This window comes from Podarcis vaucheri (assembly GCF_965113315.1).
Source record: "Podarcis vaucheri genome assembly, chromosome: 6".
Lineage (NCBI taxonomy): Eukaryota > Metazoa > Chordata > Lepidosauria > Squamata > Lacertidae > Podarcis > Podarcis vaucheri.
Genome location: NC_138764.1, coordinates 46,476,545 through 46,620,723, shown reverse-complemented (window position 1 = coordinate 46,620,723; position 144,179 = coordinate 46,476,545). Strand labels below are relative to the sequence as shown.

Below are 144,179 nucleotides of genomic sequence, written 5' to 3'. Positions count from 1 at the left end.
TGAATAGCATTTCTAGTTGAGAAGACAGCTGGTTTGCCTGCAGCCAGATGGTTAAAGTTCAAGCCCAACTGTTGCATGCTGATCAGTCTCTGTAGCAATGATGGCTATTGGCTCAACTCCGTGCTTAGTCACCTCCTGAATATTAAGTATCCCAGAGAGCTTTCTAAAGATGATTAGATTAATTCACTGCCTAAGTCAATGTCTCACATCCATCACTCCTTTCACAATTTTCTTTAAAAAGAACCAAAAACCCACAATTAGCTAGCACTCTGTAAATCACATGCCCAACATTATAATTGTTTTAACAGGTGCATTGTAGTGCCTTGAGGAGCAGTATTATACTACTTATTTCATAGATCTTGTGGAAGTGTTTTATAATACCACCTCTGTCATCTTTCTAAGAGTGCAACATGAAGTACCCAGCAATTCCAGAACAAGGTCTGAAAATTGTCTTCTACTTTTTAATACCCAAGTTTAGATTCAGATGTGCAAGCTAATGGAAGATAGACCTATATGGATTCTTCATGTTGAGAAGCACTTTGAATGGCCAGATGGTGTAGAGAGATAATTGTTGTCACCATCATTCCCTGCTGAACAGCTTTGCTGAATGTATTGGGAAATGAATCTGGTCTAGATAGATCTTTGTCCCGATCCAGGTTAATATTTAAAATGTTATTTATAGGCAGAATGTTCTCTGGATTGCTCCCAAAGCAATGCATAGGAACAAGGCAATTGTTATGTTTACAGGATGTTCATAGTTCTCACATGATAGCCTCTCTTTCTGAAGTATTTATCAAGGATGACTCACTCTAAGTTAGTATTTTTCATTTGTTAATTATGTTAGCAGCATGAATGTATTATATTACTAACAACTCATCTGGATTCTTTCACCTCAAGCAAACCTTTCACCTCCTTGGGTGAGACTTCCCAGGTACATTCCAAGTGGATTCCAAGTACATTCCAAGTACATGGATTCCAAGTACACTCAGTGCATGTTGAAGTGCTTCAGTTTAGTGAAAATAACTTGCCCATTTAATTACTGAGAATTTCAGGGAGTGGTACCCTAACTGAAACTCCTCTAAGAAAGCCCAATGAAATTTCCTTAGTCATTATACCATGTAATTCTTGCAGAAAGTGATGGTGTAGGAAATCCCCAATAATTCTGTCTGAGGCAAGTTCTGGACTGTGATATTAAATTCCAAAGTGAGCTTCTGTGATTTGAAGGAGCAGCAAACTGTCAAGATTCATACTATCTTCTCAGTGAAGATGTTCCATCTTCAGAGCTGATTAGCAGAGCTATTGCTAATTGTTAATATATTGAATCTGAACTTGAGTCAAGGAAAACTGTTGGCTGTTAGGATTGTACTCCTTGTCTTCCTAACACTTTAATTTTTGCTGCAGGAGGGTATTAGGAGATAGTGGAAGTGATCATCCACCAATGCAGAGGACCTTGCTGCTCTGATGAAACCATGGTGATTGAGAACCTGTCACCAGCTGTCTTCCTACTGGTAGTATCAAGCACAGGCCCCTGAAATGAGGGTGCTGTGATGGCAGGGCAGAACAGAGCTCTGGATCAACTGGATCCAAAGTTTCTCCAACCCTCTGAAAGGGGCCTGATGGGCTCTTCCACTTCCTACAAATGATATATTTCAACAGCCTTCTCCAGAAATGGAGAAATGTTGTTGCCACCTTGTAATATTTAGGTATGACCAGAATAACAGCAACTGCATAGCTTACTTCTGCAGACAAGCAGAGCAGAGTTGATCCCAGCCTGGACTTTCTTCAGAAACTCCACAAACGTTTTCCATCTACATGAGAAAATATCTCAAGATAAATGCAATATTTGAAAGCGTATTTCCTGTTCATTAGGTTCTGTAACTGTATAGTTACAGAGGGAGATTATATGTAAGCAAAATCAAGACATTAATGTAATGTCCATTATAATATACATAATATTATATACAGTAATATAAATTGCCCTGCTTTGCTCTGTGATTAGCTCTCTTGTTTTTGCATTATTTGAATCTTCTATCATTCTCAAATGTTCACCTTTTTCTCATTCTCCTATTTATGTACAGGTATTTATTTAAGGGATTTTTTGAGAACATATTCTACAAAGTGGCTCACAATTTATTTAAATACAAAATAAATCTTTTTAATATATATGTTATAGCAATAGTAAAAACCAGCAGACATAAAACAATAACAATAAATTCAGCCAGACATTGGCATACCAGTCCCAATTTATAGCCCGAGTTAGCTAGTAAAGATCACAGACAAAAAAATGTTAGCCTTCAAACCCTGGTGAAAGGATGGGAAAGATGAGGCTGCCTACATTGAAATAGATCAGATTCCATAGTTGTGGGGCAACCACTAAGAAGGCTCTGTTACAAGTACCTGTAAATCTGATTATATTCACTGGTGGACACCTAAACAGGCCCTCTGGTCCCAAACCAACACTTTGACTTTTCCTTCTTCTGCAAGTCCTTTCTTATGCAGATTTTCTTATTAATCCTTTATTTATCTATTTAGTAATGTTTTTCTGATCTCTTCCCTGTGCTTCATTCTACTAGACTTGTTCTTTATAAATTGGTAATTGTTGGAAAATTCTGTTTGCCACTGGTCTCCTAAAGCTTCATTAACCTTTGACCCCGGAGGCATAAAACCAGCACTCCACTTTGGAACCAGTTTGGAGTCAGTTGGATGAGGTTGGGTTTCGGCGTGTCCTTATGGCCTCCCAGGGTGAGTGTTGATTACTCAGTTTGGGAGGGCAGGAAAAGTGGGATTTGCAGCACAAGACTTTGGCATCAGTTTTGGAGGGGGGCTTTTCCTGACTTTTGGGGTCATAGATTAATGAACAAGCCTACTAAAATACAAGGAATTACTTTGTCAACTTTGATTACATGTCTGGCATTTACATGCACACATATGATGTTCCCCTGATTTTTGCCGGAAGCTGAAATATCTCTTTTAGTCAAACCAGTAGCTCATTTAGTCTGTCAGTAATGATTATCAGGAAGTGTATTGCCCATTGTTCTTAGCAGATGGCGTGTTGTCTAGGTTCAAGCAATGGTCTTTCCCAATTATGCTACCTGAAAGCTGACCCAAGGGACACTGAGAAATGATTCATACCTAGAATCTCTTTTGCACAAGGCAGGTATGGTAATCTGTTACTGAGCTAGGATCCTTATTGGAGAACCTTCTAGGGAGTCAAGGGCAGACACCATAACAAAGGAAGCAATGGTACTTAAAAAGTTAATCCTTTGGTTATTCTATTTAATGCAGTCAAGAAATCTATGGACTTCCTCCTGGAGTTGTTTCTCAGCTTATTTTTTCACATCGTATTCACTTTCCATGACAGGTTAAAGAGAGAGCATTACTTTGTGCAATGAGATTAATCTCGCATGACTGCTATCACTCATGGTGGTATATTGATCTTAAGCACATTTAATCACAAAATGGCTCAGAGCTAGATTCTTGCTAATTACTGAAGAGTTTCATTCACAGTGGAAGCAGAGATTAAAATGGGTAATGCATAACTAAACCAATGACTCTGGCACACCCCATAGGTTTGTTTTGTTTATATTGGATTTAAAATCTTTAAAAATGTAATTCTGGGTATTGCTTTGCTAAATTATTTTTCTTATATTTGGCTTTGCTAAATGATTTTTCGGGTTCTCCTTCATGGAGAGCACATGTTGTGGTGGGGGCAACCATGACATCCCCTGTTGCTGGGCGGGTTAGTATGGATGGCCAAGAATCTGATAAGGCATCTCCAATTGTTGCTGGGGAGAATTCGATGTTGCAAAGTTGATTGACTGTTGGTGTGCTATTTATTCCCTGTGCGCAGCGTTGAGCTTCCTCTTTTCGCTGCGTGCATCAGATTAGCCGCCCACCCTCCCTATATTTAGGGTTGTTCATGCTGACCTTGCTATGCCTCTCATGGGGTCGTCTGCTTTGGGACAGGGGCCTGATAGGAATTTTTACCATTTGGCTGATTGGCTGGTGCCATTTGGCTTTTGCTACTGTGTAGCAAATCGTCACAACTTGTAAGGTTGCAGTTAGGCATGGTTAATTTTGGTTGGGGGGGTATGGTTGGCTGTGCCAGCCCCTCCAATGATGCTGCTGCAAGGGTATTCCAGTAACGGAATCCAGGGGCTCGCCATGCTCTTGTCTGAACCCCTGGCAAGGGGCTATGGCCACACAAGCCCCTGGGAGCATTTGGGGAGAGGGGAAAGCCTGGCCAGCATGAGTTTGACCAAGCTGCGGGAGGCAGTGGAAGACAGGAGTGCCTGGCGTGCTCTGGTCCATGGGGTCATGAAGAGTCGGACACGACTAAATGACTAAACAACAACAGCAATGAGAGCCTGGCACCCAGCTCTATTCTCTCCCCAAAAATGTTTACCCTTACTGACTTTCGCAGGCTTGCAGTTGTCAGTTCTGTTCTTACCTCTAAGTGGGAACAGATAGTCGCTAACCAATGCCTAGGCAACCACTCACATACTGTAATCAATAAAGTTGTGGCCAAAATTATGCCAAAAAACCAAAACAAAAATTTTGTGTGAACTGTGTCTTTATTTCAGGGTGTCCTGGGGGTCCTTGACATGCAAAGCCAAATATATTTGGAGGGTTTTTGCTATGGTGGTGGTGGGGAGCTTTGGCAAGCTAGTGTGCAGTTGCAACTTGTTTATTATGTGTTTAATTTAGCAAAGGAAGACATAGGCATTAACACAGAGCTTTAGTAAGATCTGTGCATTATGGTCAGCAGCATTCAAGAAGTCGCAAAGTTTCCCTTGAAAAGATCAGCAATACAAACTAAGCAGAAGGGCACAGTCATACTATATGGTGAAAACACGATTTATTCCTCAAATTTAGCACGAGCCAAGTTATAGACCGTGGATCACATCCAACTAGGTTCTACTGAGAATAGACCCATTGAAATGAATGGACATGAGTTAGTCATGACAATTAATTTCATTGGGTCTGCTCTGAATAGAACATTGACTACAACCCAGTACTAGCAGGGAGTATTAATGGTTGATATTGTACTAAGGATTCATAGCCACTCTATATGGGTGCCAACCAAGTGGTACAGAGAGAACTAAAACCTTGAACCTCACAGGACTAAGCTCTTATATTGCACCTTCAGACTCCTCAAAAAAGGGCAAAAATGTGATGGAGTCTTTTGCAGGTATGCATGGCAATGACAAGTGTGATAACCTTCAGATCTAAATCTTTGAAAATGTTTAAGTGGTGGCTATCAGTGGAACCCTCCATTAAAAAGAACCACTTGTTCATCCGTTCTAGCTCAATATTGTCCTCAGTGATTGGGGACATTCCTAACCCTACCTGGAGATGCCAGGGATTGAAACTGGGATCTTCTGTATGGAAAGCAGATGCTCTACCACTGAGCTATGGCCCTTCCTCATTGCATTTTTGCCATCCCTTCTTTCTCCACCACTGTGTGGCACAGCTGCACTCAACAAGGACCAGACTGCAAGTTTAGTGGACAGACAAGACAAAACTCGTCCCACCACCCCTTGCATGGGATGTCTTCTTGGCCTTGTAGGAGTCAAACTTTTGCGCACTCTGACTGAAATAACAAGGGAAGGAATGCATGCTATCTGGAAAATTGGGGGCATTTGGACAGAACCACCCAGCTGCTCTCAATCCAGCAATACACAGGCTTATGCTTTCTCTCCAGAAGCCCAACTCTCTAATTGTATTGCCACATTCCGGGTCTGTAGGATCAAGATGCACACATAACGTACTGAAAGGAAGGAAGCATCTCAATTAAAACTCACTCTATCTTGCCTCTTTTGCCAAACTCACAGGTGCTAACCAAAGCTTCCAAGATCCCAGTGGGCAGAGTTAGTCCGTGCTTTTTGCAAATGACCTCTGTCTGCAAATAAGATAAGTTTTGTTACTGAACACTGCTAGCACATCACAAGATAAAAACAAGTTTTAAGAAATAAGGCTCCTATGAAGTACTATAGTCAATGGGCATACACAACGAAGAAGAGCAAACTATGGCAATGCATAACAAAATATTGTTTTGGGAAAATTGTATTTTTTTCAAGCAACTGTCATGTGAAAAGCATAGTCCCAATCCAAGCTGGTGCTTTTCAGCTATGGAGACTGACAGAAATCAAGAGAACCCGAAGGACCCCTTGTTGACTTCACGCACCTCCAAACTAAGACCTTCTACATATGCTGTGTATAACTATGAATGCTTGAAAGAAATATATATTTGTTAGACTAGCAAAATGCCTCCTGGTAAAAGGATTATATACTGTGTGTTTCTCCATAAAAGTTTATGATTTTATGTGCAAAGTAAAATAAATACAATAAAGGGACTACAGTCAGTAACATTTTTTAGGTACGTTAAACCCACCTTTCACACTGGGACCAGCAACACATGAAACTAAAGGTAAAGGTAAAGGGACCCCTGACCATTAGGTCCAGTCGTGGCCGACTCTGGGGTTGCGGCACTCATCTCGCTTTATTGGCTGAGGGAGCTGGCGTACAGCTTCCGGGTCATGTGGCCAGCAGGACAAAGCTGCTTCTGGCGAACCAGAGCAGCGAATGGAAACGCCATTTACCTTCCCGCTGGAGCGGTACCTATTTATCTACTTGCACTTTGACGTGCTTTCGAACTGCTAGGTTGGCAGGAGCAGGGACCGAGCATGCCCCCAAAGCAGTGTGAAAAGGACACCAGCCCTCAAACTGAATTTCCCTCCATAAGAACCTCCATAAGAAAGGAGGAAAGAACTCCCAGGTGATGGAAGCAAAGAAAGGAAGAAAAACTTTCTGCCCTCCTATGTGAGCCAGGCAGAAGTGTATACTTCACAGATCACCTACCTTCAATTCTACCTCACCTGGTAAGAGACAATTGGTCTATTCCTCAGTTATTTCTTTGATCCACATTATCTACTGGCAAGAAGGTAGGGTTGGCACATGTCTGGAATATCCTGGACATAGCCAGGATTCTGCCATTTGTAACAGCATCCAGGTGGAAATTGCAAAAGTGTTCGGGAAAATCTGGACATGTGGCAACCCATGTAGATTTTGCTAAATTTCCTTTAAAAAAAGTTTTTAAACGTCTTCTTTTTTGAGATCTTGCAAAAAAGGGGAGTTAACTTAGCACCCCCCTAAATATATGAAATATGGCAACCCTACAAGGTGTATGGCAGAAAAAAACCATTTTTTTTACTAATAATCCATTTCGTTCCTTTATAGTGGGAAAGCACTTCCTGAATATACAACTAGGCTTGTAAGCCACAGAATCTATTTTTACCTCAGAGGGTGAAAGAAGACCGGAGCAAGTCTTATCCTGTAGGCTCAGCTCTCCTTTATGTTCCTTCAGGGTCTGCTTCAAGGCCTGGAGGGCATCTTCCGGAGTCCAAGAGCTGTGGAATGATAACGCATGTAACGAAGGGGCAATTAAAATGGTAATTGCAGTTACAGCCCTATAGCTCACTTCTGACATTTACAGAAGTTGTATGAGTGCTTTCCGAAAGACCTCCATCTGAGAGGCCAATGGGGCAACTTACTCAGTAATGCAGAGCACCTGGTAATAAAGCCATAGAGTATTACCACAAGGTGAAGAAGGATTAGATGTGAAACAAAACAGCCGAGAAATCTAGGCTTCCAGACAGCTATGACATCATAGCTTACAATTCACTCATGGAGCTGCAGGAAGTTCCTTGTGAAAAGGAGAAGGGCTAAGCCTGGTCAAAGCTTCCTGGAGGCTACAATCTTTAATCCGGAGTTGGAGAAGATTTTTCAGCCTGAGGGCCGCACTCCCTCACAATCCACCTCCTGGGGGCTGCAGGGCCAGAGGCAAAAGTGGGCAGAACAATAGGTGTAACACTTACTTTTGTACAGCAGGCTGCATTCCCTCAGCTGCACACAAACCAGAAGATTTTACACGCCCATCTCTTTGCAAACAAGCAAGAGACATTATTTACTCTGAGTAGAACCTAGGGGGATGCAGAAACCCCACCACTGATTTAGTGAAATGGTGGGTTTATAACAACAGTTGATATTACTGCAGATATTACAGCCAATGCTTGAGACCAGGAAAGTATGTGATATAGCAAATATGTCCCTAAGGTCATTCCCATCCAGATGAGGTACGCCAGTTTATGATGGATGAATACTTAGACGCAGACTCTGACCAGCATCCTGGCTATACTTATGTTTTAAGAGACGCTCCAGAGCTCAGCTGCCAAAGCAGCAATATATATATCTCACATAAATGCACACAACTCCTTGCCAGTCTTCTTTGCCAAGGTTAATTAAGGGAAGTCTGTATAATCTCCACTGATGCGTCCCAGCAGGCTGCAACGTAGGTGTTCACAGACTCCAAATATGTTTCGTTAGCGGAGATTTTGGATGGCTGCAAGATAAAATCTGTCCTCTTGAGTACTACATGTTGTTGTTTTTTGTAAATGTCACAAGTGAGCCAATTTTTCATTTGGAATCCTTTTGAGTGGCTTATAATTACTGCACCTATTAGATCCTGACCAGATGGAAAGTAAGACAGGAAGATTGTCAGAAGGGTGAAGGAGTTCGGATACATTGCTCATTTATTAACTGTAAGGAGTATACTGAAATTTAAAACAGAACCTTTTGCAATGATTTTCCATATTTTGACTCTTCCTTGGAAGGGCTTGTGTTTGCTGTGTCTTGCTTGCTGCCACTGGCATTAAAAACTGGAGCAATTTTTCATAATTTACCTGCATGAAAGACAAAAAGGTTTATTTTCGAAACACAGCTTGAAAGCAGGGTTTTAAAAGAAAATACTGATAACATCCGTTGAATAAACTTCATTGATCACATATTTGAGATATTTGTGACTATAACCAATAAAAGCACCCTTCTGTCCCCTTCCCAAACCCTAGTAAGTGCTGGGCTTTGGGAAAGAGGTGTGAGGGATCTGACAGGATCCTAGAGTCCTCCTATCTCTTTCCCAAAGCCCAATTAGCCCTTTCCCAGTTTTGGAAAGGAAGAGGGAGGACTCTAGGACCCTGCCAGAGCATTGCACCTTCTTGCCAAAGCCTACTGCCTCCCTTACCCAGCTTTGGGGAGGTGGCAAAAGGGCTGGAGGAGTGTCAAATTTTGGGCTCACATAGGGTGCCATATTACCAAGGTCTGTTCCTGTTCAACTATGCAGAACATTCTTTCCCCACCTATCTTCTCCCCCAACCCTATACTGTATACAACATCAAAGTCTCACATCAAATGCAACTGATCTGTGAGAAGTACTTTATGATCTGAAAATAGAGATGATGTATGTACTTCTGTAACCCAAGAAAATCTTTAATAACAACACTATTAGCATTCTAAGTTTAAACACTGTTGCTCAGTTCTGCTGTACATAATTAAAAGGGTTGCATGGATATAATGGTTTACAGTGGCTGAGAAAATAGTTTTTGACCCCAAAAATAAACAGCCCACCTTCATTTCAGAGTTAGAATCTGACCTATAACATCAATATTCCAAAAGTACAGGCAGGTCTTAAGAAATCCAATCTATTGAGCTCAACATTATTTTTGTTTAAAATGTTGTATTAACGTACCAGTTCTTGGTCATTTGCTTTTGAAAATCTCTCGAAAAGGAGTTTGACAGTGGGTAATTGCAGAGGGACTTCATACTTTAAAAGCAGATGGCTCAGCTGTGCCTGAGGAAGAAGTCTTGAAACTCTGGGATCCAAAACCTTACATTCTTCCTGAAGTTTTTCTAATGTAGTCAGGTTCAAAGGGCACTGCTCAAGTTCTTTTCTGAGGATACCCAGAAGAGAATCGTTCTCTTCATCCATTGGTTTTTGAGCGATATCCTGAGAAAAGGAATGCTTTAAAGTATGTGTAAGGTCTAGCAATAAATTTATTATTTGATTTCATATCTCTCATTTACCCCAAGGTCCCATACTTTTAATGCATTTACATTTACGTGAACTGCTTTATAAACTCTCTGGGCAGAAATTGGGGACAAAATAGCAAAGCCATGAAGTTTCGCATTCCTACATGTGTGGTAGGGTGATAAGGGAGACATTACACATACACAGTAACACCATACCAGTTTCCTGCAAGACAGCTAGCTGTTCCCCACAGTTTCTGTAGTCAACTCCTGTAGAGTTGAGTCCTCACTTTCTTCACTGAAATTCTGGAAATTTCCCTCCCCCACTTTTAATTCTCTTCAGCCTCCCTGATTGAAAGTATGGAAGGACAGTTAAGATGGGTGAGGTATGCAGTCTCCCTAGGGCCCACTTCGGAGTGACATGCATCAGATTATGCTGTAAGTGTCTGGAAACAGCCAACCACCCTGATCCTAATAGCATTTACTTGCAAGTAAGTAAAAAAAAAAATTAGTGTCACATTTTTCCAGATATGTCTGTTTTGGATCAAACCCTTGATTTGGCCTTAAGTATTTTAAAGCACTCTAATATGAAAAATGCCCAATAGTCACAAGCCAAACACCTGAAACTGCAAATTGCTTCAATTATACTTAAGTTCAGTCACCTGTTGTCTTTCAAGTTGCTTTAAGATCTGAGTTTCCATAGATGGTTTTTGTAGAGTATGAATGTAGGACAAAGACTTGTCACCAGAGGGAGCAGTGACACAATGTGTATTCAGTGGTTTTAAACCCTTGGATAACAAACAAGCAGTTAGAAAAGAGGCAATACAAGAAACACATTCATTCTGTAAAGTAACTGTAGGTACTGAAAACACTTTGCATGAGGGAAAAGAGCCTTAAAGTTCAGAAAACCTCTCGCATATCAAATATTATATTCTTTATAAACAAACAGGAGTTATGCAAGGACTGGAGCGATCTGGGTTTAAACACCAGTTCAGTCATAAAGCTCACCTTTGGCCAGCCACTCTAGGCTTAGCCAAGGAACTCAGGGAAGCCAAAGATCTCTCTAGGCTAAATGATAGTGACTGCTCCAAAGATGAATGCTTTGTTTTGTAGCTTTGCAGATTTCCTAGGACTTTCTTGCACAAATATGACACTCTCCACTGCATCATATATGTAACTTAACTGGTGGCAGTTACTCTGAAAGAGGTATACCCCCATCCTTTCTTTCAAGCATTCTTTAAGTTACCTGGGATCAGTGCTTTTTTGGGGAGGGGCAGGAAGTCGCATACCCATAAACATTTTGTGAATCTAACTTTGGTCTCATTGAGGGGCAGTATTTCAATATGAGTAGGAAAATGAGAGTACCCCTAAATATTTTTTTTAGGGAAAAAGCACTGCCTGGGATTGAGCCCAGGGTTGATCCAGAAATTATCCCTCTCAATGAACCATGGCCCATTTTTCAAAGTTAATATTTTGCTTACTAAAAGGACCAGATACAGAACTACAAAACTGTCAGTATAAATCAATCCTTGAAGGTGAGAACTCATGATATAAGAATATATAATAGAATTATAGAGCTGAAATACACCTTGGAGATAATCTAGTCCAGGGATGAGGAACCTGTGACTCTTCATCTGTTCTCGGATTCCAACTTCCATCATCCCCAGCCAGCATAGCCAGTGGTTCAAATTCATGGGAGCTGTAGTCCAACAACATTTTTGAGGGCCACATGTTCCTCGTCCCGGATCAATGCAGTAATCCTGAAACAAGAAGAAGAGGAGGAGGAGGAGGAGGAGGGGGAGTTTGGATTTGATATCCTACTTTTTCACTACCCTAAGGAGTCTCCTGCCAACCTAGCAGTTCAAAAGCACGTCAAAGTGCAAGTAGATAAATAGGTACCACTCCGGTGGGAAGGTAAACGGTGTTTCCGTGTGCTGCTGTGGTTCGCCAGAAGCAGCTTAGTCATGCTGGCCACAAGACCCAGAAGCTTTTCGCCTGCTCCCTCGGCCAATAAAGCGAGATGAGCACCGCAACCCCAGAGTCGGTCACGACTGGACCTAATGGTTAGGGGTCCCTTTACCTTTAAGGAGTCTCAAAGCGGCTAACAATCTCCCATGCTTGACAGGTAACCACCCAGCTTCTGCTTAAATATCTCCAGTGAAGGAGAGCTCACATCTTCCTGATGCAGGCTGCCCCATGGTCAAATGTCTATTATGGTTAGGAATGTTTTCAGCTAATGCCTAGCTGAAATATCCTTCTCTGCAACTAACCTAGGGGCTAGCTTAACTGGTGACTAATACATGTAAATAATAAATAAATGCCCACCCATTGGTTCTCCTCCTGTTCTGCGGAAGGAAGGAAGGAAGGAAGGAAGGAAGGAAGGAAGGAAGGAAGGAAGGAAGTTTACCAAACACATAATACCAAAATACTAACAATGGCAATTATTCTCCTGCCACATGTTGCAAATATTCCAACACTGTTACATACAGTATTTTAAAAAAAGAAATGCTGCAGCTCTGATTTGTTTTGACTTATAGTTTTTGCTTTAATTTGTGAGCATGTCTATATTAAGGTGGTGAGGAGATACAGGATCCCAGTCAGGTCCATAGGCGCCGACTCCATGGGGCTTGAGGGGGCCCGAGCCCCCTCAAAAATTCGTTTGGGGGGGCTCCGCCCCCCCAATAATCTCCGGCGCCCCTCCAGCAGAGCGCCATCGCCGCCCCTCCCCCAGCCCAAAATGCACAGGGTCGGGCTGCATGCCTCCTGCCCTCCCTCCCGAGCAAAAGCTCCACCCAATTTCCTTTGGAGCTGATTAATAGGCGCAGCACGCTCTCCCCTATTCGCTCACGAGGAGGCGGCGCCACTTTATTTGCATATTCATGAGCTTATTTATTATTCATGAGCTTTCCCCCCCCCCAATATTTTTTATAAGTCCGCGTCCCTGGTCAGGTCAGACTATAACCTCATATGAAGAGGTCCACTGTTTAGATCTACTGGATAATATACAGTCCCCTTTCTAAACAAATGGTGATTCCATATGATCATGGCTGCCAATGTTAGATTATAGACTCCAGACATTGCTAGACTCCAACTCCCATCACCCCTGACCATTGGCCATGCCAACTGGGCTTGATGGGAGTTGGAGACCAGCAACATCTGGACTAACCACAGATTCCCCATCCATGTTATAACTAGTCCATTAGTTATAATATAATATAATAATAATATAATATAATATAATATAATATAATATAATATAATATAATATAATATAATATAATATAATATAATATAATATAATATAATATATAATATAATATAATATAATATAATATAATATAATATAATATAATATAATATAATATAGGCCTTATATTATAACTAATATAAAATCCAGGTGTCTATGAGAGCCAAAACACGGAACAATGAGAAGAGATGTTTTCAGAATGGGACAGTAAGAGAAAGATACAAGTGAAAAAAAGCAACAGCTATGAACTGGAAGCATAAGCAGTCAAAATTTTAATATAAGGCAATTCTGTTTGGAGTACAGTGGTACTTCGGGTTACATACACTTCAGGTTACATACGCTTCAGGTTACAGCCTCTGCTAACCCAGAAATAGTGCTTCAGGTTAAGAACTTTGCTTCAGGTTGAGAACAGAAATCGTGCAGCAGCGGTGCAGTGGCAGCAGGAGGCCCCATTAGCTAAAGTGGTGCTTCAGGTTAAGAACAGTTTCAGGTTAAGTACGGACCTCTGGAATGAATTAAGTACTTAACCTGAGGTACCACTGTAGTTGAAAGTTTTGTGATGACAATTGTTTTTTGATACAGGAGTTCTCTCATCAGAATTCGGTAGCAGCAGAATGTTCTTTTAACTGGACACCACTGTCATTATTTATCATCATCATTAGTTGTAGTTATCATAACAATAGCCACAGTAGTAGAAAAGATACCTATTAACCATTTATGTTGTTGTTAGTTAAAGAGTAAAGTCTGATGCTGAGTAGGAAACCTATAATAAGCAACCAGTACAGCTGTAGCGACTCACTTTGTTGTCCACAGATCTGCTATCACTTGTCTCTCCTTGTTTAGGCTTTTGTTCTTCCATTTCACCTTTGTTCTGTTGTTCATCCCTGAGACCATAATGGATCTGTTGACAAGGAGGCCTATTGAGGCCTGGAGGGTTTCCATGTGCCTGCCTTGCGTTGTGTGGAGCTAGTGTCCTGAGAATGGATTGTGTCTCAGTTTTTACACCCTCCTTTGCTTTGCTGTCAGGAAACAAGCATACAGTATATTTACAGCATACAGAGCCAAATACGTACTTGCGTTGTGGAGGAACATCAAAAATATTAGTTTCCTGTAACATTTGCTGGTCAGACAGAAATGTAGTATAAATGAGGTATGTGCTATCATAGTTATAATCACTTTATGTTCAGTTCTGAATACTATAAGCTCAAGAAAGAAACTTAATACAGTTCCACTAAACCTTGTTTATATGCAAATTTCAACAAAATGGTACCAGTTTATGAATTTCACCTTTCTCAGAGATGTGTGCAGAACGGCAGACAAACAATATCCCAGTGTGCCATAAGAGGGATTTGCAGAAGACTTGCTAAAATCAAGTCAAGACAACAAATATGATAGAAATCGAGTCTCAGCACATTTATTCAGCCAGCGGAGGATCAAAATAACATGGTGAAGAAGTAGGAAAGTCCCATCCCATTGTCACACAGCCTCCAGCGAAAATTGTGCGGAGGCCAGTTAGTGCAATTTCCAGCAGCAACCACCAACCAGTCACCAAAAAAGGGATGGGTGAGGGCAAGGTGGAAGTAAGGCCTGGGGAGCTCCAAATTGCCTGCAAACCACAGGTGTCCACATTCTTCCCCCTGCTAGAAATTACTCCTCTGTACAAGAAAGTGGCAAATAATCGTGTGAGGCTGGCCTCCATGTAATCGGGTGCTTGTTTGAAAGTCGTGGCTCTCACAGCCGGCTATACACACACACACACACACACACACACACACATACCCCACCCATCTGGTGGGGTTTCCCCAGCAACTCTGGGCAGCTTCCAACAAAGGATTAAAACTACATTAAAACATCAGTCATTAAAAACTTCCCTAAACAGGGCTGCCTTCAGATGTCTTCTAAATGTCAGATAGTTGTTTATTTCCTCAACATCTGATGGGAGGGCGTTCCACAGGGCAGGTGCCACTACCAAGAAGGCCCTCTGCCTGGTTCCCTGCAGCTTCACTTCTCGCAGGGAGGAAACAGCCAAAAGGCCCTTGGAGCTGGACTTCAGTGTCCAGGCTGAACGATGGGGGTGGAGACGCTCCTTCACGTAGAGGTCCCACAACAGTCTTTATTATTTCAGCACCACCCCCAGATGCAGCACTTATTCAGTAGGACTTACTTTGAGTAGATATGCATAATGCTACACTGTTAAAAAATACTTCCTCGCATCGTATGACCAAGCTCTTTTGAAATGGAGAGGAATTTCAAAAGCAGGTTACATTATGGCCTATCACTCAGAGGAAGAGACATATTCTAACAGGATCTCTTGGGCATACCTTAAGTAACTCTTTGGATCCTGGCCATTATTAATGCCATTCTCTTTAAAGCATAAAACCAAGCTGCGCAATTAAACCTTTTGATACTTTATCAACCAGAAAAGAAAGTTCAGGGGTGGTAAGCCATTTATATTAACACATATCACCGTGTTCCCATTTGGCCTTTCTCAATCTGAAAAACACTTGCCTGAAGAACTTTGTTTTTTATAAATCAGTGTCAGGGATGTGTGAGAATAACAATTCCAGAACAATTTTCTCCTTTCTATTAACTTGAGAGTGTTTGGGTTGCATTCGAGGTAGCACTAAGCAAAGCTTTTGTCAGCACAAGGGTTTTTCTTTGTGCAGTGGAAAGTTATTTCTATCTCCTCTCCTCTCCTCTCATGGGTCCCCCCACAACTCTCCTGAGCAGATTGAGGGGTGGTGTGGAGTGTGTATCTCCACAAGGAGGGGGGGAATCCTGTTGCACTAATGCTAATCCTTGCACTGACACAACTATGTCGTTGAATATTGCCTTCTGTTATACTGGCTATAGTGCAATATATATCTTTCCCCTGGCGGCTGGTACACAAGCAGCAGACCCTGTGCTGAAAAACTATTCCGAGGCGGGGGGTGTATGTAGTGTTAAGAGAGGGGTAGTGCCACTAGTGGGGGACATGTTGTGCTCTTTCTGAGGTAATTTGTTCACCTTTGGTCCCTACCCTGCACTCAGCTCTCATCTAGAAGCTGTCAGCATGTGACAGCAGCCACACCCCAAGAAGTGGTTTCAACTGGCTGGATAAACCAGGTGAGGGTAGCCAATGGGTCTCAACCCCTCAGTGAAATGGTACAGCCAAAGGAACAGGGTTTTCTTGTAATATGCTGTTTAAGATGTAGACTAGGGCTGTGTATGCTTGACAGTTTAAGGTCTATTTGATACATCCCATGGGTGCATATTTTTTGGGCCGTTCACATGACATTGTCCTCATATAGGTAGCAGCATACTCACCTCATTTCATTTGGATTTTCCCTATCCACAACTAATGTGGTGAGGAGGGAATCCAACATAAAATTATATAACCCCACTAATATATATCAAAAATGTTTCTTCCAGATAGCATACTTACCCATCAGTCTTTTCTACAAGGCACCGGACATATTTGCTCCCAATGATTTTTATGACAGTCTCATAATTTGCATTGAACCCATATGGAATGTTTCTGACTGAAGCCATTGCCAGGCACTTGTTCGTTATGGAAGGCTACTTCCCTGTAACTTCAAAAAGCAAGAATTTAGAGGCTCCCTATCATCCCTTTTTCTTTAAAAACAGAACTGAAAATTCATAGTTAGGATTCTCATATATATTTTTGGGCAAGGATCTACTCATGCTGTTGGTCTTAATTTTCACATGGCTATCTTTCCATGTAACCTATTGGGTTAACAATATGGTATGAGAGAGAGAGCCGACACCCCAAGGAAATTACAGTTTAAATTTCATGTGGGAGACTGGATGAAACACAAACAGACAAGGCACAACAATGCCATTTGTCCTCAAAGAACTATATCTTTCTGTAGGGGCTGTCTTCCACTACAATGATTGACCCAAAGCCAGCACATTCTGGTTCAATTATGGATACTAATTTTTCAATATAAAACAGTTGTTCAGTTTCTGCTTCAAACCCTGCACTTTGAGAAGGCTATATTATATATTTCGAACAGTTAAAACACCTTCAGGAGGATCATTCACCTCTTGATATTGTGTATATTTGGCATGGAAAGTTAATTCTAACACCCCTCCTGCCCCATTGTCCTTGTTGTTGCTGTTGCACGAAGTAGTTAACAAGTTGAGAACAAGATGGCTGTTTCTTCCTCAGAACAGCACAGTCTGCACTTAGTAATGTAACAGCTTGAACCAGTCATGGCAAAATGAAGAGAGCTGTAGACCTTTGTGGTGGGAAAATCATCAGAGCCCAAACTGTCCCCATCAAAATGGCATGGCAGCATCTCTCCCCAACTGTTTACTGGGAAATCCCTGAAAAGACCAGCCAGCATATTCAGAACTCCTAGTTTGATTCTGCAGCCCTGTAAGAAGTGTCCAGGGAAGAGGAAGATACAATTCCCCCCCCCCATGACCCTCTTGTGCTCAATTCAACAATCACATATAAATTGTTGGACGAGACAGGCAGCTGGTATCTACTGCAGGAATCAGATTGTCTTATTCTGAACCACTGGATTGTGCCATTGGCATGCTATCTAACACAGAGGTGGGGAACCTATGGACTTCCAGATGTTATCAGTCTCCAACTTCCATCAGCTCCAGCCAGCATAGCCAATGGTCAGGGATGATGGGAGTTCAACAACATCATGAGAGCCACAGATTTCTCATCTCTGATCTAACAACTTATTGTCCTCACTGCCAGAGCAGCTTCAATTTTCACTCATATACTCAAGATCACTCTCAGGAAAAACAATCGCATTAGGCTCTTCAACTTTTCTTTTCCTACATCCCTGTATCACGGTCCGATATCACCCACCTCTGGTGTATTCTCTGTGTAGCTTTGCCCTTTTATAAAGGTGAAGGCAAAAGATTTCCAGCTGTAGCAGCAGCAGCCACCACCCAAATGAGCGAGCTGCTTTTCACATTCAGTCTGATGAGAAATCTGCTGTTTCTAAGGACGCGGTGCTGTTGCTGGGCTGGGCTGGGCTAAGCTTGTCACTTTACAATCGGCGCCACAGGAGGCATGTGTTAGCTTGCAACTGATCGGGCTGGCAGATTGTTTGCCTAGTTTCTGAAATGCCAAATTCTCAGAAGTCCTGTGGGTTTGCCTACCCAAGTGGTGGCAACAAAGCCTTTCCTGCAAAACTAGAGCAGACTGAGCATTTAGAGCATTTAGAAGACAGTTGAGCTTGTCCAAAAACAGGAATTAGCCATTCAAGTGAGCCTATCAGAAAAAATAAAAATGAAAAAGAAAAGGAAGTTGGCTATCAGAGCTTCAGCAAAAGTTCACTTTAGGTCTCAGTTCATTACCTAAAACCGCAATTTTGAGAACAGGAACAAAGAGTAAGAAGGAAAACGATTTACCACTGAATGTAGTATTATTGCTAATGACTCTTTTATACAGGACAAATTATTTAGTACATTGGCACTATTTCACAATGGGTTGATGATGCTGAATTTAGCCGGGGCTGTATGCACATCCTCATACTAGAGGATAAATTTGTGGTAATGGATTTGAAGAGAGTTGTGGGATTCTTTTTCAGCCCAAGGGTCTCATTCCCTTGTGGGCAACCCTTGTGGGAACCACATGCAACGTTAAATAGAGGGACTGGCCTAGGGAAGCAGCCCATAGCGTAATGTGCATATCAGGCCATTCTACGCCTCAGAAAAAAATGCAGAAGTGGAGAACAGGAGACCACATCCACTTTGCTCCTCCTCAGATGTTCTGCTGCTGTTCTGCCATGGTTTGGTTCAGTGTGTTGTCAGAACCCAGGCTCATTGTTTTCAGTCACTACAGACTAACAACACGCTGTAACCAAGGTTTGTTCCACGGTTTACAGCTCATGGTTTGTCCAGGACATCTAAAGCATGAGTCCACGTTCAGATGACACTCTAAGTCAGGTCAGCGGCGGAGCAAGCTGATCGGGCGCCTGGGGGTGGGGCCAGTCACCCACAGGGGCACCACGGGGCCTCGGAGGAGTCTGTCTGCCTCCTCCCATGCAGCTGCCCTACAGCTGAGGGGGAGGCAACGGGCAGACTGTCTGGGGTGGCGTGGAGCCTGCAGGCGCCCAAGCCACCGCGTCACTCCCAGGAGAGACACGTGGTTTGGGCATGCTGCGTTCCTGCATAATTTTTATTAGTTTATATAGGAACAAAATACATAAATTCAACATCTTATTTTCACAGATTTTTGAGTTTAACTTCCTTCAGCCACTCCACAAATCATCCATAACCATCTTTCATAGATTACGCATTTCCTATTTTATGTTGACATTAGTTGCCTCAATTCTTCCATTTCTCTTTGGACAACACTCCTTTCCTTTCACAGAGCTCCTTTAAAACCCACTAGCGTTATCTGTCCTTCACTTAGGTTTTCCAGATAATCCGTAAATCTCCCCCAATCATCAATGAACCTCTGGTCTTTTAGATATCTAATTTTCCCTGTCATTTTATCCAACTCCGCGTAATCTAACAGTTTGGTTCTCCATTCCTCAATTGTCGGTAGATCCCCCTGTTTCCAATTTTGAGCTAGTAAGACTCTTGCTGCCGCTGTTGCATACTGGAACAATTTATGATCTTTCTTCTTTATCTCCCTTCCTACTAGTCCTAGCAAAAAGGCCTCAGGTTTTTTTTCAAAAGTGTATCTTAAGATTTTCTTCATTTCATTATATACGTTCTCCCAAAAACCTTTCACTTTTTGGCATTCCCACCACATGTGGTAGAAGGACCCCTCTCTTTCCTTGCATTTCCAGCACTTATTACAAGTTTTATACATTTTTGCCAGTTTTGCAGGAGTCATATACCATCGGTAAAACATCTTCATTAGGTTCTCCTTTAGCGTTATACAAGCTGTAAATTTAAGGTGTTTTTTCCAGAGTTTTTCCCACTCTTCAAAATATATGTTATGACCGATATCCCTAGCCCAATGTATCATCACCGACTTTACTTCCTCATCTATTAGGTTCCATTCTAACAACTGGTTATACATTTTAGATAGAGTTTTCTGATCGTTATTTATTATCTCAATCTGAAATCTGGAGTCCTTATCAGCATACCCTTTATCTTTAATGTCTTTCCTAAACATTTCATTTATTTGGAGATAGTGTAGCCAATCATAAACCTTCCCTTTGACCTGGTCATACGGTTTCATTTTCCACTTCCCCCCTTCGGTTCGGGCATGCTGCAGGCCCCACGGTGAGTGCCGCCCACCATCTTGACACCCCCCTCAGTGGGAACACCCGGGCCGGACTGCACCCCCTTGCTACACCCCTGAGTCAGGTTATGGTTTGGTTTAGGCTATGGTTTGTTGTGGTGAAACAGCAAGACAATTGGGGAGGAGTGCAGCAGCTGGGAACTCCTGTCTGAGAATGCTTGCACATTCATTGTAAACCAAACTATGACTTAGTATGATATGCAAACCAGGCCAATATAAATAAAAAAAGATTGACATATGAGAAGAATGTGAAAAGGCTGTATTATAAATTAACACCTTATAACATTATCATAATTATTATTTTATATTTCTTACCTGTCCTTCAAAATACGTGTGTGTGTGTTAGGGGGAGTTAATGTACATGATAACCACACATTGGGCACATTCACCAAGCCTTAAGGAGAATGTACACAAACGCCTTCCATGAAAAGGGAATTGTGCACATTCCTGGTCAATATACATAATTCTCAACAGGCCTGGAATGTTCATATCTCAACTGAATTTTGTACATTCTCTGGGCCATATGCACATTCTCCAGTCAGAATGCATAGTCTCCAAGAAACATGTCACTACCACCCTATTTCTAGGCATGGGTGTATTTCACTTCAATTACAAATTTTATAATTTGCTTGTAAATACTCCATTGGAATGGCAGTGCTGGATAATTAGTTTAAAATGTAGACCCATCTCATTGCATGGACAATTTTGCCACACAGAGATATGTTGGGAACTTTTAAGCCATTGGCCCAACTCAGTTAACTCACAAGGCAGAATTAAGGAGTGGATCTTCAAAACATGATATGAACCCATTAGAGGCAAATGACAGTATCAGGCATGGATCTGTTTTGCAAAAGCTTCAGGCAACATCATTCCAGGACACCAATGCCCTTATATTAGAAAGGAAATGGATAACAGGAGCCCCCTTGCTGCTTTGTTCCCCTGTAGTTTTCATGGTTATTAGCAACCAAACCCCATGTTTGGGAAACTTGGCATTCCTGCCAGGCTGCATGTCAAGGAGAATCAGAATTTTCATATCATCATCGCAGCATGGATTTTCCTTCTCCCAAACTACTGTAATTTTTAACCTCACAAGTTTAAGATTGTACCTTAACATTTGTGGGAAACAGATGGCTCCTGCAAGCTGCCAACCTGTTGTTTAAAAAGCCTCTTCCAAGAATTGTTTTCTACCCAGAGTCGCTTAGCATAATTAACCTTTCATGTGATTTAATAAACAGGAACAAACATTTGCCATATCATATTAATAAAGAGAGCCACTTAAGGACGCACAGAGTTGTTCTTTAAGTCCAGAGAATGCCTTAATTCCTTTATATTTCTTTTCACAGCACAAAAAAAAATAATGTCCAAGACACAGGTCACCAATTAATGTTGCAAATGCTTCCAGCACTAATGGATGTACACAGGAAAAAATACAAATACAAAATATTATTTTGCTGAAAAAATAAATTGGGTCTGTCTCAAGGCAACAGTAGATATTATTGTGGCTTAATTAACAGGGTTTTGGACTTCTGTACAGCAAGCTTATTCACACCATAACTTGACACTTTATAAAAACAGAGACCAAAGCAACACTGCATTATCTTGATGTGAAGAACATTTATTATATAAGACAGCAGGAAAGCATATCATTGAGTCTGATGTGGTGAAGTGCAAAAGTGTAGCAAATAGCTTCTCACAGGAAAGTAACACAGAGCATCAGGTGGGAAACTATGTGTTGTGCAAGCATGGCTACCATTAATAGAAAGGATAAAAGGTTGCGTAGACCATTGTTCCTTGACCTTGGGTCTCCCAGATGCTGTTGGACGATAATGGCTGCTTACCCAGTCTTTGGGTAGGTGGCAGTTGTGGCCCATCATGGCAGACCCTTGGCTCCACAGAACAAGATGTCTCTCCATTGTGTGATCAGCTGCTGGAGAATTCCCCCAGCTGGCCGCAAAGGAAGGCACAATAGCCAGCCAGCCCATAGTTTTGAATCAGCCAATCAGGTAGCCAGAGGGCTGGCTGTGCCTGAGTTCAGGACTGTTGGACTACAACACCCATGACTAGTTTAGCCAATGGTCAGGAATGATGGGACGTATAGTCAAACAACATCTGGATACCCAAGGTTGAAGAACCCTGAGTTAGACTACAAGTATACAGTTAATACAGCAAGCGCGACTACTGTAATAGAAGTGTCGTGTAACATCCATTATTAGTGAAACACATCCTAGGCTTTCTAGAGCCCTTTTTAATGTTAACTTTTGTATTTGATATTCTCATGGTTCATATATTTATTATATTGGACTCCTTCTCTAAGAATATTCTCATTTTTATGTTACTACCAACGTGCATTTTGCTGAGGGCCTATATGCCTATTTAATTATAATTCTCTAAAAATAGGGTGTTTAAAAAAATAAAAATAGATTGAGGGGTAAAAAAAACTGCATGGTGACAGTGCTGGGGCCATCAAGGGAATATGTTCCATTTTACATCCTTCCCACCACTACTATTTTTATGTCTCATATATTTCTAAGTGAAAATAATAGAGCCTTGTAGTACTTTGACCTTTTCAATATTCGGAAACTTTACTGACTGGTCATTTCTGTGTGAGGTGGGGGGGGGCTGTACATATATCAGAGTGATGGGCACTGTTGATAGATGTTAAGTGCAATGTATTATTATTATTTTATGATTTCACTAATGAAAGGAAAGAACCACGAGAAGATTTCCTTTCAGAGGGTGGCAGAAAAGAAGATTATGAAAGTGAATGAAATGTAGCAAGGGAGATTAAAATGTAATAGTCTAAACCTGTTCGGTAGAGTTTTCGCTCTGGGCTATAACACCAAGATCATTCTGCCAAATTGAAACTGTGAAGGATATGGATGTTTGGTTTACATGACTGTCAGTCAAAAATGAATTCCCCTCCTACAACACATTCAGAACTCTCCCTTTAATAATGCATGCTCCTTATGCATGCCATCCATTAGTGTGATTATGAATATGGGATATTAATGATTCTTTTATAATGCTGATGGGATTAGCAGCCTGAGGTACACAGGCTTTGTGGTACTCTTGCCACTGGGAGCAAATGATGAGCTTCCAAAATTACAACTAGATCCCTGGAGCCATGATGCAATTTGCAAGATGCACAGGACAGGGCGCACCTGAATTCTTAATAACTTAAATGACTTCTTAAAAAAAATAAAAATGATTAGGTCAGATATGGCTGTCCAGATGTTGCTTGACTGAAATGTCTATCATCCCTGACCACTGGCCATATTTGCTGGGGCTTGACGGGAGTTGTTTTTTCAACCCTATATCTACAGGTTCCCCAATTCCCGGTATTAGGTGAATTCATGGAAGGTGAATCTGTCAAAAGCTGTTAGACAGGAAGCAAAAGTGGAACGTCATTTCCACCATACTGTACCCGTATGATTCCCAGACGTATTTGGCTGACCACTGTTGGAAACAGTATGCTAGGCATAGGCAAACTTGGCCCTCCAGATGTTTTGGGACTACAACTCCCATCATCCCTAACTAACAGGGATGATGGGAACTGTAGCTTCTAAACATCTGGAGGGCTGAGTTTGCCTATGCTTGCAGTATGCAGAGGTAGATGAACTATTGGTCTGACCTAGCAGCCCCATACATTCTCATGCAAATAACCTAAATGGAGAATATTTAACCCAGGGTTCACATTGCAATTTAGTTGTCAACAGGTGTCATTTCATATCTCTGTGTTCATTTTTAAAGATTGATAAATACATCAACATAATCCTACCAGATAAATTATCTGATACACCTTGGGGACTCAGAAATTTGGAAGCAGATTCAGCTTTACAGGATCAACTTAACTGATTAACAGTTTAGTAAGAATTCTCATTCATTGGAGATGATAAACATGTTAAAATACTATATTCTTTCCTATCAGACCCTGTAGAAGTACTGCAAATTAAACAGTCATTCATGTGTAAAGAAGAATCATATTGCATCGCCAAAGATAATATAGCATCCAATTCACATGATCTGATTCACGCAGGCCAGCATAAATTCAAAATAAGCATTACACTCAACTCCTCATGAGCTGATTGTGGTCCTGTAAATTTCCAACATGCGGTAAAGAACAAATAGGGATTTGCAACCCGTGTTGCTAATGGACGTGAGCACAAATCTGAACTCTGATTATTGCTTCAATGCCACAGATCTGAAAAAAATACATATGCATATGTATCTCCTCTATGGTGAAATTCATGAGTTCTAACCCACCTCATATGCATACCTCTGCTTTACTTTTTAGAGTAGCCATTTTCAGGCTAAGCCTCATGAACCTAGAACATGTGAAGAAACTGAATCTGAAGATGTTTTGTTTCAAAGACCACCTTGGCAGTTCCTCCCCTCGAAATTATGTTATAGAAAGTGGAGTCGTCTTCCTAGCATGAGCAGACACAAGTAATTTGATACAGTTATTTAATAGTTGCAGGATCGGACTTTTTTCAGCTTCAAAACTGCAATTCAACAAGATAAAAAGTCCCATAAAGTAATAATAGAGATGATATGTTAATTTTACTGTATCTTCTGGTGATTTGCAGCTTTAAGGGGGGGGACAATTTCAACTTATATAAATTTCCAACTGAGGGGCTTTACATTGCATATTGTATTACCAGAATAGACAGTTAACAGCACATCTGCTGGTAAGTATAAAATTGACACCACATCTGTCTACTGGTAAGTGTATAACATGTTGAATAGAATATTTGGAAGAAAAGGGTAGACGTAAGACTTTTAACTAAATTGTCTTCACAGTCCATAGCTATGAAATTGAATTTAAATGTATGGTGCATTGGCCAAATATATGTGGTGAATTCATTACTGATTTTCAAATTTCCATTATTTTCTCATTGTAGTTTGCTAAAGTCACTATCACCTACCTCACTAATAACTGAATCTGAAATCAAGTAACTTTGCCTGTTTCATATGTTGCAACTGGTATCACAGAACCCATTAAAAGGACTGCCATAAATCGTTCATTCAGTTTGAATATTGCTCTGATTTTTGCAGGTAGGCCAGAGGGACTGAACGCTACTACAGACATGGCTGCCCTTGAAGGCAAATCCAGGGCCCTCTGTTCACTACAGCCCACATAGGATAAACTGTAGCTCCTCCTTTAAATAGGAAAAACCCCAGAGAGATTAATTTGGGGACACCATGGGGGTTGGAGCTGAACTTGCAAACTCCCCCTAGTGACCCCAGTGCCAAAGGCAGGTTCCCCCTGCCAATGCCATACAATGTGTGATAGATTAAAGGTTATTTACTTTGTTCCACTGAACTGATTGGAAGCCCACTAAGAGCAAAACCTGTTTTCATAACCTCATAGCCTAATTCCTTTTATCTCATGACCTAACCTGAGTTTCATTTCTTATTGATGATAAAGGGCAGGATAATCCACTACCTCAGTATATGCAGATATGCAGGAAAAGGGTCTGGTACTGGGTACCCATTGAGTACCCCAGGGGAAAAAGCACTGCAGTTATGTATGTATATAATAGGCAGCTATAAAGCATTATTGGGTGGTGTTTCAATTTTGATCCTCAGCCTATTTCAAAGTTGATTTGGATTTAAATTTCAGGTGTCTTAAATTTTAGCAGTTTCATTTCCGTGTATCAGGAGCCAATAATATGGAAGCTGACACTATGATCAAATTGCACTCAAAGATGCTGGACTTTGGTCTGATCCAGCACGGCTCTTACGTTCTTATGGTATTTTGAAGCCCTAAAATCTCACTAATTATGCCTATTTATTAAAAGGAAAGAATGCCATATGGCCAGTTAAAATCAAAATTAAACTGAGATCCTCGCCTCCGAAACTTGTGTGTTTGGGATGGGGCAGGCAGTCTTGCGTTTATTTTTTAAAATTACCAAATTGCAAAGTCTGGGATTTCACCTTCAGCAAGACCCAGACTGAGCTTTGAGCTCCTGTCTGAGACCTTTGTGTTGCCCTTGAGTTTTATTCCTTGGAATCTAATGGTGCACTAGCAAATCCTGATAATTGGTTTAGGATTAAAATGCAGAGCCCCACCACTCTTATGATTAACCAGAAGCCAAACTGCTTGTGTACAATGCTGACTTCCAACGAGAAAGAAAAATAAATTATGTAAAGGGAGATCTTGCCTTCCTGCAATAATCTTTGGTTAGAACCAGAGAAGGTGGACAGCAAGGTAATGTTTTTAGAGAGAAACCGTGCCATTTCTGGAGCAACAAAGTGCAGGATAATATAAACCCATGTGTGGTGCTTGGGACCTTGTGATGTTGATCTGTTATACTTTATTTGGTATGGAAATTTGTTCTGCAGTGTTCCATTATAGATATCCCTTTTACTTTAGTTGGCATTTCTATTTGAAATAAGTATATAAAAAGACAGCCTATGCACATATTAGGTTTGTAAAAAATGGGGGGGGGGGGAGGTTTATACATACTATGAGACTCTTGAATAGATATGGTCCCAGAACACATTCACAGTGTTTGTGGCTGTAGGCTGTTTCACAGGTTATGATAAAAGCAAGGGACTGGAGGTGTGGTCAGAAGACATGAGTGGGCAAGATCTTATTCCCCCTTCTATGCATGTTTCATGGAAATATAAACCACCAAGCTAACATTTATCCAAAATAGCAGGTAAACCTCGAGGCTAATAATTAACTAAAATATTAGTTTCAGTATTTCCCATTCTTAACTTATGAACATTTTTTTTCTTTTATATTTGAATAGCATTATTTTTTCTGTCCTGTGGCCTCATGCTCTTCTGTTTCACTGAAGCATGAATATCAGCATAACTTTCATTTTTTTGTGAGATACAGGTTACCGCCACCAGCAAGACTAACACTAAGCCTAATTTCTGGCCCACTGCTATCTGGATCTACACAGATGTAAATGGATGTTATCAAAAACAAAGAAAAACAAAACAACCCTTTCCAATACTGCTCATTGCAAAGATGTTTGCTGTCTTCAGCAACTTGTAAATCTTTGAATATGCAGAATCTGGCGAGAAATGAGTACTGATGTACTGAGAATCTTTACGTTTCTCCTTTGAGATGTTTTCCAAAGCAGTTTTACAATGAGTGTCTTGCATGACTTCATTGCTAGAATTTGTTGTAGCCTTGTTTCTCCTCATCTCCTGGTAATAATCTTGTGCAATTTTCTTGCCAACTTTACATACCAGCTAAACGGTTTTTGTATTTTCAAGAGAAGTGTCAGTTAATGAAGGAAGGGAACAAATATATCTTCCTTTCAGCCTTTGTCTGCATAGCCTTGCAACCCATTTCTTCTGCTTTTTCACAAAAGCACATTTCTGTTCAGCAGTCTTGCTTAGTTGCGGCCTGTTTTTGACGTTATGGAAAGTCACTGGTCGGCCATTACTCCACATCCAGCTGCCCGTTTTGCCTTCGTTTAATCCTGAAATTGGAGACCCGGCAATTGTGAAATTCACTGCCTATAAAGCAATGCTACAGGAATTGTATTAAGCCCCATCAATACAATTATTCATAGGACAGACTCTTTGATTTCAGCATTATTTTACCCAACAGCAGATGCAAATGACCACCCTGCTGGTGGCAGATTCATGCTTCCAAAAAAATAGGTCAACTTTAGTTAGGAAAAGAAATGAAATCTAGCTCAGAAACAGAGCTCAAGCCTTACATGCATAAGGTCAAAGGTCAATACCTGGCCCTTCCAGTTAAAACGATCTCAGATAACAGGACTGTCAAAGATTCTCTGCCTGAAATGATGGAACTATTGCCAGTCAGAATAGGAAGGTCTCTGGGCTATATGGAATTGAGCACTGGTCAGATTCAATATAGTAAAGTGTATTTGCATGGCATTCCAAATCACCTCAGTTTGCTGCAATACTGACAGATCAATGGTATACATATCCACCCAGATGGAAGTCCAATTAAAATCAATGGGTAAGCGCATATAGGATTACAGCTGGAATCTTTGGGGAAATCTTGTGCATATACATTTGGGAACAAGTCCTGCTGATACCATGGGATTTAATTCTAAGTAAACATGGATAGGATAAGCCTTAAGAGAAGTTGAACAGCTGCCAAATCTGAAAGGGAATGAAGTGGCAGGTTTAGCCGGGGAGAATTTTTTTCCCTTTTGATTAGTTGTGAAATCAATACACCCTGCTTCTGCACAAAGATTCAATAAAGATGTATAAAGTTATTTTGTGACCGAATATGATGGTCTGCTAGATCTGTAGGACTACCGTCTTTACAGGATGAAAGCACAAGTTTCCCATGTCTCAAGTTTTTAGATTTATTGAATGAAGTACAGCAAAGGCATATGCCACGGTATCCTGAATAGTTGTTTTTTTTTATACTTACCAATCCAAAATGGCTGCTTATTGGCAAATTTCCAAAGCCATGCCATCTCCCTTGGGGAATGAACACTAGCTAAATGGCCCTGGGACCTGTATATGAGACAACAAAGCATAACAATGATACCCAGTCACTACTGTGTTTGTTTGAGTGTGGGTGGGGAAATCTGATAACAATGTTACATGGGCGCTGACAAATGGGAGCTATCTTGTCATAGCTTTAAACTAAAGAGAAAACAGTAGAAAATATAGGCTTGGGCTGGCACTTCAGTTCATTCAAGGAATGTGTATGGTCTTTTATAGCAGTCATTCAATGTTCTTAAACTGTATAAAATTAAATAACCTTAGGGACTTTTAGAGCAAAATCGCCAGTGTGAGATAGGTGTAGGATACTAATTTTCAGTGTGATTATTTATGCAATCAAAAGGTACTGAAATGTGTTTAAAGTGGCTGATTGTAGAGAATAGCATTTCCAATCCCATCTTCACTCGTGTCACAGGAAAGGAAATACATTCATCTTGTGCCTTGGCCTGTTTGACCTTTGGAGAGCAGAACATTTGTTAGTATGGCTTTTTAATAACGAATCTTATTTGCATAATGTATCATTCAAATAGGCCTTACTTCTGCAGGAATCATCAGAAGGACAACATATTCTGTAATTCTGAAGGTCACAGATTGTAAAACTTATTCCATAAAAGGTAGACTACACATTGTGTAAGTTTTTTTCGCCCAGTCTTTTAACTTTAATTTGAAAATGCATTTTTCTCACTGGAATTCTAAGGAAGATAATGTGATACACTTTCATAATTTAGAATTGCTGTTGATTTTCTAGTCATCTCCAGTAGATAGACAGACGGATCTGACCACATGACTCCAATTTATAAGAAATGTATCTGGCATTGCTGAATCATCTCAACTTTATGGGCAATGCTTCAAAGTACAAAAAAATTAACTTTCCCAACCCTCTAATGTAGCATGATAATTCCTGATGCACATAGAATTACAAGCTATAATATTGTTCAACTTTAAGCTACTACACTGTACTGTTGCTATTCTAGTGGAGAAAGTGTAAGAGAAATTTAAAAAGGGACCCTGAACCTTCCAAACAGGTCCCCCCCCCCCCGTTTTAAATAGTCATTTGAAAAAGGTATTTTTGCATTGCTTATATATATCATGACAGCAATCATTACGCCGCTTACCTGGGATTAAGCACCATTGAATTTCAGCAAGACTTACTTCTGAATAGACCTGCTTAGGGTTGCACTGTTCCTGTGAATGCATTTCCCAGCAAAAAAAGAAACCCAAACAGCTTGCTCTTGCTGTTGTTTACTTTTCAATTTAATGTAGACCACATTGCTGTAATTTATCCATCAAGCAATTATGATTAGTCCTTCTCTCCTCTTTAGAAGTCCTCAATTTTACTTCACTTATTACTCTTTTTCTTAAGGCATTTTTTTCTTAAGAGATGGAATAAAGCAGTGTCCAGTTGTTGTTGTTTTAAACCTCACATCCTCTCCCTTTCCTGCTTGAATCTAATAAAAAAGTTAAAGCTTCACAGATATTTCTCTTTATGGAAAACATTTGAAGGAAACAAAACAAGAAAAATGTTCTTCAGTTCTTGTGAGGTATTGTAAACAGCACAACATTCTAACTACAGAAATATACAGTTTCAGGCCTTCATTTGCTTCCAGTTCTTTCCGGGCAACAGATTTGCCAACATATTTTGTTTCAGTTTAGTGGAACTATTTTCATAACTATCCTCAAAGGCTTTCAATGCAAGGTCAGACCAGCCTCATGCTGGAGTGGGGAGTTTATTAACAAGTGTGACTAAACCATTCCCTTGTTGTCCACTTCAATTTCCAGTTTGTCAGCAAGCATGAAAACTACAGACCATAAATGCTCATGGGGTTTTTAACCAGTTACACGGAATATTATGATGCCTGTTATAGGGCTAAAAGCTCAACACCTTCAGGAAAGTGGATTAAAACAAAGTCAATTAAATAGTGGGCTACCTTTCAGGTGGGGGGGTGGAACTCATCACATATAGGAAAACAAAATTACTTTGTGTTATTATTTTCATTGCATTGGAAATGGTTTGCTGGGTATGTTTTTAAACTGCACATCACTCTGCTTTTTAAAGTTGTTCTGTGGTTCCTATATAATGTTACTGCATTATTGTGGTCTGGAGTGGCGCAAGAAAGTGGAACATAAAAGCCCTACCAGAACATTTGCAGTATAAAATTTTACAGGATTTCAGCAAGAGGTTACGGGACACGCACTGATTAGAAATGAAGTTGTGTGTCTGTCCTAAATGGGCACAAACAGTTATGAAAGGGGAATCACATATTACTGCCCCAATACCATCATAAGCACAAATAATCATGCACACACACAAAACAACATCTGGAGGGGCCCTTATAGGGTATAGGGCAGGCATTCCCAAACTCGGCCCTCCAGCTGTTTTGGGACTACAACTCCCATCATCCCTAGCTAACAGAACCAGTGGTCAGGGATGATGGGAACTATAGTCCCAAAACAGCTGGAGGGCCAAGTTTGGGGGTGCCTGGTATAGGGTGACATATAAATTCAGTAAATAAAATAAGAATGTGTTAAACCTGGATTTTAATCAAATGGTGTTACTGTTCCTAGGGAGATATACCAATACGTTTTTCAGTCAGATTTCTTTGTTTTCTTTCAGCAGCAACACAAAAACACTGCTTAACAGTAGGCCATATTCATTGTCCAACTAGACCACTTTTGCCTATTCTCTCCAGGGTCTCAGGAATACAAATGAAGCCAGAATCTTCCTGCTTTCAAAGCATGTATTCCACCATAGACTTATGTGGTGAAAGAAAGCAGTACTTTTGGTGGTCCTGTTGTATTTGATTGATTCCTTTGGAAATCCCAACATTCCGACCCATTCTGTCCCTCTGTTAGATATCAGCAAACATACTCTAAAATAGTATCTACCTCTTCAATAGGGTTTTGAGCTCCCATTTTTCTTTTGTACTCACATGGGTCCCATGTTATGATGCCCAAAAATTATTTTGTTCCTCCTAAGTTTTTTTCAAGTATTCATATTTGTTAAAAATACTAACGATGACTTATTATTGACTTTCTCCATAGGTTCACTGCTATAATATTTTGATGAAAAGCTCTACTCCGCCCATACAGTGGTACCTCAGTTTTCAAACTTTTCCGTTGACGAAATGCTTGGTTTTCAAACAAGTCGAACATGCCACATGGCCTCTGTATTGAGTTTTCCCTTTTGAGGCTTCCATATTGAGTTTTTGGTTTTCGAATGGTCTTCCGGAACAGATTACGTTCAAAAACGGAGGTACCACTGTATATAATTCTGTGAGGTCAAATGTTTTTGTAACCACTCCCACTCAAGACTCCCAAACGTGTTCTTTAAATAGAATTTTTTTTTGTGAGGGATGCCAACTAGTGCAGCCCTCATTGCAGCCCTGAGTTCAAAAAAGATCTGTCACCATCGGTGCTCCAGTCCATTCACAGATGGCCAAACCTCAACAAATGAGTGATCAATGACAACCCTTTTCTTTCGAAGATTCCCATACCATTTCCTGCAGGCTTTTTCAGCACTGTCCCAGGATGCATTTCTAATGGAACTCAAAATGTAGCAGTGCTTGTCTCTGAGCGTCCAACTGGAAGGGCACTTCCTGGATTTAGTTCTCTAAGAAGGGGGAAAATAGACCCAAAACAGTATGATTATACATCGCTGATGAACTTCATGCCTGAGCTCTCTCCCACAAAAAAATACCCTTGCTCTTTTGAGGAGCATAAATGGGCACATATGGCTTCTCAGATTATGCTTCCCATTTCATGCCTCTTAAGATAGGTATGGAAGCAGTTTACAGACGTGTGAAAAGCACAAGTTGGCTGGCATGTCTACGTGAAAAATAAAGATGCAACATTTAGATGTGCATGTGCACATTGAAATGTTTTATTTTCATTCGTTTATAAACATATTTATAAACCACTTTTCATAAAAGAAAAATAGCAGAGCGGTTTACAAGAATCATACAAAGAGCAATAACAATAAAAAAATATGGGTGGGAAGCTGGGTAGATAGATATGACAGGATAGGCAAACATCTACTGAGTTGTTGGCTGGGTGCATCACTGCAAATAACCTGTCCCTATCATCAGGTCACATTAACTGGAGCTGGTCCCACAACATTGGCTTAACATTGCATTGGATACCTCAACTAGCACTACTGCAGTAGAAGTGTCTAAGTCACTGTGGAGCCAACTAACCTCGTCCTCAAAGCATTTAGCCATTCGGTTACCAATCTCTGGACTGTAGGGAACAACTTTGCTGGGCAGTTCCTCAAGGATGCAACTGAGGCAGTGAAGTAGGCTCTCTTTATTTCCCTCACAGGCCTGTCTATGAGCCTGAACACATGCTCAATCAGCTCCAGAGTGAGATCTACCCCACTCTTCACCCAGTTAGTTTCATTGACCTCAGCTCTATAGGGTACAGACTTGATCAGTTCAGCAACATCTCCCCATCACAATTTCCTGTAAGCCCCTGAATTTTTTCCCTAAAGGGAAAAAAGCAAACAAGGGGGTGATTTTGCTGGGGGGGGGGGGACACGTTAACAGGGAAAGGATCAAGCACCTCCTGCCCTACCATTGCTGTGATCACATTTTCGGGCTATATTTAAATTAAAAACAGTATGGCTGAGTCGTAGGTCTCCCATGTATTGTCTAGTTTGGTCCATAGTTGCAGCATCCTTTGTGGATTTATTTGAAAGCAGACCCATTAAACTCAGTTGTACTTGCTTCCAAGTGAACATGTGTAGGATTGGGCGGCACAGTTGAAATTCTCATTTGGGCTTAAAGATTGCTTAAATCTTATTGAATAAGGAGCCTAACACTGAGCAGAAATGCAGATGTAGTGATGTGATATTTCTTAGCTTTTGGGTTGCAATTGTTCATAAGCATTTGGCGATAAAGATATGGGAACTTTTGGCTTTAATTTGATTCAGTGCTGCTCTATTCCTCATGAGATTTTGATTTAATAGAGCCATTTATAAGTAGGGATGAGTGAACTGGAGGGTTAAGATTCTTTTAAACCTTAAACAAGCTTTTAAAGTTGTGAAATGGTGTGGATAAAAGCTGCACTCAGTTCTGACAGCTTGTTAAATTTTTATAGTCAGGATACCAGGACTAGAAATCCTAATTAATATCCCATCTCTGTTAAAATAATCAAGCTATATTTTGATCTGATTGGTAGGGAGCTGAGTATGCAGTTGTCTCATAATAGCATTTGAGAGGGCAAGTTTTCATTTAGGGAATTGAGGGTGGAAAAGAGGTCTGCTCAAAAGCTGCCTCCCCAGCAAAAGAAGAAAAATATTGCTCAAGGACCTATAGCAGGGGTAGCCATTGTGGTGCCCCTCAGATGTTGATGGGCTACAATTTTCATGAACCCCAGCCAGAATGGATTATGATTAGAGATGATGGGATCTGGAGTCTAATAGGACTTGTTGGCTACCCTGACCCCGAGACACCAGACCTGGATTTGCAGATATCACAGATGTCCACAGAAATGTCAAGTCCAATTGTGTACCACTCATCCCTAACATGACCTACAAAAGACTCATACAAATGTGCTCTTAGTTGGTCTTTGAAGCAGAACAATGAAGTTGCTAACAAGTCCCAAGCAACTCTAGCAAAATCTAGTAGTTAAGTAGGCTACAATTGAAAGTCAACATGATGCAGTCAGGTTCAAATGTGGGGACCTGCAAGGCTAAATTTCTGGCCAGCCACAAAGCTCAAAAGTAGCCTTTGGCATGTCACAGGATCTTAAATCTACTTTTGCAATGACCTATTTTAATTCAAGCCTATACACTATCCAAGGGACGCGGGTGGCGCTGTGGGTTAAACCACAAAGCCTAGGACTTGCCGATCAGAAGGTGGGCAGTTCGAATTCCTGTGACGGGGTGAGCACCCATTGCTTGGTCCCTGCTCCTGCCAAACCAGCAGTTTGAAAGCACGTCAAAGTGCAAGTAGATAAATAGGTACCGCTCCGGCGGGAAGGTAAACGGCGTTTCCGTGCACTGCTCTGGTTTGCCAGAAGCGGCTTAGTCATGCTGGCCACATGACCCGGAAGCTATACGCCGGCTCTCTCGGCCAATAAAGTGAGATGAGCGCCGCAACCCCAGAGTCGGTCATGACTGGACCTAATGGTCAGGAGTCCCTTTACCTTATACGCTATCCAACTAAATGGCAATAAGGAATCATTTCAGTTTGCAATAATACAAACATCTGAAGCAGAAGGGAAGTTCCTTATTCCTGTTGCATACTCACACAAGTATTTCTATGAGTGTTATTAAAGTTCAGGGCAGGAGGAACAGGACATGAAATCAGTTCTTGAAGCATTAAATCGATACTGCACTGTAGTTAAAAGAAAACCTTGATTGCGGATTAAAAAGTGGGTTCTGATTAACTGATAATCCATCCTTTGTCTCTAGCAGAGGCAATAAAATTAGTTGGGAGACTCCAAGGCACTACCATCAGATTGCCCTGAAAACATTCTGCTGTGGATTTATAGCCTTTATATAATTTCAAATATAGCAAGGAATATAATGATTTATAATATGCACTGCACTCTAGAGAATATATCTCTCTCCTTCCCTTGTCACCCAGGATTCCATCCCCGCCTGCTGCCGTACAACCTGGAAAGCTAATTCTACCTGCTTTGTACTCGACTGTAATGGGACAGGTTCATTCTTCATGCCCAAATCTCTCTGAGGAAGGTCACTTTGGTGTTGTAGGTGAAAAGGTAAAACAGGCACAGGCTCTCTAGCAGCTGCCCTGACGGCAGATGGCAAGATGAATTGTCCACCAGCTCCTGTTGGTGTAATTCCTTGGTACTGAAAATGATCAAGAAAAAATAAAGAGCAAGTACATCTCCCTCCCAATTCCCCCTGCTGCCCCCAAGGACAACTCTATGTATATGACAGCTGGGAACTCTGGATTCCACTTCACCAACACTAAGAACTGCTGCTGAACAATTATTGTAAAAGCTTTGGCATGGCCTGGAATTCTGGACCTGGGTTCAGTTTTTGACCCAACAAGTTAATATGTTTTGGCCAAGTAGCTTCCTTTTTCTGTGGCATTGTGCTGCTTATTTATGCAGGGATATTTCATAACACTGCACTTCAGTATATACAGTATGCCATGGGAAATGTAAGTTAAGCACATGCCCCAAAGGCCTGTTGGTGATTATGCATAATAGCCAGAGAATGTAAAAAAAATTCAGTCCATATGGGCACATTCTCCATATATACTGATGAAGAAATGTGCACATGGATAAACTGCATGTACATTCTCCATGAGGTGAATGGTGAATGTGCACAATGGCCAATTATGGTGCATATTGACCACTCAATTAACATCCCCCCGTTACACATGATTGAGGGTTGCGCTTAATCCTTGTTCAGTTCAATATAGGACCGCCAGAGCTTGTAAGTGTCAAGTGCAAAACTGTTACCTAATCAGTAGGTTTGGAGGGAACGTAATGACTGTGACACAAGGGCCTTGGAGACTGGTATTGCTTCAACATTTCAGCTTGTTGCTAGCTTTGAGAATACCTTGCCGGTGAAAAACATACAAACATTGTGCTTTAGGCTGAGCTAGAGGAAGGAGCTCAAACATTTTCAGCACCTCTGAAAAGTGCTGTCCCATTTTGGCAATCTTCCAGGCCATAGGCTATATTCATAACAAGGCAGCTGCAGCCCTGCTCTGGTCATGACATTATCACAAAGTCTGTTCATAGGGAGGAAAGCATTCTGGTAAAATTGAATTAGCTTCATAAACTGGTCACATAGCTGCTTTGGATGGATAATCTGATTCATGGTGTCATCATGCTAACTACATAATGTCTGGGCTCTGATTGGCTAGGATTGTGTCACATGGAAGAAGGCGTCAGTGACGTAATAGAGCAGGGAAACAAGCAGTGAAAAGCAGCAGAAAAAGGGGAACAAAATGGTGCTTTATGGTACCTCCTCTCCTTGCTGCCTCATTTTCCCTGTGCAAAGAGATAAATGGATGATTTGCGAACCTGCAGCCCTGCCTATCCTGATCTTTGGTTTAGTGACATCTCAGATAAATGTGAAGCAGCCTCTTGGGCTACAAATATTTTCTTGGGTTGGCATGGCTCTTAATGACATTTTTTAGAACATTAAGAGCATTGGTAAATTTTTAGTCATAAAATGTAATTACTAATCATATATACTGGAGAGAATGGCTCCACTTTGGCACGTACATGCAGTGGACAACACTGAGTACGTCCTTTTCATTCCGCTCTTTCATTAGCAGATCCTTCCATGTTCCCCCATTACAACTTTTCTAAGTAGTTAATTCGTCCAGAAAGGCAATGATATTCATAATTTTATGGCGGCCTATTTTGCAACATCAGCAGGAAAACGGAGTGTTATTAATAGGATATCTTTTTGTTCTTTGCCCTCGTATAGTAGAGAAGGCTATGTAATAACATTTGTTCCTACTGAAGGATCATTATCCTGGCCGTTTTGCTTCTGAAAAAGAAAAATGTAGAGGAAATGTATTTGGCTCCATTGTTCGCTGGTGTAAATTAAAAGAGGCCCACTTAAATCAATGGGGCTATATCACTTTGGATCTAGCAAGAGCCTAAAATCAGGTTTCCAGATTTGTACATTTACTAAAGTAGACTGTGGCTGAAATCCTATTCTCAGTTACCTAGAAGTAAGTCCCACTGAACTGAATGGAGCTTCCATTTGAGTCAGCAGGTATAGGACTGGACTGTAAATAACTCCTGCCCTTCAGCTATTAAAATTCAAGAATACAGACACCTATAACTATTCTACAGCTTACTTGCTTCCAGCTTACATAAGTCACTGCTACACTTGTATATATTTAGATATTAGCTGTACATACCATTGGAGCATTGTGTTGAGCTGCTTGATGCTTAGAATCAGCAAGAACTTGGAAATCCATCTTTACATGATCAGGCAGGTGTCCTGTCTGTGGAATATCTCCTCTGGCCAAAGAACCATGATGATTATGGGGAAGATTCTTATTGTTCAGATGTTCTTCACGAAGGACATCTGCTCTTTCGCTTGCTTTATGGGAACGGCCAGCAGACAGCAGACTTCCTGAAATCCTACTAGTCGTTTCCAACATTTTTTGAGTGCCTCCATCTTGGAATGTTGTGGAAGAATCACAGTCGCCTAATAATTAATTATGAACAAGGAGGAAAGCAGAGTTTAGAAGCACAAGCGAGCAAAATTAATGACTGAAGGGTTTGGGGTTTTGTGTTACAGGAGAGCTGAACTGTGAGGAAAATGAAAGGCCCTGAAGCCTCTGCAAGTGATTTCTTTTCTTTGGATAATAAATTTTAAGAGTGGAAAACTTAGGAGCTGAGACCCCACAACAGCACCCCTTGAGAGGCTGCTACATGGTGGTCTTTGAATCTTTGCGATTCAAGGTCAAAATCTAAAATAAACCACAAATGAGATTAATTTTGCAATCTCAGCTTAATCTTCAGAGAACTCATTTCTGAAAGGGCCCAAAGCCAGATGCTGCAGACAAAAGCCCAAAACAACAGTGCTGCTTTTTGTGCCAGGACAGTGTCTTGCTTTCAAATTCACCACTGCAACATCAGCTCGGGTTACAATTTTCACTTTAGGAACCTTCAAGGGCAGACCAAGAAGGTTGTTGAAGATTAGGATTGAAGGGGTCATGCAAAAAATCTTCACTGTCAAGAGTTTCTTTTCTTTTCTTTTCTCTTTTTAAAATCAGGCAACGTGAAAGAAATGCATAAATATAAAATCTGGAAGACAACTGAAGAAAGTGGTTCCAGTGTGCACGCAAGAAAGGAATAGGGAAGGGAATCTGTTGGCCACACGGTGTCACCCTTGACCCAAAATTGGGTCCGTCCATGCCTTTGTTTCTGGCAGCTGGAAATTTGGTTTAGCATCAGAATTACCAGGCGCTCTGGGTCTCCTAGAGTAAAACAGTGGGTAGTTCATCTCAGCATGAGAATTTATATATCCAAACATGAAATATACTGCCCGCTTCCTGCTAGCCTGCGTGGCAAACTCTTAAGGCATTATAATTCAGCTAAAGGTAATGGTGACCAGCAGCTGAAAGTATAAAAAGGAAGACAGACATTTTAAAGAAAGGCAGTGCTGTCCCAGAACATGTTTTGACCTCAGGCATCTTGAGAGTCGGAGGCCTGGTGCTGTGCTGCTCTTTCTTCTTGATTCAATTATAAGTGATCTGTATTAACAGAAACACCTGGATCAGCAGCCTTCAAGAAATTTCAGCTGAGAACAAACATATGGGGCCAGAAGGAGGAGGAGAGAGAAGAGGAAGGGAAGTGGCTTTAAGGAGGGAACTCAGGTGGTTTCAAGCCAAAGGAGAATAATTGTTACCCGGGCTGTAATTGAAGGTGCAGAGTGCCTCTAGCAGGAAGACTTTTTTATTTATTTTTTAAGAAATTGAAAAATGTCAAGGATTGTTTAAGTAAAAGTTGATTCAGCAGAAGAGCAGCTGCAGGAAGAAGGGGAAACTCTAAATGAAGTTTAAGGTTTCAAAATTCTATCACAGCTGTATAAAAGAAGTGAGTTGAGACAGGAACGTGCAAACTTTGGATGAAAAGCTTTTTTAAAAATTCAGTTACAAACATTCTCTTTTTTTCTCCCCTATTTGTTTATTTTATCTGCTTCTTTGGTTTATATGCCACTTCCTAGGCAATATGCCTACCAAAGCAAAACAGGTTAAAGAAAACATACTACACAAATTAAAATTCACAGCAGTGAAACGGTTTCAAACCAAACAAGTACAAAATGCAAGATACAAGTAGGAACATTCAGTCCAAAGCCTGAGTGAAGAAGAAAAACTGGCAGTGAAAACTTATGCAAAAGCTAGTACAGCTGTTTGTTGCAGCACCCCTGGCTACAAGTTCAGCAGGTGAATGGTGCCTCTGGGGCTGGCCAGGGGGTGCTTCCCAGGCCCCTGTGGGGCAGTGTGAGGAGGCACTTCTTTGGGGGGTAGAGGGGGCAGCTCAGAGACCAGGGGCGGCAGCAATGGCTGCCCAGAGGACTCCCAAGGAGAGGGGAGAGGAGAGGAGGCTGAAGGAACATTCCACAAGGGAGGGTGTTCAAAAAGGGCTGAGGGCCTGCCAGCTCTGCAGACAAGGGGTGACATAACTGGGCTCCTGAGCCCCACAGGGGTGCCGCAGAAATAATGGAGTTGGTCAAGGGAGCTGTGGACCCAAGCAGGTTGAAAGTCTCTGCCTAAGAAGGAAATGTGGCCCTCGGGGTGAATGTTTCCCACCTCAATTTATAATAATCTCACTGGCTATCCTGAAAGATGCTGATCAGAGGACTGAAATGAGAAGAAACCCTCAGCACACTAAAGTGGCGCTTGGAAATTGGATGGACCAGAAAGGCAAGGACTAGGTTGGTTCTTCCTGAAGATGTATTCAACAACTTGTCTTACCAGCCTTTGGATCGAGAATTTCAACAGTCAGTTCCCTCTTGCGTCCCAGTATTGCATTTTTAGGCTTGTTCAGTGTTATTTTAAACACTTCGTTGTTCTCTTCAAGGCCATCATCCTGAATCAGGATATTCCAGATCTTGAAGGAAACACCTATCAAAAGCATAAGATCTAAATCTACAAGTCCTATGTTACATTTGAAAGTAGCTTTTGTATTGTTTTACTATAGGCACATAAGAACTGTCAGATTCTGCAGCAACACTTCCGAGTCAACTATAGGTTGTGGCCGTAGACACTTGCTCTGTTCATGAACTGTTTCCACCACCAAAAATTGCAGGGTTACCACTGTAAAGCCTCAACAGAAGAATGCATCAAGTCTAGGAAGTGTCTACCAAAGAGCTATCTCTTTGGTGTCTTCTTTTGCAGGTTTTCAAACAAGGAGTAGCATATGCTGGCTCATTAACAGTGCAAGGCCTAGTTCTTCCTCCTTTCACATCCACCAGGCACCTGCTTCCTGCCACATCAACCCCAGCTTTACACAATTAGAAGCCAAAAGTCACAGCTTACTTTCTCATGAAGCAATTATGGGCTATTATCTCAAGGAATATTAAGGGTTTCAGCAACCTTCAAAATTTACAGTGCTAGCAGTGATTTGTTTATTTTTCTTACATTTACCAAGGTTAAGCAGACATTTTCCCAATCAGATCATTTTCATATAATCCTGTATTTTGGGTGAAAGTGTTGAGCATGGACTTATGAATGAAAAAGCCATAAGAGAGCATCTAATTCAATTCTTATTGGCAGTAACTTGGCAGAAAAGGAGAGCAAGAAGACTTCTGAATATCAAGGGTGCCCAGATTTTTACATTCCACCCCTGCCTGCCCTTCCTTGTTCCTTTATCCTGGTCACACAAACACATTTCTGCACCTGGAGCTCCAGGATTTTCAGAGCAGGAGCCGACCACGTTATGGGAAACAGCATGCAAACCCAGCAGATGATTTTGAGATATATCCTTAAACCCATGTTCTAATATGCTAGTGCCACAAAGGAACCTTATAGCCTAATTTTCAAAGCACAATGCTGGCACCAGTCCCACTGAATAGAATCAGGCAAGTACAGCGGGAGCAATTTTAGGATTTCAGGATCCAGATGAAGTTTTATTCCTACCCTGGGCTCCCGTTCAACAAAGTACTTAACCACATGCTTAAGACCTATCAGGATTTTGCAGCACCAAGCACTGCAGAATATATATTCCTTTCCTTACAGTAAATAGAGAAGAGTAACCTGAATCCTCTAACAATGATGAAATTACATTTGAAAGCAAACTCATTAAGAAAGGTTTTCGGCATTGTTATGGGCAGAGACAAACATCTGAAAGAAAGAGAACTCTAAGGAGGAAGTCTCTCTCCTGCACACTCATATCTGGCAAGAAAAAGGGGTGTATTGCTAAACCAGGGGTAGCCCTTCAAATGTTGCTAGACTACAAATCCCACCAGGATGGTCAATGGTCAAGAATGATGGGGTCTGTAGTTCAATAAATTATGGAAGGCATGCTGTTAGCTATTCCTGTGCTATGTTCTCACTTTCAGAGTACAACAGTAGTGACCAGTGTGGAGCTGCAGATCTGCAAAACCAGCTTCCCTATACCAGTGACACTGGTTTATGTGGGTGTGAGGCTGAATGCATACACAGACAGGAGCACCGGATTGGCTCCCTTTGTGCATTCACACAGCCCTGCCTCGGCTGCTCCCCTGCTCTCCTCATCAGCATACAGGTAAGCTGCAGCAACACTCGTATCAGAGAGGCATCTCCACAGTCTTATAAATAAGTGGAATCAGGGGGTGCCAACTTGAATAAAATATGCAGGGCAAGTAAGGTCCCCCACATAATCATTCACACGCACACCATTTGAATGGCAATGTCCATCAACTTTGGGGGGGGTCCAGCCCCCTCAAATATTTTATTGGAGGGCCAAAGGGACCTCAGCCCCTAGGAGTTTGCTCCTAGGACTGGAATAGATAAATATATTTCACTGCAGCCATCTTATGTCCATCTCATGGCTCTGACCCACAGAGATTAATAAGGCACATGGAAATATCCAGGCTTCTCCCCATAGCTCCCCCACAGCACTTCCAGGTGCCAGCCCCCCTTAAAAAAATTCTGAGGTAATAAAAGGAAAGACAAACCTGGATGTTCACACAAGTTCTTGTGCTTGAGTATTTGTGGATCATGGCCAAAGAATTTTAGATTGAGGTGTTAATGACACTAGAGGAAAAATCTTCCTCATTCAAATGCCAATTTAATTAATAGTGCTAAAGCCTGCTCTAGGCCAAAAGTATCACTGATGAAATAGGCAGAAACACACACCTGTCTTCTGAGCAGCCTGTGCCAGCAAGGTGAAAAGTTAAAAATCAGCTAATGGTGGAGGCAGTGAGGCCCACCTAACAATCTATAAAATGGTGGTGTCAAGAAATTACACAGTTGTCAAGTGCTAACTTGGTAACAGTAACACTAGTAAGTGTCTAATTACACCCTTTCCTGTGAAGTAACATAGCAATTAGCCAACAGATTCCATGGAAAAAACAATGTTTTTTCTGTAAATAAGCAATAAAGTTAAGCTAGTGTGGTAACTATTATACAAAGCCCAATAAAAGTGGATTCTGGCACATGGGATGATTTGCGTATCAGCTGAAGAATACTTAGAAGCGTGGCTTCCAGCAGCACTATGAAAATGTCAACCTACAGACTCATTTTTCATCTTCATATATAGTTACCATGTTCTATATCATGCTGAAGATAATTTCCCAAAGTTTCATTATCTGGCAGCATGTTTTCAAAAGGGCATTTTACACATGAGTAAAACAGCCAGAAGCGTGATATGAAAGGTGACTCAGAATTTCCCATTTTTCCTAAAGTTCAGACCTCTCTAAGAAAATAGAGAAGAGGTTAATAACTCTTTATTGTAGTGATAGTTTTGCTTTCTCATTTGGTGAAATGACAAGAAATGTTATGTTAGGACCAAAATCGGGTGAGCTTAGGACAAAAAAAACTTACATTGGTACAGCATGCTACATTAGTCACAAAACTCCTCCCCTCAACAAAATGAAATGAAAAGTCTTTATGTTGTAACAATATTCTCTTCTTTGAGGTTCTTAGAATTAAGAAAATGTGGCGAGATATTAACTAAAATGTGTTTTACATGCAACATTTATTGTGATCACGATGCAACTAATTTAGAATATGTTGTCATGTGCAACATTTAAGCTAGTTTTAAAAAGTAACAGAAGAGACTCCCCCACTTCCTTTTTCAGTGCTGAGTTTGAGCACACCTAAGAGCTCCCTACAGAGAGCTTATTGCCTCACCCAATTGTTTTCCTGAGTTTTCCTGAAGGATTGCCTGTTCTCCTGATAGAAGCTTGCAAATGTCTCATTGGTCACTACAGAATTACCCTAAATCTTTTGGCTGCTTTCATGCCTTTATTCACAATAAATCAAGTGGACCACAATTGAAAATGAAATTTCCAGTGCTAATTCAACTATTCAACTATCAATGCCTTGCAAGAGCCTTAGCAAGCCTCATCTCCTAATTCTGCATGATCTGGAGTTGATCATATCAGCTAAGGTTGCAGCCCTATACCCACTTACCTGGCAGTAAACCCCACTGAACACAACAAGAATTAATTCTCGGTAGACATGCATTGGATTGCACTTTGAGCAAATCACAAAAGGCAGCAGAAATGACCCACATCAGAAGAACCAAAAGAATAACATTAGTGACTTTCTTCTAACCTGGGGTTTCAAACAAATGGAAGCTAGAAGGCTGAATGAATATAACATTCCATTGATCACAGAAGGTAACCAAGATGGTTCCACTCATGCCCACCAGACCATCTTTCATTTCACACATCTTTTGCTCAGATACACCCGTACTTGTGAGACTTTGGGGAGGATGGGTTGCTGAAGAATATGAGCAAACTTTGATTTCAGCAGCCAATCCTTAATTGAACATGGTTGACAGCCAACTAGACATCATAATTTTTCTTGCTGTTACCTGGCAGGGTTCGTCTCCACTGGCACAATATTTCTCCACCTGTTTTGGAATGGTTCCCTAACACACTTGAGGATTTTATAACACAGCCACAATGCTTAGTAGGTTCCCAAGACCACCTGGCCTTTCCTCCCAGACCCCCTGAAGGGAATGCAGAAAAGAAGAGGTAATGGGAAAGATCTGTTGTGCAACCTACCACTCACAATGTTGGATGCAATTCTCAATGTAAAAAGCCATAATAGACAAGTTTAAAATTATTGCCTTACCAGGATCAAACTGCACTAATCTCGCTGAACTGTGTTTGAAGTCCAAGCCAACTCTTGCTGATACTTCTTGGACCTTAAAAATAACAACACACAATTAAGCAGCCTTCTTACCGAACAGATGAAATGTTCTTAATAGAACATTTTAAAAAAAGTTTTAGGGACTCTTTTCTTACCTTTATTCCAACAAATGAGGGCTCTGCACTCTCTCCTGTTCGTTGAAGCTTAATAGGAAGAGACCCAATGTTTTCACAGACTCGATAGCATGTTTCTGCCAGTTCTATACGGGACCATTTTATTTCAAGACTGATGGTGAAACAGTATTAAAAGGAAAACATTATATTGGAGCCACAATGATCTCTGTTGCTGTAATTAAAGGCACAGTAAAGAATAATGAATCCCATTTACTACTTGTAGAAATGTGTGTAGGAACTGACGTTAGCACTGAATGTTGGAAGAATAAAAAAGCTTTGCCACCTCATAAAGCTATCTTCCCAGAGACATGAAATTACTGAAGCCAGCATGCATGTAGTCGTGCCCATAACACTTACCTGCATTATACTGTTTCCTTAAACATTTTGGGGGAGCATGGCCCTCAAAATGTATTACTTCAAAATTAGTCTAGACTCCAGAGCTTGAACTTATAGATTCAACATAAAATAGATTTGAATCTCCCTGTCACCCATAGAGTAAGCAATTAGAAAAACAAACATTCATACTCTTACTACTCCTTTACTGCATTAAACATGTGTATAAATGGGTAGTCAAAAGTGTGTTATGGGATAACTTATCGGCTTAAAGTGATTTGAAGAATATACCCATGGCTCTAAATTGCTAGAACAGAGTGCATTCTCAAGGGAAAAGCCATGGACATTTTCTCTATAGCTATCATATTTCTTAAAATGTATTCTAGTTTGTGCTGAGGATTGCTAAGGATTGTCAATAGTTCCCATCTTTCCTACAAGCAGCTCAATGTGGTGTACTCTGTTCTTTCCCCCACCCCACAAGCTATGAAAAGATGGACACTTCTTTCCAAACTCAAGACCTTCCTGCAAAGATATGAAGCGTCTACAACCTCAAAACAAAAAAAACAAGTCATTGTGAAAATTCAGCAGCGTTTCAGTTTGCATTTCTTTTCATATATACATCTTTGTATATAATGTCGTCTAGTATACATATTTTTGCAAAGCAAATTTCCCCTTATATAATGAATTTTGCATGCTATTTTAACTAATATATGCATTTTAACTTATATTGTGAAATTCAGAGAAGTGCAAACTTCAAAGACCCTATTCCCTCATATGAATTTGCCCAGGCTCTGAGATCTTCCGGGGAGGCCCTTCTTTTGGTTCTGCAACCCTCACAGGTGTACTTTGTAGGTACATGGGAAAGGGTCTTATTAGTGGCTTCTCCCAGAATTTGGGACTCCCCGCCATGACTGGCTCCCTCCTGGTTGTCCTCCTTTCAGCAGAAGACTTTCTTGTTCCAACAGGAACTGGCTGATTTTACAAAAAGGGCTGCTGCTGCGATGTTTTCCTTGCAACAATAGGTGTGTGATCTTTTATATGCATATATATAATTTTAATAATGTTTACTTTTTAATGGTTGCTTTTTAAACAATTGCTAATTTTTAAATGAGATTTATATCCTACTTCATCTTACACCCTTCCCCCTGATTCCTTAACCTTTGCTGTGGAGCATGATTCTCAGCAGCTCATTCCACCCTGTTAACATACAACATACCGTATTTTTCCATCTATAAGATGCCCCCATGTATAAGACGCCCCCTATTTGGGGGGACTCCAATTTAAGAAAATGGGGAGAGATGTATCCATGTATAAAACACCCCCAAATTTTTGACATTCCTTTTTAAGGGGGGAGACCTAGTCTTATACACAGAAAAATACGGTATTCCTCTTATTAAAGTAATTAAAATAAGGCAAACACCATTACTTTTTGACTCTGAAGTACTGTTCAAAAACAAAAACCTACATGATGTTACCCCTTGGCAGCAGCTTGAAAGTCCCTGCCCCCCTGAGACTACAGGCCAGTTCCAATGTCTCAGGAGAAAATCAGGTGCTGTTATGTTTCCAGTGTGATTCTGCCTAAATGGTGCATTTCATTCATTTCATTTCACTCCAATTCATGAATGGCTTCCTATGAAATATCATAGGATATCATAAAAACATCACTACCAACAAAAACATACTGAAGTGTGATCCAGATAGGCCTTTGAAATATGTATTCCTTCCTCCCCGCCCCCTCAACAAACTTTTATTGACATTTTCTCAAAGTTGCTCTAATTTTGCGTGTTGTATGCTGCCTTGCTATATATTTTATGAAAAGTGTGACCTGTAAATATTTAAATAATAAAACAATTTTGCTTATAAGAAACCATGAAATCAATTTCAGATATAGACTGAGATTAAAAATAAATCTCTGCTCAAAAGCCTGGGGGGAATAGGAAGGTCTTCAATAGCTGCTGAAAAGACAACAGAGATGACCACACTAAAGACAGAGTTCTTGACATGTTGGTATATGAAGAATGCCTTCTCCTGCAGAGCAGAGTGATCCATTGGGGATATAAGAAGTGGGATTATATTTTAAGGACCTAAAACATCTTTTTATGTGCTTGAGCTATTTCTTTCCTCCTAGGGCCGTGGAGCTCTTTATTTATTTTCAGTATTTATGCATTCCTCTCTCTGAATTTCTTCCCATCATATATTCGCCCACTGATATATGAACAAGTGCAGATTTAAGACGCCATGGTAATGGTTTACTTATTCTTTGAGACTTTAATAAATAACAACAGAGGCAAGCAACAAACAGCCTGAAAAGTTTGGCTTCCAGGCTTCATTTCATAATGCAAAGTGTGTTCTGTCCACATGATGTACAGCTTCATAGTCATTTCTGAGTTGCTTTAGAAGCAGTAAAACTGTACCTTGCAAGGATTTAAAATCATTGTTCTGCAGCAATGATTTTTTGAGCAACAGAGAAGTTAAAATGTATTGGGTTGCAAATGGGAGGAGAGTGGGATAAAGGGCAGGCCCAGGCAGTATTTTCTAAGGCTCCTGGTTGCATATTGTACTGCAGAATTGTGAGCTTTTGAAATGTCCCTGGTAAAAATTGTTTTGCCCTCACTGCAGGGAGAACCTCTGTGACACAGACTACATATCCTCTGCCGACCACTCCTTACCAACTGATTAGACAAAAAAAGGCCTGTTCTGAACTGTAGCACTTACTGTGCTACATCTGCACTGCAGCAAAAGAATACATCCAAAAGTTGCAATTAATTAAAATTAATTCATCTAGACATTCTGATAGAGACAGCTCACACATGATGCTCCCCCTAATAATAGGTATTATTGTCAAGAAGACTTGCATATGCTCCCACCTAGCACAGCCTCCAGCAGAGCACTGTAAGCAAATAGTATCATATGAGCAGGTGGAGGAAGCTCAAACTTGTTCCGCTTTCCCACTCTGCTATTCCTTGCTATAGCTAGGATTCTCAAACCCATTCCTCCAGTTCTGGGTATTTCAGACAGGTACCCCTCATTCCATTGTTGAGACCTGATATGCCAGGCTGTATTTCCTCTCCAACCACTTAATCCAGATTTAGCTTTTCCATGGAAAATCCAATATTTGGGTAGGAGGGAGGGACTCTGCCAATGCCCTGTTTCCAGTATTCAAATTATGCATTTACGATATTAAGCCTGGAAGTACCCAAAATGACGGTGGAATGGGAAACAGGCTGGGTGGTGTATCTTTCTTTCTTTCTTTCTTCCTTCCTTCCTTCCTTCCTTCCTTCCTTCCTTCCTTCCTTCCTTCCTTCCTTCCTTGCAGTTCTTTCCTTCACCAGTTCTACTACGTATAGGATTGGTGAACTTTGTTGTCACTCCATATCTGTAGTTTCTCACACTACTCCATGTCACACACACACCAGCCCAGATAAAATAAATATGAGCAGCACTTTACTACCGTCTGGCCTCTTGCTGGAATAAGGAACAAAAGGGCACAAAACACTTTATAACACTTTTCACGTCACTTTCCTAGATTTATATTGAAATATGATCTGAATCCTATGGGGGGGCGGGGACCACAAACCAAAGGCACTAAATCTTCTCAATGGAGCAGACCACAGAATCAACCAGTTCCTTTTAGTACAATGCTAATATTCAGAGTTGTATGTACCTTGAACCATTTTTCCATGCAGTGTTAAACTCCATGCAAGCTATGAAGTGTCCATCTTTTCATAGCTTGTGGGGCAGGGGAAAGAATAGAGTACACCACATGAGCTGCCTGTAGGAAAGATGGGATGTAAAAAGAGTAAGTAAGTAAGTAAGTAAACATTTTCTTATTAAGCATATTCATACTTACATTTCTGGAACTATTGTGTTGCCTGCTTTGTCTGAAGCTTCAAATTCAAAGGTATCTGAAATTACCTCAGTGGTAGGATTTAAGATGTACCGAATATTGTGCTGGTTTAAGTCACGTTGTGTAAAAGAGTTTTGCAGAAGACGGCCTGTTGCAGAGTGAAAGAGAGAGCGTGTGCAACAGCATAAAGTAAATATATATTTTTCTATACAGGATGTTCAACAGTAACTTTAATTTTTTGCCTTAACATTACGATATTCAGTTATAGCTCCAAAACCTTTGAAACTCAAATTATTTTAAAGCTGTCTAACCTTATTGCAGATAATTATTTCCATCATGTTAAAAATGACAGCTGAGACAAGGCAACTTTTCAAACAAATGTTTTAAGACAGTGTTTCAAAAGCTTCAGAGGCTGGCAAATGTTAATTACTTTATTAGATAACCAGTGAGTTACACAATTGCCATGCTTGTTGGAAAGAAAATAGACTCTTATGTATTTAACTTAAATGTAAATGGCCCTCTAATTCGTATGTGAATTATGTTTTTATACAACAATAATAGGTTGAATTTCACAGGTGAGGTCCGTAAAATTGACAATTCAAACCATTTTTCCTCACATAATAAAGGCTGAACACATGTAAAGAGTGCACACAAATCTTTACTAATCCAGTACAGAAGAGAAATAGAGTGAGATAATTTCTTTCTTTCTTTAAACTCTCGTTGTGCCTGAACCTGCCTTCCCAGAACTGGCAGGAAACAGATGCCACTGAAGAGGGAGTTGGACAATCTGTGACCCTTCAGAAGGTGTTGGGATTACAGCTCTTATCATCACTACTATGCTGGCTGGATTTGGAGTCCAACAATATGTGGAGGGCTACAAGTCCCCCATATCCTTGACATGGTAACAATTTTGCTTATTTTAATATGTGCAACCTTTCCGCCTCTGCAAAGGCTGATTATGCACATGATTAAAACACATGAAGGGCAAGCATGCAATCCATACATCATGTGGTCCTTTCCACATCTATGGCATTAATACTGGTGATTTGTGCTCATAATGAAAGAGTCACAGAATCCATTCTCCATGTGCACAAATGGAAATAGAAGCACACAAAACAAGTAGTCAAGAAATAGCCCTGGGTTGTGAAAGAATTGGCATAGTTTACTTTTTCGTTCTCCTACTAGAATTGATCTATATAACAGTGTGAGGAGCAAGTGGCTCTCTTGGGTAGCAGATAAGGCATTGGGTGGAATCCTTTTAGTCTAACATCAGGCAGGTGGGTGTGATATGGTACATCACCTCCCCCACAGAACTGTGTGATAATATGGCACCCTATTAGAGGGATCTAGTTGGAGGTCTCTATCCCAAAGCCAAGGTGTGTGGCAGATGGGGCAAAGGGCTTCCTTCAGCAGCTTGGGAGGGCCATCCATGTAGACCCGAGTCTCTCTGAGGACCCTTTGAACCTGGGCTTGACCCTGTCACGTGTCAACCTTCCACCACAGGGCTGAGAGGGATATATACCCAGTGCCTAAGCCAGGCATAGGCAAACCCGGCCCTCCAGGTGTTTTGGGACTACAACTCCCATCATCCCTAGCTAACAAGACCAGTGGTCAGGGATGATGGAAGTTGTAGTCCCAAAACACCTGGAGGACCAAGTTTGCCTATGCCTGGCCTAAGCCAAAATCAACCTACATCTGGAAACAATAAAGTTGTGGCCTAATCCCAGAACTCTGTCCTGTACTGTTTGTTCACCTTCATAGGTCCAGCCCCTAAATCAGAGTTTAAAGAAATAAAAGACCTGTTCCAGAATTTTCAAGATGTCCAAAGAAAGGATGTCTCCGAACACTGAAGACGAGTTCCTCATCTCTGCTATTAGCATCTGTGACTTTCAAGTTGTGAACAGTGATTGGTATTGCAAACCTCCCATCTTTCAGGTTTTGTATAGTGGTTGGGCTTGCTTTTACAATGAGTTTTGGAACCATTTTATCTTGACATTCTACCTGTTAAGAGAACACATTTGGAATAAAATTAAGGTGAAAATGAGAAGTTGTATTGTTTGTTAATTCTAAAGCCGTGGCCAATGGCCTAGGGAGAATATCTGGAGAGCCAGAGGATTCCCGCCTCCTGATCTATACAATATATTCAACTTGAATATTACACATGAAACGTGAAATTGCATTTTGCTCCACTTAATAATTAAGTTAGTTGCATGAAAATACAGACACCCTTGCCGTTGTCTGCTACAATACATTGTCTGCTACGTTTCCGAGCACAATTCAAAGTGTTGATGCTGACCTCTAAAGCCCTAAACAGTATACCTGAAAGAGTGTCTCCACCCCCATTGTTCTGCCCAGACACTGAGGTCCAACACCCAGGGCCTTCTGGCAGTTCCCTCACTGAGAGAAGCCAAGTTACAGGGAACCAGGCAGAGGGCCTTCTCAGTAGTGGCACCCACCCTGTGGAATGCCCTCCCACCAGATGTCAAAGAGAACAACAACTACCAGACTTTTAGAAGACATCTGAAGGCAGCCCTGTTTAGGGAAGCTTTTAACGTTTGATGCATTACTGTATTTTAATATTTCGTTGGAAGCTGCCCAGAGTGGCTGGGGAAACCCAGCTAGATGGGCAAGGTATAAATAAATAAATAAATACAATTGGGAAAACACAAAAACCAGCATGACATCCCACACAGCAGTAGGTTCCCAATACAAAGAATTGTATTCCCTCCATTTCCCACTTTTATTTTTAGTAGGTGTAAGGATTCTGGGATTTCAAATCAGCTATTATTTATGTACCAGGACACTGGGGAATGGCTTCAGAGGGCATCTGGATTCTGATGCATTAGCAAAATAAATCATCTAGTGATAAAATGCAAAAATTAAGTACAGATTGTATAGATTTGATGTGATTATTCTGAAAAGAAGGAACGGCATCTTAAAAATGGTGGACAGGTGCTAAAAGAGAAAAGGAGGGATTAATAGGCTCTATGTTTGGGAATGGCTGGAAAGCTGGATAAATTACGGAAAGATTTCACAGGGCACAGTACTGTAACTCCTGGTGGTGATGTTTTGGGGGAAACCAGAAAAAGGGAAGTGGGTTACAGCCAGAGACTGAATTAAGATAGATCGCTAGATTTGTTGACTGGGGAAAAGGATGCAAGGGCTGGGATAAGTTGCAAAAGGGACATGGAATAGAAAGCACAAGCTTTTTCAGCTTAAAAAAAATACCATCCAAGTATGCCATCCCCCTACAGCTTGGGTCATGCTCCTTCAAGCATTCAGCTGACTGGCAGTTTCAACCCGAAATTAGACCAGAGAAGGGGAATGACGGCATTTCAGTTCACTGTGGTGATGTGTGGTCCCCAAAGAAGGAACAACCCTACTTTCCCTGTTGACATCATTGTAATTCAGCCAAGTGTTGAGTTTTATACCACTGAGATGCTCATCTATCCAAACTTTTTTCACCTGTTCTGATAATTCGCCATCCTCTGGGAGATACACCTTCATGCCACTGTCCAACCAATTAGTTGCTTGACTGACTGCATTCTGCAGTCCTTAAGTGATGGTTCCCTATCTGACATCTTATGACAACTGATTAGTAAACTAGGCCATGAGATTTAAGAAACATGCTATTTAGGAGCTACTTCCCATTAACTCCTTGTGTTCCGAAACCTGCAATTCTCCCTAAAACTGCACCATGAGTTATAACAATAAGAGATTAAGGTAGGTTTTGAATTTATAAGGTAACCTATAACTTTAAGGCTACGCACTTACTTTGGAGTAAGTTCCATTGAACTCAGTGGCGTTTACTACAAAGTAATAAAAGAAAAAGCACAGGATCGGGGAGTACACATTTCAGCTGTTCACAGTAAAGAGGAACCCCCCCACTCCACGTTTTAACATATAAAAGCATATTTTAAAATGCAAGGGTCTCCCAAGACTGTTCAATAAACCATGACAAAACTGGGTTACTCAAAAATGCACCCTTAAAACAGGAACAGCAAGCCACCAAAAGCAAAGACCTAAATAGACTGAACCTGATCATCCTGTGAGGTTTTGGAGGGTTTGACCATAGTTAAGAGCAGCAAGGGATCAGTTAAATGTCATTTAGAATTTCACTGCATTTGGCCAGGAACATGTTCTCACATGAGAGCTGGTCAAACCAATCTTTCCGAAACACTGATTTCTGAACTTTTGCCAGGTGTCTCTCTCTGGTGGCCACTGAGGCTGATTTACCAGACATGTTAAGCTTCTCAGTCTTGAATAAGCAGTTAAATGTGTACCCAATGTCAAGCAGCAGGTTTAAAGGCGCAGAGCTAAATTTCACAGGTAAACAGCAACACTTAGATGTTTACTCCATGGAAATCAGTGGGTCTTGGGACCAAATCATGCAACCAGTTTAGAGGCGTGTTTTGAATGTTCCTGTCCATCTCTGACCACCCCATGGATCTGGATTCTGATGATTATAACAGTAATACTCCCAAAAGGTTATTTGTTGTTTGATTAACCAGACACAAAAGACAGCTCCTATACCTTTAACAGCTGCACGGGAGATGGAATTTTGGCACATACCTTATGAGGAAGAGGAAACCAAACCTGCTCCCCCTTCCCCCATTCTGTGCAATTATTATGAACCCTTTCTCCTTTGTACTTTGGGCTCACACTGTTGAGCTTACATAGCCATTTCCATCCAAGGTCATGCCCTCCTAGCTATAGGCACCGTTAGAATAGAATGGCTCAGATTGAGACTTCCCATGAGATGAACTCGAATCACAGGACACTCCAGCTGGAGGAAGAAAAGGGAGGTGACGATAGCAGATTTCTCCTTCCCCTGCGCCCCTGAAAATTTGTTCTGGAGGGTTGGGGGCCCTACACAACAGTGTGGGAGGCAAGTAAAAAAATATTTGTGAAAATTGGCTCTCTCCCTCTTCCTTCAGTGGGAGCTTTTGTTGACTCTCAAACTTTCCCTGAACAATGGCTGGTTTCTATCTCCACTGTTGGAGGCTGTATGCCTTCCAAATGCTCAGGTCCTTTTTGGGACTTACTATTGGCATTTATTTTGTTGGCCACTGTGAGAACAGATGCTGAACAAGAAGGGTTGTTGGCCTGATCCTGAAGACTCTTATTATGTTTATGGATAGAAAATACATTCTGGACCCAAGTCAATGGTTTGGGCACAATTCCCACCATAATGTTTGATATGATAAATTCATGAACTTTCCCCTCTCAGGTGGTAAAATACTGTCTTGCCTCATGTGAGTGCATTTACCATGTTTAGAAAAAAGAAGGAATATATTTAATTTCCATACACACCTGTATTGTAAATTCTGTGGAGGCATCTGTCAGTTGTCCATTAACCAAAAATCCATGGTTGACTTTGTCCGTAGCTCTAAATGAGAATTTATCAATGTGTCCACCTCCTCTACTGTGCTTGTAGTACACTTTTGCGTTATCCACATCCACCTGTGTAAACTGGCCAGGGTAGATGACAGTTTCCCCCATGTATAAATGTCCGTATTGTGGATACTGTGTAATGATATAAGTGAGGTTTTTCACTGGACTGTCTACATCTGTAAGCTGAAGAATATCGGAAGTTAAAAAACCTATACTCCCCTCCACAATATGGAGTCCTTTGTTTGTGAGCAGTGTAGGCGGAATCTGGTCGTTGTGCTCAATATTCAATTCTAGGAGGCCTTTTTTCTCCATATGACCATTACTGATGGTAAAACTATTTCAGAAAAAAAAGAGAAGAGAGGAGTATTATTTATTTATTAAAATATGGTTCCGTTGTTACACATGGCATTAGACAGAGTTGAATGGCAGTGCCCTGTTCTTGGTTTCAGGACACCTTTGGGCATGATGCTCTCAGTTGACTCAGCTGTCTGTGTGCTCATTCATTTGCTTTGCTCTCTGGGCCAACTTGTACCACTTCATAGAAGGGGAGGACAAAATGTTACTTGTCCTTTCCTTTTCTCCTCCCAATAGTTACTCCTTGGAGCAGGTAGGTGAACGGGCAGTAACAAGAAAGGAGCAAGTTCAAGGGGTCTTGGGGACTGGTGGTAGGGAAGAGGAAGGTCAGCTGGCTCTGAGGATTCTTGGTGAATGGACCTTGGCAGGTGCCCAGTTATGCCAACTTCCAATGTCAGTCCTGTGAATGGACTTTGAAAAGCTTGCAATCTAGAACTGAATGAAAAGAAGAGGAAGTAAAAGCAGCCCAGCCAAATTTCTCATGTTGTCGGCTCCTAAAGGGACAGTCAGCCCGTGAGATCTCTGCTGTTCTATATTTTGAAATTTGTGTTTAATATTTTAAAATTGTAAACTGCCTGTGGTCCCTTGACAGAAGGTCAACATATAAATCTGTTAGATAAATAAATAGATTGAGTCAGAAGCCAGGGGAGGGGAGGCAGCAAAGCTATGAATGAATGAAGTTGCATGTTTATTTCATTCAACTGAAACCAAAGGCCTAAGAGAAGCATTGTCTCTCATCCATGGCCTGTAGGCTTGAGGTGGGTTAGGCCTAACCCAAAGTGGCTCGGAGCTCTTCAGTTCACTTGTCTCTCTTGGTGTTGGCAGCAGTGTCTAAAAGGCAGAGCAATGCTGCTATTATGGATGGAAGGAGGAAGGCAACAAAAGTAAAGAATGGTGTGTGTGCCATGGGACTGTTTCAAGCAACCTGCTGTATAGAGCTCCATTCTTGCAACAGATCAAATGTTTATGAACATTTCACAACAGCACAGTAAATGTTCAGTGTCAATGGATTCACCACCAAAAAAATCCCTTAGTGCCTATAGGTTTCAATACAGTGGTACCTCGGGTTAAGTACTTAATTCGTTCTGGAGGTCTGTACTTAACCTGAAACTGTTCTTAACCTGAAGCACCACTTTAGCTAATGGGGCCTCCTGCTGCTGCCGCGCCGCCGGAGCACGATTTCTGTTCTCATCCTGAAGCAAAGTTCTTAACCCGAGGTACTATTTCTGGGTTAGCGGAGTCTGTAACCTGAAGCGTTTGTAACCTGAAGCGTATGTAACCCGAGGTACCACTGTACTGCTTTTTATATAACTACAGGAAAGCTACAGAATTTGCATAGTTAATAGTTTCTATTAAATAATTTCTATTTTTGCATCCTGCAAACAGCTTTGGAAACTGATCAATAGGTTTGTGAAGCACAATGTAGGAAGCAACATTATCCCAAGGATCAGGTTCACTATGCTGTCTAACTCAGTGCAGTCTTTTCTGACTGGCACAGGCTCTACAAGGTTTCAGAGAGGATCCTCTCCCTGGAGGTGACCAGGATCCAACCTCAGCTCTTCTGCATGCAGATCATGTGCTCTGGTCCCAAGTCACACCCCTTTCCACTGAACTGTAGTTCAGGATGTTCCCAGTTCAAGTCTTCCTTCTACCATAAACTCACTAGGCAGCCATAGCTGGGAACCACAATCTCTCAGCCACAACTCACCATCAGCAAGAAGGGAATTGTGATCTACCTAACAGTGTTGTTGCAATTATTGTTCTGGCAATAAGCAAGGAATGATTTGAATCTTCTAAGGCTGTAATCCTATACCCGTCTATTTGGGAGTAAATCCCATTGACCTCAATAGAGCTTTCCCCCTGAGTAGACAGGATATTACTGTCAAACTCTAAATGCTACTTGTTATCCATTATTTATATACAGCACCCAAACAGAACTGTGCCCCACAGGACGACGATTTAATATAGGTTCTTGGCATTTTGTCAGTAGATATTCTCATTTTGTTCTGCTGCCCTCAGTATACATTTCACTTGCCTAGTATTCAGAAACACCATTTAAGTTTTCTCACTATGTTCTTTTCAACAAATAACCAAGAATTTATTCAGACACAAAGCTTGGGAGATGTTATATCTTCAGGCACACTGGTTAATTTCCTTATAGTTGCTTTCAGGTTTCTCTGTATGTCACTATCTGCTGCTTCTCTGGATACTTCTCACACATTAGCGCTAATTAAGAGAAATGTTGTCTGCTATCAGTGCTACTTTAGTACACACACACACACCATCATTTCCAGGGGCTATTGTAAGAAAATTAAGTGAGCTGATAGCGTAGTATAGTATTCTACAATTACAGCTTCTGACTGCTGTGTGGTGCAAATAAATATTCACCTGAGCTAGCGAAGAACCAGGAGTTTCCTCCGGTTCTATTATTGTTAGCAAAAAAAAAAAAAAAGGCTAACAAACAGCACAATCCTAACCATGCCTACTCAGAAGGTATACCTATCAAATTCAATGGGGCTTTCTCCCAAGTAAGTAGGGGTTGGGACTGCAGCCTAAGAGATTTGAATGGACACCTGATCTGTTATCTACACATTCATTTTCTTCTATGTAATAGCTTTCATTGCAATCGTAATCATAACACAACAGTGAAAAAGAGCCTTTGGGCCTCCTTTGCTTGCCACAACGCCTTTCCAGCCACTATTGAGCAGCACTACAGGAGTGTGTCTGCACTGCCTGCTCCTCCTCCTGCTCCCCCCTCTCTCTTCCTCCATGCAGAGAATGTGCTAACTTACATAGGTAAAGGTAAAGGTACCCCTGCACGTACGGGCCAGTCGTGACCGACTCTGGGGTTGCGTGCTCATCTCGCTTAAGAGGCCGGGAGCCAGCACTGTCCGGAGACACTTCCGGGTCACGTGGCCAGCGTGACAAAGCTGCTCTGGCGAGCCAGCACCAGCGCAGCGCACGGAAACGCCATTTACCTTCCCGCTATAAAGCGGTATCTATTTATCTACTTGCACTTAGGGGTGCTTTCGAACTGCTAGGTGGGCAGGAGCTGGGACCGAACGACGGGAGCTCACCCCGCCGCGGGGATTCGAACCGCCGACCATACGATCGGCAAGTCCTAGGCACTGGGGTTTTACCCACAGCGCCACCCGCCTCCCGCTAACTTACATAAGAGGCTGTGTAAAGGTCAAGTTACTAGAAAATTTAGTATGAACACGAGGAATTAAATGACAGGAATCAAATGCTAAAGCATAGCAGAACGTGGCATCAGCTTATAGAGTATATTCTAACCATTCATATTTCTAGAACCCTTCTGCTTGAAAATTAATGCCTTCACTGTTCTTCAGGTGTGAATGAAGTTGAATTTTTTGAGAGACTCCCGGGAATATGAGGCTTGAAAGCTTGACTGCCTGTAGCTACAGTCCTCTTTCACCTGAAGAAGAAAACAAATCCCTAGTAATCTAGGGTACATATTTTTCAGTTCACTTTAAGTTATCTCTTTCACCCTTTAGCCAAATAGGCTCCCAATCCTGCTCTACTCTTCATAATAACTTGGTCCTATTCTTATATTGTTCCTCTTCTTCAAACAAGCTATCATTTTTAAAATGCAGGCTGTCACTGTCTGTCATGCCACCAATTAAAAAGACAAACCCCCACCCCCCCGGGGGGGGAAATTCCAGGGTGTGTGTGAAGCATGGCAGTGCACCCATTCGCCCCACCCAGGATGCAGGGCTGACTATAACCATTGCCTGCTTCGAGATATGAGGGACTCACTATTTTAAAAAAGACAAGAAGGCTCAGACTTCTGGCTACTGTACCTTCTCACAATAAGACAGCTTAGCAACTTCAATAAATAAGCGGTATATTTAAACAAACAAATAAAAATAGAACTTTTTCTAAACCAAAAGTTGTTGCGCACAAATGTCCATCTTTGTAAAATCAAGGAACATCCTTGAGTGGAGTTGGCACATTGCCATGATGCTTTGATGCACTTTTATGTGCATTGGTTCTCAGGCTACTGATTTGAGAGCTGCACCCCACCCTTAGTCTATAACTGTAGAAATCCAAATTATGCTTTCAAAATAAATCTCTCATCCCAGTACCCCCATATTATATCCAACTAATTCTACTTAGTCCTTCTTTGCTTCCATACATCATTATGGTACACCGTATACATCATGCACATATCCCACATCCCAGAATCTTTCGGTCATTTGTTGTCTGTCTGTCTGTTGTCTGTCGAGTCCCTATCCCACTCCTGCTAATAGGCTGAGCTCTTATACAGTCACAAAATGTTTGTGACTATTATACTGAACGAAACAGAAGGTAATGGAATCATAGCTGTCAAGCGTCCCTTATTTGAAGGGGCAGTCCCTTATTCCAACGCCATGTCCCGCTGCTGTCCCTTATTGATGGATGTCCCTTAAATGTCCCTTAAATGATGTCCCTTAAATTTCAAAGGAGCAGTTCCTCTCCCTCCCTCCCTGCTGGCCAGGGAGGAGGGAGGCTCCAACTGTGTTGCTTGGCTGTGTTGCTCACCCAATAAGAAGTCTAAGAACGACTGGGGGGTGGAGCTTGCATGCCTTGAGCTGATCAAATCAGCTGCGTTGCCTGGGGACTCGCCTTTGCTCAGCGCTTCCCAGCGGAGAGGTGACAGTGGTTTTCCTTGAGGCTTCATTTGGCTGCTGGCTGGGCTGTCTGCCTTTGGCTCAGAGGGGCTCAGAAGTTGAACATTCCTGTGCTGAGTGCTCGGATCAAAATCGGATGGATATGTCATCGACGGCCCACTCACCCTTGCCAGCAAAAAGGTCTGTCTGGAGTGGGGGCACATGGTGGAGGGGAGGGAGGAAAGGAGATCTCATGTGAGGGGGGGCTTTTGAATTTGTTTTGGAGGCTCCTTCGATTGACTTATGGGGGAAAAGAAAGGAGCTGGTTGACTAAAATGGTGGGTGACTGGCGATCTCGTGGCAAGGGGGGGAGGCTGTGTGTGTGTGGCTAGTTAATGCAAGCTGAGAAGGTTTTTGAATGCTGGACACCATTTTGTTGCATGTGCTGCTGCAAACTTTGCAGTGCAAAGCCAGGCCAGGGAGCCATCTTAAGTTGAGGGTGCATAGGCCTTGTGATGCATGTGATTCAGATTATATTCAGTTGAACCACTGGTTACAAAGTTGGTTGGACAGTGTTCTCGAAGCTACCAGCATGAGTTTGACCAGACTGCAGGAGGACAGGAAGACTGGAGTGCCTGGAACAGGTGAGGCTGCAGGTCCCTTATTTTGGCTGCTGATCCCTTATTTTCAAGGCTGTTGGTCCCTTATTTTCAAATCTGTAAGTTGACAGCTATGAATGGAATACTAATATAGATTAAAAGCCAATGCCCAAACAGGGGTGGAGGAAGGGTGTGTGTGGTAGAGGTGGGTCACCCTGGGTGTCACCACTGAGGGGGTGACAAAATGCCGAGTGGTACTCACCGCAGGGCCTGCACTCCTGGGAGTGACGCGGCGGCTTAGACACCCGCAGGCTCCGTGCTGCCCCAAACAGTCCGTCTACCTCCTCCTCAGCTGTAGGGTGGCTGAGTGGGAGGAGGCAGGCAGACACCTTGGAGGCCCCGCAGAGCGTCCTGCCCTGGCTCACCCCTGTGCTCAAAGATGCACCCATCTAGATACCCAGTTTCTCTTCTGCTCTTCAGTCCAAGCAACAAATTCTGACAATTCCACCGTATATGAATACCTTAAACAAACAAACATGCAGAGGAGTCCAAGATTCAGTGCTGCAAACCCAATATGCCCTGGTCTATGCTCTTGGGTGTGTGGAGTGATACCTTCCTTTCAACAGAGGAGCCAATCCATTTATCACAGGGACAGACATGTAAGTAAGATCTGCTACCTATGCTGAAATGAATAGGGCAACTTCAAGTGAGCCCTGGAGCTCATACAGCATCAGTAAGAATTCACTGTACTGCGGCAATAAGAGTTTCTTTATTATGGGACGTGCATGTGCGTGCACACGAAACCAGAGATATCTAACTGCAGCACTAAATATTCTCTGGAAATTTTTAAGCAGCTTTGTATTGAAAGGGAGCGTTTTCTTTTGCTTTTTTTTTAAAAAAAAAAGAAATAGGCAGTGCTCCAGTCTCCAACTGCTACTCTTCATGTTTTTAATCACATCTGCTACATAGATGTGGCTATGAATAATTAACGATGCCTCCAACATTACACTCATAGATTACGGTGGAGGAAGCGACTGGTGCACCGTCTCGAACAGCATAAGCCATTTAGGAAACTGTTATCCACTTTCCCTTTATATTTGCCGTGCAATCACTTACTGCTTAAAAGGGTAAATCTTTCATAGCTTTAATTAAAGCATTTAATATAATTTACACTGATGCTCTATGTGCTCAAGGTCTGTCAAAATTGATGCTTTAATAACATGTCATTCCCTCTCTCTCTCTTTTTCCCCTCCCCCTCTCCACTCTCCCGACTGGCCTGAAATCTGTTAAAATTACCACTAATCTAATTGGGAACAAAGTTGTCAAATGCACGCAGCTCTGACAGTTTGTCTTTCTGCAAACTGCCAACAGATTGCAAGTTACGCATGTGTTGCGCAGATGGGTAAGTTAAAAGGAACACACCAAAAAAAAAAAAAAGCAATTTATTAAATCACCTGGAACCAGCAGCTCCATTCCAAAAATAGTGAGAATGAAATATAGCAGGAGCTACGAGAGTTGGCACTGGAATATGCCAGAAGGTACCAGTTACAAAACAAGATAAACATTTTGAGAAGCCTCAGCTGCGTAGCAGAATAATGAGGAGTTATTTAACCCGATCAGGATTACCAGCAGAAATTAATTTAGAGTGCACATTTTTTATATATATATAAAAAATTAAAAATAAAAGGATATTTTAATCCCTCTCCTTTTAACCCTTTGTAGGCACTGGAAAGATGTTTCTATATCCACTCCCACCCCCACAGTGACCTCCCTGTGTACCTGGTTAAATCATCCAATGCAGAGCACTGGAAGGACCATACAGATGGTGTCCTCTCCTACAAATACTTAGCACGTAATCTCTTTCATGTGCTCAACCTCCATTTCAGGAAAGGATATTGGATCCAGTTACATGGTTGAGAGCTGACAACATTATGGCAGCAGCTTGCTTCCAAGCTACCAAGAGAGAGCAATTGGGAATTTATTTATTTTTTAATCTTAAAATGGGAGAGAACGTAAGTTTTACGCTGAACAGATGTGTAGACAAAATGAAATCTCCCATTATCTGAACCTCAATTATCCAAATCTCACAACTGTCTGAATTCCATGGGTGTCCTTCCACATCATCCAATGTCAATGAAACCCTCACTTTTTGAACAGGCAGAAGAGCATCTGAATAAAAGAGGCCATCAGGATAGGGCTTGTTTTGTGTCAGAGGTGGAGCTCAGCCTCAGGAATGGTTTTAAGCAGAAGGAATGAGTCTTGGAATATACAAGAAGAGTGGCTGAGATTGTGTTCAGAATCCTTTTCTTTTCCCACTGCATTCCCCCCCCCCATCCAGTTAACATTAAGATGTAAAATTCCCAGTGCAAGTGGGGTGATGCAAGTATGGACACCTCTCTTTCGAAACACCAAGAGCCAAAATCAGATGTGATGTGGAGAGTAGATTGGGTCTACTAAGCACAAGAGGGATAGTGTCCATCACTCACACCATTTCTGCATTCCAAAGGTCAACCAAGGCTTTCACAGGTTTTATTGTAGATATGAGAGGGAAATCCCCAAGAGTCATCAGAGGAGCATTTGGATCTGTCTGTCTCTGGAGACAGGCAATTCTAATACGTTCCAAATTTGTGCAAAGGCAAAATTCCCATGAATGAACCCTAGTTCAACACCCTCTTCCTCAGTGTCACAGCTCCATTCAGAAATTCACACTTCATTTCTGTGTAGGCCATCAGTATTATATCCAAGTAAATGAAATTGCACTGTATCCTAAAATACAGGGGTTTGCTTGCCCAATTGCTTTGGAAGCTCCCGGAAGATTAAAAACAAATTCTATTGAATCTCAGACAAAATAAAATATCAGCCACCATTTCCCCATTGGACCCAGCGTTGACCTCAGCGGGCCATATCTAGACATGATGGTGGTCAAGCTCAGTCTCAATCAAGTCACATTACTGATCACCTATAATGCCGAAGTTGCCAAGAAACCACCTGTAGGCACACCTGTTGCCCATAAAGGTCTCCTCCCATCTCTCCCCACTCACTGAAATTAGACTTGAATTGTTTTCCACCTCAGCAGTCACTCACCCGGGCCTCTTTGCCTACATGTTTCTCAATCACATGTTAGAGAGCAAAAGTTAAAGCAGGAGTTGAGATTAACTCAGTGCCAGCATGAATTCAGATGTCGACTACAATCTAAATTTTCTTTGAAGTCTATAATTTCAGTGAGTGGGGAGACATGGTCCTGTATGGAACAGGGCAATAAGTAACCATAGGCCCCTCCAGATTGGTTGTGGTGAGTGGGTTGCTAGTGTATTCTGCAATATGTAAGTGACACAATATTTGTGCATTAGTGCAGCAACGTAACTAGCCGCTCGGGTGGACAGTCTACAAACAATTCTGCTTTATTAGCTGTTCTGTGATGGTTCTTCAAGTATACCACATTACTGCCACCTGAAGCACTCACGTACCAAAGAGGGACAACCCAGCACAGAACATTTGTGGTCTAAAAAGTTACAGGATCTCAATAGGAAGTTACAGGACATGGACTGACTGGAAAACAATCAAAGCTTTTGCAGATGGGGGTGGGGGTGGGGAGCCCTGAAAACAGGATTGCATATAATCACCCTGATACCATCATGAGCACAAAATCATTATGACTGCACAATGCTCACACCTGCCCCACAAGGCAACCGTGCAACGATGATAGTGGCTAGTTTAGGGACAGGAAAAGAGTGGAAAGATAAGTTGGTAAGCAGGAAAGAAATGGGGTGAGGAGCTGAGAGAGAGAGAGAGAGAGAGAGAGAGAGAGAGAGAGAGAGATATCAGAGGAGAACTTCCCTAAGAGTTTAGGAAGAGTACCTGCACCCTTTTAAGCCACAAACCAGGATTAGCCAGCACACTAATGAAGCTGACCCACCCCACACACACATAGCACAGAGAGAGAAGCTTTAATGAGGAAGGGAGAAAAGAAGAAAATATTTTCCACATACCAAAAACGAAAAAGAAAAAAATGGCCATGCTTTAGGGCCTGTGATTTATTTAATGATGGTCTTAACCTCACTTAGAAAAAGACCGTTTACATGATTTACGGATTGCTTCTTCCCCTTCTTAATTTAACTCATTTCTTAGGAAATTATACACACTTAATCACTGCAAGAATAAAATTAGTTAGAGTGCCCATTTAGTAGCAAAGGGAGTATAAATAATTTTCAATTTTAAACTGGGAAGAAGAAACAAGTTAAGGGGACCAGCACCATTTTTATTTTTAGAAAAGCAGCAACAGGAGACAGTGATTGAAAAGGAGGGGGAGGAAGCTGTGGGGAGAGAGTAAAACACCTTCCCTGCCTCTTGTTTCCTAAATCGTCCCAGGCAGCTTTCCACATTCACAGGGTTTCAGCTGCAAGCTCTCAGCAAGGCAGGGAAAGAGTTAAGCACCCCAACTCTTCACCCGGCCCCTGCTTCCTTGCTCTCTGTCATCATCTTCCAAAACTGCTTTTCTAACGAAAAAAATGGTGTCGGGACCCTAATATTCATGTTTGCATATAATTTATGCTTAGCGCCTATGTATGTGAAAAAGAGCAAAGTACCTAGAAGAGGATGATACCCAAGTGAGCTATAAATTAAGTCCTTATCCTGTTTCTGATTTAAGCAATATGGGTGCTTCTTTCCTACAGGAGGATGGTATTAATGAGCTTCTAATCCATTAAACTTGCCACATCTGTTGGGAAATTCAGCAGAAAGGGAAGATGAAATCTATTTTCTGCTGTACTTGGTATAAAGAGAGAGAGAGAGAGAGAGAGAGAGAGAGAGAGAGAGAAATTCTGCTGTATTTCCCCCCAAAAAAAAATCTTCTGCCCACTCGAGGTATATAAAACCATTACATTTAAGTACCATAATAGCCAACATATGCTTTTCTTTAGTAACGACACCACCATCTGGATTAACTTCTACCAATGATTTCAGACAATATTGTGGATCCCACCCCACCCCCCGCCGACTGGAAAAAAAGAAAAACCCTACCCCAGATAGCAACTACAGTTTCAGATGGAGCACAACAGTAACAGAATTAGCAGTCTCTCTTTGCTGCCCCCCGGATACCTGTGGCGGCTGCGTGGCTGGGAGGGGCACTGCAACGTATGGATCTGAATTCATATGCTAATTCATTAAAAAGTCAGTACGAAAATCTTGCAATGCCATGCGTGCGCATCTTCCACCATTCTTGACTGGGGGCCTTAAAACATTACAGTGAATAAATGGCTGGTATGTGCTGCTGAACTTAGGAGATGACATATAACACTTTCTGCATTTTCATGCCAGGCATTTCAGCATTCTAATATGGTCACCGAGAGCCGTGCAGAAGTTATGTTAACATTTAGCCCCCTGAAATATGTTTCCCCATGTTTTAAAACCAGGTTTTGCGAGGGGGGAGCGCAGAGAGAAGAGAAGATAATCGGGGAGGCCTTCTCACCTGAATGAGTCCTTGCTAGCCTCATGGCTATTGTCGTGAACGTAGCAAACCTTCTGGGCCACGACATCCAACTGGCTGTAGCGGGAAATGGGCACGCCGGGATAATTGATGTACTCAATCTGACCATGCACAGGTGGCACAGAAATGGCATACAGCAGCTTCCCGGGTTTGCCAGTGCCATCTGTTGCCATAAGAACATCTGTCGTCAAGGTCACCCTGTCACCCTCTGTTAAAGTTACAGGTTTGGTGAATAGAACAATGTCACCTAAAATAAAAGGGAGGGGGGAGGGAGCAGGGAGAGAAAGAGAAAAGCATCAGGCATGGGGGTGGGAGAGAGAGAAATTAAAGGATGTGGGTGTGTGTTTGCGGAGGGAGGGGGTGGCTCAGTCCTTCAATATTCCATAGGGGGAACTGGGTTGGGGGGGGGAGGCAGTGAAATCAGCTCACAGAGAAACAGACATTAAGAGAAGTGGTTAAGAGCAACACAGCGACGAAGCTTTTTGCGGGGATTAACAAAAGAGACTTTGGCCAAACCAGGCTGGGAAAGGATTCCTTTGGTGCCTGTAAAGATCTCTGTGCCAAATAAGAACTAAAAGCTATTGAAGAAAACCTTTATCTTCATTTGTGCGGCATGAGACATGCACGAGTAAAGGAAGGGATTTCAGAACGTACCTTCCTCCTTAGGGATTCTGTGTTTAGGGAAGAATGTATATAAGCACCCATGGGGGCACGCTTAGCAATGTACACAAGTACACAAAGGTGGTGGGTGGGGGAGGTTAACATGCAGGTACAGGCACAATTTGGCCACATATTCTCCCCTTCATGAAGAATTATTATTACAAACTGTCTCTTCGCACACAAATGGGTCACTTTCAACAAAGAACAATTAAGTTAATAGGCCCACATGGGCTGATGGACAAAATGCCCTAATGTGCTAAGCACAGCGTGACACTTTAAGCTGATGGGGTTATGTGATGCTGTAACCTTGCCAAGGGTGATTCTCCTGCTACTGGATTTGTTGCAGTCCTTCAAGTCCCCAAAGTGCATGAAAAATTGGCAGACATAACACTGGTTAAGAGATTCAATGGGGACCATAGACGCATGTACTTCCTTCTCCTCCACCACCCTTTTCTCTGGCACCAATTTCTGCCTCCTCTCAACCAGGGTTTAACATTATTGATGCACCAGAGCTGGCAATTGGGCCTAACGAATCCTCAGAAGGGCTCTCATCAAGGGGTGGGGGGAACTTGACTGGACAGTGGTAGGCAGGATTTTTGTTTTACATGTCAACTGCATTCGCACATAAAGTGGAGATTGGTGTGGGTGGGTGTCCTACTTTTACAATAAAGGGAGAACATGGAGAATGGCACTCAGGGCCGTCCCTACCATTAGGCAGAGTGAGGGAGCTGCCTCAGGAGAGGGAAGCCAAGGGGCAGCAGCAGCCCCCTTGTCATATCCCCCGAGTTCTTTAAGCTTACTTGCTCTGCACCTCTTAAACTAGCTTGCTGCAGTGGGTACAGTGGGAAGTGTTGCTCTGTTGCCAATGTTAAACTAACATTCAACTGCCAGTACTTTCAGATTCTGTATGTGGCACGGGGGGGAGATGCCATCTTGTCCTTTTGCCTCAGGCAGCAAAATGTCTTGAGATCACCCGAGTAGCATTGAACCTCCTTCTCTCACGCCTTCGGTCCTCTCAGGTGGTTGCAGCAGCCACTTGTCTCCATTCTCAGTATCAGAGCCAGGTAAAGAGACAAGTGCTCAAGGCAGTGGCCTGAAGTGGAAAGGCTCAGGAGGTTGGGAGGGGACTGGAAGAGGAAACTTCAGCATCCCTTTCTCACATGCTCTTTTTATTCTAAAAGAAAGACTTGTCCAGCCTCCCACTTTGTAGGTGAAAGACAAGGACACATGAAATATGCCCCTGTCAAGTTTGGATCTGAAAGAAATTAGTTTTAAAGTGGTTTGCAAATGCTGGCGAAGATCCAAACTAGACTTTAAAGTAAATAGCAGATGTGGAGGGCCAAATCCAGATTTAATGTATGTATGTATTTATGTGATTTATAAATTGCATCACATGAAACACTCCAAATCAATTAACAAAAAAAAACCCATCAATATAAAGCAATTTAAAATCTAATATAGATATAGACAGAGATAAGAACACCCAGGTTATAGGCTTGCTGAAAAAGGAAGTTCTTCAATAGGTGACCAAAAGACAATAGATTCTTTTGGAAGGAAAGGCAGAATATAAATTTAATGAATTAAAAAATAAATAAGATATAACAGGAAGGAGTTTCAGAGGGTAGGTGCAGCAACAGTAAAAGTCCAACTCCTACATCCTATGGAACGGATCCAAATGAGATGGTATCTGCAGAAGACCCTCTTCCTTCAGTGATTGGTTGGCTATATAATGGTTGAGACAATCTTTTCGGTATCCTGACCCCAAGCTGTATAGGCTCCTGATAGGGAATTGGAAGCCTTTAACCCTTTGCCCCTTGCTGTGTTCCCAATCAGGATCAGACCCCATGCACCTGCTTATTTGTGCTTGCGGAGACCCAGATTGAAGGGGGGAAGGGGTTAAAACACTCTTTCATGCCCACCAGCATCTCAGTCTGGACAGTTCTTTATGGATTTCATGAATACTGTCTTGCCTAGTTTGGTCCTAATAGGTAATCTAGGCTCGATTAGCACTGCTGCATAAGCAACACTATGCCATGATAACTTAAGAGAAGGGAGAATTACTACCAGAGAGGAGGGGAGAGGAGGCAGTTGTGCATGAGTGCAGAGCCCAGTCCCCATTTCTTACATATGATCTCCCTCTGTGCTTATGTTATATGCCAAAGGGCAGCCAAACAAGTCTAAGCAGTCCACGTTTGGATCGCTGGCACACTAGGATCAGGAGTTGAAATTGTTTGCTTTGAAACACCATTTCCAACTACGAATAAGTGTACCTAGGATGGCAAACAAGAGTATTTATTTTTTTAATGAAAGTGTTGTTGTTTTTTTAAAAAATGAGAACATAAAAGCCTGGGTGAGAAAGCACAGTAGCAAAAAATGGGTGATGGCCAACAGCTTACAAATTGGAAAAACTCATTTGTACATCACCTTATGAAAGTATACGAAGAAAACGTTCTGAAATTTTCATTTTTTAAAAACTATACTGATAGCTTTGAGGCTGATTTGGAGCTGATGAGCCTAAAGTCAGTCAGTCATCTTTGCATTTTCCACCATTTAATTAGTTTGCATTGCTTTTTTCAGCATAAAGCAACTGGCTTTAGAATGCTCTGGCCCTGGCAAAACAAAAACAAAACAAAAAAACTTTTTTCTTTTTCACTTTTGTTCTTCCACAACCTTTTGTTGCAGTCTCCAACAGTTTCCCCAAAACTGTGGTGGTGAAAAGATCAAACCTTCTGCACCGTCTTGGTAAACAGTGTAAGCCTGATGATAGAATGTTCCATCTGTAACCTCAGTATCAGGTCAGATTCCTAACAGACTTGTCCTATGGTTCTAGCTAGGGCCAATGTGAAAGGCTCTTGTGGGGTAAGGGGAGAGAGATACACATTCTAGAGTCTGAAGCTTTACATTACATAGTGAGCTGACGATAATGAGAAAGAAGCAGACTAGCAGCCATCTCTGCAACTGCATCACTCCAGTTGTCTTGACTCCCTGTGCTACCTATAGGGTACGCTTAGCTCTGGCTTACAATGCTTAATGAGAATTCAGTGGGACAACTTCAGAATGAATTGCACTCCATGCTTCCTGTTACCTTTGACACACAGCACCATAAAAAAAGACCTAACGGCAAGAAAAATTAGATTAATAGTGAAATGCAAATGTTTGCAATCTTAAATCCTCTGTTTGCAGGAAGATTCCTAGATTTCAGTTTGCATTTCCTTTATTTGACTCTGTGCTAGGTAGAGCTGGGCTTGTCATATTTATAATTTATATTTCGAACTTGATTGGCATGTGAGATCCAGATTTAATTTTACAGTGATCCCACTGCCTGCCATTCTGCTCCTTTCTGCCCCTCCCAAGGCTGCCATACCTCCTTCCCTGCCTGCCTGCCTGCTTGCCCACCCACCCACTTTCAGTGGCTGTGGGGCAGGTGCTTCCAGCTTCACTCTAGGAAAGGAGGTCTTCTTGGGAGTGACGCACCGTTTTGTGGGTGAGTTTGCCCAGAGAGCACCTGGGCTGCTGTGCAGTGCTTATAAACTACAGTGGTACCTCTAGATACGAACGGGATCCGTTCCAGAGCCCTGTTTGCATCTAGAGGTAAACATAAGTAGCGACGGCACGTCCGCGCATGCACGCGTTGCTTTTCACCGCTTCTGCACATGCGCATGATGTCATTTTGAGTGTCTGCGCATGCGCAAGTGGTGAAACCCAGAAGTAACGCGCTCCGTTACTTCCGGGTTGCCGCAGAGCGCAACTCGAACACGCTCAACTCGAAGTGTATTCAACCCGAGGTATGACTGTATAGCTTTAAAGTACTGTTCAAAATGCCCCTTGGGGAAGCTTTCATAGGAGTGAGAAGTCATCAGAGATTCACATCATTGAAAGAAAACACAGACACCATCTCTTGCAGTGTTGCAGCTTAATGTTTGTGACACAATCCCTGGATGGTAGGCTTTCACAGTGCTTCCAGGGAAGCTTGGATGTCTTGTCGTTTTTATGCCATTTTTGTATTTTCTTTGGTTTGTACATTTTCTTTGTTCCTTGAATTGGATATAGCGGCCGTTCCACTAGCGCAGCAGGACTGGATCTGCTGGCCAGGCATAATGTGACTACAGGATTGCTCTGTTAGGCCCACATATAGATCTCTCATCAACAAAAACAAAAGTGGAGCTCGATTAAGGCTCCTATTGACATGGGTTGGAAGGAGGAACAGCATTTATAGATTCAAACCCCACTTTCCTTATAAATATGAATTAATAAAATGTCAACAACTCATTGACTGATTCTAGCAGCTTAGATGGAAATGCTTGAAAAGAAATGCTAAAATACTGTAGTCTAATTGTGAATTATTTTTATTTCCGCCTACCCCCTAAAAAATACATGAAAAGCCCAGAAGATTATTTAGGATTAATAGATTATCAAAAGTGCCAGTTGGCACTGACTTGTCCGGATTAAATAAAAATAAAAATCTCTATAATAAATGCAGCTGTTTACTAATAAATAAAGCCTCAGCTGTAACCAAAATAAATTAGATGTATTTAATTGGTTGATTGCAAACCTCCCCTCTTTATTACAATACTGCTCCTTGTTATTTTATGATGTCAGGGTAACGTGGCAGATTGACAGAGTGTTTATGAATCACAGTTTACAGATGGCATCCCTGTTTTCCTCAGCAGTTATGAGCACAAGTCACAGGAGGACTCAATAGAGGTTTTTCGCCAAAGACCCCCTGAGATTTTGCTGCTTCCATTTCTCTTATGCCAATCTTCTTCCTGACAGGAGCACTACTTCACAAAAACCTATGTTCAATAAATTAAAGCCACCTGGCACAAATTTAGAAATATTTAACACTCAGAGGACTCCTGTGTGTCTCCACGTGATTTCTATTCACTTCCAAAAGCCTCGGCAACAATAGTTGGAACAGGCCTCATGCGATTCTGTGGGCTTTCACCCTCCCACCTCAAGACAGAATAGTGAGAGGAGTCAGCTTGGCTTGTAACATATCCCTCCTCCCATCTGCAAAAGATTCCAAGATCTCCTAAGGACACCTCCTCAGAACATTGAGCCTTGAACTGCCTAGACTCCTGATAGCTTTGAAATTCAACTGGGATATAATCCTGGCTCTCTGCACATTCAGAGGTTTCAGAACTGAACTCTTCCTTTTGGTCACTAGTCACGAACAGACACCGGGGAATGCAGTCATAATAGTTGACAGATCTGTAAACTTGTGCCATTAGTTATGCGCATAATGGATTGGATTCTAATTAGCTGGTTCATCAGAATCCTGGAAAGAGATGGCATCCTTTAGAGATTGCTGGCGTACAAACTTCACCCATGCATTTAAAAGCACATCAGTGTCACATAAGGAGACACGGGGCCTTCTACCGCTCCCCTCTGTAGTTATGCAACACAGCTTGGTCCCCCAAAAGAATAATACACTGAAAGTAAAAACCCCAAACTCTCCAACCCTCGTTTCCTACCTTTAGCCACACTTTTAATGAAAATATAGAAGCTTTCTGGTGGAGATCTGTTCTTCCCATCTGTCACAAAAAATCGGAAGCTGTCGTGACTTTCTGGACTCAGTACATTCGTATGGAAATACCAGAGGCGGTTCATGTCCACGTCGTCTTGAGTGAAATTCATTCCAGGATGCAGAGTGCTCCAAGCTGATGCGGTCTGAAAAACATCATGGAATGGGTGGGTGAAACAAATGCATGCACACACACATAAGCTGCACATGCTATAGAGATATACATATTGAACAGCTGTGAAGATGGCTAACTTTTAAGAGCTACTGAACAGCTGGGGCTGACCAAGGTTTAATGCCCCTACATACACTTGGAACCTAGAATGGTAAAAGACAGAAAAAGCAGCAGCAGGTGGTACCGTCTGAGGTATCACTCACCAACAGCAAGGCCTGAAGCCAATGGGATGGAGCTGCAGGTCCATCATTAGCTACCACAATATGGGCCTAGACAGAAGTCTGAAAGCTGTGGCATGAGTCAGTGTGAGGAATACAGTGTAGAAGCTGCTTTACACAGAAATGAACCATTGGTCGATCTAGTTCTGGCTGGCAGGAGCTCTCCTGGACTTCAGACAGGGGACATTCCCAGTCCTAAGTGAATATACCAGAGATTGAACCCATAACCTTCTGTGTACAAAGCCAATGCTCTACCCCTGAGCTATGGCCTTTCACTGGTGGAAAAGGGTGTTGAGCTACTTTTTGACCCTTCTAAAGCAAGCCACCCTTTAGCATGGCATTTAGTTACTTGTGACTGATCCTGTTGCATATCCTTAAAGCATCTACAGTGGTACCTCGGGTTACATACGCTTCAGGTTACAGACTCTGCTAACCCAGAAATAGTACCTCGTGTTAAGAACTTTGCTTCAGGATGAGAACAGAAATCATGCTCCGGCGGCACGGCAGCAGTGGGTGCTTCAGGTTAAGAACAATTTAGCTAAAGTGGTGCTTCAGGTTAAGAACAATTTCAGGTTAAGAACGGACCTCCGGAACGAATTAAGTACGTAACCAGAGGTACCACTGTACAAGTGTTGTAAATCATTTCAGATTGACTTTATTTGAGAGAAATAACATTAGTTTCTCTACCACATTTGTATCCAGTACTTAACATTTGGTGGTTTGTGTGGGTTTGTTTGCAGTTCTTATCCTCATAAAACCATGGTAGCGTAAGAAGCTTCATGGCTGAGTAGGGATTTGAACCCAGGACTTCCCTCTCCAAGGCCATCGCAGTGTATTGGCTCATTGAGTCTTTTGAAGACTTGCCACACTACTATAAAACGGACACTTCATTATACCCCTTTTGCTCAAAATTATTCAGGTAATTAGCCATTAGTTATTTATTGACCATTAACATTTGTGAAAATACACACAGCCCTGCCTAACCCATTAGCATGTGCGCCAAAAAACTGTGTTTTTCTGTGTGCCTTTTAGACAAGCATCATCAACCTGTCTCTTCTTGGATCCTGCTTTCCAACCTGCCACACGGGGGGGGGGGGTAGCCCTGGTGCATGCCAAGAGATGCAGATGGATCCATTGTAGCACATCCTGATGTCCATAGCTGATGCCCAGGTGTTTCAACTTGTGCTTGCTTACCTAGCTAGAAGCTGGTTTTATTCCAAGAGAAGGTTCAAGGCAATTAGATGCCATCATAATATAAGCCAGAGGGTTTCTATTAATGCAGCACTTAGAAAGCAGATAAAAGACTCTCTCCAACAACAGGCATTGATGTAGGGGTTCTACATGCAATCTGCATACACATTGCATGTTGTCCCGCCAGGGTTTGATGCTATCTGACATTGCAGTCAACCATCTACATGAGGCATGAGCCAGGTACCATAAGGCTAAAGAGCGTTATGCCTCAGTCATTTCTGAGCAGAGTGGGTGTGATGTAAAAACCTGCTCACTTTGTTTCAAGGCCACCTAATCTGCTGCCCATTCAATGAATACAAAACAAAGGCCCAATTCACACATTTAGCAGTAGTGTGGTTGCCACTTGAAAATAGAATGCTCAGGACTTCTACCTCCCTGTTCACTTAGGTTCGTTTTTATATAGAGTTTGTTAATTAATAATACATTTATGTAAAAAATGAAAATACATCTTCATATATAACAAGCTGGGCAAAATTGCTTTCCAAGTGGTTAGGTAAAGGTAAAGGTACCCCTGCCCGAACGGGCCAGTCTTGCCAGACTGTGGGGTTTGTGCGCCCATCTCACATTTATTGGCCGGGGGCCAGCGCTGTCCGGGGACACTTCCGGGTCACGTGGCCAGCGTGACAACGCTGCTCTGGCGAGCCAGAGCCGCACACGGAAACGCCGTTTACCTTCCCGCTGGTAAGCGGTACCTATTTATCTACTTGCACCCGGGGGTGCTTTCGAACTGCTAGGTGGGCAGGCGCTGGGACCGAGCAGCGGGAGCGCACCCCGCCGCGGGGATTCGAACCGCCGACCTTTCGATCGGCAAGCCCTAGGCGTTGAGGCTTTAGCCCACAGCGCCACCCGCGTCCCTTCCAAGTGGTTAAGTACTGGTATATCACAAACATTTCATTTCAATGCAGCATCTATGATCTGACTAATCATATGAATCAGGACTAGAGTCGTGCATTATTGCAATCACTGTATTCCAAAACTGAAAGCATCAAAACAACCCAGCATGGTTGTTCTGCAGTAAGTCTATCCCTTGAAGCTATGTCACTAGCTTGGGGGGGTCTGTGGTTTTTTTTACGGCTGTTAGTTTATCCAAAAGCAAGCAAAAGCAAGACTTTCAGAATGCATAAACATTCATTTTCTTCACTCTAATGTAGTGGCCCTATATTCAGATAGTGTCTCCATCTCTTCCAAGTGGGGTTCATTATAGACCCAGAAAGATGAATCAGTCTTGTAATATCAGACAGATTTAAGGTTTATAACTAAATATAATCCCTGTGGAGAACTGAAGGGCTTTTTCATACAAAAACAAAGAGTTCTTCTTCAGTCTGTGCTAGAGCCAGCCCAGCACATTTTGGCACCTGAGGTGAACCACAAAATGGTGTCTCCCCACCATGAAAGGAGTGTTTTCCAGACATCCCTGCCCCAGGTCTGCAGGTCATCACACCAGATGCCAGGGATCCTGGCTGGCTCTCAGACTGCCCCACCCTCATCTTCCCCCAAAGGCCACAAGAGAGGAGCTGGTGAGCCAGACACAAGCTCAAGAGGTACCCTCTAGCTAGCTGTATGTGAGGTCAGCTGGGAAGGGAAGAAACTAAGAAGAACCTGCCAGAATCAGGACCTGGTTGAGAGCAGAGGGTGGAACCTCCAGCTATTATATAAGCTGCCAGTCCAGCAGTGATTGGTGGGCACTGTCATTTGTGCTCATTTACAGTCTCAAATCTGAGTATCGCTGCCAGTGGAGGGATGAGGTGTGGGGAGAGTTGCAGAAGAGCCCAATTACTTAAGCAGGGGAAGGAACCTCAGGAACCTTAGATTCCTCCAGGCTACTTGACAGAGGGGCAACACACAGCTTTCTATTACTGCAGAACTGTGCTACTGTGAACAGACACATTCAGCCATTCACCAAGTGCTCTTGTGTTGCCATCCCAGCTCATGGAAATGTTTACTTGGATTACCCTTTCACTGACTGCATGAATTAAACAAGTTTATGTACGTGAACTGAAATGATGGAGAAGCTGTGAACTCATTTCCCTCCACTTCACAGACCATATTTAATTCTGACACCTATCCAAGGTATTCAGAAGTGTAAACACACCTCACTGTGATGACCATTTCCTTCCTCTTGCTAAATTAGTGACATTTCAACACTAAACTCAACAGGATTTCTTCCGATCGGACACATTAAAAGTTTATATGTTTAAAAGAAGCAAAAAACAAGTAATGCAAAACACGTTCATCATTGCTAAAGAATTTACAAGGATATTCTAGCTTCCTTTATTTGAGATCAACAAAAATATAACAAGCAGCATGCAGTACTTTAGCTCAGTCAAGCATAAGCCTCCTTTGGCACTATTACTCTTTTCCATTTTCAGGTCCTTTTGGTGGCATTTCTCACCTTTTGAGGTTTCTTTATTTGCAGCAGTTGCCTGGGTGGCATTTTCCAGAGCCCTGAACACTACTGAGTCTCTGGCACATCCAACAAATAATACATCAGGTTAGGCCCTCGCCATTGAGAATGTAGTGTTCTTTGATAGGGGCACCAGGAGGTCTAAAACTGACTGTGCAATGTGCTCTAAAAATCTGAGACGTTTATTTTGTTATGCTAATGGTGCTCCTTTTACAGAATTCCAATTTGGGGTTATTGTTCACAGTGCCTTGGACTCTGAGCACGATCCTTCTGGGAATGGCATAGATTCATTCTACACTGGAACAGCAACAGCTGCAGCCCCGGTGGGCATTGATAATGTCTCACTTCTTTGAGGTTAGCTGTTGCTAAGTTTGGTGTTTAATTATTTTCTTCTTCTTTGGCAGGTCTGAAACCCAGCTTCAATTGAACAGATGGGCTTCTGTCTGCTGGGTGGAGAAAGGGGGAATGGTATGGGGGCAAATTGCTGTGCACCCTATGTCACCTTGTGTCCACTATCCCCCATCCCCTGCATCCTATTTATTCATCATCTTTGATTCATGCCCATTGGGCAGGACCTGGAGAAGATGGTGGACTGGATGTCTTGATGTGATGGGAGATGCTGGATTGACAGGACCAGGTGGTGCATTGGCCATGAGGTCAAGAGATGGCTTCTGGTGTGGCTTCTTTGTCTTATCTGTATTTCTTTCCTGTTTCTGTTTAGGGATGATGGTGTCCAGTTGGTCTACTGAGAGGTCAGACATTTTGTTGTAGGATCGGCAGTAAGGTTTATTTGACCTTGTGATTGGGAGATGATAGGAGGCCACCTAGCCAAGCTCAAGGTGGCTCATTGTACTGGGCACCTTTTTTATGCTTCCTTTATCACCCTTGAGTGAATGGTATCTGACTAACTACCTAACATTGCTGTCCAGATTGAGGAGCTGCCTAGTCAGATGTTCTTGGGACCTGAAGGAACCACCCTTCTAAACACTGGGCAGTGGGTGAAGGAACGTCTCCACCCCCATCGTTCTGCCCGGGCACTGAGGTCCAGCTCTGAGGGCCTTCTGCCGGTTCCCTCACTGAAAGATGTGAGGTTGCAGGGAACCAGGCAGAGGGCCTACTCGGTGGTGGCGCCTGCCCGGTGGAAACGCCCTCCCGTCAGATGTCAAGGAAATAAACAACTATCTGACTTTTAGAAAACATCTGAAGGCAGCCCTGTTTAGGGAACTTTTTAATGTTTGATGCTTTATTCTGTTTTTAATCTGTTGGGAGCCGCCCAGAGTGGCTGGGAAAACCCCGCCAGATGGGTAGGGTAAAGAAGAAGAAGAAGAAGAAGAAGAAGAAGAAGAAGAAGAAGAAGAAGAAGAAGAAACAACAACAACAACAACAACAACAACAACAACAGGGGGCCCTCTACAAGTGTAGAGTTCAAGCTGAGTGCTGTTGTCCAAGACCAGACATAAGTGCATTTGCATGAACTTTATGCTCTGAGCACATTCCAAGCCCACAGTTAATGGCTATGTCTTCCTACAAATCTTTTAGCATCTTTAACACAGTTCTTACCTTTACACAAAATGCATATGACATAACCTGAGTAGGGATAGACAAAAATGCCAATTTACATTTCTTTCATTTTTCCTAGTTTTAAGTCTAGTTCTCCACATTCCTGCATCAGTTTGCAATTTTTTTAAAAGAAAGTTTTCGTTTAAAAAATGTTATTTTCACTAATACATGCGTTTTAAGCACCTTTTCTTCTAATATGTGCAATTTTTGTACACAATAGTTGGCTGGAGAACTGCATCGCTAAATGTGAAGAAATGTATATTTCAAAAGTTAGCTACATTTCGGTTTATGTATTGCTTTGAGTCCCGGAAGACGTGCTCCCTGCCTTGCAGGCCTTTCCCCACATGACCTGGGAGAGTGGGGCTCTGACCGACTGAGCAGAATCTTGGTAGTGGGTTTTTGCTATTAAGATGTTAACTTTTTGTATCTTTGTTTTGTATCTTATGATTTATGTAGAAATAGTTCAATTCAGCCATGTACTTTTTTGTTTTATTTGTGGTTTATACTACTTTCTATATTTGTAACCATGTAATTCTTTATGTTGTAAGCTACCTTGAGCATGGTTTTGGCTGTGCAAAGGCAGCTTACAAATAAAATTATGTATGTGTGATTTGGGGACTGCAAATTACGCAGGTTTGCATTACGAAAGGAGCCAAATTGAATTTATCTCCCATTCCTGGTTGCAAGTCTTCATGCCAAAGTAGGGGTGGGGGCAGGAATCTGCAAGGATTCTCCAGATTCCATTATTAGAGATCACAAAAAACCCAACACACAGTACTTTAGCTCAGTTAGGAATAAAACCCTTTTGGCACTATTTCCATTTTCCATTTTCAGATCTTTTTGGTATTCCCTTTCCCCAGTTAAGACCACAAGTTGAACAGTTAAAACAGCCAAGGTGCATGTTCCCACCAAGCAAAAAGATCACATCAACCGCCCACTACTGAAACATATCTCTATTTTGAGCTAGTTTCCAAATTTCCTTATGTTTTCAGGATGCCAAAAAGCTGGAAGTCCACTTTCAAAAAAGCCCCGCTCTCACTCTTTTTCCATTTATATGAGTAGATTATGTGAAACTCATTACATTTTATGGTTTTGCACAAAAATCTTAGTTTCCTACTAATATTATGCAATGACATAATGCCATTTGTAGAGGTGTCACATAAAGGGACTGACTTTTATGGGCTTCTGATGGCAAGACTATCCACTTTATATTCTGTTTTATGTAAGCGTTCTCAAAATTTATTGATCCCAACAGATTTCTCAAGTTACTTAATTATAAAAGGAAGACTATAGCCTAGTGGTTTAGCACGCCAATATACAAGCCAGTTAAAACGTTTTGCTATAGCTGCAGAGTGTTGGCTCAAAGACCAGTGGAACAGGACATTAATATATAGGACTTTTTTGAGGACAGAAAACAAATGGGAAGGAGAGAAAGAGACAAGGCTAACTGCTTTTATGCTATCAGACACTATTATTATATGTTAACTTAAAAGACGCCATGTGCGTACAGTTTCTTTTTGCCTTTCATACTAAGAAGGGGAGAGGAAGTCTCACACTTCTACACTTCCATCCTGTTCTGCCATGTCTATCTTTAGTTTAAGCATCTTCAACATAGCAGCAAGAATATTTATCACCGTAATGTATATTCGACACAGAAGCACTGACAAGTTTGGCTCCTCAGCACAGAGAAATGCACATGTGTCACATATGAGTGCATATAAGATCTTTTGTGTGGAAATAAAATTAATAAAAATAGCATATGATAGTGTGTGTCAAATGGTCACTTTTTTCTTGTTTGCAGTCCACGCCAGAGGGCTCACCCCTAACTGACACTGGTCAACTCCAACTGTCCATCAACCAGCAGGCGGGCTGATTGAATTTTGGGTACATGCCCAATGCCTATGCCAAACCTGCTTCATCTGTAATCATTATAGTTGCGGCCTAGCTTGATCCCAATACTTGTCTCCTATATTGTATGTACTATTTTGCACACACATCCCACAACCTTTTGCTGTGCCTATGCTTCACAACCACATGTTGACAGGGCCATGTGTGAAGAAAACACTGAGAATCATTATTACCTTTAATTTCAGGTGTCCATATCTTGGCTTGTTGTTTATGACATAATGGAGATGATTCCTCAAAGAATCTTTGTCTTCAACTTCTAATGACACACTGGAAATAACTTTGTTCTCATGAACTTCAACTTCCAAGCCTGTATTCCTGAGGGGCGAGAAATAAATATTGCATGGGGCGGGGAAGGAGACACACAGATTCAGAATCCAACATCATCTTTCAAACGCAGTACAAATGTAATTTCCGCCTCATGTATAACACTGCCCTTACTTGAGACAAATGGAAGTCTGGCAGATCCCTGGTACACTCCATTTCAGATGTCCCCTACTATTAAAAACAGGAAGTCCTCTCCACCTCATTCAGCAGGGTAGAGGTGTTTGTATAGCCAAAAATAAGGCCCCACCTAATATAGCAGAGCTGCTGCCTCCTCCACTGGGTGAGTATCTCATTGGTTAGGTGACAACATGCTCTCTTCAAGTGAGAAAGGTGGTGGCAGCGGCACACACTGCTTCCTCTCTTTGGCACTGCAACCCCATCCCCACCCCACCTGTCTCTACTGTCAGTTTGGGGTTTGATTAGTCATTCCTGAAGGACAACTTAATCAGCCTTTGGTCCTTTTCACCTATTCCATAGGGTTGGCAGGTGTGGTTAATTCACTTTGGCTAATGAAAAAACACCCCAAACTTACTTTTACAACACACTTTTGTTACAGAACTGACACTGAAATACTTAGGGAGATTTTGTTCATTTAAAAATGGCTAAGTGCCAGTACTAAATCACTACAAACAATATGCTGGATCTGATGTAAAGGCAGCTTTCTTTGAAATGTTTGATTTATTAATTTACTTAAATATATTTTATTGCATTTATATCCCACCTTTTTCTCCAAAGAGCTCAAGGTGGTATACATGATTCTTTCCTTGCTCATTTAATCCCTACAACAACCCTGTGAGGTAGCTTAGGCTGAGAGTTACCCAGTGAGCTTCATGGCCAAGTGTGAGTTGAACCCTAGTCTCCCAGGTCCTAGTCTGACACTCTAGCCACAACACTCAATGTCCTCCCTATGGGTCCATATCTGTTTTGTACACGCACTGCCCTTACACATTACATCACAGAGATTCACCTGCCATATCATAAAGTGATTTTTAGAAATCGTAAAGGGCCTCTTCCTTCCAAACCATTCTGACATCATAATTCCACTCTGTAGTTGTGTCTAGCAAGCCCACTCGTGAAACACAGCTTTGATATTTCCTATTTGTTCTACTTGTTGAGGATTAATTAATGTCAGCATCCTGACCTTAATATTTATATTAAAAGATCATAATTTCATAAGAAACAAGAATGAAAAGAATTAACAATTGCCAAGAGACAAGCAACGCATCCATCTTCTTGCCAATAAACAATTCATCAAACATGTTAACAATTAAAGAGAAATAAAATGTTTCCCCCGTCTCTCCTAAAGTCACTTTGCATAGAATGTCACTTCAACAGCTAACCTGGAAAGATGAGGGATTTCATCGTTGACTGGCAAGATGAAGATGTAAAGTGTCCCTTGGACTGTGTGCTTGCCATCTGTCAGCTGAATGGTGAAACTATCCTCTAGGCTTTCTGTGTCATCATGCATGTACATAAGCATCAGTCCTATCAGAGAAAGTACCAGAGACAACGGAGTATTTTGAACACAGCAGTCAAGTGCCACATTCTAAAGACAAGCAACAACCAAATGGAATTTAGGGTATCAAAGCTACATAAACTCGAAGGAACTGATTAAGTTATCCTGCAGCTTGCACGTGTTCTTTCCTTTCAAACAAAACAATCATAGCAGGATACCATTAAGGTACTTCAGAACTGCCAAGAACAACTTGATATCACCAAATGGCCTTTTTGAGCCATTAAGATCATTTATTTCCCATTTAATCCCTGAATTGCTAGCCAGCTGGGATTATCAGAATTTGAAGTGGATAGAACCCAGAATTAATCGGGCAGTTGACCAATACAATTTGATGTATGTAAACTATGGGGTGCATTTCTGCCCCCCATAAGTCTGTAAAGTGACCTTTAATCACCACTTGAAGATGGGACTTCATGAGTTTGTTACCTCTTGCCCTCTATTGATAACAAATCCTGCTCGATCCTGTCCTTTTAAAGACTGAGGTCACTGAGTGAAGAGTTCTTGAAAATGCAAAAACTAACTCACATGGCTTTTAAATTTTTGGTTAGGGACTGGTTTAGGAAAACTCTGATGGACACAAGTGTCTACATTTTAGTGCAAGTTTGGATACAAAGGTCTTTCAGTTAAATACTTACAGCAAGCTATGATAGTTTCCCAGGTCCCTCCTTTAACCAAGTTTTAACATTTTCTTGTACATTTCTTGGGTGAAATTCAGTGTTGCAGTAAGGAGATCAGTCCATCAGCCCAAGGATTTCTGCTTGCCAGGTGGAACCATCACCTACCTCCTCCACCTTTCTAGGGGTTCTCCTGATCCTCCCAAAGAAGACCGGGGAGGGCATGGAGGGCTCATCGAACTTAGGAGAAGGGGAAGCCCCATTGCACTAGTGGGATGAGTTGTGCTGGCTTCTGCCAGTGCAACAACTTGGTTAAATTCGGCCCCTTGTACAGAGTATGTAGCATGAATGATTTTACAGATGAACAATGAAAGCCTACTGAGTCCAAAAACAATAACAGAACATATCTGGAAAATGTGCTTGGGCTACAGTCCTAAATGTGAAAAGTTATTTGTGTTTAATAGAGTTAAAACAATATGTTACTCTATTCCAACATCAGGAGATACAACTGCATTTTTTGGGGGGGGATGAAAATGCAGAGTATAAAACACAGTTGTAATTTTTTTCAAAAAAAAATTAAAAATAAAAAGTCTCCCTCTTGCTTAACTCTAGATGCTAGTCCAAAACAAAAAGAACTTACTATATTTGAGGGGGAAATAGCACTCCCCACCTGCAGCCAATAGCCCGTTCTACTACTTCCAGTATTCTACCATCTCATTCTGATGCACACAGCCACACACAGCTCTAATTCTTATTTCAGGACACTCACTATTTCCTCTTAGCAATATTAGTGCATCATGCAAAAGAGAAGTTGGCATATTTTTAACAAATGCCATATAGTTATGAATATGTCAAAATATTTCTTGTATTAAATTATTTAGAATGCTGCTAGCATGCATTTATGAGCCTGTCCTGTCTGCCAAATTTCCAGCATTCAGCTATCAGTCTGCTTACATATGGTCACTTAATTCAAAATTTGCAGTTTGCAATTTTTATTTTATTTTAATTGAATATTTAAGTGTCTAAGGTACTGGGCACTGTTTACATAGCTAGTTAGTTGTGTAAACATCAATATAATGAATTGCCAAGTTATGAATGGATGAATTATGTACTGCAAAGCCGTGAATCACTCAGAGTTGGTCAAGGTTCTCAACCAGTGGGAAGTGAAATGAACATTTGAGGCTCATTTGTTTCTTTGAAAAGGTCTATTCAACTCAACTTTCCCACTTGGGCTCATACAGAAAACACAACCAGACTTTTTATGGAAAAGAACATCATTTCGATTAAGAGAGTCACAGAATTGCAGAGCATCCTGGATGACTTCAAAGCAGCTTGAATGTATGAACAGATGTTCAGAAAATGCAAATAAGGTGGAATTTGAAGGAAGAGTATTAAAATATAGATATTTTAGGAGCAATCAGGTCAGCTGAATAACTAATGTTTTTCCTTGATGCAGAACTAAAATGTTTTAAGTGCTTTCATTCCTTCCATCACAGAAGACTGTCAAAGCACTGCCAAGAAAGAAAGGGAAAATGTTGGTTTAAATGCTGTCATTTATCAAATGCACAGGCATTTGAAATACAGATACCATGAAGGCATACTATGAGTGCCTGGGACAATTCATATCCTGCTTATTCCTATGGCTCAATATTAGAGCCAGTGTGATATAGTGGGGAAGAGGGAGGGTGTGTAAGCCCTACACAAGTATTCTGGATAGGGCTAAAGTAAACCCATGAGGTGGGGAGAGCTTGCACGATTGTTTCCTGCACTTGTGAAGACTTCCATGTTGTATTTTTGTTTTAATGGTTTTTATTTCTAGACTGTACTCCCCATGCACTCTGGATCTCCACTTGTAAGTTTGTATGTTTTTGTACACTAAGAAATAGAAGCTGCGGTATATAGATCATTGGGGGACAGCCTGTTTTTTCAAGATTCTGAAAGAGTGATGTTTTCTTAGCTTTTGAAGAGACACCCATTTGACATGGTAGCTTTTATCCACCATAGATCAGTTTAAAACTTCCCCCTCTTCTTTTGACAAGCACATAGAGCAGGTAGCAGTGAGACATTAGTGATTCTGGGATGAGATGGATTTTCTGGGCTCATGACAACGCAGTTCAGGACAGGGTTTGGTGACCCCATAACTGTTGAATGCACTCTAACTTCAAGCACATACTTAGCTATCACAGTATTGATAGGGATTCTGTTAGCTGCCTAGAACTTGGCTTTATCAGAAGGTCTTTGAGCCTGGCTGAAGACAACTGGACCTGGATTTATTATTTAATGATGTTCTCAGACAGAGCACCTGTTAAAGCTGAGGCTTTAATTTTTTATATTGCTAGAAGGGATGTTTTAAATATTGTTTTTACCATGCTGCATATCATTTCAGGTGCCATCTCTATATAACCATTGGTTCAAATGCTAATGCTTAACTGAACTTCTTTAAAGCCTAGCCTAGGCCTTCTACATTATATCAATGCAAAACCACAATAATGCTGGATTTTCTGGAATGCCAGATTGCCTCTAGCTCTGTTCTGCCAATCCACTCTGCACTGCTACGTTGCTATACTTGGTAAGCTCATGGCACAGATGTCAACCTTGAGGAGATATGTGATCTGCTGTTTCTAGTTCCTAAGCTGATTCTGTGAGCAGTTGTGTTAGCAGCAGAGGTGCCACTGAGTGCAACATTCAACTGCCAACTCTCTGCTAGGGTCTCTTGCTCACATGTGCTTTTCTGTTGCGGTTTTTCAAGAGAAAGGATGAGATCTTTAACCACAAAAGGACAAGCAAATATTCTATGAACTTTCTTTTCTTCAGAAAGCTCTCTTGGTTGGGGAAAACTTGAGCCACAACTTGCTTTGGTCACTGGCCAATGTGACACAGCTCAAGATGAAATATTATGGGAACACACAATGTGTTGGGATTTCTCATTTGTTTTCATATTAAACAATATGTTGCATAAAACATTACATTTTAAGAGTTACAGTAAGTTATTCTATTTATCTTTGATTGAGTTTTTATGTTTAATTATTTCCCCTCTATGTTTTTAGCCATCATTACTTTTACCTGTAAACTGAGTCCCTGCTAGGGAAAAAGGCGGGGTATTATTATTATTATTATTATTATTATTATTATTATTATTATTATTTGCAATCTGCACAGAAATGTTTGTAGAACTTAAAGTAAGCAAGGAGGAAAATAGAATATTAGTGTTGGGGAAATCAAGGTTCAAGTCTTATATAATTTTTGCCATGGCAAGAATTTAGGTCAGTGTTACTCTTGGTAAAGGACAAACATCTCTCTGTGGTCACCTCTAGACTGTTGGGGTTTTGCTGGAGTGTTTCAAGCATGTACCAGAAATTTAGGTTTGCATAATTAAAGAGGATTGAAGCATTCTGTTGCCCTACAACAAATCCACTTCTTCTTTTTTAAAGCCTTTTGCAGTTAGGGAAGTGACAAGGAAATGCATTGAAAAGTGTGGAATGAACAAATGATTAACCTGAATATTTATAAAGACCCCATGAACAAATCAGGAAGTATGCTCATTGTATAACCTCCTTGCAAATAAATCAGAACAAATGATCAATGCAGACTGGGCAAAGTCTAAACCTATAAGCAAATGAGGATGTATGCTCATTGAACAGGTCATCTGGAGGAGCCTTCTGCATTTGGTTTTGGTTTTTAAGTATAACAGAGAACTAGATGGTGCAAATATTTTTATATCTCTTTCTTTCAGAGCAACGTGCTGCAATGAACTGTGGTTTCCAGTAGAGGCCATCCGTTGCTCATGCAACATAAATCTAGTTTCTTGCTAAAGCAAACTGAGAAGCTTATAATTGATCATTGTGAGGCATTCAAAACAAATAATTTCATTTCTTTCTCCTTCAAAGATTTACAAGTCTCATCCATGCTTACATAACACCTGATAAATTATTTGCCCTTGTTCCCCACTCAATATTTTATTTTTTTGCTGTTCTAGGCAAATAGCCATGTGAGCCCCCATTCATCATGTGATAAGCAGCATACCGGAATATGTCATACTGATGTTGTTGCAACTGCATCTGTTCCATATTCACTAATAAGAAATTTACTTTTGCCTTTAAATTTTTCATCTACTTGTATTATCTGCAACCACAGTTCTATTAGAGTTCTTCCAATTTTAGCTGGACTTGCCCACTGAGAAAGTTCCAGTTATCCCTGCAATACATGGGAAGCTGTCTTATACTGAGTCAGACCACTGGTTTATTCTAGCTTAGCATGATTTGCTCTGACTGGAATTGATTATGAAGGATTTTAGGCAGGGGACTCTCCAGCCCTGCCTAGACATGCTGGGGACTGAACATGGGCAAGCATCCTCTGCTGCCAAGCTATGACTCTATTCCCCAAGGAAAAGAATAGGAAGCAACAATAAGCGAAGAGACAAAGATGCTGCATTATAAAGCCTTTCTCTTGCTACATGTTTGAGTGTTAGCTGATCCACAGCCATTTGATGTACCTTTGGGGACTATTGATTTGCTGATGAAAATTTATCACTGAAACAGTTCTTTATCCTGGAAGAACTGTTCTGTCTGCTGCTGTGCTCGGAGCACCCCATTGCGATGTTTGGAGCACCCATCATCTTCATCTCATGGTTGCGAACCATAGGCACAGCAAAGGTTGTGGGATGTGTGTGCAAAATAGTACATACAATATAGGAGACAAGTATTGGAATCAAGCTAGGCCGCAACTATAATGATTACAGATGAAGCAGGTTTGGCATAAGCATTGGGCATGTACCCAAAATTCAATCAGCCCACCTGCTGGTTGATGGACAGTTGGAGTTGACCAGTGTCAGTTAGGGGTGAGCCCTCTGGCGTGGACTGCAAACAAGAAAAAAGTGACCATTTGACACACAATACCATGTGCTATTTTTATTACCCAATAAAAAGGCTACATTTGGGGTTTGTTTGAGGAGGACTGTAAGTGCTTTTTAAACTGGGAGTGGAGAGGGGCAGGGGCAGGCAATCACTGACTTTGCCTTATGATGGAGCAAACCATGTTTAGATATTACCTTGCTCAGATACTGTCATATAACTGTAGACCTATAACATATTTCTACTGGCTGTTTCCGTACACGAATATCATTTATTCTCTTGTGTACAGTTCACAAAGATACACTGTCCCTCTCAAGATCAGTTTCAAGCTGTACAACATGCACACACACCCCTGTATAAACTATGAAAGTGCATTTCATTCTTCAAAGACAGGCAATAAAATGATGGCCCAACCTTGTTTAAGTTCTTCCAGTGTAAAGCTGTGGATTTCTAAATCTTTATGGAGTACTGCTGGGCTTAGTTGTTTGTAACGTCCAGTATCTCTGCCGTAAATTCCATTTAGTATCACACCATGGCGAGGTGGAGTAGCAATGTAGAATCTCAGCACATCTTGAGGGACGTCAAAATCTTCAACATTGATGGTGCCAGGACCCATTGCCTTAATGTCACCTTCCATTACCTAGAGGAAAACATGAATTTCAAAAAAGAATTGAAAATTACAGAATTAAGAAACAAGAGAATCTTTGCTAAGCGAACCTACTTTTTAAAGCATTTCAGTTCTAATACAACACCAAATATATCACAGGGAGCAAGCAGCAACTAGTATTCAGATGTAGAACAGTCAATGTGCCCCAAAAGAAGTTAGCTTCTAGACTGGCTATTTCTTTTGTCTGGACATATATCTTTTAGGCTTATTGCCCTGCAATAACCCTGTTAATATAGTGGCTTTAGTGACTGTCTGCATGCAGACAGGAGGACCCTAAGAGGAACTGTTTCATCCAGACTTGCTAACTGGCAATCCTGCCCATTGGCAGATTACTTGCATCACAAATAAGGAGGCTCTGTTTTAAAGATGAAAGGAAAGTATCATACAACACCTGAAACTGAACAGACAATCAACATTCGAGTTCCATGTGAAAATGAATTGTCAACTGAATGTCCACATTTGAGATTTATCTTGAATTTGCTTAAATGAAGTTCTCTTGATGGATGCTAAGGTATCAGCTATCCAAGTTCAATACTAGGGCGCTGTAGTTCCACCTGCCTCAAAAACAACACTACAGTGCATGCATAACAGTTATCAGTTTTGAATATACCCAAGGAAATTCAAGCTAGGGAAAATTATTTAGAATCTCATCATCGCCACCCCACATTCATTTCAGTTCTAATGTTTTCACTCTGCAAATGGACGGCTCCATAGGAATACCCCCAATTAGTTTGCACCAGTTCTGCTTTCGCCTAAGAGTTGTAGGATAAACAAGAAAACTTCTGGCAAAGCATTACCTTGCCTGCTCCCCAACATATGCACACATATTTGTTTAAAAAGAAGCCATACTGCATATGTCCCACCACAGTTTTTTTGCACTTCAGCTAACATATAATACAGAGTGTGGAACTGTCTCTTTTCTCTATTTGTAGATTGTTTACTTTCATGTCATGAAGAAGCAAACCAATGTGTCTAAACAATTCAGATACCTAGTTACATGGCTCATCTGGTATGTTGGTTCAATTCCATTAGAAAGTAGAGCTTTTCTTCCTTTCTTTCAGCAACTCTAATTGGGAAGAGCAGCACGTACGGGTGATCCCAAACTAGTTTGCTTTTCTAAAAACCTAGCCAAAGAAAACAAATTCTTTTACTAGGACTTTAATTTACACTATAGATTGCAAGCATTGGCCCAGTACTCATTGGGGTTACAATCCTAGAAATCTACATGTGCACACACAGCTGAAGGTTTTTCTGAAGTATGCCTGAACATGGAGCTCAGGTTTACAGTTCAATGTACATGCATGGCATTATATGTGGAACAATTTATAATAACAATAATAACAATAATAATTTATTATTTATACCCCACCCATTTGGCTGGGTTTTCCCAGCCACTCTGGGCGGCTTTCAACAGAATATTAAAATACAATAATCTATTAAACATTAAAAGCTTCCATAAAAAGGGCTGCCTTCAGACGTCTTCTAAAGATCTTTGGGGGGGGGGAGAGAAAAGTTTTTTCTCTTTGACATCTGGTGGGAGGGCAATCCACAGGGTGGGTGCCTCTACTGAGAAGGCCCTCTGCCTGGTTCTCTGTAACTTGGCTTCTTGCAACGAGGGAACTGCCAGAAGGCACTCAGCGCTGGACCTCAGTGTCCGGGCAGAACGATAGAGGTGGAGATGCTCCTTCAGGTATACTGGATCAGCACCAACACTTTGAATTGTGCTCGGAAATGTACTGGGAGCCATTTAGACAAATACATGTCTGCTTTGATTTAAAAAAATAATAATAACTGGATCGAAGGTTTATGCCATAATATATCCATTAGGCTGTGTTCAGTTCTGTTCCCTGGAAGACAAGCATTTAGAAAACATCTGAAAGTAGCCCTGTTCAGGGAAGTTTTTAATGTGTGACATTTTGAAGTATTTTTAATCTTTGTTGGAAGCCGCCTAGAGTGGCTGGGGAAACCCATCCAGATGGGTGGGGTACAAAGAATAAATTATTATTATTATTATTATTATTATTATTATTATTATTATTATTATTACCCTTAGGAAAGTGGGTAGGGAGGCCATTTTTATCAATCCTCCCCACAGTCCTCTCACCACTAAAACTGATCGGGAGGGTTTTAGGTCCCTCTGGAATAAATTTGGGGTGTATAGACAACTGCAGAAAGGAGGATGAGTCACAACTTTTTCCTATCTCACTGCTGCATTGGCAGGTGCCTTCCATTGGCAGAGAGAACATGACTGGATGCTGCTACCTTAATCTTTAAGATGCTACTGGACTCTTCGCTGCTTTTGTTGCAATAGACTCACACTGCTATCACTCTGTTAAAATGATGTTAAATCATGTTAAAATAACGGCTCATTGGTATAGGACCCCAGTGAATGAGCCTACCAGATTGATCCCAGATTTGGAAATGTTCTAAAGCAAGGGGGAGTCTTTTCCCTTTGTTGCTAGGATTGTGAAGAAGAAAAACAGGCTGGGAAATCTGTGGGCCTCCCGAGGGGATAGGGCTTCCATCACCCCTGACCATTGGCCAAGCTGGCTGAGGCTGATGGGACTTGGAGCCCCTCAACATATGGATGGCTACAAATTCCCCTTTCTTGAAATAAAGAAATGTCGAAAACAGATCCTGGAAGCAATAAATAAATATTCCAGGAAAGAAAATTGGTTTAGAACATGAAGAAGGCTGAAGAGTGTTACTTTTCCACTTGGAGATTGAACCTACAATTGTATACAATAAATACTGGAAGTTTAAACAAATCCAAAATATGAGGGATGATAAAGCTCTGGCACACACTTGCTTTCTGAAAAGAAAAAAAAATGATGTGGGTTGTTTGAGCCAACCATGAATTATGAATGCAACTAAGGTTTGTGGAGTATAATGAAGAAAACCATACCTAATTTGAGATTTCAATAATGACTAGAGCCTCCATATATTTTTTATATGATTTGGCATTCCATTATGACATATATAGTAGAACCTTCCATTCCAAGACAACCCTCATAAAAAGCCTGGAGAATCTGGAACTATCTTTATCTGATAGCCTTTGAGTTTTATTTTAACTCATGTGCAACTACTCATTCTACATGCCTATTTCATTGTTTTGCTTTTCATCTTTTAATGCTTGTCTGTTATTATAATTGTTCTCTCTGTTTTGTATACATTATAAAATGAAATACTAATACTAAAATTTACCAAAAAAAACCCCAAAACCACAACCCAACAAAGGTTTGTAAATAAATGAGGTGTTTCGAACAATTTTAGAATGATACTCAGGGTCATTTCCCCCCCATTATTACAATATGATATACTGTATTGTTTATGCTAGACATAAATCAATTTTCAATTACAATAAATTAACTGTTTTTTTAAAAAATAATTCTGTCCCCAATCATCCTTACAATAAACTGTGAAGTAGGTCTCTTTTGAGTTTTACAAAGGCTGCAAGGTAGCAGGTACTAAGCTCTTTTTGGATCCGAGTCAAAGCCAAACAACAGTCCAACCACTGAGACAGGAGGAGTTTGTCCAGATACGTTCTCTTCAAATTCTTTTCATCTTCCTGTGAGTGGTTTTATTTAAGCCTGATGCAGTTTGCTGTTCACTTGAAGGAAGTGCTATCTCTCTCATGTGTCAAGCTCACACATTTATAATCCCTTGCCCCCCTGGAAACACCAATGATGCAATACATTAAGGAGGGTTCAAGCTCCCATTCATCTTCAAACGTTCCATAACCCAGTGTAAAATATTCTCAGGTGCAATTTCTATTGCTTTCAAGTTCAGCCACCATGTGTGCAGCATTAATTCCTCCCTTCACATGTTTCTCATTCAGGGACTTACACCAGCTGAGAACCACATATGGAGGCCCATATTTACTGAGCTTTTATTTTGTGCCATGGAAGTCGACAAGAAACACACACACACACACACACACACACACACACACTGCAAATATGGAGTGTTTATGGTGGTGTCCATGCTTACTGGAGACAGAGGATTAAGAAATCGCATCTACAGCTGCACTATCAAAAATAAATCTGCTTCGTTTCAAGGATTTCATTATCCTAATTCTTCCCCTCCCCCCGCATGTTTCCTGTCTAATTTGTCATTAATCATTTAATTCTTCCTTTCCGTTTCCTACTCAAGTCTGAGCTGCATGTACCCCTATTGGACACTGGTAGTTAAACAAGTTACCAGTTTGAGTGCAATAATTCCCTCCCTCCCACCCCTCCCATGGCCGCCTCCTCATTAAAAAACCATGATGACCAGGTGAGAAACAGCATGTCCCAGGGGCAAGAGCAATGGGTCACTCTGTCTGGAAAGCCGATGAGACCGGACTCAGCTACATTAGTCAAAAAACATGTTTGAATGCATTGTAAATATGCAACACCAAATGGGGCCAGAGAGCAAAATAAATTTCTTTGCAATTTTTGCATAACGTTTTTTCTTTCTTTTATTGTAACAATGTAATTTCTGATTTATTTATAGCATTTCCCTCCTGCGTGTAGATTCACCCACCTTCACCATTGCATGGTGCAGAATTCTTCCCAATGTAGTAATTTCAAGAAGTTGTTTTATTAAAAAGCAAACACCAATATATGTACAGGATTACTCTTAAGAGCCTATTCTTCTTAAAGATGCAGTAACATACATCTGCAGAAGGAAGATACAGAGGAGGAGGGGGGAGGCAAGGAGGTTGAGGCAGTCTCTGTGCAAAGGGGATCTGAAAAAGGAGGATGGATGTATGGATGGAAGAAAGGAAAAGGGAGGGAGTGTGTAAAGCGGGCTGAGAATAGGAGAGTGAAGGAAACGGAGTGGAGGGTGTGGCCTGTATGCAAGGAATAGCCGGGGAAAGGAAGAAGGGAAAAGGGAGTGAAGGTGAAAATGGGGGAGTGCAAAGGGGTCTTGTAAACGAGGAAGGAGTGGGGTGAAGATGAAAGCAAGGGTATGGAAGGGGTTGCAGAATAGGAGGGGATGGAGCCTTCATAATGTGGGAATGTTCAGGGTGGCAGGAGAGGATATTTTATTTATTAATATCCTTCCTAACTTGCACTAGCAAGTTCCTTTACTTAGCAGAGTTTGCATTCCCCTTTAAACAGCAGAAAACTATTGCAGACTCGTGTGAGTTTCTTAAGACAATACGCAATTCAATCTGGCTTGTCCAGATTGAAATGTGTTCTAATATTTTCCTGGTAAGACCCCCTTGAATCCCTCCTAAAAGAATAAAGACACCACAGTCTTATTCATAAGCAATAAAAAGAAAGTTTACTCATGGTCAGGCAGAGCACAGTGTGATCCCAGAAGGCAGGCTTTAGGCTTAAAGTTACAAACTTATACTAACAGGTTTATCCCATAAGGGAGATAACCTGGGGGACTGCTTGGCTGGCAGCCAGCAGTTCATTCCAGTAAGTTTGCAGGACAAAAAGAAGATGGAAAAGAGAGAGAGTGGTAGCATGCCTTGTCCTTTTACCAGGTCTGGAAAGGTCACTCCCACCCACTAGTCACATGCAAGGAAGGATGCTCCAGGCCAGGAGGAACAGGAAGTTTTGATTGGTGGACCAAACATTCCCTTGCATGTCCACTCTAGGAAAACAAGGAATGTTGTACTTGACTGCTCTCAGTGGATTACACTCCACACATAATTGGGTGGAAAGTAAAAAGAGTGTTTAGCAGTTATAATGTATCAGAAGAGGAGGATACAGAAGATGGTCTGTGCAAAAGGAGGGTTGCAGAAAAGGAGGAAGGAAGAAGGCACAGACATGGGAGTGAATGTGAAAACGGGTGCAAAATGAGGCTACAAAACAAATGGGAGAAACTGGGAGTTTTCTTGACTAGACAGACAATGCAGCAAATAAAGTGTATTGTGGAGGGGTTGGAGAGCAGAGCCCCTTCCCCAGTAAATGACAAATACATTGGAAGCCTTTTGGCATATTCTATGCTATTTTCTACATTGCTTCCAATAGCTTTCATGAAACATACATTTAAGACAGATGGCAGAGCACATCTGCACAGAGGTGATATACCTGGCATATCCAATGAATTGCTGTCTACCATGGTCCGCCTATTATAACATTGTCCGATATCCCTCATGTTTTTATACCTGGCTTTCATTTTGTGCAAATAGATTATAGAAAGCAAAGAACTGCCATGGAAGAAGTTCTCAGACTTACTGTTAGGTTCCTAAGTTGCAGGCTTGGGATTTCATCATTTACCGGATCAATGATGATGTAGAAAGGCATTGCCAAAGATTTATGAAAGCCATCACTAACAGACACCATGAAGTGATCAGAGGAGGGTTCTAAATGCTCATGCTTTGACTGAACGTAATTGATATAACCAGCCTGGAGACTCCGAAAAGTGAACACACCTTTTGGAGAGAGTCAAAGTGTTAAAAGCAGAGAATTAAATCCATTCTATTATTTTTCACATTTACTGCTGAGAGTGTATGCAACAGAAGTGAAGGCCAGCCTTGACTCCTTGTTAAACTCGTATTTCATATTTTAAGTATACACGTAAATCATCTTGCATATACAGCGAAGAACTCTACTGCATATAGCCGGTGTCCATAAGAAAACAGCTTTTGCCATATCTAATCTTCATGTCCATTAAGACTGGGAGGAAGGGAGGGCTCCGTTGGATAACCTATTTATTCAGTGCAGTTTTGTTTTCTAAGTGGATTTGTTGGGTAAAAGAGCACTTCAATCTACTTCAAACACACACAAACCTAACATTTTGGTATGTGACTGAATTGCTCCCACAAAATATTAACAGCCCAGAAGCATCTGAAGAGACATGTGCAGATGGAGTGGATTTTGAAAGGGGCTTCTCAAGTTTCTTCTGCAGCGTGGTGGTTAGAGTGTCAGACCAGGACCTGGGAGACCAGTGTTCAAATACCCACTAGCTCATGAAGCTTGGGCCTTGGGCCACTCACTTCCCTCTTAGCCCAATCTATCTCACAGGGTTGTTGTGAGGAAAATATGGAGAGGAGGCGGAGAACTATGCACATCACCTTCAGGTCCTTGGAGGTAAGTTGGGTATAAATGTAACAAACAAATAATACAATATGCCAAATTTGATTTGGATACAAATCTCCTTCAGGCAAAGCCCAACTCAAATTGGGGCTCACACAGCAGCGGTTCTTGCCAGTTCCTTGCCTTTCTCAGCAGGCTCCTTCCATTCCCGTTTTTAAAAGCCTGCTGAAAGGTTTTTTTATTCCGCCAGACCTATGCAGGTAATTAAGAGTCTATCCTCCACAATAGAATATTAATGCTTATTTTTAAAATTAGTTTTTTAAATTGTTTCTAACTTCTTATGCTTTTATTGTATGATTTTTATCTTCTTAATGTTGCAAACTGCTTTGAAATGTGTTGTGATTTAACAGTATATAAATGCATTTATAAATAAGTAAATAAATAAAATGCCTTACTTTGCAGAAATGAGAAACAGGCAGCAAAGGGTTTTGTGAAAATTGAAAAAGGTGCACAGAGCACAATTTCCTTCTGCTAATCAAGACCCAAAATCCTGGGCAGGAAATGTCCCTGCAGAAAGGTTCCACTGTGCTGATAGCAATGAGGGGCAGATTTAGGGCTGTGCATTGGGCACTGAGCTGAGGGGTGTTTTCTCAATGCCCAGGTTAGCCTAGTTAGAGCTTTACCAGCTTTGGGAAGGAGGTGAGTGGGGCTCTAGGACCCTGCCAGAGCCCTCACACCTACTTCCCAAAGCAGGCTGCCTCCTTACCCATCCTTTGGGAAGGCACCAAATTTTGGCTTCGCACAGGGTGCAATAGCACCCAAGTCTGCCACTGTAGCAGTCTTCTGCCACCTACTGCCCTCTCCCTCTTCCCTAAAGTATAGGGAGAGGAGAGGGGAAGGTGGAACCAAACACACAGTCTTGCTCTGCTTACACTTGGAACGTATACATGGAAGTGGGGGACTGCAGGGGAAATCCATTGTCCGATTTTCTGTGGAAACATAGGAGATTCTAGGGAAGTGCTAAGTTCTTCTCTGATACATTACCTAGCCCTGTATACTCATGGGTCTACTTTCTGAATCAGTGTAGCACAGATGGGGGTGGGAAGCATTTGAATATAAATCTATTGTGGCAGGGAGTGGGGTGTGTTTCTTGAAAGGCTCCTTCAGATCCAGAGTCACGTAAGCTTTTTCCTTCCTTAGATCCAGAGTCACTTAAAATATATACTCACCCAGCCCCCCCCCCCAAAAGCTTAAGAAAATGTAGAGAAAGGCGATGACAGCCTAGAAATCATTTCAAAGCAACCTTAGTACTTTGGAATGTATCTACAGGGGTGATGAAAAATACCAAAACCATATTTTGGCCCAATATTAGTGTTTGGGCCTGGGGGAGTCTAACCTTGTACTTATCAGTTTCTCCTTCATAATTGTTGCCCATGAGTGTTGAGGCCCGTGGGGGAGGGGGCAGAAGTAGAGCAACAAGTCTGTAACTCACTTATATTAACTCCAGCATTGCTCTTCTCATGTCCAGGTGTAGGAAGGATGTTCTCCAAGTATCCATACTCAGGACTAGTTTCCAAGAAGAAAGTTAGCTCCTCTGGAGTTGTGTCTTCGTCTGAGGCATCCAGATATTTTAAACTGACACATGCTGAAGACCCCTCTTCCACCACAAACATCTCTCCTTGAAAAAAGGGCAGAAGAAGAATGTTATCCACACTAATCCCAACTCTACTTTGTTCATAACTAAGAGGCTGCTAAGTCATCACAGCCTGCCTGTCTAGCACCTCAACATAATCGGCTATTGATCTGGTCAGTAGCTGCTGAGAAAAGCACTAGTTTCAGCTCAAGATAACTTACTCAGCAGTATTGGGCTGCTGTGTATCTCTAGATGGTAGCAAACATTAAGTAGTCATTCTTCTCACAGTGCCTGACAGGTGTGGAAAGCTATAAAGCATGGGTTCAATTGATATTTGCATAATCCAAACTATTCTTCTCTAATCAATTTCTATGGTGTTTATATAGCTTGGTGTTCAGAATAGATGCAATCAATGATGTAGCTAAATTGCTTTAAACTCCCCTTTGTAAAATTTGGCTATCCCACAGGGTTGGAGGTATGGGGCAATGTTATAATTTCCATGGCCTCACCCTACACACATCTGAACAGGCAGAACAGAATCTGACAAGTCATCTGTCCAGGCTTTCTGAACAAGGAAGATACAATGCTTCTCATAAGGAATGCACTGGAGTGCAGAAAGACTGTGGTAAAAGTCTTGGACAAGTCACAGAAACAATTTGCACAAAATGAACAACCACAAATAGAATATTGGAATGCAGGGAGGGGTCAAGATGTTGTGAAGAGCCAGGAATGGGAAATGTCAAGTTGGAGGTTAGCAACAGTTTGTAATTTAAGCCTTCATGATGTGCAAAATAAATCCTTTTGAAGCATAACATTTCTTACAAATTCATATTGCTTTCATAATTAAGTGTAATGTGCAAAGTATGTGTAAGACTCTGTCAGACTTCAGAGGATCCACCCCCCTCTCATGGCAGGTTGCCAGGAATGGATAAGACAAGGAAGTTCTTACCAATGTTGTTTACTCAATATTCACAGAGAGGGGCTTGGAAATGCAGCCTCCTAGAGTAATGGTGTTGCTCCAAGTGAAACCCCACCCCCTCCGTCTCTCCCATTATACGTCATCCCTACAGTGGCTGATCTGTGCCTTCTGCCTCTGAGCTCTCTGCTCTCCTACTTTCAATGCCCGCCAGGTTCTGGGAGAAGGCTTTCTAAAGACACCGAGTCTGTCAGCTGTCTCTCCCCTGGCGCTGCTTCTTCTTCTTCTTGTTCCTCTCCCATCATTTCCCAGCTTTTCCCCTCTTCTGCCTCTGAACTGTGACCTCCCACAAAACACTGTTGTAAATCTATACTGTCTTCCTCTTCTCTGGAAGGTTCAGGCTGGGGAGGCGGCCTCCACCATTCCTCCTCTGTCCAGTCCCTGATAGACTCGGGCTGAATAACACTTTCTTAGAATATTCACCCTCTCAACCACCCTGTCAGAAAGGGAAGCATGAAACCTATTTAACAGACATTGAACTGACATTTAAAGACGGCAGCTTGTATGTACATTCTAGGACTAGTGAACCAAATTCTCTGAGTCCAACACTGTCCATAGGCAAGTTAGTTGCTTGCGGAAAACAAGGGAATCCCCAGGGGAAGAAGGCTCAAATCCATGGGATTGGTGGTGGGGTGGTGGTGCATGGTCAGAGAGAAGAGGGAGCAGACTGGGAGGAAGAGGTGTGGGAAGCTGAAGAGATAACATGGTTTAGTGTGCAGGAAGAGGCTGTGGCAGAAGCAGAAGCAGAGGCTGGAGAGGAGCGGGGCCAAGAGGCAGAGATGAGGCACACTGCTGAAGAAGCCAGGGAGTCTTCCCCTCCTGCTTTGACCAGCTCCCCTCCGCCCTGGTCTCCCAGAACTTGGCAGAGGTATGAAGAGGATAGAGCAAAGACAGACCATGCAAAGATGCCTCAGGTTGCTTGGGAAGGACCCAGGAGAGGAGGAGACTTAGGGAACTGTGGGACAGCAAGAACCTTCAGTTCTTACAACTTCCTCATTGGGGCAAGACCTCCTGGGAACAGAGTTGCTGTGCTTATTGGGCATGATCTGCTTTTATTCCTTTGAATAAGGCATTAAGTTCATTGGTGCCTTCTGAGTTATTGATGATCTGCACCAGACTCCCACCCTGGCACAAACATACACACAGTGAACCATATACGCCATAACTCCAGATTTGCCCTATATATATATATATTGTAGCAAGGTTTCATTTCTAGATTTCATTCAGTGAACCAATGTGACCTCAGTGCTGTCAACTAACACCAACCTCACCTCAGTTTGCTCATTTAGCAATAAATAAATAAATAAATATACTTGCATGCCCACTTTTGGGATACCTAATTTTTTGACACATGTCAAGCACTAGTAGCTTCTGCTATAAACAATAAACAATACCTTGCCCTGGAGACAGGCATGATAGCTACGTGCCTTGCTGCCATAGAGGCAGGATTGCATTTAATTTCTCTATTAAATGACTGTTGTGCTTAATTAGTTAAGAACAGCTTTATTTCATTGGTAAGCACGTTTAAATAACCTGCTTTTTAAAATAATGCTAGTAACAACCCAGAACTACAAAATTGGGAAGCAATGAGTCAATGAATAAAGCTACAAATATCATGTTGCTGAATTCCTTCTGCTAAGAGGGAGCCTGCACAGATGGAATGGAGCTGTGTCACCAGTGACCTTGCTCACTCTTCCGCACCAGTTGAATTTTTCCAAGTTCTACCCTTCTATTGGAACTATGGAATTTCCAATCTCGGTTGTATTGTGCCTTCCCAGTGTGAAGCTCAGGAAAAAACAACATCACTATATCGTAACCTAGAAATGCCCCTTCTTCTTTCTTTTTTAACTCCTAGATATCATACTGTGTAGGTACGAGTGTACAAACATGCAAGACCCTAGCTTGATCTAGTTAGAGATCCCAGGTGAGAAAGCTTCTGACCAAGATTCTTGTGAGCTGAGTTTGAGACCCATTTTCCAGGATACTGTGCTAATTATCATTGTCCATTTGACATAGGTGGGCAAAGCAACATAAAATCATGAGTTAGTTCAGAGCTGAAGTCACTGACTTTTCTCAGAATCACCATCACCAGAGACCTGCCACAATCATAGCACAGCTAAATGCATTTAACTGCATTTTTCCAGATTTCTAAAAATTCACAGAATAATGCAAAAATGTGATGGGAGAATGTAGAAGGGAAATGGAGCAGAAATAGACTGCTCCTTCCTTCCCTCCCCAACCCCAAAGAACTTAAATATTCTAGACATCAAGCTAAATTTAATGCAAGCCAAAATACTTAGTTGAATGAAATATTGTTTTTTATCTGTGAATAATACATCCACTACTAACTGGAAAAACTTGGTTTAGATGCTGCCTGTTTTCAAATACTAGGAACTAAACCATCCATGATGTTGAGCAACTAATGTAGTCACAGCAAAACAGCACTGTCTGCAAACAAGAATCTTTTTCTGCTAATTTATTAGCCAGCTTTATGTTTCGATTTCTGAAGCTTCAAATGGATGGTTAAAATACTGAAATTTCAGTGACACTTCATTTTGGTAGTCCAAAAGAGACTCAGGTGCTCCAAATCCATCTTTGGCAGTAAAATGCTGACCCTAATATTTTGTACTTGGATTTTCAGAGGCAAACCCCATGCCAAACACTTGTTTTTGTACATCTGTGTTTAGCAATGGATCCAGATGGAGATCTAGTTATGGATTAGGATTCAAAGTACAAAAATCCCACCCCAGCCTGCACTGGGGGGGGGGAATGTGCATTCATATTACACGGGGCATAAATTAATTGTGAAAATTAATTTCACTTAATATTATATTCAGACTGCATTAAGACCATCTCAGAGTCATTCTCACTATGATGATCTTGGGCTGCATTTACCCTGATTTTCTAAGGTTTAGCCAATGTGGCAAAACCCCACTTTGGCAGGCAGCATTGCATCCAGTCCCAAGAGTTTTGTGGATTCCATTGCCACCCAGACAGAAACCAGAAAAAGTAGTCAGCCCCCAAGGATGTGTTCTACACACCAGGGAACAGAGATAGGTAAACCTGTCATTTTCAGTTACTCTTAATGTCCTTTTTTCCTAATCTTCAGTTATCCACAATTCCATATCCATTTGCATTCGGGGGAAAGATGTCATCCAGGAAATTCACCAGCATTGTATAGTGAATTTCTCCCAATATGCAATTTTGTATGCAGGTTTTGCTCAATATACAATTTTTGCAAAGTAAATATATATATGTATTTTTGTATGTTATTTTCACTAATATATGCATTTTGTCGAATAAATGTATATTTGTACACATTACTTGACTGCAGAGCTGCATTGTAAAATTTGGAGAAGCCTGAATTTTGAAGGATGTGCGTGTTTCAGTTTGCGTATTGCTTTGGAAAGCGCTCATTAGGCCCGTCGGCTTGGTCCTGGGACCGTGGGTGCCCAGGACCATGCATGCTGGCAGGTGTGCTGACATCAGTCGAACATGCCCCTGCATGCACTGCCCCGGCACAAAAATTTGTGGGTGCCCAGCCCCTTCATGGGGAGTGTTGTGGGGGCTGCTTAAAAGTTTGTTACTATGTAGAAACCAATACCCCTTCATTAGCATAGCATAAGGAATGAAACCTCTTATACTTCCTGACTGGCTTTTACACAAGACCTGTCTCTTGCTCTTGTACATTATTGATTGGTCCACATCACCAGGAGTGGGTGGGAAATCCTGAAGGGTTTCGATTTTTATTTTACTTTTAGATAGGTGGCACTGTGGGTTAAACCACAGAGCCTAGGACTTGCCGATCAGAAGGTCGGTAGTTTGAATCCCCGTGACGGGGTGAGCTCCCGTTGCTCAGTCCCTGCTCCTGCCAACCTAGCAGTTCGAAAGCACGTCAAAGTGCAAGCAGATAAATAGGTACCGCTCTGGCGGGAAGGTTAACGGTGTTTCCATGTGCTGCTCTGGTTTGCCAGAAGCGGCTTAGTCATGCTGGTCACATGACCTGGAAGCTGTACGCCGGTTCCCTTGGCCAATAAAGCGAGAGGAGCGCCGCAACCCCAGAGTCGGTCACGACTGGACCTAATGGTCAGGGGTCCCTTTACCCTTTACCTAGGTGTGCCCAAGACCTCTTTTGTGTTCTTTCTTTTGGCTGGTTAAACTCCAAACAGCTTCCTCAGTGGCTTCTTCCCTATACATTTACCTTTAAGAGAGGTACAACTGATTTCTTCAGTTTAGGTTTTGAGAGTGACTTACACACACACCTCAAACTGTTTTCCTTGGCTTTTGATTGAAAGGTTTGATTGTGTAAACTGCTGTGAGGTTTCTGTGGGCCTTTAATTTTATTAACTGACTGTTTTATTGCAAATTAAATTGCATGTTTTACTGTCTGTTTTTATTGGAACTGTGTATTTGTTATTAATGTAAGCCGTATTGGGAAGGCCATTGACTTGAAAGGCAGCCTAGAAATATCTAAAACAAATAAACAAACTGCAAATTGGGTGAATGAGCAGAGAGAGAGTAAAAAGAAGCAAATCAGATCAAGTGTTAAATGCAAAGTAAGGCAAAAAATCTAACTTTGTAAATACAATGACTCTGAATTTATTGAAACTACTCGGGAAAGAAATCTAGGGTCATAAGAGACCAGCAAGCTGAAATCACTGGTTTAGTGTGTAGCAGGAATGACATTCATCTGTGATGAAGATGAAGTTGGAATATTGTGCATGGGGTATTTGGGGAGGCCCTCCAAAAATTTATGGTCATATGCCCTTAGCCCCATCCTCAATGCCACATCTACTTCCTCACAGAACCATGCATATCCCGCATTTGTCTGAAATAGAAGTCTAACACACGAGCTCCTACTCACACATAGGGGCTATCCCTGCACCACCAGATTAACACCTTGCATGAGTAATACCCTACAAGTGAACAACCCATGGACATTAGAATTAGTTTTTTTCAATTTAATGCCATAAGGTGCCCCTTCAAAAGATTAAGTCAAATCCAAAGATTAATCTGTCAATAGCTGTAATGATGATAGAATAAGGAACCACTGCTTGGAGCCAGTGTCTCCCCAAATACCAGATTTTAGGGGCATGGAATGAAGGAATGCTGTTCCCTTCAGGCTCTGTTTGAGGTGATGGCAAGCAATACCTGACATTTCTGTCTGTCTCTGTGTGTGCTTTTCTATTAAAAAATAAACCAATTGGAAACTGATTCTACAGGTTGAGGAGGTTTGTAAAATCTCATGCTTGAACCTAGGTTCAGGTCACACATAGCAGATAGCTACTAGTTGTGTTTAACTTGTGCAGCTGTGCACCAGAAAGGGTCAGCTTGCAATCCACATTCCACAGAACTCATAAAGCAACCTTCCCGCTGATTTCAACAGCTCTAGATTGCTCAGTGAAGAGCAAACTGTGCAATCTGAACCCCAAAAGGATAAAGTCAAGATTTTAACCTCAGTGCTTTGAAGAGAAGAAGCGGTTTAGTAAATACCGTACATACCAGTTTGAATGGTTGGCCTCTGGTTGTTAATGGGTACCACAGAGATGTTTAGATCATACACTGGTAAACTGGGATGAAGTGGTACAGGTGGCGGGAGATTTGCGTCAGCACAACCACCATCCACTGTTCCAGCTTCTCCATCTGAGATTATCAAAGTTACGCTGTCCGTGAGATAACTATGACCTATTTCTCCTCCTGGAAAACACATACACACAAATTAAGGTGCTTTAAATAAGCTACCAGGCTTTAAAATAAGCATGAGGTAGTAACTTTCCCCCACCCCACCCCATGGCGGACAGTAAGGGGGTGGGTTTGGGTTTAAGACATTTGCACACAGGAAATGGAGTCATTGTCTTAAGCAGCCTCAACTAGTGGTTCACGTATGTAATAAAATGTGTTGCCACCATTTATGTTAAAACAACCACTGGTTAACATCACACAGATGCCCATCTTGTCAGAAGGTTACCCTATAGTAATAGGTGCAGAGTCTGCACAGCACACAGCACAAAGTAAATAAAGCCTAGTTGCACTTAGCAAGCTCTCTCTTGTAATGCACAATTTTAAATAGATCATATTTACGGCAGACAGCGCATCAGGAGATGAACAATGAGAATTATCACTTTATTTAACATGCATAGCACATACATTACAATACAAGCAGAAAACCAAAATCTAATTCACTATAAATTATGTTCCACAGAGTGCCAAATTTTATAATTTAAGGAGTTTTCATTTTTCTCTCATTTCTTTAAAAAAACACCACACACATCAGTGGTCAGACATGCCCCACCTTCTCACGCAGGTTTCTGCTTAAGAAAAACAAAACAAGTCTAGGAAATGACAATTCCACCACCAGGCATCTTGTACAGTACAGTTTCAGAACGCACAAGGGCAGACTAAGGACCTTGTAGTCGTCTGTAGCAGTAGGCTGTGGCTTTCAGGATAGACATACATTATTTTACAACAGCTCGAAAAGAAAATAAAGAAATCACCAGGCTGAATATTTATGCGTATAGTTGAGTAAGCAAGGGGGCAGAGAAATCCCAGACCTGCTGGCTATTACGGCTTGAGGGAAGAGAGACAAATCCATGTATTTTCAGCACAACTATTATCTGACCTGCTTTGCACATCACATTAAGCCAAACTATGGTTTACCATGACTGCACAAACACACTGGCTTCTAGAGAGGAGCTTGTACCCACATTCCTCTTCCCTGGCCCTTTTATCTCAGCACAGCGTGGCAGCTAAGCCATACCTAGGGTTAAGCAGTCTCCTCCTTAAGCGCATTCTGTATCCAAGAGCTACAGGTCATGGTTGAGGAGGGAAGAAATCAGCATATCAGCCTAACCTGGGATCTTGGTTAAGTCAATACCTGGTTTAGCAATACCTGCACCACACTGAGCTACAAGGATCAGCACATTTGGAAGGTGGAAGCTCCACCCTGGGAGTAAGCCATGGTCTGGCTCAGCATGATATACAGATGCAGCATCTGTAAATAGAAATGCATGGTAGTGCAAGACTCGGGGAAGCACACACACAAAGTCTGTGCTGACTGCAGAGAGACAAATGAAAAACAAAAACAAATTGTGCTCATAGATATCCCACCTCAAGCCTGCATTTCCATATATGAAACCACCATGTGGCAATTATCTTGCTACTTGCCAGAGGAACAAGCTACAAATTCAACAGGGCTAGGCAGAAGAGGGGAAGGAGGTCAAGAGAGGATGAGGCAGAAAGGTGGGGTAAAGACAACAAGGAAAGGAAACTGGATGAGCAGTTGCTCACCCACTCAGCTACAACCAATCTTTATGGTCACAATACACTCCATACATTACAGAGTGCTGGTAGACTTAAGAAGGAATCCCATCCATTCTGAAGGAGCTCCAATGGCCCACTAATTTTCCTGAGAAAGATTTAAAGGCATACTTAATTCTTGAAACTAAAATTAATGAGATTTAAAATGCTTACCTCTGGCGAAATTGTGCACATAATATTTTAATAAAAAGTTAATCAGTAATTAAATATGCTGACCAGATGATTTTCAAGAAAAAGATATTTTAAAAAACCAAGGTGGCATTTTCATAGGCAGGTTCCTTTAAAGTTGCTTGCGGTTTGCTCCTATTAAAAAAAAATAGACCTTGTCGCCACTAGGGGGAAAATGCTCAAATATGTAAAATCTCAAAATAGAAGAGTGAATAAAAGACAGTTGAGAGATAAGTAAATTCATCACACTAAACATAAGTCTAGTGTTTGGGAAGTTGCGTAGTAGTCCAAGTTCAAGGTTCTGGCATTAATTTACAGGTCGCTTAACAGCTTGGGTCAAGGATACCTCAGGGATCCCTTATATTCCTGCACAAACACTGATATCTTCAGGGGAATAACTGTTAGAGACTAAGATGGCCAGCTTCTATCCACAATGACTGGTTTTATGGCATGTATCCACAAGGACCCCTTCATTCAGTATTGTGGGCCCAATTTTATGAAACTGCCTTCAAGTTGAAGTCAGACAAGCCTCCACCATGTTGAACTTCTGAATACATTTTTATTATTATTATTCCAGCAGACTTTCTCAATGAATTCTGATTTTATAGTTTTAGCTCATTTCTAGTCTTTGTCTTCTGTATACCACTGTGATTAATTGGAAGGCTGAGCCGCATGAGACGCTTGGGAGCAGAAGCAGCAGCCCGAGTTTTCTAGTATGGCATGTTCTCATGGGAAACAAAATTATTGATCATGAATGAAAACACAACGTGGAAAGACTTCCGGGTGAGCGCCTCTGGCAATGGCGGATTTCCTCTGATCGGGAGGAATCCGCTTCGTGGAAATCAGGGTCTGGACCGCCACGGCAAAGCGGAGACCCATTAAAAACCACACGCGGGAGAAGCCTGTGGATGTGGGATTCGGCTGGCACGTTTTGCGCCTCCCCTACTCGCGGGGAAACCTGGTTTCGGGGATCCGGAGCGACGTGGGGTGAGCGGCACAGTGCTTCGAATCTACTGCTCTTTTCACGGAGTGAAGCCGCATTGATGTTGCCAGAGAGCGCTGACTTTTTTCCTGTGGACAATTGGACTTTAAACAACTACCTGTGAGTAGAACGGAAAATTGGATTATTAAATATCTTAATTTGGCACCGAAGCGGGAAGGTTCCAAACAGGAAGTCCACCTTCCGCTTTTGTAAATAGATTGAAGCAAAGACATTGCAAGCTAAAGTCTGGAAAGTCTTTTGTAAAGGATTAAACCTCCATCGGCTAAAATTACTAAACCCCCCTTGGAAGCAGGAGAAGAGGGGGGGAAATTTAGATTGTTTAAGCCTGCAGAAGAGAGAGTGAAGAAAGATAAATTACCACCGTTTTGAACCTGGGAACGGGCTGCCAGGAAGTGACGTTTTGGGAAAGTTCATTGACTGTGAATAAAACGTATGTTGACAGATAGTCAAATAAGAGAAACATATTGATTGCAATGTTTCCTTTTGCACTTAAAAGGAGTAAAATATCTGAAAATCGAAAATAACTTTGTTGCTGGACCTGCTTGTAAAAGGACGGATACAAATAGAAAATGTTTCCCCTAGAGGGAGCTTTTGAAACTGTTGCAGGAGTGGAGCTGGGGAATTCTCCAGCTGCAGAGATTAAAGACCGTGAGAATTAGACATTGACCTTGGACAAGAATGTGGACAGAAGAAGCCTTAGTGATTGCTTTTTGCAAGACAAGTGCCTTATTGGAACAGCTTCATGAGAAGACGGATGTGATGATTACTAAAATTGACAATTTTGGACAAAAAATGACTGATTTGTGACAAAAAGTGAATACTTATACAGAAACTACTCAGGAACCGACCCAGGAATCTGTTTTGACATGGCAAGCTGTGGAGAAGATAAAGGGGGAGGTTGTTGTTGAACCTCAAGTAATACAAGTGGAGAGAGCCTCGGCCTTGTATGAACATAAGCTGTTGTTTTTGATGACCGAATCTGGAGAAAGCCAGATTTGGAGAGATGGAGTCCCGCTTGGATTGGAGAAGGAAAGTTGGATAGAGATCCCCTTATGCAGGGACGTCCTGGCTTTTGGGATCTGGTTTTGGGCCAGGGGGTGATTGGAGTGGTGGGGGCCTTCAACTGTGGAGGGATTTTGAAACATGCTCTGAAATATTCTTTGGATTTTAGTTCTGACTATGGAGAATGGGCTGACCTGTCGAGAAGGGATAAAGACATTGTTAGGTTGGAGTCTCCCCGAGATCTACTCCTTAGTGCTAAAGGAAGGAAATTAAGAATAAGATCAGCAGAAGACAAAGTAAAGTGCAGGTATAAATATGAAGAAGATCTGCAGAAGGGACATGGAAGAGAGTTAAGAGCCTCGGACAGAAGGTCACCAGGTTGATGGACTATATGGAATGGATAGAAAGGACTGACAGAACCCGAGACCAGGGGGAAGAGACGGTGGATGAAGATTGGAAGAAAGTTTAAAAAATTTTTTAGAGAAATAATGTAAAATTAATGAGTGTTAGAAAAATGTTGGAATGAAACTATACGGCTTTAGTAGAAATGTTATAAGGAGTTATGTACAAATAAGTTTTAGGGTTTTTATGGTAAGATAAGGTTAAAATAAATTAAGACAATTAAATGACAGAAAATAGTGAAAGATGGAAAGGATTTGCTGAAATAATTAATAACTAGAATACAAAAAAGGGAGGTGTGAGGAGGTCGATGAAACAAGTAAATGAAAGATAAAGATATGGAAATATTGGATGGGGTTTTAATTGTTTTTGTTTTTACTTTTGCTTTGATGTATTGTGTGTTTTGTTCTTTTTTATATGTACTGATTTGTATTTTAATTTCTTTTTTTTCCTCTTTCTTACTTTTTTTCTGTAATCTTAAACCTTCAATAAATATCATTTTTTAAAAAAGAAAACACAACGTGTACAAAATAATAAAGCTTAAAGCAAAGATTAGTCTGCAAAAGGCACTCATTAAGGAATATAAGAGGGTATACCTAGTAAAGTGCATGGACACCTGGAAGAGACTGTTGAAAGTAAACACAGCTGCTGCTGCTAATTACCTGTGTGCACATAGGAGATGGATCCTTGAGTGATGTCATGTTGAGAGAACTTCTCCACCACAAAGCCATCCTTTTGAATAACCCCATGCTTTGGAGCCCTGGCAATCATATAGATGAGTCTAGAGTCTTCGCTGTCAGCATCTGTTGCATAGAGGTATTCAGCCGTGATGAAGACTCGCTCTCCTTCCAGGCACTCCAGACTTGATCTTAAACCAGGTTGCAGCTCTGGTGGCTCATCATTTACTGGTATGATCTTGAATGAGGGAGATAGAGGAGACATAACACATGGCTGGAAGGAAGGCCAAGAGACTGTCTGAATGTCTTAAACCAGTGCCCTCAATTAGGATGGCATATCCAAAAATTCCATAATTGTGTCTTGTAAAAACTGCAATCTGTCAGGTGCTTGCTTTTGCTAGATTGGTACATCATTCATGTTGGCCAGCTGATCTACAACTGTGTTAGTTCTTTGCTCAACATCAATATTTTATTCTGAAGAGTCAAGTCTCTTCCAGGCCAGCAGTAGCATGGATCCCCAAAAAGCATTTTATTGGCCGCTGTTTGTCACAGTAGTCACAGGCAGGGGGCACAATCCCCCATATTTGTACCTAGCAGGGAACTGAAGTTTGTCTTAAACCAAAAGTTGAGGAAGAAGGAAAATAAACTGAGCTTGAATCCTGACTAGATGTAGGCACTCTGGGCAAGTGGTTCTCGTGCCTAAGAAACTGGCCTCTTGTTGGCTGGATGAGGTTGCAGGTATGGTGCTTCTGGATCCAGCCCTGTCACTGGAGGTCCAGGTCACCTCAATGGCTAGAAGTACCTTTGACCAGCTGCAATCAGGAGAGTTTGACCATCATAGTTCAGGCATGGTTGACTTCAATGAGGGATTACTGCAATGCACTCGATACAGGGCTTCCCTTGCATTTGATCCAGAAGATGGAACTGGTGCAAAATGCTGCAGCACGGCCACTGACAGGAGTGAGGTCAGAATGTAACAGCCCTCCTCAGAGACCTGGACTCTGATCTACGGAACTGGCACTGCTACAGGTGCCACCTAATACTCATTCCACACATTTAAGAAATCCATATTTTACTGTGGCAGCACCTACACTTTGGAACTTCCTGCCTACTGACACCTTCGGCGTACGCTTCAGTACTACTGTTTACTTTAACCATCTTTTTAACCATTTTCAACTGTCAGTGTACATGTGTCAGGCGTTGAGTATCCTCTCCTCCCCCGGTAGCCTCAGAGGCAAGAAGAACAAACAGTTTGTATTTCATGGTTTTTTATTCAGTCATCTGGTTGCAAGACAAAAGACCCATGTCTCCACACATAGGAGACGTTGGCTACTCTGAGTCCCTCTTCTTCCATCCCCAACAACATCCTGAACAAGAGGCACATCCCTCCGCATTCTCTGTTCATGAATGCAGAGGGACGCGCAAACCCTTGGACTAGGAGGGTCTCCCATACTCTCCAGGGAGGTCTCTGCTGGTTGTTCTCTCACTTCTCTCTCTTCCTCAACTATCTCGTAACTAGGCATTTCCTTATTCAGCTGTACATCATCCTTGTCTCCCTCTCCTCCTGAAACTGCTGGAAACAAGCGGGGAGAAACTTCCCAACCCCCTCCTCTTCTGAGAGGAGCCTATCAGACTGAGGGCACATTTCCCATTCCTCCTGTTCGGTCCAGTCCCTGACAACATGTTTTATTTATATGGATGTAAACCGCTTACAGGCGGTTCTTCTTCTTCTTCTTCTTCTTCTTCTTCTTCTTCTTCTTCTTCTTCTTCTTCTTGACAATCAAACAGTATACAAATTTGTTAAATAAATAAATCCACATGGTTAACACATAGCATAGCTCATGCTGGCCCTGGAACAGTCTATCTACCATGTAAACATGTGTGTGATTTTTAGAGACAAGAAATCCACAAATAATTGACCCAGATTATATTGAAATTGCCTCCCTATGCACATAAGTGCACTCATGTCTGAAAGTATGGATGCCAATTTCAAGAAAATGCATCCGCATTGTGCATGATATGGAGCCCCACTGAGACAAAAAAAAACGAAACATCTGGGATTCAGCATAGGGTGGGGTAGCATGCATTAGAGAAGCGTTCAGTTCATGACTCCCCATTGCAATGCAACTTCAGTCATTCCCTGACCTCTCCTTTCTCCCCCCTTTATATATCTGACAACAGTCCTGGTTTTAAATATGTAGGTCTACTGCAACGGCAACTAAATTGGCCTTGACTTGGTAATCTGGAGGCATCATGAACCTATTTGATCCAGGCATAAAACCTAATCTAAATAGAGAATTTGGTGTGAATCTAAAGGGAAGATTAATGAAAGTTAAAAACCTACTTGGTGAAGCTGGATAAGCCAGTAGGTGATTAATACCTTTCAATTATACGCTGGTAAAGTTCATTGCTGAGTTGGTTATTACCTGTACTCTCAGTGTTCCATCTGCAGTGTTAAATCCATCTGTTGCTGAAAATATTATTCTGTCTTCAAGGGTTTCTGAACTGTCATGCTGATACCTTTTAAACACAATTACAGAGGAGTTGGGCATTCATTCATTAGAGGCTGGAACAAGCAAGCTGGGAAAGAACAAGGGCCATCAACTTCCATATTTACAGCTCATAGCCTTGACACACTTGGGTCTTGGCCACATCTCCACTTGAGAGAATCTGCTCGGCTCTAGCAGGATTCAGTGATGCTAAATGAGTTACATCAGCTGGCGATATGGGAATATGGCAATGACCACGATGCATTTTTTTCTTTCTTGGAGAGAAGTCAGAGATAAGGAACAGCTGTTGGCTTACTCTGACATGCATCTACATGGGAGCTATATAAACAAACCCAGGTAACAGGAAAGATTTGGGACATAGGAATCTGCTCTATGCTGAGCCAGACCATTGGTCCATTGTCTACAACAGGGGTGTGAATTTCTCCCCAGACCACCCCCCACAGATATCCCACCCCCACCCCCAGGCCACATCCCACACCAGCTCTGGTTTTGCGCCCTCCTTCAATGTTTTTACCTGGCTGGCATTTGCCCTTCAACTCAGATCACAAGAGTGTGCAGAAGCCAACCTACTGCACAGAGCTGACATGCATTACTCTATTAAGTTTTGCATCTGCCCCCCCCAACATGTGACCATCACCACACCACCCCAGAGGTTGCCCAGAAGGGAATGGGGCTAGAAAAGAAAAGCTTTTCTTGAAAAGGTTTCTTATGCCTGGGATGCTCTGGCTGACATGGGCTTTCCAGGATTTCAGACATTTCTAACCTTACCTGGAGATTCTGGGGATTGAATTTTGGACTTCCGGCATGCCAAGCAGATGTTCTGCCACTGAGTTACAGGACCTTTCCTCCTTTGATTTGATTACTAAGGACCAGAGTGGCAGCGTTCAAACTATATTCTGGGCAGCCCTGAGATTCCTTCCTCAGTGGGAATATCAGTCGTGGCAGGTAAGCTTCCCTTTAAAAACCCTCTACATTTAAGCTAAGTTCTAAAACCAAAATGCTGCATTCCTTTTCTGACCAATGTGTTAGATCGTGGCGGCACGTCCCATTTTGTCACTTGAGGCAAAACAGGAAATGCCACCCTGCCCTGCCCCTGCTGAAGCATCCCTTACCTAGTTTGCACTGTGGTGGCTTGACGTGGCAAGGACGGCAGCAGATTCCATTGAGATCTCACTGGAAATTGGTACCAATGCTGCCGGTGATGTGGTGGGTGGGGTGTCCAAGGAGATGCAGACTCATGGGCTTCCGCCACCCAAGGCAGCTGCTTCACCCCGCCACACTGGTGGGCCAGCTCTGGGCTAGATCCTTATCTCTTCACCCATGCTAGGGGCAAATTTCACAGGTGAGCAGCACCGCCCACCTGCCAATCACCTGACATCACCACAATGCTAGGTGATGCTGTGCTTTGAAGCCCCAACTGATAGAACGTCAAAGAGCAGCACTGCACTGTTCGAAAGCCTTTTTTGTAAGCAATGTGGGGCATTTTGAAAGCTCCCCTGCACTATAAACTTCAGAGCTTCAAGGAGCAGCATTGGGAGGGAGGAGAGGTTTCCATTGAAATTGCTGCTAAAATGGAGATTTTCCTTCATTTAAAAAAGATGTCTATTGAAAATACTCTTCCCTCCAGGAGCAAAGGAGCCATCGTGAGGTCACTTTAATCTCCCAATTGTTCCTCTGAAGCTACACCCTTACCTGCCTCACAGATGACATCATGTATGACATCACGTGTAGGTTGGTGTGTGTGGCTTGCTCCAAATGGCCTTGTAGATCAAATGGGGAGGCCTGGTGGGCCTAATTTGGCCCATGGACCATAATTTCCCCATCTTTGTTGTAATCCTTAAAAAAAAAACAGCTAAAAGAAGAGTGGATTATGTTACTGGCTCGAGCCATTATATACAATACATAAAAAGATTAAAATTACCGAACTTTGGAAGAGTGTAAATCCCAAAGGGTAAATTTATCCCCTTCTGACATAACAAGTCCATGTAGTTCAATGTGTCCATGTAAAGGCAATTTCTTCAATTCAATTTGGATATCACTGTTCTTAGTGTCCACATCCGTTACCATTAGATGTTCTTCAGTGATGAATGTGCTGGTACCTTCCTCTATTTTCAGACGATTGGTGAAAATCTAAAACAGTCATAAGCTCACAAAATGCACTCAAGTACTTCAAGACACAGCATGCCAATATACATGGGATAAAACCACAATACAACTATAGAACAATGAGAATCTGGAGTTGTAATATTAAGTCAGACTATTGGACCATCTAACCTGGTGCTGCTACAGCCTACTACAGCTGGCAGTCTCTCCAGAGACTGCAAGGACTTCTGAGTTATTTCTAGCCATTATATTATAAATCCTTTTATCCAAACAAGAGGAAGTAGTACCCAAACCTTGCTATACACACCACAGATTTAGATTCAGCCAGACCTGCATGTAGTACTGTAAATAAGCAGTCTTAAACAAGCCTTACTTGTTTCAGTGTTACTGGTCCATACCAGCCATTTTGCCAGAAACCATGGAGGGAGGCACAAAGATTGGACAAATATAGCATTATCTCCTCCTTTGTTTGCCTTTTGCGAGGTTTCAGAGAGTTTTACTGGGTTTCCCCTTGTTTTATCTTCGTTTGGGGTCAAAATTCCATGTTTGGGAATGCATTATAAATTCTCCCATAGGAATCAATAGAAAGTGTTGATTCGTTATGTGAACACTTGCCTGACAGATGATTTCTTAAGAACACATTGTGAGTGAATAGCAAGCCCTGTATGCTCTTTTGCCTAATATACACATTGCAGGCAATTTGCCTAATATACTACATTTTTGCATGTTATATCAACTGATATGTATTTTTAAGGGCACTTTCTACACGTTTTCTACACATTTTTCAGTTGAAGAACTGGATTGCAAAATTCAGAAATGTGTACATTTCAAAAGATAGCTGTGTTTGGGTTCATGTATTGCCTTAGGAAGTGGAAATTAGCTAGGTTGACATTAAAATGTGAACCAACATGAATTTCTCTCCCCTCCATAATCCTTACCTTATGCCAAACCCACTTCTCAGGCTTCTAGAAAACTTAGGAAGGATTGAGTAACTGGGGTATTCTTCGAGCTGGCTTATAGTTTGTGTCCAAAAAGCTATGAGTCCATTTCTTGGAACTTTACAGCATTTCCCAAAAGCCAGCTGGCAAGCCTAACCATTACCTTCAGCATGTAGCTGGAAAACCTGTGCTAAAAAGGATGCTAGCTCTCTCAGGAGGACAATTCTTTTAGGAAAGGCATTTAACACTGGCAGGTGAGCCATAATATGTCTGACCTTGAGTCATTAATCAAACAGCAGGTAGGAGAAAACCCTTTAAGATGCACTTGTTTTCGTCCTGCTGCTCATGGAATGCTGTTCTTACAGAGCAATCTCATATACTGATAATTTAAAATACAGAGCTGCCCATCTTCCTCTTGGCCTCCAACTCAGAAGGATAGAACACTTTCCTAGTTTGTTTTACTCGTTACAGAAGATTTGGTATCTTTCAGTCCTTATATTATTGTCTCCTAACAGGTGCTGAGGCAACTAGAAGGCAAAAGAAAGCCATGGGCTACCCAGTGATGCTCAAGGGAGACTGTGTGGAAAGGTGCTTTCTCTTTAAAAAAGGGAAAGGTTGCTACCTCCCAGGAATTAAGAAAAAAAAGAAAATAAGCAGAGACACTAGATACGTAGGTCCAGTTATCTTGAATTCAGAACTGAAGCTGCTTTAAGTTCTGTCCTAAAACTCCAGCAAAGAAGCTTTTCTATTTCATATGAAATGCTCTCTTCCCATGTGGTGGTTTTTAAAGTCTAGAAGCTTATGGATTTGTGGAAATAAGCTAACCTACATAACGAGCAATTATTGTGACTGAAGCCGAAAAGGGCACAGTTAGAAGGATGACTTTGAGAAAACCAGCTCACAGAATGGCTCCAGAGGTACTTAAAGCATTTTATAGGGTTTGTTGTGGTGGTGGGGTTTATATATATATATAAAAAGGAGCGGGGGGAGGGGGAGGAAAAAAGGAGGAAAGTTGAACACACTGTTTTCCATTTGAACGAACCCTTAAGTATTATTCGGGGAATAGAGTAAATAATTTAACACTATAAATCTTTCCACTTCCTACAGCTGCCTGAAGAAATCACAACACATAACCCAATGAACTCTGCCTCTTGCTCTGTTTATGTATTTCCAAATGAAATATTTGTGAATAGGGAAACCAAATAATGCAGTGATGGTACCAGGAGAGCAGGGTGACCAAGGAATGAGTGTGGGGCAAGTACTCTGCACAATCTGTGTATGATTGTTAGTTGTTGTTGTTTTTAACAATTTGAATTTGGAATTACATTGGCTTCTGCATGGGTGGCAATCTTTGGTCTCACAGTTATCAGAAATAATAGATTGTTGTTTTTTAAAGTAGTTTAAGTGTACCCTTGTAGCAGATCTACGAAGTTTCTAACATGACGACCATTAGGAAATTTGAAATCTGCCATCCAAACAAAAATAATCTGAAGGATCAAGAACAGAGAAGCCTCTTGTTTATCATCAAGTGTTTATTCTTTTAACACCATTTTAGTAGTTCTATGAAAGGAGTTTTTAAAGGGAGGGGAAAGGCCCCGTTTTATTAGGGTTCGGGTCAAAGTAGTTCAGCTTTTTTTAGGGAGGGGGAAAACCCCATTTTTGCATTATTTTGGGGTCAAAGAGAAACAGCAACTCACCGAAGGATCGCTGGGGGGGGGGGACAGCCTTGGTTTGTAAACTCTGTCTTCCATTCTCCAACAATGGAGGGCAGGGTGAGGGGCCGGGGCCGCAAGGGGGCCAGCAATCAACTGCAATTGATCAAAACCTTGCAGGGATTGACCAGTAGATTGTGAGCGACCTGTTGGACATCCCTGCTCTACAGCATGGGTGGGGAATTTGTGTTCCTCAAGATATTCCAGGACTACAACTCCCATTATCCCTGACCATCAGTCCTGCTGGCTGATGCTGATGGCAGTTGGAGTATAACAAACTCAGGAGAGTCGCAGGTTTCCCACCTCTGCTTTACAAGCTTAACGATCATTAAGACAGCATCACAGGCAAGCAGTTAATTAAGATACTTGATAAATACCTCAGGTGCTTCATCATCCACAGGCATCACTGTGATGTTAAAGAGGAGACCAGTCATCACTCCTTCCTGCTGGTCACTGACAGAGAATTCAAACTGTACAAACAATGGGTCAGGGCCCATCTCCACCAATGGGGGCATGTACGCCACTTTCATATGTGTTATGGCATGCTGGTTGTAGGAAATGGAAGTGATTGCATTGCGTGAGTCTCATAAATTTAATTCTCCACTTTGCAGCTACTGCAACCACCCAGTTCATTTTGTCTTTTAATCATATACCACTCCCTTAGTGCATAAGCTGAGAGATGTCATCAACAGCATGTTAAACAATGCAGCAGTAAATTAGGTTCCATAGCGTATCAAAACCGAATTGCTCTGGTGATTTTCAGTTGTTTTCTGGGGCTGATAGGACTTGGAGTCCAGCAACACCTCCAGATACTCCCCTTCTACTTTAGTTACACAGACCCACTGTGAGGTAAGTAGTCTTATCATGGTCTAGGTTTGGGAAGTAGAATTCTTTAATTTTCCCTGTAGTGGTGATGATCAATGATCTAAGCAAAGTTGGGACATGATGAGTTCAGAGTCCAACCTGAAACTTCTAGGCTAAACCTCTCTGAAGTTTGGACTTAGCTCATTGGTTTGGCCTTGAGCCCAGCCCTTTCATAGCTATCCTGTCCTGCTTCCTAAAGGGGGGGGGGCTGCTGTAACCTACAGCTGCATCATAGTTCCCAAGAAGGTCTGCATCCTCATTACAATTCTGAAGAATCATTGTACCCAGGACACTTTGCCAAGCACGCTCTGTATAACTGTGCCCATTGGGGTCTCTGAGAATGACAGATCACAAGGGACTTGAAGCAATCTTTCTGTTGTTGCAAGACAACAGTTATTGTTAGGTCCACTTACCTGTGTGAAAGATGACAGGAAAGGAATAGAAGAATTTTTCACAAAATTTTTCATGCTGTCTGTGAAAATAAGCTTTCCTGCATCATACACCCTATAGAACAGGAGGGAAGGGGGGAAAATACAATTTTTAATATATATTTAAAAGAGTAGCCATGTCTAAAATTGACACGGACTGTAACAGCATCTTAAAACACACTTATTGGTACATGAGCTTTTGGGCTAAGACAATTGACACATCTGTATGAATTGGTCTCAACAGTTGGGGCGAGTATATTAAATACAATAGAGGAAAAGCAGTTTTTCAGAGCAAATTGAAATCAATTGCTAGAGATATAATATATGGGCCAGAAAATTCTACCATGTAACTAATAAAGTGGGCTTCACATCTCATGGAAGTTCATGTTGCAAGACTTCTTGGACATTTGCACACTAGACTTTTTCTCTAGTATGGGAACCCCTATGACATCCATTTATTCCTCAGAATCCAAATTTTGTTCCTCCTAAACTAGCCTCCAGAGATTAAGAAGTGGGAAGTTAATAAATCTCTCCTAAAGAAAAAACATTTAGTATGCACCATGTCACACAGAGAGACTGCTTTCGATGGGAAAAGTTGATATTGTCCTCACCCCCAATTCACTTCTGAAATCAGTTCTGCTATGATTTAGGGGTGAGGCCCAGGGGGCGGAGGGTAGGGGAGAGAAGAAAGGAAGCGAAATTGACTATATTTGTCATTCTTCCTTTACAGAGCAGAGTACTCAAGAGTTCCCTCAACAGTGGCTGCAGGCAGGAGCAGTTCCACCGAAGAATTATTTCCACTCCCTGGGAGTGGGTGAGCTTTTGCTACAAAATGGGTTAGTTAAGCGAAAGGAGAGGTGAAATTTACCCAGCGTAGGTATCCGTCCCGATGGAGACTGAGACCACTTGTTTTACAATTAGCATTCACCTGAGGATAGCAACACCTGTATAGTGTTAATGTACACACAATGCCTTTTCGCTTAGATACATCCTTTGAGAGTTTCTTCCTTCGTTGATGCATAGAGACTTACATACCCAGGGGAAGCGGGAGAGAAACATGGCTTTGTAACTGTATACATAAGCTGGCTGTCTGGCGATTCGGCATCTGTGAAATGGAGGTGGTCCTTTGTGATATGTACTATCTCTGTTTCTTTGACCACAAGGTGCCTTGTTGTCCCAGGGACTTCTTCTGGCAAATGGTCTTTCACTGGCATTATGTGAATCATCACAATCTATAAGACAATCGCAAAACCCTGTTTATTTATCTGTTTCACTTGTATACCACCCATTCAATAAAGTTCTCTGGGATGTTTGCGTAGACAATGTAATGGAAAATATAATTTGCAATAAAAACCCGTAAAACAAACAAATGTCTCAAAGCAGAAAGCTCAGTCAGAAAAAAAGAACAAAACATAATTAAAACAAAAGCAGCATGAAGCCCAGCAAGGGGAGCTTAGTGCAAAAACCTGAAGCACTTAGATTGTAATTAAAGGGCTTGGGAGAACATGGATGTATGCCTTAAAAACAGCATTTACTGCTTGAGAACATCTTGCACCACCATATAAATCACAAAGATTGCCTAAGTGTAACATCAGGTACTCATATAGTTTGTTTTTGTGGTATATCCAACGTGAAGAATAACCAAATAACCTTTAGTCTTTAGTGTCAGTTCCAAATTGTTTTGATTAATAATTCAGGAAGCCAACAGTGCTACTGCAGTTAGTAATATAAAAAGAGAAGAAGGGGTATGAATTATAACATTTCTTTGAGCAAAGATGGTTCTCATAGAAATCATCTTCTCTGCAAGCTTCACTTTGTGTGTCATAAGCTTCACAGTGTTTGGACCCTAACACACACACATAAGGCCCTGTAAAGAGGCTATATCTTTGTTCAAACCTTCTTCCAGGGTAGTGTCAGAAATACAAGCTGAGGAGTACCAGGAAGAGTGTGCATGACATAGATCAGGGGCAGGCAACCTAAGGCCCGGGGGCCAGATGTGGCCCAATCGCCTTCTCAATCCGGCCCGCGGACGGTCCGGGAATCAGCGTGTTTTTAGATGAGTAGAATGTGTCCTTTTATTTAAAATGCATCTCTGGGTTATTTGTGGGGCATAGGAATTCATTAATTTCCCCCCAATATATATATATATATAGAGAGAGAGAGAGAGAGAGTGTGTGTGTGTGTGTGAGTGAGTGTCTGGCCGCCCACATGGTCTGAGGGACAGTGAACCAGCCCACGGCTGAAAAAGGTTGCTGACCCCTGACATAGATGGTATCTGAATTAAGCAGAGGCAACAGAACCAGAGCTTTTACTGGTTGGCCACATTGCCTGCAGAGCTCTGGAGCTTTTGGAGAGGGCAAGGAGAGAAAGATACAGTTCCTTCTGTTTTCCTGCAGGGAAATAGCTGAATGGAAGAAATGTCAAATATCTAAAAAGGTAGGCACCCATTATTCCTGCTACAGATGTAAAGATCATGAGTTCATGTATGTTTCAGGCTGGACCTCTTCTTGTAATGAAAGGATGCACACATTTGTCATAGAACCCTAAACTTTTGTCCAATGCTAAGGATGGAGATTTTTTGGGTTCTGACCTTATACAGCGGTGCTTCTTAATTTTTGTATATGTAATTACATTATCTTGCTTGACAAAGGACAGTATATAAATTTCTTTTAAAAATAAAATAAATAGTATGTATATTGATACTTTATGCATAGTCATGTATGCACTATAATATGAGAGGATCATCCATATTTTTAATTGGACCCAGGGTGGGGAGCTGACTTCTCATCTAAGTTAAGGAACAAGATGTTTCCATGGAGCTCTAATCAAGTTACAGTTGTACCTCGGGTTAAGTACTTAATTTGTTCCGGTGGTCCGTTCTTAACCTGAAACTGTTCTTAACCTGAAGCACCACTTTAGCTGATGGGGCCTCCTGCTGCCGCTGCGCTGCCGGAGCACGATTTCTGTTCTCATCCTGAAGCAAAGTTCTTAACCTGAAGCACTATATCTGGGTTAGCGGAGTCTGTAACCTGAAGTGTATGTAACCTGAAGCGTATGTAACCCGAGGTACCACTGTATTTAGATCTTTCCTCTAGGATTCTCCTCTGCTGCAACTTGGTTTTTCAAGAGAAATTGTAAAACAAATTACCTGAGGATCTGAGAGATTCGGTGGTTCCTGGCTGTCAGCTAAGTTAAACTCAAGCGAGTCTTGAAAAATTTCCCCTCCAAAATGACGGTAGTAAATAAGCCCATGGAAGAGATCTCTTTGGTAAAAGCTAAACACAGGAATACCTTGAGAATCCAACAAAGCACAAAAACCAATTTCAGAAAATTCGTTTTTCTCCTTCGCATTAAGGTGTCATATTGGAACCAGACCATTGGCTCTTGTATCCCTAATGCCATCTACACTGATTATCAGCAGCTCTTCCATGTTTGAGGCATGTTCTGTCCTTTTAAATTCATCTTTTGAATATAAACAATGTGATTTGCCCTCAGCTGGGTCTCCTCCTTCCATACCTTCTAATCTCACCCTAGAAATATTGCACGACTGGTTCAACAACCAGCTATCTGGCTTAATATGTTAACAGCTATTGTTCTGATTAATAATGGCATCTTCATTTTAATAGACATAGTTACTCTACCTTTTTTCAGAATGAGGGTCACATTCCCAGCAACTTTCAAGGCAGAGCAATGGATGAGACTCTTACCTATATATATTAGGGTGTATTCCAGCCAATCAAAAGGCAGATTTCTACAGATTCCCACCCACATATTCTCATCCTCCATCCATATAAGCAAAAGGTCTTATTACAGTCCAAGTGCATTTTCAGCCAGACAAAAGCAATCAAGGAGAGCATAGAACAAGACTAGTGAGGGGTGTGGTGTTGGGAGAGGAAATAATAATAATAATAATAATAATAATAATAATAATAATAATAATTTATTTATACCCCGCCCATCTGGCTGTGTCTCCCCAGGAAATGGTCTGGTCAGGGGCTCAAGGGCTGAAAAGAGAAACATTTGATCCCAGGTCTGAGGTTCCCAACCCCAGCACTACCTGGTCCATCTGGGAAGTGTTGCTTAATAAGTTCTCCAGCACTGGGTGGCTTGGATATTTTGTAGAGGATATAATCATCACTCGAATCAAAATCAGTAGCCATAAGCATATGGTTTTCAATAAGAACTGTGCTGCCTTCTTCCAACTCAAAGATAAGATTGTTCACTAGGAATGGAGGGGTGTCGTCTTTTGGAAGAATGTTAATAGGAAATCTGTGCCTAGCACTGTGCTTTTCATCAAAAATTCTGAAGACTATGTCATCCTTGGTTGTATCACTGTCATCATGATGGTAACGGACAACTCCATCCCTGAGATCTTTAACTGAAAACCTGAAGCCTTTGTTACCTACACAAGATGAAAGAAGAAAAACAACAGTTCTTCTTGCTGCTGGTTAACATGCATCTATTTAATACATTGGAGAAGCTTGGCTGTAGTTACCTATGTTTAGATATAGTTTCTTTTCCTTCAGACTAGTCAATTTAATAGATTGGATACATATAATTTGATGCCTATGCACATATTCTCCAGTGAATGGGAGCCTGGTACTATGCTGTCTTTATGCAGCAACATTGGATGGATTGAATAGCATATGGTTACCAGATTTTTTTCAATGAATCCGGGGACACATTTTTATTTATTTATTTATTTTGAAGCTGAATAGCAACAGGGAGTCAGTAGGGGGGATGGTGAGGCCAAAGACCCTGGGCCCAAGCAAACATGCATGTTGTATAAAGGTTCAAAGCCCTTCTTTCGTACCCTGTGAAACATAAATGCACAGAGTTTTTTTAAAAAAACTGGGCAACAGCCACCCACCTGCAACTCCCGAGCCTCCCCTGACCAGTCAAAACAAAGGGGGAAGGGGGCAGTATATCTGTACCGCCAGATGTCCCCGGTTCCCCTTCAGCAGTGGCGGTAGCAGCGGCAGTCAGCAGCCCAGAGTCAGCCTGGTAATGTAGTTGGCTCTGGCTGGCTTCAGGAGCTGCCCGCTGCCATGGCACCCGCCATTTTTCCTCGCCAGAAGTTCCAGCAAGGAAAAATGGCAGGCACCACTGCAGCGGGCAGCTCCTGAAGCCATCCAGAGCCAACTGCGCTACCATGCTGGCACCGGGCTGCTGAGGCTGCCGCATTTCCTGAGGACAGTTTTGCAAATCTGGGGACATCTGATAACCCTAGGATAACATGCTTGTAGCATGGATATATTAGCTGACATAATATTAATACCCATGTTGAAAAAGCAGTGGGAGAATTCGATTTGACAACCCACTGAATCCAGGTCACATTTACTTACATGTAGGAGCCCTGACTTAGTTGCACAAAGGTTACACAGAGGTTAGTTATCTTTATCTTGTCTTTATTGAGCATTTGTTCTGGTTTGTTTGCAGGATGTCTATACATCTTTGCATGAATCGTTAACTCACTCTACACTTTTCAGTGCATTTCCCTGTAACTTTTCCTAAACTTAAAAAGTCTGTTCCCTTTATAAAGTGGGTTTTTTGTGCTAGAACAACAAAGTACTTTAATTGCACAAACCTAAATTTCCCGGTATGTGCTTAAATGCCTTCTGCAAAAAACAGACACCATGGAGTGCCTTTACAATTGAAGGAACTAGATAAATAACTGAACATTATTACAGATGAAAATATTGCCATCTGTCTTTCCACTTAGGCAAGTTAAAGCTCAACTCGGTTCCAGTGTGGTGTAGTGGTTAAGAGCGGTAGTCACGTAATCTGGGTAACCGGGTTCGCGTCTCCGCTCCTCCACATGCAGCTGCTGGGTGACCTTGGGCCAGTCACACTTCTCTGAAGTCTCTCAGCCCCACTCACCTCACAGAGTGTTTGTTGTGGGGGAGGAAGGGAAAGGAGATTGTTAGCCGCTTTGAGACTCCTGAAGGGGAGTGAAAGGCGGGATATCAAATCCAAACTCTTCTTCTTCTTCTTCTTCTATCAGTATCTTCATAATGTTTTCCTCCACATCCCAAAAAAAAGGATGCACTTTCCACCACAACGAAACCATCTATTTTGCTTCAAGCAAAGGTCTGGTTGGAAAGTTCTAATTTTTATTTTGTACTCTCATTACTGAGGGGGAGGGATACACACATAGGAACTTTCAATTTTAAATTCCACAAATTTTAGACCATGAAGCTACATACCTCTGATTGTGAGCCAGCCATGATATAAGCCTTCCACCACAAGCAGCTGAACAGCATCAAGGTTATCATTATCTACAATCTGAAGAGACTCCCAGGTAATTGGACGAGACTGTCCTTCCAACAAGTCAAGCCCTATATAAGCAGGTATTTCAAACACAATGAAGTCATGTGGCTCTGAATGAGCTCATAGAGCAATTCAGCATTAAAGGCGCCATGAGCTTTGCTTTCAGCGTAAGCAATTGCACTAGGTGGAAAAGTAATGCAGTTGTGGGGGGAATTCAGAAAAGTTAACTGGTTTGATACTTAGGAGTACAGTTAAAAGAACATGGTGAGACAAAAGCAAGAGGCAGGATTCTATTCAGGGATGTTTAATTTGCAAGCAGGTCATTGAGATACTGCAAATGGGTCACTGCCAATAGGTTTGTAGGTCCTCTTTTTTTACAAGTCAGATATTCCCTGAAAAGGTAAATCCAGCTTACATTGGGAGGGAAATATGGGCTGGCATTTTGTGTGCGCACTGGAAAAACTTGCATGCATGATTAACACCAATTCCACACTAAAGACCCATCTGGAAGTACTGATAGTAACATGGATTTGTCATATTTGGATAATAGGGTTGTTACTGTAATCCTATCACTGGCCCCATCACAATTCAAGCAGTATCATACCATTTTAAACAGTCATGGCTTCACCCAAATATTCCTGGGAACTCACATTTTCCCCCCTCCCGAGAGCTAAGATTCCCAGAGTTCCCTGGGTAGGGGAATTGATTGTTCACTGTCATAACTGTAGCTGTTTGAAGGGAATAGGGAATGGCCAAACAACTCTCAGCAACCCAAATGAACTAAAGTTGTGGTATATTTCAGATGTATAGTTCAGATGCGGCCACTATACTCTAAATATAAAACACATCTTTCATATGGATGATAAATATGCCCAGTTACCACTGTAGAATGCTTTTCTCTTTGAAATCAAATTTATTTGTATCATCCTATGTCTGCATTATCACAGCACACGGAGGGTGAATCTGCTGCAAAACCACATCTGTGAAGAAAATCTTAAAGGGGATTTTCCTTACCTGTGTTCCATGCAACTCTAGGAGCATTTGTTACTGCACTTCGAATTGAAAAATGGACCATGATAGGGAAGCTGTTCATGAAGAGGCTATCAATTGCTTGAAACTCAACCTAGCGAGCGAGAGAGAAAAGATTAATTCAGTCCCTTTGTGACTGTTGAGCTGTAGGCATAGACTAGCTTGTGAGCACCAGGGGAGGGGAGCAGCTACATCCCATCTCTCACCTCATAGTTCTGTCTCTCAGAATGAGAGATATTAGATGGCTGGAAAGCAACTTTTGTATCATACAAATCCTGCCAAGTGAAAGACGTAATAGCCTTGGAGTGGTCATCCAGGTGGGTAACATATCCCTGAGGAGGAGGTTTAGTAATGTTGAATAGCAATCTTTCCCTCGGGGTTTCTTCATCTTCAGCATCCAAAGTCACTGTCGTGAGAGGAGTAAGAATGAACTCATCTATCTCCAAGATGAACATGGACATGAATGCAGCTTGAGGTTGTCTGTTTGGAATGGCCCCTTTTATCCTTACAGGAATCCACACATTTTCTGCCTACAAACAAGGAAACCAAATGTCTCTTCACAGTCAGTGCAGAAGAGGGGCATTAATATATTGCTTTTAAATGTAGTTCAAGGAACTTTATTTGGGTTCAACTGGGTATTATTACAAAAAAAACACTACTGAAAACAACTATTTGTTATCAGATTCAAAAGTCTGGTTTTCAGAGGAGAGGAAATGATCAATAGGGTCTGTTTTAGAACATTTGGAGCAAGTGCTAAGACATATATTTTGTGGTATCTGGTAGTCCTTTGTCTAGAATAATGTGCTCCAAGTAGGAATGGGGAGAAATTGAATTCAGCTTGGCATTAAAAGGCAAAAATACCCAATTCACAATATGCAAACTGAAAAAAACAGACATCCTTTGAAATTTGCACTTCTCAGTACAAATTTCGTGATGGATACATGACTAATGCAATGAATCCGCGAACTGTGCTGAATTTCCAAATACTATTGTAATAGTAATATTACATTCCATTAAGGTGCAGCAGTGGGTGAGGTAGGGGGCAGAATGGGAAGCAGGGCCACTCCATCAGCTCCCCTGAGAGAGAGAGATGCTATATTTAGTTCCTCCTCCTCTGGGTTCAATAAAGTGTCCATCTTGCCACACAATCAGCATGTACTGAATCTGATACATAGCCAGGAAAATTAACATTCAAGTAATTTTATCCTAGAGTTTTTTGGAGGGAGGTTGGGAGTATGGAAAAACAACAGAAAGTTGTGTGGAAAATATGATTTGCTGCATTGTCCTTACCTGTAGCTGAAATCTGCTCTTTTTGTCTCTGATTTCTACTTGTATGGATATATAATCCTTATCAGGTGACGGGGGACTGAGGTGTTGATACCTAAGTCTCATCTCCAGAAAGTCTTCACAGCTCATCTTTAGAAGGTGTATTTCTTTTAATCCTGAATGGCAGGCACCATTGCTGGGACAAGGTGGTTTGGATTGTCCAGCTAAGGCAGAAACACAACTTTAGAACAAACTATTTCTGACCTTCTAAATGATCTGTCTTTTATTTAATAACACAAGCAACCTTTAAGGGATTTACATATTCTGAATATTGAATGAAGACTTTGGATGACCTTGTAATTTAAACTACTACACAATCTTCTAATTTAAGCTACACAATCTTTGAAACAGGGGGTTGTGCACACTAAAAACACAGATCTGCATGCCAGAGAACCATGGCCGATCCAGTGGCAATTCTGATGCCCTGAAGTGCCACAAGACTTAACTACTAGCTCAGTAGTGATGACCTACAGTATTTGCATTATTCAGCAGAACCTCTTTTATCTAAATGACTGGGTTAACAGAAGATCTCTAGATAAAATAAAACACTATCTATTTAATACACCCTTGCTTTAATCTGGATCAAAACTGGAAACACATTTCAGAATTCATGGGTAGATATTCCCACCAGGACAGTGGGAATGCCTTCTTCTTCATTCTCCTTCCAACTGAAAGAGAACTCAATTAATATCGTCTCCCAGCATCTTACTGTCCCCTTTTAACTAGACAGTTGGTCTAAAGGATTGAATCGTGCGGGGCCAGGGATTCCCCAAGATCTGCTGTACATAGATGATAGCCCAGGCCATGTGATGCCAATTCAGTGACTACAAGTGCACATATGCCAACAGGGTGCCTGTAGAACCCATCCTACCACCCTGTCCCCTCAGATGCTTGAAATAAGCCTTCCATCTGAGCCAACGCTAAGCTGTTTCAAGATGAAATACATTTCTGAGTGTGAGAAAGAGGGAGGCAATTCTTGGGAAAGAGCTTACAGCTGGGAAGGGGAAAGTTAAATAAGATTAAAAATCACCTTTTTTTTGTTTGGTGTATGTAGATGTATCTTCACCATTCTGTATTTTAGAGTCCTCAACAACTACTTGCCCAACAGCAGGAAACAGTAATTCAGACGACAAGATCCTCACTGTGCAGGCTTTACCTAAACCGTTGTACTTGAAAGTCAAAATGTTTCTGTCAATTGGCTGAGAAATCCCAAAGAATTCTGGAACTTCTAGAGATGCTTGTCCAAACTGAACAAGACTCGGTTTTGGGCTTCTTATCACTATATGAAGAGTAAACATCTCTACAGCAGTCTCCAGTTCTGTAAACCTGTAAAAGGGAGACGGCAAATACTTCCTGGTGAGCAGTAACAATCTTTGCATTGAAATTTAGAAGACTGTAAGTACAAAACATTCCCTCCTAAGATTTTAGGGGCACCATATACAAAGTTTTAAGGGTTGCTTGATTCTAGGAATCAGCTTTTTAACTGCTGTTTTTATTGTTCTGCACAGAGAATATATACTTCGATTTTTCCAACAGAATACCAGTTAATGAACCACAAACATAATGATGTAGAAAGAGCTCTGCTGGATCAGGCCAGAGGCATGACAGCCTTTGGTACTAGAGACAGCACATAGCCAACATAGCTAGTAGTCATTGATAGTAGGGGTGTGCACTGGCCACAAGCTGCAGTCCGGATCCCAGTTCAGCACTTTGGAAACAAGTCTGAATTGATCCTGAAGTAGTTTGGACAGGCACCCCCAAACTCAGCCCTCCAGCTGTTTTGGGACTACAATTCCCATCATCCCTAGCTAACAGGACCAGTGGTCAGGGATGATGGGAATTGTAGTCCCAAAACAGCTGGAGGGCCAAGTTTGGGGATGACTGGCTTTGGAGGTTGCCTTATTTGGTTTGGGTCAAAATTCCAATCCAGAAAAGCAAAGCTCCATTACTGTTATGGGGAATAACTCCCCCCCCTTTGACAGAATTATTTATAGGCTCAGCAGCCACTCCGGAAATGACAGAAGAAAATACTATGGATGGATAAATGACAGAACTGCAGACAAAAATTTACAACAACAAAAATAGTCAAAGGTTCATTCCTTTGTAATAGCGGTGTGTTTTTTGGTTTTGTTTGTTTGACAGAATGCAGCTTTGGAGGTAACAATCTAAAGCAGAAAACTGGTACAAGAGATTGCCCTTAACCCTTTGCTTTAATGCAATTATTCCACTAGAATGGCCCCCTGAAGCTGCTTTTTGCCCTGTGGGGGGGGGGGGCTATCTATAGCAAGGCAATATGCAACCCCTTGTTTAAGAGTCTGGAATGCTAACTAATATATGTGTCCTTCTAAAGTAATTATATATGCAGAACTGCATTCAAGGAAAATGAAGCAAAACCTGTATGCTCTCAATATCACACGGTCTTCATTTAGCAGTGGACAACCATTGTGGATGTATTTCACTTCACTGGGTAAGAAATGGCAATCAAATACCTAACAGGAGAAACAGAAACAAATGAGCAAAATGGACTTGTTCCACAAAAATTCAGTGCTCAGGCCTAGTGAATGAAGCTTGTAAAAGTCCGATTCAAAAGCGAGGCAAGCTGTACAGGACCACAAATGAAAACCCAAGGCAGAGAGTTATTCACTTACCCTCCAGCAGCCCTTAAACCCCTTACTCTTAGTGCCCCTAGGCTCCAGCTTCTCAATTCCTCAAACCCTACAAAACCCATTACTCTTGAGTAATAGGTTTCCCAAGTGCAACAGGGGCTTCCCTCCCCCGCCCCCCACCCGAGGTCATAAACAAGATGCTGAGCAGAAGAGGGAAAGGGGGGTATAGAGTTACCTTCTGCTGTTCCTGGAGCACCACTTCTGCTGCCCAAGATGGGTAAGTTGTGTTGAAAGGAATAGGTGGGTTGTGAGAGAAGGAGATTGGGTGAATGTGTAGGTTATTTGCAAATGTTGGATTGGCTTGTGAACTGGAGATGGGTTATTTCTAATGCTGGCGGGGGGGGAGAGTTCTGCTCATTTCTGAGCCAACCCAAGGAGAACAGGGTAAGACCACTCATGTGCAAGCTGTTTTTCCATGCCCACACATTTGCATTCACAATTTGCTCATATTCAGGAGGCAATTTTATGGTGTGTAAATGTTGGGCAAGGACGTGACTTGATTCAAACTGAGATTCGTGACATGACTTGATTCCAACTGAGACAATGGAGCCATAAACATGAGAACGGCTAAGCTAACATGGCTACTCCATTCAAACTGACTTGCATTTCATATAATAATAATAATAATAATTTATTATTTGTACCCCGCCCATCTGGCTGGGTTTCCCCAGCCACTCTGGGCGGCTTCCACAGAAACCAAAAAACACTAAAATATCATACATTAAAAGCTTCCCTGAATAGGGCCGCCTTAAGATGTTTTCTGAATGTCAGGTAGTTGTCCATCACCTTGACATCCGATGGGAGAGCATTCCACAGGGCGGGCGCCACCACCGAAAAGGCCCTCTGCCTGGTTCCCTGTAGCTTCGCTTCTCGCAATGAGGGAACCGCCAGAAGGCCCTCGGCGCTGGACCTCAGTGTCCGGGCAGAACGATGGGGGTGGAGACGCTCCTTCAGGTATACTGGGCCGAAGCCGTTTAGGGCTTTAAAGGTCAACACCAACACTTTGAATTGTGCTCGGAAACGTACTGGGAGCCAATGTAGGTCTTTCAAGACCGGTGTTATGTGGCCTCGGCGGCCGCCCCCAGTCACCAGTCTAGCTGCCGCATTCTGGATTAGTTGTAGTTTCCGAGTCACCTTCAAAGGTAGCCCCACGTAGAGCGCATTGCAGTAGTCCAAGCGGGAGATAACTAGAGCATGCACCACTCTGGCCAGACAGTCAGCGGGCAGGTAGGGTCTCAGCCTGCGTACCAGGTGGAGTTGGTAGACAGCTGCCCTGGATACAGAATTGACCTGTGCCTCCATGGACAGCTGTGAGTCTAAAATGACTCCCAGGCTACGCACCTGGTCCTTCAGGGGCACAGTTACCCCATTCAGGACCAGGGAGTCCTCCACACCAGCCCGCCCCCTGTCCCCCCAAAACAGTACTTCTGTCTTGTCAGGATTCAACTTCAATCCATTAGCCGCCATCCATCCTCCAACCGCCTCCAGGCACTCACACAGGACCTTCACCGCCTTCACTGGTTCTGATTTGAAAGAAAGGTAGAGCTGGGTATCATCTGCATATTGCTGGACACCCAGTCCAAACCCCCTGATGATCTCTCCCAGCGGCTTCATATAGATGTTAAAAAGCATGGGGGAGAGGACGGAACCCTGAGGCACCCCACAAGTGAGGGCCCAAGGGTCTGAACACTCATCCCCCACCACCACTTTCTGAACACGGCCCAGGAGAAAGGAGCGAAACCACTGTATAACAGTGCCCCCAGCTCCCAACCCCTCTAGACGGTCCAGAAGGATGTTATGGTCGATTGTATCAAAGGCCGCTGAGAGATCCAGCAGAACTAGGAAACAACTCTCACCTTTGTCCCTAGCTCGCCGGAGATCATCAACCAGTGCGACCAAGGCAGTTTCAGTCCCATGATGAGGCCTGAACCCTGATTGGAAGGGATCCAAATGGTCCGCATCCTCCAGGCGTGCCTGGAGTTGTTCAGCAACCACACGCTCAATCACCTTGCCCAAGAATGGAAGATTTGAGACTGGGCGATAGTTGGCCATACTGGCCGGGTCTAAAGATGGTTTTTTAAGAAGCGGTTTAATGACCGCCTCTTTCAGCGGATCTGGGAATGTTCCCTCACAGAGGGAAGCATTCACCACCCCGCAGAGCCCATCGCCCAGCCCTTCCCGGCTAGCTTTTATAAGCCAGGATGGGCAAGGATCAAGGAGACAGGTGGTTGGTTTCACTCGTCCAAGCAGCCTGTCCACATCCTCGGGGGTAACGGATTGAAATTGATTCCTAATTCAAAATTGATATCTAATTCAAAATTAAGCCAATAAGAAACTGGACTAATGATACTTACCTGAGGTGTAAGTTTCCCAACTCTTTGTGTCACAGGCTCATTTAAAACCACCTCTACCTTGCAAGAATCTCTCTCCTTAGAAATATTGAACTGTAGCTCATTTTCAGTTATGTACGCAGCGCGTCCTCTTTCAACGTGGATTTCTTTATTCAGCAGGACCAGCTTGGCTCCTCTTAGAGGTTCAAGATTCTCAAGGACAATAAAAATAGTCAATGCTATGAAAGCATTCATAATTTCCATCTTCTTGGTGCTGCTCCTTCCTTTAAGTCATTCAAAGCAAGAATTGCCAGAATAGTATTTTGGGACTACTGTTCTCTTTTGCTCAAGAAATAGAACTTCTGCTATCCCTTTGATTAAATGTGCTTTGGCTCATTTTATCTTCAAGAAATAAAATGAAGTTACTTAGCAGTAATGCTTTTCTCTAAGGCAGTTCAGGAGCTAGGATGTTACAATGGAGTGATTCACATGTGCCAATTGACAGTGTTCAGCGGACAGCAAACACTCCCCTGTTATTCAAAGAAATCAGAGTTACTCTACTTGAACAAGAAGAGGTACCGCAAATGCAGAACAGTAGCTTAGAAAACAAACATGCTTTTCAGATGCATAATAAAATACGCAAGGAGAAAGTTTAGTATGAGTGGGGCCCAATTTCCATGCAACGTTTCACTGCTTCCACTCTGCCAACATCATTCCTTTTCTAAGACTTCTGCCCGTGCTGTTGTTCCCTATCGACTTAGACTTTGGACAGAGGAGGCACAGAAGAAAGCTTCAAGTCTCTGGGGCACAGCAGCTCTGCCCACCTGCCTCTGCTGGATTGTGGATTGAGATTGTGCCCTAAAACTCACAGAATGCAGCAGACACACAATGTCATTTGTGGTGGGGTGAACAGCAAGGATATCTTATTAAGGATATTTAAATAATAATAATGAAACGAATACTCAGTTACAATGAGGATACAATCACACTCAAGAAGGCAGAGAAAGTTGGTTTCCATTATACAGTGGTACCTCAGGTTACAGACGCTTCAGGTTACAGACTCTGCTAACCCAGAAATAGTACCTTGGGTTAAGAACTATGCTTCAGGATGAGAACAGAAATCGCATGGCAGCGGTGTGGCAGCAGCAGCAGGAAGCCCCATTAGCTAAAGTGGTCCCTCAGATTAAGAACAGTTTCAGGTTAAGAACGGACCTGTGGAACGAATTAAGTTCTTAACCCGAGGTACCACTGTACTTGCAATGTTTTCCCTCACTCCACCTAGTAGGAAATGTCATTGCCTCTTTTCATGAAAGAACATACTGAGGGAAATATGTTTGGAAGGCAGATGCAGCTTGCATATTCCTAGGCCACTGTAAAAGGCCCTCCAACAAAGAAGGCAAAAGCAAAAACAAAGACAAATAGCAGAGGAAACTCTTCCCCTTTCAAAGTGGCCAATCTGCATAGGAAAGCTTTATTAGAATACAATGGAAGATGGAAGAACTCATATAATCCAGACTAAAATAACTACTTTCAGTTCCCATTAAAATTAATGGGACTTAAGTCATGATCAACTTGAAATCAATGGGACCCAAAGTCAACCAACTTAATTTAGAGCTAGCCCAGTGTCTGCAATTCAAAACATGTTTAAAGCTATTTGACAACATGAACTCCATTATGTCCTTCAGGTTTATTATTGCATCAGTTTTAACACTTGCTTATCGGTAAAAAACAGCCAAATGCCTTTCAAATATTATTCCACATTCAGCAAGGCTGGCAACCATCCCAATCTGCTGGTGTCCATTGCTTGGGAGTCAACTAGAACCACAGCTTGTCTCCTCCCTATATCCCACCTAGGATATAGCTTGTACTTATCTGGTCCTAACAAAGGGTGAGAAAAATGAGAGGCTGAACTAAACTGACCCATCAATTGACTATTTTTATTTGATTGTGCTTAAATATTGTCAACTATTTTTGGAAGCCTGTATAGGTGGTGACTATTTCTTCCTCTTTCCATTATCACGCCACTTGATAACAAGAGCAGGAATGAAGACAAGCCCAGCAGGCCCTTCTTCTTCTGAGGTGTTTTCACTGTAGTGTGCTCCTCAAGCCATTCTTCCCCGACTATCATAAATAAATGACAAGACACATTGGTGTAATATTTAAAAATACTTCCTCCTTTTACCATTTATGAGACAATATAAGAGATTATTTTGTCCAACATTTATTTTACTGCCACAATAAATAATATGCAGACAGGTTGTTACAATTCCATAAGATTTAATGGTAAAAGAGAGTATTAAATTGTAACTACTTTATAGTATAATTAATTTGTAGAATCCTCCCATTTCCTCCCACTCTGAGAAGTAATTTACATGCTACCAAGACCCCCAAAAATGAAAACCATTTAATCGCTCTCCAATTCTTTATGGACTAGGAGCGTTGAGAAAATTAATTCGGTGTAAGAGCTGACCATGCTAGGTGTGATCCAATACACACGTCCAGCGCTTTTTTTCTGGAGGGATGCAGGGGTATGCATACCCCTAAACATTTTGTGAATCTTTGTACTTTTTTCATTTTACTGTATTTATTTTCCCCGATTCGAACTATAAAAGGGTGATTTTCTTGAGTCAAAATGAGAGTACATTTTTTAAGAAAAAAAGCACTGCACATGTCTACCATATATTCTGCACATGTCTATGTTCTGATCCAAGAATGGCCTGTCAGATGTATATCAGTGGAGTTCACTCCAAATTATGGAGCAAATTGAAATCCTCCCCAATCCCATTCTTTTCTTAAAAGAAATAAGTGTGGGGAGTTCCTACTATCTTGCACTTATCCCTTGTCAATTATTTCCCCCATTGTTCGGCTTTCAGGGAGAGTTTGAGAATACATTTTGAGAAAACAATTTTGGTGTATATATGTACCTCTTTCCTTCAGGCCTTTAGCCCATCCCCCTAGTTTTCAGAAGATAAGTCTCCGAGTTTGGCATGAATGCATCTTGACTCCAAAATACAATTATGTACGTACAAGTGCGTAAACTCCAAGTGTCACAATTTTTTAAAGTGACCGAATATAAAACACATAAGTTCATATAAAGGCAAAGAACACACAGGTTGTCATCTATGACAATCATAGATTGTCTAAGTCAGTGGTGAGGAGCCAAATTAAGCCCAAGAGGGCTTGGAGATTTGCCTGCCTAGGCCATTTCTGGCAAACCAAGTCCGCCTTTTCCCAAGCCTGATGTCAGGAATGGGTAGGTCCCTACTGTGTTTGAGTTGAAGTAAAACTGTAGTCGTTCCAACATCCCCACATACAGCCGACTGTTCAGACCTCCACACACCCAAAGGGAGTTTCCACATGTGTTCAACAGAACACATGCAGAAACCTCCCCACATTTAGAAACTCTGGTAAGGCAAAGTTCTCAACTGCAGGGATGTGTCTGAACTGAACATATTTTTAAACCTGCTGCAGATTTTCATGCTGAACATGTGAAGGTGTGAAAAGCAGTCCACCAGACAAGGGAAGGTTGTGGGCAATAGTTGCATGTGTATTCCCACCACCTCTTTAAGCCTTTGTGCCTTCAGGAAATCAACTGAGTGTGGCTAGTGATTGCACACATTCCATTAAGTGCTAAAATCAGGAAGCATGAAGCATACCTCTGCTTCTGTAAAGTTCAAAAACAGAGCCAACATGTATCTTCATATGGGGGAACAAGATAGCAACTTTCCATTTTTGAATGTTACAGATGAAGCACCAAAACAGGAAGTACAACACACTGATGATTCCTGTTACAGTACAAAAGGGGTCAGAGAACCCTTGTTCGTTTATGAGGTGCACTGCAGCTCCCTGCTGATATGGACACCTCTAATTGCTGTACATTGTTGCTGCTGTAAAACAATATAACAACTTATCCACCCTTATCGTACAGTTATTTTACTTCATTACCACAACTAGGAAACTTTTCACCTTCCAACTTAAAACAACAGCTCAAACCGCAGTTACGGGTCTTTCACAAATCTGGATTTTAAAAAATCCTCTTATGCAAAATATCTGTTTCCTCGAGACACCGAGGCTGCTAGTAACCCACCTTTTGTTGTTAGCTGCAGGGCTCACTCTTTTTTTGCCATGGGAAAACAGAGTAGTATGAACATAATCAGTCCTTTCATTGTACACAGTTCTCAGTTCCAGTAGCAGTTAGACAATTTGCTGACAGACTTTACACACACACACACACACACACACACACACAGACACACCAGTTATTCTCAATTGCAAGGGGCAATACAGGAGTTCTAAAGCTTCCCTCTCCTACAGAGCAAGGCTGAAAATGCACCTGCATCTTTTAAGTTTAAAATTAATAAGCCAAGTTACGGGATCCCCAATGCTAATTAGCAGAGTCCCGTTAGAGTCCCCTTTCCCCTCATGCTAATTAGTTTAGGGGGGTGGGTAGAATTCCCACACAAGAATGGATAAAAAGACAAAAGTATCCACAGGACTCCTTTGATAAGCAACTCACTGGAGGGGAGGGGGAGAGAGACAGAGCAGAACAGCCCATCTGTGATTTTAAACACCTGATTGCCTGAAGCATGCAGGTGTGTAAAAAAAAAAAAAGTCTATTTAAATGGTGGGAGTCTGCAGGAGAAGAAGAAAAAAATGCCACTGCAATTCACATGAAAATCCAGATTCCTAGCTAGTTGCATGAATAATTTATTAACAGCCATCTAGAAAGGGAGAGTGACACCTTTGTTGTCTGCTGAACCAGCAACAAGAAGATCACTTGCCACGACAAAGAAGTCTTCAAAACAGAAAAGCTGCAGTTTGGATAGCAGCAAACACATCCTTCTTTAGTCTGCCAAGGCACAATCATTTAATTTTTTGGGGGGGGACAGTACATTGCTAGAGGATATTCCTATGGCAGAGAGAGGAGACATCTCAACATATTTTGAATTTAATAAAATAATATTCTTCTGCCTTTTGTAAACACCAGATACAGTATATATTTTAAAAATACACAATTTTGCTATTGGTACTGAAAAGCATATTTTCTAACGGGCATTTTAAGTCAAAGTGCCTACTTAATTCTGAGAGTGAAATTGCAGCACCTTTTCTGTCTGCTCTTGTCTAATATAACAGTTTTTCTTTCTTCCTATTTTAAATGCCTGTCCTCTAGCCACCCAATAATGTTTCTGAAAGGGAATGGAAAGCTAGCAAGCCTGCCAAGAAAAGGAAAAATCAAAGCCATACCTGCAAGCTGCAATACAGCTTTAGGAATCCCCCTCAAACTTTTTCTTTTCAAGTGCTTTGAAAGTGGAACTTTTTTTCAAAATGGTGGTAATGTTCCTCAAAGTCACTTTCAAATCCTTCAAGTCAAGCTAACCCAGAGCAAGGGAAAGAAATAAGAGGCATTAAATGTAATTGTCCCAGAGCAATCTCCTCAGAGGGGGAAGGAAAAAAACAAAACTTTAAAATGCAGGAAATCTGTCTAAGTCAAGCTGGCCCACTACTCACAGATGTTACTGATTCAAGTGAGATAGCAATTCCAAGCTCCAAAACAGATTCCAAGTGAGAAAATAGGAAAAGTCATTGGTTGCTATTAGATACGCATTCTGAAGGGGGGAAAAGAGAGAGAGAGACAGACAGACTCAGGGAGAATGGGCAGTGAGGAATTTGTGGCCTGGATTAGAGGCTCCATGATAATTAAGGAATCGTGACAAATAGGGATTCAGCTGACCTCTTTTGCAGAAAAGATACAAGAAGTGAAGGCTGAAATCCAAAACCTGTCTACTAGTCATGAAGCCACCTTAACCTCGGGGGGGGGGGACTTCTGAGTAAATATGCTTAAGAGCCACGCAGCACAAATTCTAACTTCAGTCCTAGAATTTGTTAGAAGTATTTCAGAATGTTTTGGGGGGCTTGAACCATTAAGAAAACAAGGCCAACGTGGAGAGAAGCAGTGTGCTATTATTAAATTGCCTTCATGTTCTCTTTCCCCTGCCTCCATTGTAATTTTGTAGCAGATCTTAAACTTACCAGGATAGTTTATTGAGACCCAATTTAAGGAATCTTTATGTATCCAAAGTCCACTCCCTGTTTGAGAATACTAATGGTATTTTTTTTTTATCCTTTTGGCAGCAACAACTTTAGCTACATTAGAAGCCAATTCTGAAGTTCCTTTTGGAAGCAGAATATCAAGCCATGAGAGGAGCGCCTACTTCTGAAAGCACCGCTGGGTGCACTGAAGTCACTCTGGATCTGAGCCTAATTTTGCAAGGATGCTTCCAGGTGGGAGCTTATTGTGGAATCAGGGCTGCTCTCTCACACAGGCTTTTCACAGCATCTACTCGACAAGGATGTTTTCAGAATTCCATCCTGTACTTTTAAAAGCATTCAGTCACCTCACTCTGGAAAATCCATTCAAAAACACCTAACCATTACTACAAGTCATAAGTGCTTGTTTGCTTGTGTGCTGACATTTTGGTCTGTGGTTTCTATCGCTGCACTCCTGCCTCTCTTTGTTCCCTGCCTAGCACAACTTAGCCATTTTGCTTCTGGTGGCCCAAACATTTGAGCAGGCTGATTGCCCCATCACAGCTGTCAGAATTCATTCAGGTTCCATATTTCCTCAAGGGCTGAACGTTGTAATTGATCCCCCACTGTTGCAAGGAGGACTAGTCACTATCAGTCCAAATAGCACCAGGCTATTATAGATGAGAGGGAGGGAGGGAGATCTGCAACAAAATGTGACGAACTCTGGTTCAGGTCTCCAACCAACCATCCAAAGCCTTTCTTAGAATATTCCATTCTACTGTCCCCAATGTTTTATCTTCTCCCCTCCACCATGGTCAGTTGACATTCTGTGCACTCTTGGGTGCAATCACTCTTCCTTGGGATGTTTGGAGAGATGACTCCCCCCCCCCCTCTGGTGGTGGTGGTGGTTTTCTCTCCCTAAAAACCTTTCCTACTTTATCAAACTTGAGATTTCCCCAAGCCTGTTGATCCCTCCCTCTTGTGTGTAGATATAGCCATTTTGGTCACATAGGATTTCACCTTTGGAGAAAAAAGTTCACTAGGAACACACTGGATATGTGTTTAATAATTAGTTCATAACGACTGCAGAAAGTTACACTGCAGTGCAATAAAGAGCTCAGAACAAGTTATACAAATCATCTAATAATATTCTTGTCTGCTGACTTATGAAGTGCCTGTTCACACATAGCGGCTTTGCACACTCAACCAGTATTTACACAGGCAGTAGTACAATGCAGTGTTTCTCCAAACACAAATGTGGATTTTTGCTAGGATTGTTTATTTTTAGAACTTTATACCTGTTTTTAAAAATGCACCCAGCTTGGAAGAGGTGCGATTCTGCTCATTTCTTGGTCCATTTTTTTTAAAAAAAAAAAACAGTTTGTCAAAAAGAGCTACCTCTAGGTCATAGACATAGAGGGACCAATGGGATGAGTCCTTATCAGAAACCCTAGAAGCAAAGTGGTGGAACTTGGTAGCTTTATAAAACAGAACAACCCATGTGACTGAATGACGCTCCAAAAACATGTACAATAGTTACCAACCAATGTGGAAATAGGATGAAGTGAACAGTCTTCAAAGAAGAGTGTACCAGAAGCTACCATCCAGAAGGCAACAGCTAATTTATACACTTCTCTGACTGTTGTGTACTGAACTGGAGTGTCAGCATGTCATGACTCATCATAAAAAACTTCAGTAAGGCTGACACTCCCCCTACCACAGACAATTCCCATGGCAGATAAAGAATTAACTTTGCCTGAGGGAGCACGCAAGGCAGCTGAGGTGGGGGACCAGCTGTATCACGGAGAATGATCCAAGCTAAACTACCTAGTTTCAGGCTAACTACCTGAAGAAGTGCAGCGGCAACTTAGTAACTGAGCTTAACGTGCATTTTAAAAACCATTAAACATGGAAATAAACAACAAAGCACTCTTAGTCGATTTTTTAAAATTCCATGCTTCAAATGTTCCATGTAGTAGATGAGTGAGACATTTTGCCCTAGCCTTCCAGTTCTGAATTTTAGCCTATACATATTTAAATACGAATTTATGCATTTGACATTATCAGGGCATGCTTAAAAAAAAACCACTCTTTCACAAGCCTGGGCAATTTCTAATGTGTATGGGCAAGGGGCAGCTTTTCTATCAATGCATCCACATTGCATAGAAATGTCACTTGCAGAATGTCTTTTGTCGTTCTGCTATTAAAAACGCAAGTGCTCTCCCAAAAAAATAATTGCCTGCAAGATATAAAGCAGCCGGGGGTTTTGTACCACTTGCTTTAAGGGGCTGAGCCAGCTGATCTTCACTGACCTGCTTGTCCCAAGTTTACCATTTGAACTAGGAAGGGTGGGCATCTCAAAGGCAGATTTGAGGCAGTGGGCGCCCAAGAAAAACCTCCATCAGGGACTACCTTAACATGCTATGCAGTCTTTAGAACAGCAATGAAAGCAGGAGAATGTTTTATCATCATACCAAATTTTCAGCAGCCCTGAAGAAAGCAAATCCTAAAACAGACAGAATGCACATCACAGTTAAAGTGAAACTTTTTTGAAGTCAAAGTTAAGCATGCTCTTAACCTTTCCACTGAAAACAAAGGGGACATAAAGTACTCAACTTTGAATGAATCATGCACAAAATCCATAGGTCATTCTCCCCCACCCTTTTTTTATTCTGAATTATGAAGCAGAACACATATATACGGTAATTTCTACATAACTAAATTTTAGTTTAGAGTAACTGAGGAAGAAATATACACTTGGGGAAAATATAAACGCTATCCTGAGAGAAAAAAGTCATTTCCTTAAAATCTCTCTTAGAACAAAGAGCACTATGCCATTATTTTTTCAGGTGGCTTCCTGTCATTGCTCTCAAACAAAGACCGCCAGTCACCTTTGGTCCCTTGAACTCCAAGGCAGTGGCATTCTTGTGAAAGCTGAATCGCTACTTTCATCTGTTGATGCAGTGGAGTGGATCCATGTCTGGAGGATTAAAAACAGCCTCTCTCCGAAAGAACAACACAAAGGAGGGACTCTGCTTTCTGAGTAAGCAACAGCTGCCAAAATAATTGGTGTGAATCCTATTAGTTAAGAACAATTCAGGAGTCAGACTGAGGCAAGCCAAGCTGGACGACCCACAGCCACTATCATATACACGCAAGACCATTACAAAACAACTATTTCTTTTTGTATTGGTGGGAGCTTAGGGTGCATTGTGAAATGTGCTTTGCTGAGTGATCTCTCCATACCTCTTGGTTTTAGCTCCAAACAGTCTTCGAATGTATCATGTTTGTCTCCCACTATACTACTTATGCAAAAGTGGGGAACCTGTGGCCTTCAAGACTTATTGGACTCCAACTCCTATCAGCTCCAGCCAGCATTACCTAAACAGACCATGATAGGGAGTTACGTGAACATTGTGGGCCAGTGGCGCCGACCTGGGCCCCAGATTGTGGGTGCCCAATGGCGCGCCCGCATGACGTGATGTCATGACGTCACTCACGCCATCATGTGCATGCATGTTCTGCATCCCACCCGCTACCTTGTCTCCGGTGGCTCTTTGGTGGCAGCAATTGGGCCAGGGCCTCCCCGGTGGGGCCTCTGTTGGGGCCCACTGCAGCTGTGGACATGCTTAGGCACCCACAGTGGAAATTTTGTGGGTGGCAAAGAACCCAGGGCGCCTCGGAGTTGGCACCTATGAACACAACACCTGAGGCACTTGGCCCCCAAAACAGGACAGAAACCCAAGTAGAAAGCATGCAAGCAATCAGGTTTGGCCAGAGATACTTGGAGTTGGGCTGCCAAAATATGCTCAAACACTTTTCCTAAGTATGGTACAAGGGATGCAGGCTGAATGTTCTTTAATTCTACAATCCTATACATGATTACTGTGGGGGCGGGGGTAAGTCGTACTCAGTGGGGCTTATTTCTGAGTATACATGAACAGGATTTCAATATAAATCAGTAGGATCAACTGCGAGGAGCTCATGTACTGAAGATATGAAGGGTTTGCAGAAAAGTTATATTGATCAACTTATTTTGTCCATACATACCTATTTATCATAACGCTCAGCTAATTTCACAATGGTGACACTGCCATCTCACGGGTTGTTAAATATTTTATGATTAATAGCCTCTTAGAACAACCAAATACTTGCTTGTATTCCTCAAAAATTTTCTCCTGTCTGCAGATTCTGCTGTCTGGTCTAAAGTTTACTGCTGAGCTTCAGGTTTCACATACCATATACTACTGTAGGGAGATGGCATGTTCTCCATGGCTGCCTCATTTTTAATGCAACAAGAAAGGCGGGTGTTGCTCTTACTAATATTATAGCTGAAGGTTGATCACATTTGAAGCCTGACCGAAAAGAGGGTGGGGGGAAACGTCCTGTGGCTCGCTTGGTGATTTATGACTATCCCTTCTGAACAATAACTATTTATGCATTCACTTATTGTGTTGCTCGGTGTCACATTTTTGGCAAAGTCACCCAATGCTGTGTAGTGTGCCCCATTACTCCTTCCATCAGAAGATGTTTAGCAGAACTGCCATTTAATAATGATTCTGCCTTTTAATTTGCTTCAATGAGACTACCGCTTGTACCGCTTTACTCAGCTTTTCTTTTGATTAATGGGAATGCATTTCTGTACATGGCAAGAAAGCCGTAAGCATTAGGGATTGTGTGAATTCCAATATCAAGTTTCAAAGGTAAGAACCCAAAGGGCTTAAAGAATGTATTGTTTGGAGGCTGATCCTTAATGAATTGAAGGAATATATATATATATATACGCTGGAAAATGCTTTTGTAAAAGTTTCTTTAAGCGGCGCAAACGGAACTTCTTGGAAAGGAAAGACAGATCAATACTTTCTGGGCTGGGTTAAACTCCAACAATTGTGCTAGCAGGAGCCAGCACAACAAGTCCTGCTAGTGCAATAGGGCTTTCCCTATTCTCCTCCCCCCATGCCCCCCCAATTCAGCTTGTGGTGAGGGTTGGGGGGAAAACAGAACAACACAGCAGGGGGGGGAGATTATTCTGTCTGGCATAAATGCTTGCACTGACAGAAGGATCATAACAGTGCAATGCTGAATTTCTCTCATAAATCATAGCAATAACCATTGAATAAGGACAATATTCAAGTAGGTAGGCATCGTTTAATAAAACTAGTGTTTCCAAAGCAGGTCAAATTGCATAGATGTAACACATTTTGTGCAACTATGAAGGGAAGGGTAGACATTTAATCCACTAGGGGTGTGGTTTTTTATTAAAGTAAATCAAACAAATTAGAACAATAAATATAACAGAAGTAAAAAGGTAAAGGTAAAGGTACCCCTGCCCGAACGGGCCAGTCTTGACAGACTCTGGGGTTTGTGCGCCCATCTCACATCTATTGGCCGAGGGCCAGCGCTGTCCGAAGACACTTCCGGGTCACGTGGCCAGCGTGACAACGCTGCTCTGGCGAGCCAGAGCCGCACACGGAACGCCGTTTACCTTCCCGCTGGTAAGCGGTACCTATTTATCTACTTGCCCCCGGGGGTGCTTTCGAACTGCTAGGTGGGCAGGCGCTGGGACCGAGCAGCGGGAGCGCACCCCGCCGCGGGGATTCGAACCGCCGACCTTTCGATCGGCAAGCCCTAGGCGCTGAGGCTTTAGCCCACAGCGCCACCCGCGTCCCTTATAACAGAAGTACAAATATGCAAAAAAGCAAAAAGAAAATGCACTCTTTGATATCAGAACTTGTTTAGAGGTAGAAACATAGAATTGTAGAAGCTGGAAGTGACCCCAAGGGTCATCTAGTCCAGCCCCCTGCAATGCAGGAATGATGCAGCTAGAGATTCTATTAAGTAGCCAGGAGAGGACTAGAAAGCTAGCTTCCAGTATTAAAATATTGAATTGAATTCAATACCACAATGATTCAGACAGCAGCACTGTTGGTGTTAGCAGAGTGCAGATGTCAAAGCAGAATGGAAGACATGATGAACAATAAATGTTGGCTCTCCAACTTGATTAAAAACATTAACTAAATAAATTCCCAGATACTTATGGTTCTAGGACTATGACTTGTTGTTCTGATACTGGTTAGTATCACTTAGCACAGCTAAGCTATGGAACTCCCTCCCACCGGAGACAGTGATGGCCACCAACTTTGGAAGAGGATCGGACAAATTCATAGAGGATAAGGCTATCCGTGGTGATAGCTCTGCACTGCCTCCACGATGCTCCTGAATATCAGCTGCTGTAAACTGCAGGAGAGGTTGACAAGTGTTATTGTGCTTGGCTCCCGCTTGTGGGTGTCTCACTGGCATCTGATTGGTCCCTGTGAGAACAGGGTGCTGGTTTGGGAGGGTCATTGGCCTGATCCAGACTCTCTTTATGTTGGTTATCTGTGATAACTGCATGCTGATTTCATGGCTTTTATCAGCTAGACTGGCTCTCCTTTTGGAAAGAAAGGATAAAAAGATGAAATGAAATAAATATGTTGACTGCATTCATGTGGTAGTTCTGATGCTTAGAAGAGTGTGGACCACCAGGCTTAATGATTCCATTTAGAATTCATTGATTTCTTTTGCTTTTTTGTATGGAGTTTACTTGTCTATTCACCACACACTTAACCAACTCATATTTTGCTGCACAGTGCAGAACTGCACTGGAGAGCTTCCCAGACTCTAAAGTGAGATCTCAGATGTACTTTGTGCACACTCTTGCAAGAAATGATGATATGATTCAGTCTTCCCTGATTACTCCCCTAACTACCACCTTGGAATATTTCTACTTTTTTCAAAACGCAATGGGTGAGTCCTAAAGCCTCTTTCAAAACCATTGAAAGTTTTACCAGCAAATCAAGTATTTAATCCAGAACAGAGCTTTTCGTTTCTATTCCGTATAATGTAACTCTAATATCAGCAAAACCTTATTGCCTCAACTTGGATTTTTCCATGTACTTCCTCTGGGACCCACAATAAGCTGATTGCCAAATAACAATGAACTCATCTCAAATGCAAATGCAGCCTGAGCCAGGTGAATAAATTGTCTATTATTAGGCTTTTTCATGCAGTAAATGCTTTTGTTTCCTGCTCCTCTGTCTTAACACCTGCTGTTGCAATGGATACCAACTTTCAGAGCATCACTCCCCATTAACAACAGAATATAAACTAGTATGGAATTGCTTATACAGAAAGTGATTAACTTTTATAAAGGGGGCTTTGTTGAAGCAATGAGGAGGGAAAGGCACACTGTAGTGGAACTGGGGCAATGCTGAATATAAATCATCAATCTCCATTGAGTCAGGGCAGCAAAGGAAAGACATTCAAATGCATAGGATGCAGTGAGGGCTGTTAAAGAAACACAAGGCCGTGTTTAGGAATTAAATGTTTATGGGTAGTGGTAATTGGAGATGGCGGTGGCAGTTGTTTTTACTGCTGTGCAAAAGTGCTGTGTGGGACAGGAATACGGAAGAGATATAACCAAAATTAAACAGCTTCGAAACACAGCCCCGTGTCTATTCTTTTCTGGCAAAACTGAAGTGGGAAAGAAGGACATTCTAATCTATTGACTGACTCTATGTTTGGGGGGAAATGGCCACCACTACGTCAGGTCTTATGAGTGAGGCAGAGAGGAGTAATCCAGTACTTACTTAGGGAGAATATGAAAGCAAACACACCAAAACCAAAGTAGAAGCAGAATGAAGGCAGGACCACAGCATCCTCAGTGACAGCCATGGCAACTGGAATGGAGAAAGAGATGGGTGACGTCTACTTCGAACATGGAAGGAGAGAGATTCTTTCCTGTAGTACACTTATTCAGTAGTTGCGTGTCAAAACCCCTCCCCCCAGAAAGAAAGACACAGGACACGATGTTTAAGTTTAATGGGCATGAAATGGCCACAACTTTATTGATTAGAGAATTGAAGGTATTGGCCCTAGGCATTGGCTCCTATCCGCTACCCGGCATGATGTCCGGGAAGGGTTAACACTAACCGTGGGAGGCCCCCGTTGGAGTACGCCAACTAGGATCCCACGGGTGTCACCGCTTGGGGCGTGCCGGGGGCCCTTACCTAGGTAGGTTTCGGACAAGACAACGCCCCTCGGAGTCCTGTACCGGACTACCCCATTTCCTGGGGGAAGGTGATGGCGTTCCTTCCCCACCATCCATTTGCATAACAATTGAACCCCAGCCAATGCCTAACCGCCACTCGAGCAAAGCTCGCCGCCAATACCTTCAAACCTGTAACCAACTCCTATGCCCTGCTATGGAAACCCCTGAACCCAGGACCTAATCCCCGCTATGATATCACCCAACCATAGGTCGTTCCCTGCATCTGACAGATGCACGCCATCCCTTCTGTAGAGGGCCTCGTTGCTGAACTGGATGCCCGGGTGTCTGATGACGAACCCGCCCAGAGCTGCCACTCTACGTTCCACCGCTCGTTCTAAAACCTTCCTCGCCTTGTTGACTCCTACTGGGCTCGCGCAATCTCTCCATGTCCTCCTCTCCAGCAACGAGGACCAAATTATTGTGATATGTGGGTATGCAATTACCAACTCGGTCAGATCATCAAAAATGTGCCACCTCAGATCGATCGCCTTGCGATAAGCGAGGTCGTTTTCCCCCAATTGAATCACTAGGGCGTCAGGCGGACCCTCGGCCGCAGCCCTGGCCATCATGGCTGGTTTGAATTCACTCCAGCGCATCCCCCTACGTGCTATCCAAACCAGCTCCACCCTGGGATGTAAACTCAGGTTGCCGCCCAGACCGCTTCTCAAGGCATGAAACTTGGCCCAGTGCACGATGCTGTGGCCCACCAACCAAATGCGCAATCTCGTGG

The 144,179-nt window shown here is 41.9% G+C and overlaps 2 protein-coding genes across 6 annotated transcripts in view; both read right to left on the bottom strand.

The window, feature by feature from the left end:
• LOC309535568 (uncharacterized protein C1orf87) overlaps nucleotides 1–20,821 on the bottom strand; it is a 24,650-nt gene extending 3,829 nt beyond the window's left edge. Inside the window, exons 1-10 of one of the 3 annotated variants that reach the window (XM_082228773.1) lie at nucleotides 20,652–20,821; nucleotides 17,940–18,347; nucleotides 16,533–16,674; nucleotides 13,908–14,127; nucleotides 10,524–10,649; nucleotides 9,584–9,841; nucleotides 8,632–8,741; nucleotides 7,298–7,409; nucleotides 5,805–5,902; nucleotides 1,738–1,808 (exon numbers count right to left, since the gene is read on the bottom strand). In XM_082228773.1, coding sequence (XP_082084899.1) covers nucleotides 1,738–1,808; nucleotides 5,805–5,902; nucleotides 7,298–7,409; nucleotides 8,632–8,741; nucleotides 9,584–9,841; nucleotides 10,524–10,649; nucleotides 13,908–14,127; nucleotides 16,533–16,639 — 1,102 coding nt within the window. In that variant the 5' untranslated portion in view covers nucleotides 16,640–16,674; nucleotides 17,940–18,347; nucleotides 20,652–20,821. Of the gene's footprint in view, nucleotides 1–1,737; nucleotides 1,809–5,804; nucleotides 5,903–7,297; nucleotides 7,410–8,631; nucleotides 8,742–9,583; nucleotides 9,842–10,523; nucleotides 10,650–13,907; nucleotides 14,128–16,532; nucleotides 16,681–17,939; nucleotides 18,348–20,651 lie in introns of all 3 variants that reach the window. The other 2 variants (XM_082228772.1, XM_082228774.1) reach the window with 2 other exon arrangements.
• A 3,965-nt stretch (nucleotides 20,822–24,786) lies between these two features.
• LOC309535543 (FRAS1-related extracellular matrix protein 1-like) lies at nucleotides 24,787–134,874 on the bottom strand. Of its 3 annotated transcripts, none has more exons than XM_082228696.1 (35): nucleotides 134,842–134,874; nucleotides 129,358–129,863; nucleotides 126,732–126,826; nucleotides 125,368–125,663; nucleotides 124,302–124,501; nucleotides 123,218–123,541; nucleotides 122,997–123,105; nucleotides 121,919–122,050; nucleotides 119,770–120,114; nucleotides 118,861–119,003; nucleotides 116,748–116,944; nucleotides 115,698–115,788; nucleotides 114,798–114,965; nucleotides 111,589–111,797; nucleotides 109,584–109,677; nucleotides 107,143–107,395; nucleotides 102,094–102,288; nucleotides 95,475–95,660; nucleotides 93,182–93,378; nucleotides 86,753–86,978; nucleotides 80,699–80,843; nucleotides 79,208–79,349; nucleotides 71,472–71,667; nucleotides 65,320–65,584; nucleotides 54,209–54,623; nucleotides 50,695–50,896; nucleotides 48,899–49,043; nucleotides 44,698–44,827; nucleotides 44,525–44,597; nucleotides 40,214–40,363; nucleotides 37,646–37,938; nucleotides 35,422–35,601; nucleotides 32,282–32,397; nucleotides 28,711–28,796; nucleotides 24,787–27,778 (listed from the first exon to the last, which is right to left on the bottom strand). In XM_082228696.1, exons 2-35 carry the CDS (start codon nucleotides 129,595–129,597, stop codon nucleotides 27,546–27,548), a joined length of 6,471 nt encoding a protein of 2,156 aa, XP_082084822.1. In that variant the 5' UTR covers nucleotides 129,598–129,863; nucleotides 134,842–134,874; the 3' UTR covers nucleotides 24,787–27,545. The 3 variants fall into 3 exon arrangements, with proteins under 3 accessions (XP_082084822.1, XP_082084821.1, XP_082084823.1); XM_082228695.1 differs by having other exon boundaries at nucleotides 134,578–134,869; XM_082228697.1 differs by lacking the exons at nucleotides 24,787–27,778; nucleotides 28,711–28,796; nucleotides 32,282–32,397; nucleotides 35,422–35,601 and adding an exon at nucleotides 35,614–36,321 and having other exon boundaries at nucleotides 134,578–134,869.
• Nucleotides 134,875–144,179: the final 9,305 nt, after the last annotated feature.

Coding starts and splice junctions, on each gene's coding strand:
- LOC309535543 (XM_082228696.1), bottom strand. CDS start 129,597: ATGGAAATTATGAATGCTTTCATAGCATTGACTATTTTTATTGTCCTT. Junction 122,051..122,996: donor TAGAGTTGCATGGAACACAG/GTAAGGAAAATC, acceptor CTGCTTATATAG/GGCTTGACTTGTTGGAAGGA. Junction 95,661..102,093: donor GAGGCCAACCATTCAAACTG/GTATGTACGGTA, acceptor CCTTTTTTCAAG/GAGAGATGTTTGTGGTGGAA.